The 105196-nt window shown below is 28.5% G+C and overlaps 1 protein-coding gene, 1 long non-coding RNA gene and 1 pseudogene across 10 annotated transcripts; 2 read left to right on the top strand and 1 right to left on the bottom strand.

Moving 5' to 3' along the window:
* Window positions 1-6408: 6408 nt before the first annotated feature.
* Window positions 6409-7771, top strand: LOC114130091 (uncharacterized; annotated as a pseudogene).
* A 3553-nt stretch (window positions 7772-11324) lies between these two features.
* LOC126549367 (uncharacterized) lies at window positions 11325-17260 on the top strand. Of its 2 annotated transcripts, none has more exons than XR_007603506.1 (3): window positions 11325-11406; window positions 11521-11718; window positions 17173-17260. It is a non-coding gene; the product is annotated as an uncharacterized LOC126549367 (long non-coding RNA). The 2 variants fall into 2 exon arrangements; XR_007603504.1 differs by having other exon boundaries at window positions 11375-11469.
* On the bottom strand, window positions 17206-103993 carry LOC114130092 (protein sprint). Of its 8 annotated transcripts, none has more exons than XM_050210195.1 (20): window positions 103752-103993; window positions 103526-103612; window positions 90879-90955; window positions 73100-73204; window positions 43541-43718; window positions 26925-27095; window positions 26607-26794; window positions 26407-26498; window positions 26175-26324; window positions 25725-25853; window positions 24806-25647; window positions 24286-24737; window positions 24018-24189; window positions 23813-23948; window positions 20066-20343; window positions 19609-19800; window positions 18996-19127; window positions 18665-18934; window positions 18388-18586; window positions 17206-18302 (listed from the first exon to the last, which is right to left on the bottom strand). In XM_050210195.1, the coding sequence occupies exons 1-20, from the start codon at window positions 103752-103754 to the stop codon at window positions 18172-18174; spliced, it is 3984 nt and encodes a 1327-aa protein (XP_050066152.1). In that variant the 5' UTR covers window positions 103755-103993; the 3' UTR covers window positions 17206-18171. The 8 variants fall into 8 exon arrangements, with proteins under 8 accessions (XP_050066152.1, XP_050066561.1, XP_050066766.1 ...); XM_050210604.1 differs by having other exon boundaries at window positions 25725-25823; XM_050210809.1 differs by lacking the exon at window positions 73100-73204.
* Between the last annotated feature and the right edge of the window lie 1203 nt (window positions 103994-105196).

Here is a 105196-nt window from a genome sequence, read left to right as displayed (position 1 = left end):
ACCAATATCCCCCTATTTCTGTAAATATGTTTTAGATCTGATCTAAATCATAATGTAATAAATTATTTGCAAGGAATAACAAATCATGATTAATTCGATAAACATACATAATTCCTATTATATATAGTATAAATAGTATAATAATACTACATGTCTACATGCTATAGTTGTAAAATGTAGCCCTCTAATCGAACCTACATTTTACAATAGCTATTAAATTAATTTTTTCAATAGCTATTAAACACATGGACATAGATGATTTCCATATGATTATTTATTATTGAATTCATCAAAATATTAAATTTTTAAATAGACAATGATATAGTTTCAAATAATTTGTATTAGGTATTATTTTGTATTTGTTTGATTATTTAAATACAATAATTATACATAAAACCAGAGTAATTTGTATTTTTTATTTTTTTACCTAAACATTAAAAATGGTTAAGTGCTGTTTTGTACCAGGGTGTAATACTGGTTATGCTTTAGATGTCAAACAACAACAATCAATTATTTATATTATTATTATTTATATATTATATTTTTATATATAATATTTTGAATTTTAAACTTTTTTTACAGGAAACATCTTTTGAACTTTAGTTGTATATTTAAGTATACTTAAATATAAGCAGGTAATAAGTAATGAATGATAATTTATATTTCATTCAAATACAAAAATAACGTACATTTATAGTAAAATACATATAATATGTGGTAAAACATAGCCCTCTAATCGAACGACGCGCTCCTGGTGGCAGAATAACCGTGCGACTTTTGTCGGGCCATAATTTGTATACGGAGTTTGGTCTCCTTATCTCTAATCTTCATGGTTTTAACACAGCGTACAAACACGAGCCACGAGGCATCTTAATGGATTAAACTGTAGTGACGGGAACAATCGAGAGAAAATAATCGAAATACTCGATTGTTTGAATCACTCGATTATATCGATTACTATAAAAATAATCGAGTGATTCTTTCGATCTCGGTATCAACTAAAAACAATCGAATGAAAAATAACTCATCGAGTGATTCTCTCGATCTCTCGAAATAAATCCTCTCTTTCAACTTTAAATTGAAAGAGTATAATAATTATTGATTACACACAATATAGGTGTACTAACATTTTTATTGCATTGCATACCTAAGGTTAGGCCTATATAATATTATTATCTTCAAAATGATCTGAAATGCGATGTTTGTCGGAATAAAATAAATCTAAAAATAAGGTTTCCAAATTTTCCTATAGTTCAACTTATCCGTATGTAAAATTAATGCTTATACCTATCACCTGCGTATGTATGTATGGTGTAATAATAATAATTACTTATATTACTTACAATTAGAGTGGTAAAAACGGTAGAGCGCATAGTGCAGTCGTAATGTCGTTGGCGGAGCACATACAACAAGATAGCCCAGGTTTTTACACTTTCGTAGTAAACATTTTCTTGTTTACCAGTATTTTTTAAAAATGCGACCAGGTAATAGGCAGCGATCTGTAGTGTGGGAACATTTTAAAAAAAATACAGGTACAATCGTTAATTCTTTTAGACCCTGATAACATAGATAATAGAAATTAATATAATAATTAATAATATACCATATTATATTATCAATACGATACTAATAGTGATAATTGATAAATGATTAGATACCACAACGGCCATGACGTGGTTGTCACTTGTCAGTTGATGTATTATATTTTATATTAAAAACTAAAAAGCTATAATAGACTTAAAAGTTACGTAGAGACTATTTTCACGTCCGACGTGAAACTATGTATTTTCACGTCCTATCCAGTGATGCCAACACTTGTCATCAAAAAATGGCCGAAAACATGAAAAAAAAACTGCTAGATTGTATAGTAAATGGCTAAAAAATTGTATTATATTAAATTTAAAAATTAAAAATGTCAATAATCTTTCATTAATAATTCAAGTTTTTTATCATATATACAAAACTAAATACATTAAATTAATAATAATACAAATAAAAAATAAATAATAAATATTATACAAATTGGTTATCATCATAGAAAAGAGATTAAATTTATCATTAGTTATCATATTCTGAGTCAAAAAAATAATTTACATCAATTTCTTCTCCATTTTCACTCGAGGGGTTCATTTCTATATCAGTTGATTTATATGTTGATAATTTGCCAATACTTTTTAACACTGATTCGGGAATAATATAATCAGAACAACATTTATTTTTTCTTCTTAATCCAGATCTAATGGATAAAATTGCGTCCAACGTTTTTGGTGACATTTTGTTGAGCCTCTTAGTTTAATAATATTCATTTGACTAAACAGCCTTTCGACTTCAGCCTTGGACCATGGAAGTACCAGCATTTGAATAGCAAACGAACTCAGGTCAGCAAAAGGGTTATCACCTGAAGCATCCCTATAAAGTGATACTTCGTACCAAAATTTATGTGTATTATTTTATTCCAGCCATTGGATGGATGTTATATATGCCCATTGATTGTTTATTTTGTCAATTATATCTTCTTTAATATCCATAAGTTCTAGTAACGGAATTAAATTGTCTTTTAATATTTTTAAGCAATTATTAACTGAAAAAATAGAAATGTTTTCCAATATTTTTATATTTTTTGGTAGTCGCTGCTGGAGTTGTTTTAAAAGTTCAATTATAAAATGTATACACCTATGTCTTAGTGTTTTTTCATCCTCATCTTTAAAATTTGGAATCATTTTTAAAGCATTTTCAAATTTGTATCCTAAATATGGTTTAGGTTGCAAATATTGTTCGGAAAATTTTGTTTTAATTGGATTATAATTTAAAGATGGATTTACTATTTTTTTAGACACCGATTGAACTAAATTAGATAAAGATGATAATAATTTGAGCGGATCAGCTGTGTTTGATTCAAATGCCTTGTTAACAGATTGTACTTCAAATAAAACTGGACTTAAAAATGATAAATATACAACATTTTGTTGGTCATTATAAAGATTATATAGAATTTCAGCTGTGTAATATTTGTATTTAGTTCGTGCCATTTGAAAAAGTAATTTTAATTCAACCCATTGCTCCAGTATTCGATTTATAGCTGATTCAATTGATAGCCACCTGGTCCCACAAGCCTGAATAATTTACAATGGATCATGTCCATCATTAATTGCTTTATATAAAGTTTTATATTCATTTTGCCTTAAAGTTGAATGAGCAAACCAGTTATAAGTTTCTTTGACTAGAAAATTTATATGCCTTGGCAATGCAACATTAGCAGCGGCAGACACAGCCAATTGTAAGGAATGACAAACACATGGTATCAATATTAAAGAGGGGTTATATTCTTTGAGCTTTTGATGTACACCGTTATTGATACCAACCATTACCGACGCATTGTCTGTACCTATTCCAACAAGTTTCTTTATTGACAAGCCTTTAATTTGTAGTGTATTTATTATCGCATTTGTTATGGACACTGCATCACAAGTAGTCATTTCTACTAATGCTAAATAAGTAGAAACTACTTCACCGGTTTCTTTACTAAAATATAAAATTGAGATTCCCAAAAATTTAATAACACTAATATCTGTAGATTCGTCTATTAGAATACTGTAGTGTCCACTGCTAATACTATTTAAAAGATCATTATTAAAATGGGGAGCCAATACATTTACAATTATATTTGTACATTTAGTACGATGAAGTTTTAATTCATTAGCAGAATCACAGCCACGAAAAATATTTTTGCATAATTCCCCCAAATAATTTACTGATAAAATTGAAGTGTGAGCTGCAATGAACAAGCTCAAACTACCTTCAGCAGAGATAGATTTTGATGATTCTGGTTTAATGAATTTAGAAAGCTGTCTAGAAGTTGAAAAAGCTGATGATGCTGATCTGTGCTTCTTAGTAGTTAAATGTTTTGTTAGATTATAATTTTTTGTTATAATATCACACTTGCAATACTTACATCTGGCCTTTGTTTCATCACCTTCAACTTCTACTAGCCAATCTTTAAATTGTTTATTATTTAACCAATCTTTTCTAAATTTTTGTGTGTATTGTGGTTTACCCATTATAAATTTAAAAAAAAAGAAAAATTATTTCAAATTATTTATAAATTGTCACACTCAGAGAAAAAAACACAGGGAAAAATAAGACGAGACTCGTGAGCGACCAAACGATTGACTAACAAGAGTTGAAGATAGAAGAAGGCTTTAAGATTTTAGGATATTCCTATTTCCGATTATTTTTATATTAGACAATTCACAATTTGTAAATCGCAAATGTTGAAATTGTATTGTGTATTTAAAGGTACCTACTCTAATTTGAATTAGGTATCATTTATCGAAAGAGATAAAAGTAACCGGTAACTATACATAGACTTCTATACCTACTATTAGAAAAACCACTGACTTATCAATCATTTTTATTATTTTTCTACACAACTTTGTACTGACAACTGAGTTACTGACTAATTTTATTTAGTGCTGATTAATTAATTTATTTATTTATTATTAAAATTAATTATTTTAACTTAATCATTTTTATTATTATATTATTTTTTTCTTAATTTTAACAAAATGGACAACAATGTAAATGCTGAAAATCAAGTAAGTGTTTATGAATTTAATTATATTTAATAATCTGTATTAATAATTAATTATACATAGTCTTTGGAACTTGAAAATTGGTAAAGAATTTTCTTCTCTTGTGGAGTTGGAAAATTCAATTTCAAATTAAGAAAATAAGACCATGTCCAACTTCACGAAGTTCAGTTCTAGGACCATTGAAGGTGCTAGAAAAAAGGGCTTAAAAAGGCACATTAATCCAATTTTGGAATATGTCGCTATCGATTATAGGTGTGTACGAAGTGGGGAGTACAAAAGCCCATTAACAGGTCTTCGGCCGCAACAAAGGTATAATTAAAATACTTATTAAACTTAAAATATTTATAATTTATGAATTATGGAGCATCTTAAAAACATATTGGTTGGTATTTATTTTTATTCCAGTTCTTTTCGTTCAAATTGCCCTGTGGTTTTGACTGTTCGACCCAATGATTGTGGAGAGAAATTAGTGATAAAAAGTTTTATTAGTGAACATAATCACATATGCAGCAAGGTAAATAGTTAACAAAATAATAATAGAAATTGTATATAAATATAGTATAAAAAAAAAACTATTTATTTTAGGCAATGTATGATCACTATCCCAGGCAAAGAAGGCTAGATACTGATTCTAGAATTATGGCAACAAAATTGGTAACGATGAAGGTCAATAAAAAGATACTACAAAATGATCTGATGAAAACCCACAACAAAATAGTAATGTTGAAGGATATACGTAATTTGGTTATATCCAAATCACCGGCATCAGACGCCTTAAAAATATTGGCAACTAGTTATGAGGGAACTGACGTCACCCTTAATATTTTGAAAAATGAATAAAATGAGCTCAAAGCAATCTTTTACCAGGACAAAGAAATGTAAAGAATATTATCTTTGTGTCCTGAAGTGTTATTTGTTGATGCCATATATAAAGTCAATGACTTAAGAATGCCCCTCTACGTTTTTTTAGGTATTAATCTTTACTACGTTTAACTAATTATAACCAACTATTGTATTCAATATAATTTGTTTGTTGCCTTCAACTTGGTTATAGTGGTTGACAGTAACAGGCTCAGTGAAGTTGTTGGGTTTTGTCTTCTCACTAGTGAAGACAAAGAAAATGTATCAGACATGGCCTCGACGTTTAAAAAGCATAATCCAGATTGGAAACATATCAAATGTATAAATGTATAATGGCAGACAAAGATTTTACTGAGAGGAATGTGTTTAAGCAGCAATTTCCGGATTCACAAATTTTGATTTGCATTTTCCATTGTTTGAGTTCTATGTCGAGGGAAATTACTTGTGAAAAAATGAAAATAAACTCCGTTAAAAAATACTAAATGCATTAGTTTTGATGAATTTTTTTATTAGGAGAAAGATTGATGTGTTTAGAAATAATACAAAGTATGCTAAAAATGAATCGAATTATGACGAAATCCACCAAAAACTTGAAGATACCAATATAAAGACGGTGATCGATTACTTCAATAAAAACTGGCACGGTATCAGAACAGAATGGGTTGTACACTTCCAATCAAATTTATGACTCTAGGTATAATTTTATTATAATATGTTAATACTGTCAGGTTTCAGTTATATAACTTTATTGTTTTAGGAAATCGTACAAATAATCGTCTTGAAAGCATTAACCAAAAAATAACACAAGTGGTTACCAACTTTTCTAGATTAGATCAATTATTTCAAGGTATACTCACTTAGCAAAACTATACCCGCTGCGCAGTCATCTTCTTATTCCGCGGCGGGATATTTTTATGCATATGTTATAATTGTATATGTATTTATAGGGCTAGAGATGTTAATGGTAACACTTCGAACGGAACAAGACCACATAGCCACCGAGTGTTTTTCGAAAACTCCTAGTTTTGTAGCTGGGTTGGCACCTGAGATAAAACAATTGTTTTGGTATTGTTATGGTATTTAACACCTTATGCATTTAATTTAGTTTAATCAAAAATTAGCCACATAAACAAAGTAAAAGTTGTATCTCACCTTAACATGATGGGCATTGTTAATTCTGTAGAGGGTGTCTTAAACGTCACTACTACAACTTGTGAGTGCACTTTTATAACCAGTATGTGTCTTCCGTGCCACCACATATTCAGATTGAAGAAGATGTATGATCTCTCATTATACTGTACAGAATTATGTGCAGATAGGTGGACCAGAAGGTATTACCAAGATGTATGTAGGGTAATTCCTTCAACAACTATGCCCAATAATATAGAGCAAAACAGTGTTAACGTAGTCACCGTTGGCACAAAAATAAAGCGTATATTTAATCAGCACGAAAAATACCAGCAAGCATATGTTAAAGCCAAAATATTGGCTTCTTTGGCCTCAGAGGTTTCTGGGACAGCGTTTCAAAAACGTATAAAATTACTCAACTTTATCGCCAATGCTTGGGATAAAAATGAAGAAGTTGAACTAGGTAACTAACATTTACATACATAATAAATATTTTAATCTTTAGACGATTTGTTTGATCAAGAAGGTCAAGAAGTGAGTGAAAACATTGAGAGTGAAACTGAAGAGTCTCAAGAGTTGGTGCTGGATGAGCCTCAAGAGTTGATGCTGAATGAGTTACCAATACTACCACCTAGGATTCCAAAAAGGGGCCGTCCAAAAGGTAATTCTAAGTTTTTAATTAAGGTTTATTATTTCACTTACTTAAACCACAATATAATATGTAGGTAATGATAAGACAGCAATTGGCATTTCAAAAAAAAAAAGTGGATTCAGTTGGGTTGGTTTGTTTTCAAAAACTGTCATTGAAAATAAAACAATCTGAAATGCTAAAATGGTTAGTAAACGAAGAGTTAGCAATGCTTGCAATCAATGCAAACAAATTGATCAGTGAAAGTGATGTTGAATGCAGACCAGAAAGAGTACCAAGTGCAATAATTTATGAAACTATTGCTGTAGGAGAAATAAAACAATTTTTTACAACAGATGGATGGACTGCTGTCCAACAAATTATTCATGCTAAAAAACAACGTGCAACTTAGCTTTGTCCTGTTTGTTCAGAAGATGCTTCCACAAAATCCATTTGCTGCAATCGCTGTTTGGAATGGTCTCATTTTATATGCGCAAGAGTAAATGAGAATGTGAAATCAAAACAGTGGTTTTGAAATACTTGTAAATTAGAAGTCAAATAATTTTAATTTTTACAACTTGATTTTTTGTTGAACGTGAATCGTGATTTACTTTAGTGTTAGGTTATAACTTATAATATAGTATTTTACCATATTATAATACCATTATAGTATAAGGAATAAGAAGTATGTTAAACATGACTGTGTTTGAAAACATTAGTTAAAAAGTTATAGCACGAATATAAAATACAGAAATATGACAAAAATATCAATTTATACTATAAATATGATAGGAATGGAAATTATATTTCAAAAGGTACAGGTCTGAGGCTTTTAAAAACACAAGTTTCGAATAAAATTAATGGACACTGCCCATCTCGTATTGATGTTACAATATGTAAATTGAGTAATATATGTACACTGTACAGTTAAGTTTATAGCGAATCATTTAGGCCATGGTAATGATTTAGGGCATTTACCATTAAATAAAGGTGTTCGAAACATAGCGAGTAAGATGCTGAGACATATACCTTTTGAAAATATTTTAGATGAAATCCGTGATAATATTTCAAATAATTCATTAGAAAGAATTCATCTCTTAACAAGAAAAGATTTACATAATATTCAAACATCTTATAGTCTAAATAATAAAGCTATATTACATGCAAATGATGCAATAAGTGTTGAAAGTTGGGTTCAAAATTTAAAAAAAGATGACAAATTTAGCCTTGTCTATTATAAACAACAGGATGAAATAGATCAACAATTTTCGAACTTAAAAATGATGATTTTTTGTTAATTATAATGAATAATTATCAACAGTCGATGTTAGAAAAATATGGACATGATGTAATTTGTATAGATGAAACTCATGGTATGAATTCCTACCATTTTAACTTAACGACACTGTTAGTACTTTGATGATATGAGAGAAGGGTTTCCATGTGTCTTTATGATTAGTAATCGCATTGATGAGGCAATAATGACAATATTTTATTCTAAAATAAAATCATTAACTGGACAATTGCAGCCCAATGTAATCATGTCTGATATGGCCGAAAGTTTTTTCAATGCATGGATTGTTGAAATGAAACATCCAAAACATAGGTTATACTGTACTTGGCATGTTGATCGTGCCTGGAGAAAAAATTTAGTTAAAATAAAACCTAAAGATAAGCAATGTGAAACGTACAAACTATTGAGGACTTTATTACACGAACAAGATACTAAAGCCTTTGAAAGAATTTTTGAAGAAGCTATTAACCAATTGTCGGCTGATGAGACACTATTTATTTTGCTAATTATTTTGTTAATAATTATGGTGCTTGTGTTGAATCTTGGACTTACCGTCATCGTCTTCATGCAGGAATAAATACTAATATGCATATTGAGAGAATGCACCGAACTCTGAAACATATTTATTTAGAAGGTAAAAATAGTTAAACGACTTGATAAGTCATTATATGCATTATTGAAATTTCTTAGAGACAAATCCATAGACAGACTTATTGTACTACATAAAGGAAAACTTACTTCTAAAATTAAAGAATTAAGAAAAAGGCACAATAATAGTCTAGAAATGTCAACTAATAATGTGCTTAAAGATGGAGAAGGTTGTCGGAATGTGATGGCAAGTGGTCATGATGATATGTACACTGTCAATGAATTGAAAGACTCCTGAGATTGCCAAATTGTTTGTGATGAATGCAAAACTTGTATTCATTGTTTTTCGTGTACATGTATAGACAGTGCAATAAAATGGAATTTTTGCAAGCATATCCATTTGGTTTGCCTATCAGAAAAAGTGCAAAATATAAATACGAATACTTATACAAAAAACTTAATGGAAGAAAATAATAAAAAAAATGAGACTGTAAGTATTGTATGTCAACTGAATAATACAGAAGTAATACAAGAAGTAGACAATTTAGTACATGAAAATCAAAAACTTAAAAATATATTTGATACAATGTTAAATACTGTTTCAAGTTTAGATGAACTTGATGTATTGAAAAAATGTTTGTCATCAGCACAACCTACATTATTAGCATTGAGAAATAACATTCATAAAAAGCCTTTAAAAAAAACATCATCAAACATTTCACCAAAAAATAAAAAAATTATATATCAGCGTTGTTTTTTTTCTACTAAAAAGACTAAAAAACACACAAAAGCTTCAACTATTTTAGTACCGAGCAATATTGAAAAAAAATATAATTGCATCCTTATTAAAAAAATAAGCTTTTAAAATGTCTTTTTTTCTTCTTTCAACTCTGGTATTTCTATCAGATTAGGACTGCTTGTTTTATAGATTTGACGAATAAATCTTAACTTTACAGGTTGTGGAAAAAACATGGTACAAATTTCGGTTGTTGTAAACTTATGTTACATTTAAAACATAACGATTGACGATGTTGGCTCTTCAGTGTGACACTTCTCGAGAATACCTTACTACAAGTACCACATGTTAAATTCCATACATTACATTTTTAAAAATTAGGTTTACATTATAAATAACTTATAGTTATAACTTATAACTATATCCCTGATTTGTATGTTTTTGCATACTTTTTTTCATTTCAATATTTATAATTTTGTAATAATCTTCAAGAATCATACTAATTGTAATTCAAATGTATATTTTTATTTTGCATATTTGTCTACAAATGCAAATTTGTTGCATATTTTAATGATTTTTACTGCATATTATATAGCACATTTTGATACTTTTTAGTAGATGAATCCGGGTTCTAGTTTTGACTTATTACAATAAACAACATACTGTCATCGCTAGAAGTGATAAGCTATTTATCTGGTAAAACATCTTTTATGTTGTAAGTTAATTGTACTGAGTCGGGTGATTGCATTTATTTTTCTTCGATTTGTAGTCTCAAAAGAGTATCATTTGATATAATGTTTGTACAAAGTCTGCCACCCATAATTGTTTAAATTTGAATAACCAATGCATTCTTTCAGTGTAGTTTGATTTTCAAAAATTGGTACAGTGCCAGCCTAGAAAAACAAATGCAAGGTAATGTGCATATTTTCGTTTACGTAACATCAAATTTGCATAAGTAGATAAAAAGATATACAGAAAATAAATAAATATTTTATATTTAATTTACTCCATTTAATGCTACAACTCCAACAATGCGATCTACTTTTAACCCACGACCATAACCAACTATATGATCAGTTTCAACTGGTTTTTCATAATTTTATTATGAATTTTATATATTCGGGATTGTGCATGCGGCGTGTTTATTCTGTAATACGTGTGCAACAGATATACGATGTTTCAAAATAGCCAGTACAAATGGATTTATATTTCCTAAAATACTGAACGTCATGAAAGATCTTACTCTTCTTGAACAAAGCCTAGCATATTTTCTTAAAAATTGTTAAAAGAGGAAATGGCTTGGGGTATCAGCATGGCCTTGCAGTAAATGTAATAAATGTACCTGTTGAAGTAAACACTATGGTTACCTAGGTCAATATCATATAAATATGTTATTACAGTAGAACTGAGACACAAAATCTGCTATAAACACAAAGAAGCAAGAAGCGTATTAGGCCCAAAAAAGTATGCGAAGCTGCTCAGTACTTAGTTCAATGTAATCTTTATAAAGACCTAAACGTCCTAAACATTCAAATTGATGAGAACTGGTCATTTGATGATGAGAGCAATGGAGACATGTGTACGTGTCTAGAGTTGAATAAGGAAATTGAGAATAATTATGAAGACGGAGATGTTAATCCTGGTAGTAATGAAACCCTATTAAATCAGGATTTAACTTTGATAATTTCACCAGTTGAAGGAAAACTTCCGCTATCTCTCATTTTCGACAAACACATGGAAGAATTAACTTTTGTAAAAATTTATTGTGGTCAAAAAAGATAATTTAAAGTAAAACTAAGTCATGTGGACATTACAAAATCAGAAATAGATCGAATAGATCGTCATGCTGTATCCGTTTTCACTATGACAGATCATGAAAGGGTATTGTAAGGTATCATATGATTTATGTAATTCATTAATTATATGTTTTGTACTATTATTACGACCATTGAGTTACGATTATGACCATTCGGAATTATATCACGCTTTTCAAATGATTGACCTTCTATTACGATAGGTACCGACTTCATTAACTGAAGGTGAATTAAAACGTACTGGATGATTGTCATAGATTACTCGTCCTTTATGTATATTGTATAACTATATTTAAGTTTTCGATATTTTCATATTCTTGTGAATCCATAGCAGCCTTAAAATTTATTTAAGGTTGTTATGCAAATTAAGTATTTTTTGTAGCTCAATAGTCAATTACAATTATGGAGTCAAGGTTAGGAATATTTTTATGTCTTAATTCAACTTCAGAATTATCACCGCCTATAAAGTATATTTGTAAAAACTTTGGTTTACTTGAACCCACGAAGAACAAACTGCTTGCAGTATGGTATATTTGCCCTTGTAGGTATCTTAAAAGTTGACATAAATTTATTATCTAAAATTTGTTTTTCTTTAAAAGGATAATTTGAAACACACAATTATATTTTTTTATTGCAGTCAGAAAAGATTTAGATTTTGTAATATTTTCACCAAAAATAAGACTACGTAACAGTAGTTCTAGTGGATATTCGATAGATTCTAATTTAATTTTACCGTTCAAACAACACAGCCCTGGAGATTCCAGGGACCATTTTAAAGCATCACAAAAATTACATAATTTATGCATGAGTCCAATTGTAATATGTTTACTATTTTAAAAGCAGACTTTTTGTTACTGTTCCATTCGATATTTGTTTTTATTACCTTGTATGGAAATTCTGATATTTTTATTAATTTAACTTTTACGCTTTTTACGCCATATTGCAGTCTTTGTTTTTATTTTTTCGTTTTTTATAGGTAAAATATCAGTACTCTGGACTTCATGTGTATGGTGTGTAGGGAAAGGTTGTTGTAATAATGTATTAATGTATAGATTAATATGTTATTGGTATGGTTACGTAACGCCCAAGTTTTACATATAATATTGTCGTAATCGATAAAATAACATTCATCAGATGAATTCCCATCCGGCTGTTTTATAACAGATTTAAACACAACAACGTTGGATTTTTAAGTATATAAAACATCCAAAACCTCAAATAAATTATCATTAATCGTATAGTATACGTAGTCTGTACATATATATATCGTACACTTCTACGCACTTGGTTTCATTACGAATCGTAATTTACAATAGCACACACATAGCCAATGCCCAATACCCAATAGCATAATTATTTCCAATAGAAATAATAGAATCATTATTCAAAATTTGAAAATCATACACGTTCTCAACGGCTGAATAGTGAATACATATATTATGTAGTGTTTGATAAAATAATACGTTTTGTAGAATAAACGATGTTTGTAATTTTACGATGTCTAAAAATTCATTAATAACATCGTCGTTTAAATACAAATTATGTATTGTTAAGGCTGTACAGTGGTTTTTACTCATGATGTTACGAAGTAAATGACAATATATACTCTTAAATTGTAGTATTTGTAGTTATATTGTACCTAATTGTAAATAATTTAGTTTTTCAAAACACAAACCCGCACAGCTCAGTGATCACTGGTCACAATCGGATTACACTAATAAACTGATACATCGGCACACGTACGACGTCTGGTGGATCGTAACATTCGTAACCACGGACTAAGGTCTAAGATAATTATTAAATTATCTTAGTTCATGATCGTTAGCAGGTTTATCGCATATCGATAATAAGAAAAGTATTATTATTTTTCGATAACGCAATCCGTATAATTGAGCTAGTCGGTGTTTTTCTGGTTTTTCATATAACTCTCTTAGTATTAAAACTATTAATAAAAATGTTAGGTAATAGCTTGTAATTTCGTCAAGTATTCTTACGTTATAATACGTGTTATTATTATATTAAATTATGCTATTATGAATTATAATACGTACGATCGTCATTCGTCAATAGACAAATTAACTGTCGTATAGTACCGTATCTAAAACGAACATCATCCCAGCCCCACCCATTTCAAATTTTTGAAAATTTTCTTTATCAATATTTAGTATGTAATTTTTATGAATTTGTACGACCATAGTTTGGCGGCAATCGCGAATACTTAAAAAATGACGTTAGGTTATCGGAGTTAATTAAAAAAAATAGTATTTGTTAGATTAAAATTAAAATTAATTACCTACATTATGCATTTGAAAATTTGTTAATACAGGAATAATGTATAGGTACTTCATTGCTAAAACATTTTTGTTCAATTTGTTTAATGGTGTTTCAGTGACATCTCACAGCAATTACAATAGTAGAAATAAATATTTATCTCAAAAAATGTTTTTATTAATAATTATGGTAATAATATGTTATACTGTTTAATACACTGATATAATTTTCAAACTTATTTTGTTGATAATAATGTTAATAATATGTCTTATGTCTGGGGGTCAAAAAATAAATTATTCAACAAAAAAAGTTTTTGATTAATTTAGCAACATGTTAGTTCACATGATGAAAACTAACAGAGTGACATCATATTACTAATATGTTCTCAAATACTCAATCAAATATTTCATGTTAAACATTTATAAACACAAAATTATATTTCGTACTTATCCTATTCTATCCTATCAACTATTTTACTATTCGAATATCAACTTATTTTTACAAAAAATTTTTTTTTAATTCAGTGTTATATAACAACTTACTATCAAATAATTTTAGATTTTATTACAGTTAAAAATTACTAGTAGAAACTTGAAACATACACTAGTTGTTTAAATTGACATTTTCTGTACAAGATTTAATTTTGGGGTATATTTAGGTCATTAAAACGTAAACTACTTTTCTCAACACCCAATTTACATTTTTTATAATCCTGTAAATTTTAAACTAAAGGTAGTGTTAAATCTATTACTTATTTTAAAGCCAATATGACCTGTATAAGGCCAATATAATGTCTGTTAGCTTATATAATATACAAGCATAAGTATATTTAATGATATATTATGTTAATATTTTTATTGAAGTAATTAGTTTTACTGTAACTATTGAGAAAGGTTGATTAAATTTTTTCCCAAAACATTGCATTGATTATATTATTGTTATTCTTTTGAGGTATTACCACTTTACCAGAAACTAGAGTAAATAGATTTATTGTATAAATAGATAATATCTTAAAATTAATCTATATATTTTTATAACTTAATTGTGTATATTATAATAAAATTCACTTCTGTAATATTATACTGTATCCTTAAATTTGAGTATAATACTTATAATTTATGCAGGAGTCTTTAAAGCAGCTTTTAGAAATGAAACAATCGTTGGTATATAAAGGTAATCAATTTTGTTTTTTAATTGATGATAATGCTGTTATTTTATTTACTTGTAAGAATAACTTAAAAGTGCTTAATAATAATGAGCACATTTTGGTGATGGAACTTTTACATAATATGCACCAAAACATTTCATGCAATTATATACAATTTATGTTTATAAAAATTATTATTTACCTTTAGTATACTGTTTTTTGAAAAATAAACAAATATCAACGTATACAGTGGCGTAGCCAAGGGGGGGGGCCTAAAAAGGGCTATATCCTCTCCCATTGGCAATATTTTTTATATTGTTTTGAAATATTTAAATTAAAATATGGAAATTTTCTTACAAATTTGACTAATATATTTTGTGTTATTAGTTTTATAATAGAATATTTGAATTAAAAAAGTATTATTAAAAGTGTTTATTAATTTTTTTTGTTGTTTTTGGTTTTCAATAACTCAAGTTAAAAGTGTTTAGCCCTCCCTATAAAAAAATCCTGGGTACGCCTCTGAACGTATGTGTTCATGTGAAAAACCATAGTGAACTTATCAATGGAGTTATTAAGAAAAAAAATTTAAGTACAAAAATATTTCATGCCGATTTTGAAAAAGCTGCACACACACACACATATATATATATATATATATATAGCTGTTCTTCAAAGTTTTCCACAATGTACAATAGTATGTTGTAAATTTAATTTAGGACAAAGTTGATTAGGCGTTTGCAAAAAAATAAAAGTTTAATAAAACAATACTTGAAAAATGATTCTGAAATAGGAAAATGACTGAAATACTTTTTCGGTTTACCGTATTTAAACCCAAATGATGTTCTGGACGCATTTACTGAAATAATTTCAATATCTCCATGCAACATAATTATGGATTTTCTGATTATGTATTACAAAGTTATATTAATTTTGATGCTAATTTTGGGCCAGAATTATGGGTTAGTAAATCAGACAATAGCCCAAAAGAAACGAACGGAGTTGAAAATTTTCATATGCATTTCAAAAGTCAATTTTATACTTCCCACCCTCACATTCACCAAGTTATTCAAGTACTAATGGAAATTCAAGTCGATACTGATTTAAAAATTAATTCAATAAAAAAAAAATAAAGAAAATACCCATAGAAAAGAAATTTAAAAAAAAAACAAAATTATATGAAAAAAATATATTCTGGTTACAAATCTAAAAAAAATTTAATATTTTTGTTACAAACGTGTACTGATCAATATAAAATAATAAATATGTAGGAACTTAAAATTATTTTTATGACCTAATTATTTATTATATTTATTATATTTTTATACTTTTATTATATTATATTTCTATTATTATTATATTGTAAAAATTATTTTTTTTTAATCGACAAAATTATAAATAATGGCTTGTTTAAGGCAGTTATGCCAAATTAAATAACTTAAACAACATTTTTAAACCCACCAGTCTATGACACCAGAATACAATTAGACAGAAAGTCCTAAGCCTTTATCAAGGGTGAAAGAAAATGTTGTTTGAGTATAATAATTTTTCACCATCAGTTACGACTAATTTGAAACTTTGGAGAGGTACACAGGTTATGTACCTCTGAAATAAAGTTTCTGTTGTTTGAAAATTGTGTGCAAATGAGTTGTAGCCAGAACAATTATGTGAAAAAAAGTTAAATAGCGTCGTCACAAAACGGGTACACAAAAAAGGCCTGTTTTTTAATAATATATATATATAAGGATATATATATATACTGTGAGACAGATTAGGTTAGACAACTTAAGAAAAAAACGAATCCACAACAAAATGGCTTGGCGGCAGTATAGATAACATTTTCAAAAAGACCGCGGTGAAAAGGCATTGATATCTAGTATTTACTAATATTATTCAAATTGATCACTGGATAGTGGATAGTCTCCACATTTACAATAAAGTTAAATACTGTGTATATTATCTAACTTATAAATGTATAGTTACTTTGATAAATGTATAATTATGAATTCATAATGCTAAGTATAATTAATTTAATTTCCAGAAATAAATAATGAATGTAACTATACCATTTAATGACGGTTACATTGTTGATTGTTGCATATTTTTTGTGTTTTAGGATTGTAATTATATCAAGATCCATAATATAAAATGATCATGAATGAAAACATTTTTATTTGTTAGAAATACGAGAAATATTTGTTTTTTATGGTTTTACATCCGTTAAAAAATGCAATCAATATCACCATATGATTACCTGAAAAATTAAATAATAGCATTGTATGTAAAAAATAAAAACCAATATCTTCATTTAAAGAAGTCGTTAATACCAATTATTGTTAACTACATAAGAATATTATATGATTAAATATTTTACAACATAAACGAGAAGACAATGCAACCGTTAACTAATTTTTAACATTAATGTTGTTAATATTTTAACATTATATAATATCAAATGATTTGGGATTAGTTTAAATATTAAAATACAAATTATTTTTAAAATATTTAAAGTAAAAAATATATTTTAGATGCAGTTAGTTGAAGTATAAAAACCAAAAAAATAATAAATTTTCAGATCTCGTGTCATTTTTTGTACATTGTACACATACAATAAAAAAAAATATTATTATTTTTAGCATAAATATAAAGTATCAAGCTTATCAGTCATTGAGCCGAAATATTATTTTTTATAAACTAAGTAAGTTATAAAACATACAAATAATAAAATATCTTTAAAAAAAAAGTTCTATAAATATTAATAATAATTTAAAAAAAACGTATTTAGACACGATAAAAAAAAGAACATAATGTCTAAATAATAATATACTTATGATTATTATAATAATGTGTGTTATTCTGCATTCACTACATTATGTACATGTTTAAGTTTACACAGAAATACACACAAATTTTATGACTAGCATTTAGGATAATAGTCGGCGCAAGATATTGTTCACAAGTTAAAAGTCTAATCACAAAGAAAAAATTGTTATACATGAGTATAAAATAATCTCAAAAAAATATTTAAAGACAACAAACACAAAAATAAATAAACAATAATAATCTTTTTTTTTCATTTTTTCTTTTTTTTTTTTTTTAAATCTTGTTTTATGGCCTAGGGAGAAGGTGAATGAGGCCAAGCTATTTTTGCATCGATTCGTTTATACGCAAACAGACAATGACTGCCACAGGCTGTTGTTGAACTTTTAATATCTTGTGGGCAATCGGTTTCAGATAACAAATATTCTATAAACAAAACATTATTAAATATTAACAATATGATCAACAAAATAACAATAAGTAAATAGTCTTAATTTTCAATTATTGTTACCTTGACCGTCAATTAATTTGAACAAAGAATAATCTTGTGGATTGGTTATGCGCAGTTTATGAGCAATGATTTTGCAAACGTCTCGTGTCGTCATGTGCGGTCTAACAGGTAATGTCTTTGTCAACAGTGATCCATTGGTTTCATCGGGTACAACCACTTTTAAGACAGATTTGAGTTCATTCAGTGGATCATAACTCAACTTAAAAAAAACAAAAACAAAAATGTTTATACTTATTTGTAAAAAACAAATAATTTTGGTGTTATAAATGTTACATACTGTATTGTCGGAGCCTAATGTCTTCACACCATTGATAGTATTAGCTTCCATGGATGACTTGTAACTCTTTAAAACGTGCACAGCTCCACATAATGCAGTCAAATAGTAACCTCCCTCACCGGGTATTAATGACGGATGCAACAGTCCCCACATGTATTCTGCCTCCAATTCGGCTGTGAGAACGTTGCACTGAACAAGCACCCATACAAGCAATGGAAGGAAGTCATCGGCACCTAGACATGCATCTGCATTCCTGTTTTGCATTTTAACCTAAAACATTTAATTTGATTATATTAAAATGATATTTACATATGTTTATAAATTATCTTACAGCATTAAATATTAAAGCAATGGCTGAAAGCAGATGTTCCAGTTTTTCCAATGGTAAAAACGCATCTTGGAGACGTTTGAAACATTCTGATATTTTCTTCAAATCATTCTCATTAGGTGGTATCAAATTTTCCTGTTATGAAATTAAAATTATTAACACATTTTATAATTGAATTAAATTATTTTCATACATTATACAATTAATATACTTAGGTAAAACGAGTACTAATATAAATGTTCAAATTATTTTTATTTTCAATTATTTTTTGTTATCAAGATTATGTAAGTACAATAATAATTTAAGAATACCTATATGTAATGTATTGACGCATATATTTAAAATAGTGATAAAATCCAATAAAATAAATTAAAATTGTTTTTTAAATTAATATCAAAAAAAAAAAAAAAAATGAAAATTCAGAAAAGATAAAATATTACTTCCGAATTGTATCAGGGTGACTGTTTTTCATTGATTTTTAACGATTATTACTTATTAGATAACATAAGTACATGGCTCATAAAAATTAAAAATACACCCTCAATAGTTCGCTTTGTATTTGAATGACCTAACGGCTAACATAAATAATTAACCTCTTATTCGAAGTCAAACTTACTCGAACAGCAAAGTCTTGAATACTCTTAGACTTGGCGTAATGTATGTTTTCGACCATGGACGGGATTGAGCCGTTATTGACGTATTCGTCGACCAGAAGACTGTAAACGTGTTCTCGGAGTTCCCTGAGCACCAACCTGTTCATCACGCCTTCCAGGATCACGTCAAGGTTTAGGAATTCCGTAGGCTTCAACTGCGGGTGGTGGAAAGTAAATAAATGAGAAACATTAATTAAAAAATAATCGACTATAATAACAACAATAATTAGAAAGTTAGTCCGCAGTTAAAGAATGTTTATAGATTAAGTCGTAAGGGATACGAGTGCGATTTCAATGACAACTTTAAATACACTATATGTCCGGTATGTAGTTGCCTTATTCAAGTAAATAAGACGCACAGCCCAAATGAAAGCGATGATAAAAAACCATATAGGTATGTACAGTAATATAATATAGTACCTGGCTTCGCTCTCTTTCCACAACTTTTTGGAATTCCTTTTCACCGTGTTTCAGGAGATAATTTTTCATGCCCGACATGAACTGCCGCACGTTCCTCATCACCACCGACGGATTGGTCTCCTTGGATTCGACCGTACAGCATACGAAATTATCGATGGACCGAGCAAACACGGTGGTCTTGTCCGCGGCCAACTGCAGAGCGTACTCGCGGGTTGAAGAACCGGTGCCGGTTTGAGCCATCAAGCGGCTTCGTGCCAGTGCTTGGATCCGTGGGACTGCTACAGAATAACGTAAACACCACAGTTAATATTATACAGCGTAGTCTGTTCGTCTCTCCAAGACGATAGTATGGTCAGATAATTTTATAACAGCGCAAAAATCAAACGGAATGTAAAATTCGTAACTCGAAGTAGGTGTGTAAAGTTAATCTAACATTCTAACGTAAGTAGCGCAACCAATTTGCACCCAATTTAAAACAATAAGAAAAATCGTGAAACGTTGCAATGGATTAAGTACCTAATACTATATAAAATCTAAAATATTATTTTAATGTTTCTCGTGGTTATCGAAATTACTGTGAAATTCAAATCAATAAAATATATAATACTATAATAGTATGATACTCATCGAATAGATTATGAATTGTATACGTATACCTATAACTCGTGTGTTATTTACATTAGCGCATGATGTGTAAGACACTATTAAGAAATAATGGCATTTAAAACAACTACTCGTATTTTAAGTAAAATCCAACCTTGATTAATTTTTTGTTATTTTAAATATTACATGAGAAAAAATCTGGCACTTAGAAATATAGATATTAGTTGGCGTTTAATTAAAAAAAAAAACAACTGGAATGTATATTAAATGTCAAAACCTGCAATAGTTTAAAGACGAAGTTAACCAAAGACAAAGACCTAACCGCGAGTTAGAAATTAAAATTTAATTTATATTTTTTATTATTATATAATTAAATGTACCTAATATATATTATTTTATAATAGAATTTATATATATTATTTATCGAATCTTATAAATAGGCCTTTCTATTATTTAATATTTATTTGTAAAAATATAATGTAGTACAAATTTATAAATGCATTTAAATAATTTTTCAAATGTAAAATCAACCGAACCTTTAGAAATTATAAACTTTTTTTGATTTTTCTTAAACAATAAATAACGGCAGCGTTGCTTACTGTAGGAATATAAATCGGGATACTATAATACTAATTAAAAACAAAATATGTGTTTTAGGTATTCAAGTATTTTTACAATAATAAACCGTATACATGAAAATGGATTTTTATTGAATTCAAATTGTACCGTCTATTAGAAATGCATTTAATTTTTAAAACCGATAGCATAATAGAGACGAGGGATGGAGCAAGCACATAAATCTTTCATCTTTTTTTTATAAAGTGACAAGATGAAAAAACACGTGGGTTACCTCTGTTGCAGGTTTAATCAACAACGAGACCTTGTAAAAGTAAAAAAAAAAAATTAATACATAATACACTACTGCAGGTATTATTAAATTCTGCTACAAATATTACATTATTATAAACCACCTACGTACAACCTTGTTTCTTAAAAAGTTTTATATAATCGGTATAAATAGATATACGTTGAAAAAATAGATTTCACTTTTACGAGCCGTTATTTTGGAGCCATATAGCTCACTCTAAATCGTTTGAATATTTATAATTAATTATTAATTGTATACTGCAGACAAATACGGTCAACTGTCGGCAGTATAAACTAGTTTTATCGGGATTTTAATGATTCTCGGGTGTAATTATTATCTCACGAGATCACGAACAATTTATATACGCCACATCCACTTGATGTAACTAAAACTCGTCTACAGTGCTTCTTAAATCTATATTTATTTATTTTATTTTTCCGAATAAGTAATTAAAACAACATACTAAGTGAATTTGAAGATTTGAGTCGACTATAAAAATAACTCATACAAAAAATGTATTAAATTTTATCCATTTGTTGCCGAATAATTCGCAAAATAAACGAATTTTCTACATACAGATGGGGTTTAAAATACCTACATTGGAATACCTACACTTTATTTATATTTTATACATAATAAATTATAATTGATGAGATTATTTAACTAATAAATGCGAATGCAAAATTGATGCAATGACATATTCTAAAAACAAAAACAATAAATTAATATTTTAGATTTTTTTTTTATTAAAAAAATAATATTCAATACATGTATAATGTATATAATATATTTTATGTTTGTGTGTATAATAAATTAATACAAATGCGTATAAATTAAGAATCATTGACTACAACTCTTTCGTGGAAAGTAATATAACCTACTGTCTATTATCTATACTAGTAATATATAAAACACAACTACGAATATATATATATATACAATATATTCTAGTATATATACATATATAATCGTATAATACCCGTAAATACAATTCATAATGATTTCAAAAAAAAATAAACTTTTGAAATCGTAAATTCGAAAGAGACGAGTTACAATCTGTACATTTATTTTAATATTTTAATCCACTTTCATTACGAGTAGTTTATAAAATAAACTGATAAGCTACTTAGGCATTATGTAACAGTCTTTTATTAAAATTGTATTATTATTATTATTATTATTATTTTTTTGAAAAAAAAAAATGAATTTTAAATGCGAATAAATTCGATTTTTAAATCCAACGTGAATGTAAATGCGAATACGAATGTATTTGTTTTTTAAATAAATGTTCAAAACAGTGCCTACAGGCTATATAACACGTTTGGATACACCTAATATATTATACTATACCTACACATTACTATCATATTACTATCATATCTACGAATATAACAGCTAGTCGAAATTAATGGAAATTATGACGAAGTAAAAATTACATGGCTCGTATGCTAGTGATAGATACACACGTGTGTGTGAAAATGTTTGATCAAATTCATCGTGGGAAAAATAAGCCAACAAGGCGTATTATTATTTTGAATATTTTTGGTAAAAATATCTAAACATTTTTTAGTGTGTTTGAAAAGCGTTGGGCGATTTTACCAAGCAATGAAGTGTAGTCGCCTGAAAACATAATAAATATATGTAGGTAACATAGTATATATTCACATATTTACCATTCGACCAGCGATCTCGTTTATTATACAAAATTAATATAATAAATATATATATATAATAATATACTTGATATGTACCATGATATAAGTATTTATACTAGATGATTCATTCGGTTTTAGCTATGCTGACGAAAAATTATTATGGTTATCTCTCGAGTCTCGGGTGTAACACGGAGCCGTTTTAGTTATATACCGAAACACAACGAATCACGAACAGCGATGAATGATGAGAGAAGCTGTCATCCGTATAATGTTCGAAAGCCGGTAATTTATGTTGTACTAAGAGCGCAATATACGTAGTGAATAAAAGGTGCAGAGAACCGTGTAAATTAGGTATATTTAGTATGAAGTATAAATTGGGAGAATTTGGATAATTTTGATGGGAAAAATTGCTTTGCAATATTACAAAATTTAGTCCTAAGTATGAAGTTACCACACTTAAATGATAACTTTTATTACTTAAGAGTAATTTATTTGCAAAATGTACCTAATTTTAATCTTAAGACCCGATTAAAAAAAAAATTGGATCTGAATAAAATATATTATTCAAAGAAACGTAATTTCAAGCTATTATTACACCAATAAAATATTTAACCATCTTACCTAAAAGTGGATCTAAGCGTTCAGAGAAACTTTTATTACGATTAACTGGTTTTAAATGTGCTTGATTTTGTTCTTTATTGGCAACGGGTAACAAGTGTTCCCACCTTGAACTATCCCATGGCTCAGAAAATTCTGTCTGTAATGTAAAAAAAATATCATAATTAAATAACAAACATAAATATTTAGAAATTAGCATTAAATTTACTTTAGAATCGTCATCGCTGTTCTGAGATAAAAGAGACAAATTACTGAAACCACTTAAGTTCAATGTATTATTGTTCACACTATCATTAGATTGGTGATCGGACTGTTCAGTATTACCATTGTTTCGAGATGCTGAACTGGGTTCTTTGATGTACAAACTTAAATGTGGCAACCTAAGAATGTTTATTACAACAATAATTTAATATCAAAAATATAATATTTTTGGAAAATGTCAAAAAAGGTCTGATAGTGGATTTTATTTAATTTACCTATTCAAAATAATCTCTTGTATTGTAGGTCCTTTACGTCCAGGAGATTCTCTTAAACAATCATTGGGTTGTCCAGTAGTTGTTTGATCTGAGTTATCTAATGTGTTTGCATTTTCATTTTCATTACCAATAAACTCCCAACTAGAATCTACTGCCCATGAACCATCTTGACCACGTTTAGGTGGCCCAATACGTGGAGTTTCTACAGGTTTACCAGTTTTTAGCGGTTCTCTTCTTGAGTTCTTCAACAACGGTATATTATCTACTGACGACGAGAACGCTTGGTTGGTAGAGTAATTGCCATTAGGAGATAGTAGTTCCTCTTTAGAATCAATACGAGTTAATTGGCTACAGCCGACTAATGCTGGCCATTGATGAAGAAAACTCGGTTCTGAATGGCGGTTTCGGAAATTATTTGCTGAAGGTTTGGACTTGCGACGTAGGAAAGCTGCCTAAACATTTAAATTGAGTTAGTAATAAATTAATTTTATTTTTTATATGAATTATTAATATAATTTACTTGTCTTATGGCATCAGCAGGTTCGGCATAGAAAGGGCTGTTTTGTTTAGCTTCAGACATATCATCTTCAGGAACAGGCGATTTTGTCTCTGGTGACCCAGGTGACAATAAACTGGTTGTACTGTCCGTGATAGATGGGAGATCGTTAATTTGATTTTGTGGTAAAACAAGACCTAGTGTATTTTTAGGAATGGTTGGAATACTGGGGGTTTGTTCCAAAATATCAGGTGGAATTTCTGGAGGAACTTCTGGAGCATTTTTCTTATAAGTACCACTATTGCTTTGAGAAGGAGTTTTGAATGTAGATAAAGACGAATCAGGACCCCAAACATCTTCATAGTCACTGACTTTATCTGCAAAAGTACTCCTATGATAGATATTTGGTGTTTCTAATATATCACTTTCTCTGTAATGTCTAGATTGTTTTATTCTATTTCTTTTAGTACGACGACCAGAACGTAATCCACCTCCTGTGTCTGAGATCGGGGATGTTATTTCAGAACCTAGTGGACTTTTGATAGCTGGCATGATTTCACTGTCATCTGTTGATTTTGATAACGGTCCACAAGATACTTGAATGAGCGGCGAGGGAGTTGTTTCTTTGTGAAGACTAAATGTCACAGTAGTAGTTACAGTGAAATTTTGTTGCCCCGCAACAGGCTTGGCCCAACGAGGAGGAGGTGGTGGTGGTGTTTTAGCTATATGAGTTGAGCTTACGACATCTGAAGTTACTATTGGACTATTAGAAGATTTAAGGTTTAACGTATTGGGAGGAGTGGGTCTTGTTCGACCACTCACAAGGCTTGTTGGTGGAGATAAGTTATCAGAAGAAGATTGTGTACCTAAATATATATTACCCAGTATTAATAAACAATCATTGTTAGAATTATAAGTAATGTATATAGTGACTAGTGATTACCTTCTTTTGAAGAACTTTTGAACGTTGTTAAAATACCATTAGCTTGTTGTACACTTTCCACTGGACTAGTTGATAATTCTTCTATAGACAGGTGATTGTCTGTAAAAGCAGATTCTTGATTATTATTGCCTATAAATAAACAAATAATATATTTATATATATACTTGTGTATACTATATACTATACATTTAATATGACAAATATATAAATATATGATAAATAGTTATACAGGTTGATGTATATATCATTAATCGATCACTTAATTGGTATAAGTATTTGTTTATGTTATTCAATTTTTTTTTTTTTTTTTAATAATAATAAAGTAATTATAGCCTTTTTTAAACTGTAGTCGTTAAAAAATTTTAACGGTAATTTTTTTTTCAAAAATATATTTAAAACAAATACATAAGTCAATAAATCATTATAATTATATAAATTAATAAATCTCACCACTACTAAAACTACTAAGGCTACTCGATTGGCTGTGAGCAGCACTACTGGGAATAGATGTGTTTAATGTTCTCTTTGTAGGTTCATCATTCGGTGATATATCCAATGTTGGAGAACTTCTTGAACTAGCCATAGGATACCTCCAGAATTCTGTAAAAAAAAAAAACCATTTGATACATTTTAATAATGAATTAAAACTAGTAAATTAATGGGAAACGAAAAGATCACCAACCTTGACCAAGTAATGCTAATGAAGAGAGTTGCTGTCGATTTTTGGCTTCTTGTATAGCTTTTGGTAACATAAGCTGTACGGGCAGTTCATCGCTAAAATATTTAAATAAAATATTAAATACACTTTTAATATTGTTTTGTACCTGTTTTTTTTTTTTTTTTTTTTTTTTTTAACGACAATTTTATAAATAAAAATCTTACCAGCATTGTGCATAATGAGCAATTAACATAGGGATACTGTCAAACTTATTGTCTGAACTCTCCAAAGCTAGTCGGTTGTCGGTAGTGGCTTGTATAAGATAATGTTCGATGTACGGACCTTTGCCGCTGGGCAAACGAACGGATATGGCCATAGTGCCCGTTTGACTGGACTGTCTCACGACGAAATTCTGAAACAGTAAAAATATGATTGTTTTTTCTCTAAACTGTTGTAAAAACCAACATGACAACAATCAAAAACAGTTAATGACGAAAACAAACACTAGACAATAATAGTATGCGGACATTTGATGTACTCACCCCGTCGTCTTTGCCTTGCAACAAGTGAAAAGCACCGGCCCGTTGAATTCCGGGCAGAAACCATATTGGATGACTACGTATTAGACGTTCGAGTAATCCAATATCACAACTAGCCGCATCCCCCGAACCAGATCTTACAGATCCACTACTGGTTTCATAATCGTCTTCGTCCTGTAAACATGGGTACATTTCGGTATTATTAACAATAAAAATAAAGTCGTTGAAAAATAAAACTGGTTATAATTAATATGGACCGCAGTGCTCATAAAACGTGTAAGGATTTCATTAAAAGAAAAAAATAATAATAATGAGGTAAGTAAAGGAAAAATATTTTTATGAAACTATACACGTACCCGAGTAATGCAAATAAAGGGGAATTCCCGTGGCTACAATAAAGGCCGTCTCATTCATTAATTTCTATTGTTTTGTTTTTTTTTTTTAATTATCTTCTTTACTTTTTCTTAAGGTTTATTAATAAGGACTACTGAGTGCCACCGACTTCAGAAATTAGTTACAACTTAATTAAATGCAAAATAAGATTTTTACTGTACAAATAATGTATAGATACATTATATTATATCGACGTAATCTTGATGAATACTGACGACCACATTTGTACTATTGAGATTATATGTTCAGAAGAAAATTTAACATTTCACTTAAAAAACGAAACTTAATACACTTACACAGAGTAAAATTGGCGCCAAGTTCATTTAGGCTCTACTCCGTTTAGTTAAGGTCGCCAGTGGTCTAATAATAGAAAATCGAGTCAATATATAGCTGAGGACTAAAGCGTGTGACATCATCATCCAATTACTTTTGATTTTATTTTTAATTTTACGCGTACGCGGTATATCCGGTTAGTTCGTAAGGCCCAACGGTTTTCGGAGAACAAAATTTTGCAAAAGACAATATCTTGTTGAATAAATATTTATAACGTAGTAAAAAATGGATACGCTCAAAAAATACAAACGGAAATTTCTAGTAAGATAAAATCTGTTCATTAAATATTCTTTGAATGTTTTCATTGTTCAATATCGTTATTCGTTTATGTATTTTAACCATCAATAACAATTTGAAATTCGAGATGAATAAATGTTGAACGCACTGATCCTCGCATTGATTATTTACAGTACATTCCTATCTAAATTATATGATTAAAAAAAAATATTATGTATTGATAATAAAAGTTAAAATGCATTAACTTGAAGAATGGTTAATATAGTGACAAAATAACTTATATGTTAAAACTTCGTAAAAAAAAATGGAAGCTATTTAGGTTCAGCGACTTTTTTGTTGTTTTTATTATAGTATCTGTTAATAATTATTTTACAATATGTATGAGAGCGATATATAGTCAATATTTAACAATATTTATAAATGAATATAGAAAAAAAAAGACGAAAATGTAAGTATATATTATATTAAGATAGTAAGCTTATGTGAAGAAATCACAGTATTGACTTCAGTTACTAAAACTTAAAAATATTATTAAAACTATTCGAATAACATCATAATTATATATAGATTTTAATTATATTTTTGTGTGTGAAGTGTCATAGAATTTACAAATTTTTATCATTCGAACTTTTTCTAGATATCTGACAAAATGCTTTTATTTATACTAAATTTAGATGATGTTCGGTAGACAAACAGTTGTTGGTATATCCTCACTACTCCACCGATCTATAAATTCATATCAGTAATATAATATATTCTTATACCTATTGTTAAATATTCGATACGCATGATATGTTTACTTAGACATAAAAAAAGGATCATAAAATATTGTGTCATAGCTTATGAAAATAACATGAGTACTAGTTTCCATTAAATAAAAAACCAAACAATTTTTAAATGATTATGAAACAATACCAATAATTTTCTTTTTAAAAAATAAATCAACAATAAAATTATAACAATACGATTTACAATAAATTATTTAAACGATTATACGTAAGTCTAAATGATTAGAAAAAAAGCTCGAGTATTACTATTAAGTATTTGCACAAGAAATTATGCTCTATACGACAATAACATTGGCTCGTTTCGTACGTTGAAAATATGAATACATTCGAAATCAATAGTTTTTTTCACGCAACACGCTTACACTCGATACACCACTCTCTACATACAGTATTGTAGCTGTTGTAAAATACAGGTAACAATTTTTCTAATAGATCAGTTGTACCTATAATTCAGCTATACACTTTAATGCGTATTACAATACGTCTAAAACATAATATTGTAACCGCGCAGATTCAATTAAAAACTATAAAATTGGTTTGGTGATCCAATTCTGCTCGAGCGATACGGGGATCAGCTTAATTGCAATTGGCAAACAAACGCAAGCGTATATACCATATACGACAACTGAGTTTTCCATCTATTGGATTTGGCATCGGGTCTGGAAGCACTTGATTAAAGATGTCTCTCGCTACCCGCCCAACCCCACAAGACCGTCGCGTGTTCGCATTACAGGTGCACATACGCCGCGAAGACTCTTGAGACTCGTCGGCTCGTAAGAGGTTATGTGTGTGTTGTGTGTGTGTGTGAGTGTAAAGTCGATAAAATGAGCTGGGCGACAGGGAGTGACATATAGGGTAGGACGAGCGGGTAATTTCGGTCATAACGCGAATGGTAACTTTCTCCGGTCCGTCCGTCGTACACGGGTTTTCAATTAACGCGTATAAAACTTTTGCCAACTCTTTATGGTTTTTTTTTTGTATTTTGTCTTATTTTAAAGCTGTTGACGTTATAATACAATTCGCAAGTTACAAAAATAACAGATTTTGGACGTCTTGCGAGTAGTCCGTAATATTAAAGGGCATCAGAGTAAAAAATTCCATCATAAATAACGAAATGATTATGCGAATAACCTTCCAGGCATAATAAAACGCTTTTCGATCGGTAATAATATCGTATAATGCGAATGAAATGTTTGTCAACGATGCCCGTTTTTCAGACGAAGATGACAATCACAATATTTCATCTCATTACGTTATTACAACACAAAACTTCGATTGCATACTCTACACGTGTAGTCGTGTGCTGCGTGTACAACAGTGTTTAGTCTATATTATGACTAAAACGCATCAGAAATACACGAAGACAGACATTATAAGTGGCCGATCAATTACTCTTTTATTTATCGTTAAAGGCATTCGGTTTCCAATGTATTATTATCAAAAGTACCATGGCGTGTGGGCTGTAATACCATATGCATATATATATATATAACTCACAAAGCTGAATCTAGGTCAATAGTCACTCGACCATTTATACCACCCAATGGTTTTTAGGAATAGCGGAAAATTACCACCTGTATGTGGACAATTACCAACCATAATTATTATTATGATGAACGTATATGTTTTTATGTTAACTTTATTTTTTAATTCCGTTAATAGCGACTTAAAAGGAATTTTTTCAATTTTTCAAGCCTTAGTTATAATAATTAAACGGTTAAAGAATTTTTTAACTGAAAACGAATTTAAATATTTAAATATATTTACTTTAGATCTTATGAAAAACTTTTTCTATTTATTTATCTGAAAAAGCATAATTAGATTTTGAATTTTTATATTTTATAAAAATTCTTATTGTGATAAGTACGTGTTCTAATTTGGTTTATGAAAAACTTTTTCTATTTATTTATCTGAAAAAGCATAATTACATTTTGAATTTTTATACTTTATAAAAATTCTTATTGTGATAAGTACGTGTTCTAATTTGGTCAAAAGTAGTTAGTATGATCTAAAATTAAAAAAAAAAGAAAATAAGGAGTCGAAATATTTCTAATCTATATCGCATAATTAGATCGATCACTGAATAGTTCCTATACATGGTGAAAAATAGTCCAATTCAAATCCCTTCACAAGTACTATTTTAATTCAGAACGTCCTTCCACATGGTTGCAAATGCTCTACTCTTCGAATTGTAATTGAACGAATACGCTATTACTCTCCTAACATTATAATGCATTGTCGAAAATATCACACACGTAACTTGTTTGTGAGTAATGTATAACATATTAGTATTACCTACTTATATAGTTGATTAAACACAAAATAATTTTTAAAACCATTTACTACAATACATATTTTATGTATTTTATACCAGTGGGTAATGTATATACGCACAAACTAACCTCGAAATGAGAGTTGCATAGGTGATTGACTATAATTCAATGATTATAAATGACTGCTGCAACAGCTACAAGTAATCATATATCTACATATTATTCTTTAAAATAATAAAAAAATAATGTTTTTTTATTTTATTAGTCCAGCTAATGCACGTGACAGCTGTCATTATAATATAATAAATATAACATAAATTCTAATATTTTTTATTATGAATTATATTACATAGCAAACTGGACCGGATTCATCGTCAAGTATATTACAATAATAAAAATAATATATTATTATGACTGCAAAATATCTAATCATAATCATATGTAAATACAAACACGCGAGCTCAATTTGTAGTAACGAACCATAATATTAATACGTAATGTATGTAAACATCGACTTCTTAAAACCGGTCACCGACTTTAATAGTTATTATATTGATGTTAATTGTTTACGCTTCACGATGTGAAAAATAACAGTCTGACTGCTATTTTATTGGTTTATGAGTTTGCTCTACACAAACATTTTATTTAATCAAAAGTTGTTGAAAAGAGATAAAAAAAAAAAGAAAAAAAAAAATAGCAAACGAAAAAATAAAATCTTAATAAAAGTCATAATAATGTTACAGGCTACAGAGCACTGCAATAATTAACATAACATAAATTTATTGTTTTATAAATATTCTATAAACTATCATTGAAAATATAAAACTTTTAATTTTTTTCGTGAACTCGACTGTTATTTCGTACTTTTTCATTCCTGTTTAATTTTTATAATTATTATAATTATTACTGAGTGAGAGCCGACTATAATATCGTACAGCCACAGTAGTTTCTTTATACACATTCAATGCGGAAGCCGGAAAGGGTCAGTTTGCCTTCTGATCATGTGTGCTGAGGCCCAATCAAGTAACATATACTTAAAATACACTACGTTTTATACCAACAGTACATATAAGATGATACTATTAATTATCTTAAAAGTACTAACGTTGTTTGCAAATATATTTTACTCCATACTTAATTTGAAATTATTACAAAACAACGTTTTTACGATTTTTAATAGGTTTTATACTTTTTTTTAATGGCAACATAAATTTTAATTTCATATTCTAAAGCAGAGTATTTTTCTGAGAATTCAAATACTAACATAAAAATCGAATGTCGAACAAGTAGTTAATCAGTGATAAGTAAGTACTTAAATTTTAGATAATCGGAGTCCAGTTGTACACGAGTACTCCGTAAAATATTTGTCCACAACACCGCTCATCTGAAATTCTGACATTAAAATATATTTTATGACTGTTTAACTAACGCGTTCGAAATTTAATTTTTATGTACTAAAATTCTCAGAAAATTGCTCCTGAATATGAAAATTAAATTATCTTTTAAATGTTTTTAATGATATCAAAAAATCTAAAAATTATTCCAAAACCGTAAATACTTTTTAAGAAAATTAATGTTTACTTTTATAAGTATCGCTGTATAAAACATAGGTATAATGCGGTTGTTCATAAAATGTCTTATAATAATTATTATAAACTTAAACCGTTTATATTTGACTTAACCTATATAAAATGATTTGATGTGCATAACAATACTACAGTATTAGTGAAATACGTCCAAGATATAAAAAGTACTGTAAAGTGATTATCATGTGATCCGTTTAAAAATAACGAAAATTCTATTTCAAACATGAAGTAATTAACGACTTTTATGAGGCGAGGGTCCGAATTTGTTTACAGACCTTATAGCCTGCAGGAATAAAACGTAAGTGGGTGGAACACGCAAAGTATACACGTATGGTATTCAATATGAATACAGTGATGGACTATAATAACAATATTACATAGAACACACGCAAAATGGTACACTGCACGCGTATTAGGTGACACTGCTGACGGCCCATATCGATTTCCATAATATAGCGACTTTATAGGTTTATAGTGCTGCACGCACAGAGCAATTATTATTAACCCCCCACTCCATGCCCGACAACGTCGTTCGAGTCGAGTTCAAGTACATTAATTCTAATTGCACTTTGTTGATAATTTTATGTATATAGCGAAATCGTCTCGTATAACGAAATGCGAGGCGCGGTGGCAGTTATGACAGTAGCCGCGTATTACGCACGATACAAACGGAACGATGTACCTCGATAATGAAACGCGATACAGTAAAAATATTTGGTCCGCAGTGGCGGCACAACATTATACAGAAGTATATCTTCCTGCGATTTACAGACTTACGACTGTGTAGGTTGATGATATTTGTTTTTTCGAGAACGTTAGAAGCCAAATACATATAGGTATTAGGTATTTCATTTGTTTTTAGTGAAAATAACTGAAGAAATGTAAAACCGTAATTGTGTGTTTGGTGCTTTACCAATGTAGTTAAAACTAAATACATCTTTAGATGTGTCAAAATTATTTTCTCTCGTTATAATATACCAAAGTAAATAAGGAATATTATATCATTTGTGATCGCCTTGAATAAATACTACTCGTGATCTAGGGATTGTATTCCAATCAAACCTTTTATTTTCCACTCATATTGAACAAACTTGTAAAAAAGTCCTAAGAAGCTTTGATTTTTTAGTAATGAATATCAAGGAATTCTATATAATTATTTGAATCTAAAAACGTTGTATGTCTCTTACTAATTGGACACGTTTTAGAGTTTTTTTTCAGTTTTATGGAATCATCCACAAATAGGTCTTATTGAATCATTTGAACGTGTCTAGAGACGATTTGTATGCTTCATTGGTCATAAAAGACCGAAATATTGAGCCTAACGACCTTTCCTTTCTCTAACAACCATCCAGACTATATCATTCTTAATTTAGATTTACTTTCAGATGCAGATTTATTTATGTACCTATGTTTTAAGTCCAAACTTATAAGTTCCCAAGTCACCGCAATCATTAAATTTCATATTCCTCAATACATAAAGGTCGTGGTCTTGTACTACATTCTCAATTTCAATCCACCATAATTCTTACGGTTATACATTAAAATAGTCCCATTAATATTGTATCTTCCAAAATTTTGTAATTCGCTATTTATTTGATACATACATTTTGTATACCTCGAATGAATATTTTTTCAAACATATAATTTACATACCTATAGTATATTGTTTATCAGTTAGTTTTATTTTATTTGAATTTGTAATTAATTATAAAAGGTAATCAACATTTATAAAATTATAAATATAGTTTTATAGTTATTTACTATATCATCATCATATATTATATTTTATGTTTGTATATTATACAATTTGTAAAAATAGTTATGTAATTTATAAGTGAATCTTCATGAACATAAATTAATAAATTATTACAGGTAATGCGCGCATATACAAATGGATAGAATATAAATACATTTTTAAAATTGGGAATTTTCGGCTAATGATAATCGAATAAAAAAGCGAACGGCAGTTTTTTAGACAACACGTTCCAATTATTGTCTTAGCATGCACACAGCCTGCTGAAAAATTGATTTTGCGACACACGTATAAACAACTGCTGCAACATTGGCACTGCGCCGTATTCGTCCGTATTTGTGTTGTTGGCAAAAGATACGAAAATTAAATATTTTTTTTCCCACAATTCGATCATATATCAAGAATAAGATTCAATAAATGACAATTTGAGATTGACGAAACAGAGACGAAATTGAAATATTGGTCTAAACTCTAAATTCACACATCATAAATCATAGTTTACACGCTGTTTTATGAGTTTATAATAAACTCCCAAGTCCTCTCGAGATAATGCTTTCTTCGATCAAACCGTAAACGATTAAAAGTGATAACATTGATAATAACCCATGTAATATAATACACGCGATGATAGAGAAAATCTCGGAGAAAATAATATGTATACTACTATACACTAAGTTTAATAAATATCGGAATCATTCATGCGACATATTTATTAAAATTAATAAAACAATATGAAATATACCATACAAATAAATACAAATATAGTTAGTAGTATGAGTTTTGATAATTTGAATTTAAAGTCCAAGTTTCTTTTTAAAATAGTGATTAAATTCAAAGAAAAAGATTTGCACAATGGAAAAAAAATAATAATGGCACAAATTTAATATAACATTCAGGGAAATAATTATTACATTTTTACGACTTTAAGTGTTGTTAGTGAGTACTTGAGAGAGAAAGTACAATAACATTAATAACGTCGAATATAAAAGTTTAAGCGAAAGAAAAAACGTATTTATTATGTATATATATATAAATACGTACTAAATACTACCTATATACTTCCATCGACGTAATTCGTTTTTGTTACAGGCTTACAGCAATTATTATTATGTACTTATATATACAAGTATACTGATGAATGGAAAAAACGGATTTTATCCAACAGTCGACCAAATGAAATAATGAAATAATTATAATACTCGTGTAACGTGTGTGATATTATGATGTGTTGCGACTTCGAATTTCGATACACACGAAAAAACATTTGATACGGTTTCTAACCATAAATCGTTAGAATATAATACTACCATTTAAGTACCATCATGGCCAATCTAAAAATATTCGAATTTGCGTTTTATGTATATCAACGAGGGATTCGTGCATTTTCAAGACGCGTGAGTCCGTGCTATTATAGCTCTAAGGTTGGAACGACATGTTCACTGTGAAAAATCAAAATGCCATCGCGTGCCCTATATAAAGTGTAAGTATTAGATACACTATCAAAGCCAATCACGTGCATTTTTACTAAAAATAACTTTTCAAAAACACACAGTATACGTTTTTAGAATTAATAATTGTTCAAAGAGATACCATAACTCTCAAAATTCTTAACAAAGAAATAGTTTTTTTTCTCTTGAAAAGTCGGAAAAACTGAGGGAGCCATGATATTTCTTAAGCGACGATATTATACAACAATATATCATAATATAACTTGCGTGGATAAATCTACGGAGTTTTTGGAACGGTTTGGTGAGGCGACTACGTACATAAGAATTACATCATGCAATGATTATACACAATATTTTATATCAAATTGCCAGTGTCGTCGTTCAATTAGTCGCGCGGACGTTTCATACATCTTTAAATCAATTCGTATTCGTCAAAATCTACCGAACGAGAGAATATTCGCGAATAGTACCAATATATATATATAAATTATTACAAACATATATTGTGTACAGAGTAACCCGACCGATGATGTGTCGTACACGCTCTACAGCGTCTCTATATACATCGCGGGGTATAATACGAGGTTTTCCGGGCTCTCTTACACATCGCTGCTAGGGGAGAGATCGCGGTAGCTTTTATTTGAAATCGGCCCAGCATCCGTCGACAATAGGTACACACCGTGCGGGGAAGGTTAAGTACAATATATACTGCGTTATATGGGGGCCGCCCTCCCCAAAGACGGACGTCGTTCGCGGACAAACTTTCCTCGAGCAATATTTTATACGCACACGGATATTATTATTTTAATACACGCACTCAGTTTGGCTTTTGTACGTATTGTGCGGTTCTACACCAAACGCGAATTATCATTCACGCAGTAGGCTATACAGTATTGTACGCCGCAGCATATATTATTTATATATTATGTGTAACCCCACCGCGTCCATTCACCTGGAGTGCCCGACCGTGGGCCGAGGTTATTTTTTTAATTGAAATCTTTGCCAAAGTAAGAAAAGCGAATAAAAAATAAACGAGTAAATCCCAGCATACGCCGCGGCCGCGGCTACCGACTTGCGCATTGGCTCGTTAGACATATTGTTGCCGGAATGCATATACGTATAATTGCACCGAAGAAGAACATAATATATTATATTATATATATATATAATATATATTATACGTATATATGCACTGCATATAATGTAACTGCTGCGGGTACATCTAAGTCAAACGAACGATGGTACATAATATAATTATTGTTAATGGATAAGAGAGAAAAAAGCCAACCAGATTTTCCGTGGATTCTGAAACACGATATAATATATAATATATACGTTGCGTGGCTGTAGTCGATTTATACCGATGTTTGAGATTCCGAACGAGGCAAGCAAGCTATTGCTTTTTATAACGACTTTCTATTTATTTTTTTATATACATTTATATTTCTGTTTCTAAAACACATTTTATAAGCGTCGCTACCGTAAAGTTTATCGATCTAAAAATACGAAATTGAAAAACTTCAGTCATACCTCATACATTTCTAAATTATAGAACGAAACCGAACAAAATTATGATAGTAATTTAAACGGGCTTCGTCTAATTAAATTACAAAACAAAATATAATTTGAAAATTTTTTTGTATACGATTTAACAGTAACTTTTATTGAGTGTAATTAAAAATAATAATATTCATTTTAATATAATATATAACTATGTTTTTTTAGTCTATAAATTATCACATTAATAGCTTTTAGTAGACTAACGTATTTTGGAAAACATGATGCAATAATACTCGTACACTATACTATGTAGTTTACCAAAGTTTCGTTATTAATATATTTTACTCAAAAAACCAAAACCAAAGTAATTATTATTCCACTACACACTATCGGGCATTGACTCAATAGCATTATAATTTATACCTAATAGTAACGACAATAACCTAATGTCTTAATATATTATCAAAATAATATTTATAATCTTCTAAAATAATATATTATAATAGTAATAAACAATATAGTCGGAAAGTGATAAGGATGTAACATGGTATTGTAGTTAAAATATTAAATATACATCAATATTAATAATTATTAATTAATGAGTTTTAGCTTTTAAGTCAAGACTGCGCGTGTGTGTTTATGTTGGTAAAGTAGCACATTAAATCATATATTAAAGAATAGACATAACAAGAGGGTCAGTGGACGCACACTCACTTCATACCGTTTACGGATTAAGAGTTCTTCTACTGATCGATTTATACGGTTGTGCTGGCTACCTATACAGTTGATTACTTGTCCGGATTAAATAATCTCAACAATAATTTTGTCAAATAATCTAAAATTTACCAAATCCGTAAAATTAGAACGACGCATTAAATATTAATTATTATCGTACGCTTCCAGTGGAATACGCATGCTAGCGGATAATGAATAATGTAAGAATTTAATTTTGAATGTCCCCTCGATTTTAAAGGGGAAAAAAATTAATTCAATTCTGATGAAACATTTCAGTTGAAATATTAAGAACGACGTGGAATAAGAAAGTGTTTTATACGAATAAGGTATTATAATAGTTACAGAACAAAAAAGATTATCCGGGCAACGTTCCTATTATATGTTATACTATGTATGTGTATATATGTATGTATTTATTAAGCTTCTTCAATTCATCGGGTGGAAAAATACTAAAGATTGCGATGCGTGTATAATAATAGTTTTAACAATGTAAAATAATGCGCAATTTGATCATACATATATATACAATGACAATACATATTATTTGGTTAATGAGTAAGAAGTATGGTATTTTTTATCATACTAATTTCCAAACACAATAAATGATTAGTAGTTACCTACCCATTTTGTGTAATGTGTATTATGTATGTACGTATAAATGAATAATATTGATATTATTTTCGAATAATGATAATGTCATCGAAGTAGGTAAATACTAATTACTAATAAATGATAATGTTGTGTTATCACTTGGTCAAGATAAAATATTTTTATTTCACAGAAAATATACGTGCATAATATTATAATATCACTATAAAGAGATAACAATATTGTAATGTTTTCAAGGTATTCTATTACTATATATTATTAATCTCAACGTACAATATTATTTATAGTTGACCTAGTCCAATTAATAATTATAACCTTATTTACCTGGATTCGAGTGCGAGTGTTTTAAATAATAATTTGTTATTAACATTTTAGCCAACCTTTCCACGTAAATCGTAATCATTTTGGCTTTTCATCAAAATATATACACGATTGAGCTAAGTGTTATATAGTTTGCATACAAATTTTCGAAAATATCTAAATAATAGGGCACTTATGTTAGTACTTTGGAGCAAATTTTCTTAAAGTAAAAACACATTCGTAACGGAAAAATATAGACATAATAATTATATTTAATAATTGTTTTCAGAACAAATCATAAAATAAAATTTTTAAAACTAATTACCTACGTTTAAAAACTATACTTTTTTCACTAACAACAACGAATGCCACTATAATATAATATGTCGTAGTGGTTTTCCGTAAAAATGACACGCTACGGCATACTTATTGTGAGAAGTGCGACAAGTACTTACCCACAAACTATCTAGAAAATATAGTCGAGGTAGTTTTAGAGAAAAAAAAACGAGTGTTTGATTAATACGGTAGCGTCAGAAAAATCGACGAACTTCACAATGTACGACTATAATTTTGACAAATGGAGCTCGGTCTTTCGCCAAACATTATAGTGTACATATTTCTATATCTATATATATATTGCGATCGATCATCGTCTGACTCTAGGGCCGCTATACCGAGGGGGGGGGGATGCTGTAGTCCAAAACCTCGGGGTGTCGTGCAATCTCGTCAGTACACATATAAATCATAGTATATAAATACATACTATATACTGATCATATTCCGTGAAACGATCATCTTCTTCTTAAATAATAAACAAAACAATATGTATATATATATATATATTATTGGTCATTGCATATTTAACGGCACATATCGTATTTGTATATATGTTGACAAGAAGACCGATATGTAGAGTAAAAATGAAAATTCATCAACCACAGAATTTCGATCTAAAGCGATTTTTTCCATTATACAAAATTTATTGTAACCGAATAAAGATTAAGAAGAAGGGAAAAAACTGCGCGGCAATAAGTCGACGACGCCTTGGTTGTTTCGACGGTATATGAACAATATATTATATACATAGTTACAGTTAAGTGAGAGAGTGGAATTGCTAACGACGGCGAAATCATGAAAAAACATTTTTTTTTCTTTTAAATAATAATAAATACATAGCAAAGTAAATACTAGGTATTTTTTACGACGTGATGAGTTTTTAATATATTTTTTTCGCAATTATAACCGACGCCGTGACACGAAGTCTGCTGCGTTAAAGATAAGGACGAATTGTACGTTTTCATCCCAATAAAGAGTTTCGTGTTGACGTAGTTTGATAATTTCCCCCTTGAAATAAACAACCGAGCGAAACACGAAACAATGATGACTACGACATTACGTCCAATCAATCAAAATACAAAATCAATTATCAGTTTGGTTGACGTGTTTCTTTTACGATCGACACAACAACAAAAAGCGAATTATCAAATCTTCATTAGATCTGTGATGACTACATTATCTATCGCCATATGTAGCCCATATATTATATAAACCGCCAGTTTATAGTCTAATTCAAATAGAATAAACCATAACAATAGGAAATAATAAATCGAAAGTTATAAAATCGTATTGTTATCGAATAAACAAATGAATGTAGTTGAATATTAAAAATATTTAACAATTAAAATCGTTTTAGTAGGTATTATCTCTTTGTTTAGACAAAGAATATTAAAAAAAAAATGCTGATTTATTACATTTTGGATAGAAGCGATAGTGCGCAAGACAAGTCAATAATTTCCTTCTATTTAATATATGTATACACAACTAAAGCGCTGAATTCGGTAAACATTGTTATCCAGTATGCCAGACTAATATAATAGCTACTACTTTCGATTCGCTGATGGTACAATTTAATTACACACCTTATTCCTATAAGACATTTCGCGTAAAATTCCGCAACGTTGATCTTTGAAATTTTTAATCAAATTAAATCAAATCAAATTAAAATGCAATCCCGAATACGAGGTTTAATTAATCTATTAGAATTAGAGAAATTTTCAAACTTTTACCTCATTTAGAATAAAATAATAATTCTTATTAAAACTAAAAGGCAGTCAAGTAGTTTACTTGTTTTTAAATTAAGGTTAACAATACAATATTATCGTATAAATAACTTGTTAAATATAAAATTAATATTTTATACATTATAACATAATCGATAATTAATGTCCAGACTGCATAAACTTGTATTTATATGATGAAATGGCTAAAACAATGGGTGCTTTTATTAATAAACTTTGATTAAATAAGGATATTTATTGTCGTTTTTTACTTTTACCTAATAATATTCAGAATAATTTTAAAAATACAAAGTAATTCGTCTTTATCATTTTAGCATACATATTTATAATATTAGTATTAACGCATTTGAATAGTTTAACATGAAGTCTAAACAACTTTATATAACTACATCATGAACGTCACATTAGATGTTTACAGCCATTGGAAACAATATAATGATAAGTGATGAACCATTGAGGCGAAAAATCAAAATAATGGTAGTGTTCGATACTACCGACATTCCGTCAACGACGTATGATGCGCTTTAATATATGCCATCGGACCACCCGCTGGGCATAAAACACCGAAGTGGCCATAATATTAATATTATGTTCCCGACTATATTACACGGTTGTAGTGAATGCGTATGCGGCGGCTGTTTACCACTATAATCGATACGGGTTTTAGAAATCGTTTTATATTTATTTCAATTTATAAGATATACATAATAATAATAATATAATAGCTATAATGACACCGCGCGCGACGGCTGTGAATACGAATAATAATCGGAATTCCGAATTATATCTCGCATGACGTGGGGAGAAGAACCAAAAGGAGTGGTGTTCAAAAAATAATAATAAGATGAGAAGGTAAAAAAGAATATGTGCGTAATGTATACATATATATATACCGAAAACGAATCAAATATTCACCAAAATCGATAAATTACCGAGTAACGCGAACACGATGTCTCATTGGTATTCAGCAGGTGTTGTTCAGTTACTATATGGACGGGGCGTTTGTCGAGTACGATGGAGCGACGTTCATTTATATACATATATGTACACACATAATACTATATAATGACGTGTGTAGAACAATAGGACCACAAACTGCAATGGAGGGGGGACAAGACAATAATAATGCATTAATTCGTTTGTGGGTTTTGGTTAGTTTTTTTTTTTGAATATTTTTCAAAAGTTTTCTGGGCCGAAGAAATTCTCTTTTATCGAAATCCACCCGAAACAAAAAAAAAAAAAAAAATCAAACCTCGAGGGTTCGTTCTAAACACGCGCATTGCTTTTGAAAATGAAATGTTCGTGGGCGAGCGCGGTCCCTCCAATTCGTATATTATTATATACAACGGCGAGAGATAATGAAATTATTAAATCCATTTCTGGGCTGTTTTGTCAGCGCGGTTATATACGGCGGGTCGAGAGAACTTCGTAGAAAGTTTAATTGCACCATGCCGATTTTGGGTAAACAGCAAAATACAGTACCTGCCTAATTTTTTAGAACAATACCCTTGTAGAACTCTGGTGTCTACGCAGTACTATTATATTATAGTAAAGTTATTTCGTATCTAAAATATTCGTAAGTGTAATCATATGGTTCCATAAAAAGCATCGTTAATGACTCGCGAAATAATAAATGTGCTTTTTCAGAAACACAATAAAGTATACTTAACATGATTTAAGTATATAAAAGTACTTGTTATAATAATATCTAAAACTGTCAGTACGATTACCACATTACTTAAATTTATTGAAAAATACTATGCTATATAGACAGTAGTAATTTATGTACAGGTTTCGACGTAACGTTAACTCCCTGTTTCAATTATTTTGCATAATGCCATAATGTATAACAATAAAAAATAATAAATCTTTCTTTACGTTGGCAGACTAAAGATACAAAATACAGTCTAAATTTTCAAGTAATTTTATGATTGAAAAGCCATGTGTACCTATGATATTTTAATGCATTGATTAGAAAAATAATTTTTTTTTTAAGAAGTAAATTTATTCATCTTTTATACAGTATAATATAATATATCATGTTATATAATATTATATTGTTTGTGTAATATTTTGTTTTAATAGCTATTAAAGTGATTTTAGTGATTAGGTAATAAAATCGTTACAATGAGTGCGAGATTATTTAAAGCAAACATAATGTGTGAGTTGACGACAGTGAACAACCCTTATAGTATTTATATTATATTGCCATCATTTTATTACTTTACGGTTAATGACGCGTTCAATTGGCTTTTAGTATTTATCCTGTTCAACGTTTGTGACCGTCGGGCAATACATTTGGTTATAGAGCTTAATAACAAACGACTGACGATTTATGACTCGAGGTTTTTCATTAATAGCTTTCACGGATAAGCAAAAAACGGACATCAAATTACTTTACGGTCTTCGAATTGTTTTGGAGCGGGTACATGACACGATTTATAACTGCACATAAAATAACCCTCTTATTCACTGCTTAGCACAAACAGTTTACCACGATAATATTTGTTTTCGAATTTATTATTATTGGTTTAATCTAGTTAAGTAGATAATGTTTATTTCGTATACGTATGAAAAAAAGCTCACTTGTGACAAATTATTAAACTTGAAGTCTCGACCGTCGGGAAACTCTTCATCGCCCTGAAACTGTTTATCTTCAGCACGGATCAGGTTGCCCTCTTGATCTTCGTCCTCGGTCCCGCTGACCACGGGGCCCTGAGATCTTGCCAGTCCGTCGATGTAAGATTCAAGAAACGCATCACCTCTACAAAAAAAAAGTAACAATTTGAAGAATTAAAATATTATTATATTATATTATTTCTATGTATGACGCCTGTTACTAAAATATAAACGTGTACATTTAAATCACTCTTAATAAGTAAGTAAACGTATCAGGTATCTATATTATAATTTATCTATCTCAAAATTATAGTTGAACTTCCTTTCACTAGACATTGGTTATGAAAATAAATATTTTATATACCTATTATATTAATATAGGCGTGATACATTTTAACCTTGAGGAATATAGACTATTTACAGTTTTACATAATAAATTAAATATAAATCTTTCAAGTCGTAATTCCAATAAAGTTTGATATAAATTAATTGTATGTATAATAAATTAATAAATATATAAACTATAAAACAACAATATAGTGACATACTAATCTAATTTTAACAAAGTTCTAGTTATGTTTCACCAACAAAATATAATATAATAAAGTTTTGACAAGTTTTCCCAATTTCAGTATAGGCAATATTATTCCCCCAAAATATAAAAATATCAACCACAGACATTTATAATTTATATATTATTACTATAACCCAATGGAGGGGACTTGGATCTGGATATAATTGCTCATATAACCATTCAGATTTTATCGTTTTACATAGGCCAGGCGTCAACGTTATTAGACGCCTCACTTTTATGGTTGGTTATCCCATATAACTTTAGAATCAAAAGTTAAACATTTTTTTTTTAAAAATCCCCGTTTTTATAAATATTTGTATGTGCTTTGATCATTAAACTAAGACAATTTAATGAATTATTATATTTCATAAAATAAATAAGAACCGCTCATAAAGGAGCAAAACGCAATTAATAATGTTGCAGTGTGCTGTTTTGATAAGCAGGGATTAAACAACCTCGGCCGCCCCTTTTGGCGGGGGTTTATTACCAGACAACCCTTTCAACTGAAGGCACAATTAGCGTGTGCGTGTGTGCGTAACTGTGTGTATGACAACAGACGAAATGGTAACCCGAATAGAAACAACGCTCTTTGTTTATCAACGTTCACAAGTCACTTCGGGTCTCCTGTGTTTTGTAATAGTGGCACTTGAGCGACAACTAGAGTAGGAAGAGTGGGACACCACATCAAACCAAACAACTTTCAATTATCTATATACATACAGAATGAAAAACTTTGCGGACAGAAAAAAAACAGTGTTTAAGTATTTATTATTATACGAGTTAAGTGATGTGTGTGAAAAGAAGTTACTTTTATAGGATATGGTTATAAAATTTATTTATCCTGAATAAAGTAGGAAATATTTTTTGAATATTCCGAGCCTACCCGAAGGCTGATGGGGTTTATAAACTAAAGATAAACGACTGGATTCGCATTATGCGAAATGGATTAGAGCCTTTTAAAAAGCTTCTTATCGACGACATGGAGGTTCGGCGGCTTTCAGAGAGGGTAGAGGATCATATTTAACCAACAATGGTGATTTAGACTTCAGATGCTAGCAAAGGCAAAATAATCGGATTACACGTTGCACTGCAGATGGTCTTTTGACGTAATATCATACCGATGTATAAATTGTTAAGCAAGTAATTATTTATTAATTCACAAAAAATAACAACAAACAAAATACTTTCTATTTTTATAATTTATATTTTTTAAATATATACAAAATTAATTGTAGAATGCTATGTATATTATTATATATACCATAATTACTAATTTAAATAAAAATATATTTTAAAAGTACCTGCTAAAGTTTTATCGATAAAACATTACCTAACTCAGTGATAAATTTCGACTTATTATAATTATTATTATTATTAATATAACACTGATGTATGGCAGAAATATATAATATGGTGTTATTATTATTTTTAATTGATCTTTATTTCGTTTCGACGACTTATAGCCATTAACACTACTTAAATGTTATTGTTATTCAATAACAACGCAGGTCCGATAATAAAAATAATATTAATAATAAACGACAAATAAGAATTTTCAATTGTATATTATCTTCTATAATAAATAAAAATCTATTGTAAATGAAAAATCACAAAATCGATAGTTAATATTTCCTATACTACTATTGAAATATTTTTTATTCTAATTTAGATTTGATCACTTCAACCTATATGTTAACAATATAAATTATGGTTGTATAATATAGGACAATTTGCACTATAAACAATGGTTTGTAATTTAGATGTAATATTCTAAAGGATATTTAATAATTGATGTTACATTTTCAGAGTGGTATTTTAGATATGTATTCAATGCTCTACAGTCTACACTTCTACAGTACCTACACGTACTATTAATAATAGTAATCAATAAATCACGTTATGTTTCACATATTACATTCATATTATCCTAAAATCAACTATTTTGGATTTCATATAATGTAATAGTATTTTAAACACACAGAAATGAATATACATAATACTAAAATGATTGGATAAAGGGCAATGACTAAAATAATTATATATATCAGTACACCTTTGGCGTGAAAAGCATCACCACGTATAATTGACGGGAATGCTATTTTCGTGGAGGGCGTCAGTATATTAACATTATCATCATTCCAACAGCACCCGATGCATTAAACCTGGTTTAGAGAGATATCAATTAATTTCATCCCGGAAAGCAAATAATTAGTTTTGTAACCCTTTACTGAACTGTTCGTTTTAAAGGAAAATTCGCTGATAGAAATGTATAGCTATAGGGTTATAAATAAAAAATAATATTCACTATTATATAGAATTGAGCATTGATTAAATCATACATATTTTTAGAGATAATATTGTTTCAATTGTAGTTTTTGTAATAGTTACTACCAACAAATTTTAAAGTAAACGTTGCCGTCGTATCTATATAATATACGTAAACATCATTACTTTGGTTATTGCATATATAAGTATGAATACTTATATAATAAAATATGTATATATATTTGTACAATTTTGTTTCTTTATAAGGGCACCTTTCTTGTTTTCTATTGTAATTTTGCAATAAAACACGAGTAATTTAAATATTGTGGTAAATAAATACATTTATTTTTATTAAGGCAGCTGACAGGGTTAATATTTATTTTTTAGCAAAAGAAACAAATATGTCTGAAAACAAATAAAAGTGTTAATTGCCTATCTACTCCTCCTGAAAGGATTTCCGTTGTTTTAAAAAAAATGAACGCGTTTTAAGTTTTAAACTGTTATTACTTTTTGAATTCAACAGAGGTAAAGATGAAATCCCTGCGGGGCATGTTTCCATGTCAAATCCAATAATCCGGGCCACTGAATTTGCCAAGGAATCTTTAAAAAAAAACATGTATATAACCGAGAAAAGGGTATACATTATATTTGTACAGTGTGTTCTACCGAACGGAAGCCAATTTATTGGTTGTTGCTCGCCCAGTATTATGAAGTCATAAGGTAATAAGGGATTATTATATCTGATAAAAGGACAGCCGGGTGGCCCATTGTCGATTCCCTTGCAGTTATAATACTAGAATGTCACAGACAGACGCATGGTCGCCATGGAAACTGTCTGCGAATCCCTACTACCCTAGTATGTGTTTTAGTTTATACACACTGTATGTACGTGAACAAAAAAAAATTACACTTCTTGCAATCACCCTTTGTACCGAATGAGTCATTTGGTTACACCACGAAGAGTTCGTAACACCCTTTTACAATCTCTCCAATTTGAATACGATGATTTTTATATTCATTCAAAAAAGTCTTATGATTGCATAACGTAGAATTTCAACGATAAGTATATACGGTATAAATTAATTTTATTCATTTCATTCGTTCATTCTTTTGAGGTAAAACATCGGGTTAAACCATCAAAGGAGACATGCCTTATCTAATTATAATAACCAAAATAAGACCGCGCTTGAATCAAAAAAGATTTTGTGTAATAATAATATATATAATTTTCGATATAAAAGCTTTTGATAAGAAAATCTGATAATAATAGCTCGGATATTATAGGTTTAAAAAAATTATTATTGTTATTATTATTTTTAAGAAATACGCTATTTTAATTTTTAAGTATTATTTACTTTGCTTTATTCTTTAATTTAGTATATTATATAGTATTAATAGTTACCTAACAAATAACTATTATAGATCACGGTTAGTTAAAAAAAAATTTTTAGAAAATTTTAAAAACAGCTAAATAATTAAAATACAATTTTTTGTATCTACTTATCTATCTATCTTACGATGACCTACGGAATATAAATCAAATATACAGTTGATAAAATACATTAAACCAATAAAAAAAAAATCAAATACCTATAAAAACACTACTAAACTGATAATAATTAATGTAGAGACAAACTATATTGTAAGATCTCACATCAGCTAAACTTATCACGGAATAAGCATTGAGTATAATTAAAGTTGCTCAATAATATTATAATTATTGATGGCTATATTCAGCTGATAAATATACTCGTACAATGGTAAATTAATACTTTTAATTTGAACAAAAAAATACAGTTGTGCATTTAAGAAATGACTCTGAACAGACCTCATGGTCAAGATTTGATTTAAAATATATTATCAATACTTTACTTTTTTACCGTTTATAAATTAAATATTTCTAAGTCTAAAATATACTCTTCTGAAAAAAAAATCATAAAATCATAACACTTTAAGTGTGACTTAGAGCTTTAATCTAAATTAATTCAAACGGTTATTGGCTAGAGTGTATAAAATTACATTAATTAACAATAATCCGTCAGTATAATGTACGCGCATATCGTTATATTTTCATTTCAAGAAATTATAAATGTGTAGAACAAAAAAATAAAATAGGGTGTTTAAATTATAAAACATAAGTAGTACAACTGATACAAAGGTATAACTTTACATTGATCAAAATTAATACAATGTACGGGTCAACGTCTTGTAATCATTTTCATCCTTCACAAAACCGATTCACGGTCAGCCAAACAAATATGAAACAAGTTTTACACTCCATAGATTAGATATTACGCAAAAACAGGTTATGAATCTATAAATTTGACCAACATCACAATAGTATAATACATAAAATGGTGTAATACAAGTGTTTTAGCTGTTCAACGTGAGAATGTATTATAATATATCGGTTAGTTCCTACACAAATTTCCTTCAGCCCCTGGGATTGGGTGACATTTTATATAACCCTCGTGCACATTTGTACCCTACTACACAATTGACGTCCGAGACCTTTGCGGCTTACTGTGTATTTTACTTTATTTATTATTATTTTTTTTTTATTTTTTTTTTTTGACGATCAACTGGGCCAAACACGAGCAAGTCTGGACATGTATTATGCATGTGAAGGAAGCCGAGCACGCGGTCTAATCAACCGGAGAGGAAATTCATGAAATATTCACAGACCCAAAGGGAGCATCTAGACGCAAATACGAGAAAACGCATCAAGACATTCGCATTGGCCCATTAAAATATACTTGTAATTTGTATAAAAATCCGATCAGAAAAGTATAAATTTAAATCGATTAGATGAATACAATTGTCGGTCATAAAAGAAATGTTGTATACGTAACAAAAGTATAAAACGAAAATAATGATCAACACATTATTCTCTACCTGAAAATATCAACAAAAAAAGTTTAACCTAGGATCTGGCAACAATAAGCATATTATAATATAAAATTATAAAATAATATTGAAAATTATCATAATAGTTCACACAAAACAATTGTTAAAATAATGTGAATGTATTTATTTATTTTATAATTATCTAAAATTAATGCGTTAAACAATTGTTTGTTTTCCCGTTCATTGAAAATAAAATAAGCTTTATGATTCAGATAAATGCAGAATTATATAAAAATAGACGATTTAATTATCAAGTTTTGTTTTAAGTTTCCTTTTTATAATATTAAATACGTATAATTATTAAGTAGTATCAAGACTTTTAAGTTTTTCTATAATTCTTCAAGATTTTTATTACAGTAAAATTTTTTTTAAATTAAATACCTTTAATATAGTATTCATGTTTTGAATACTATTATGAAACGATGAATATAGAATACAGACAGTTTAAAAATTTATACTTAATTAAAATTACATGCAGTGCATTATTATAAGCTATACCTACTCATTATTATTAACTATTTCCTCAATGAAAGTAATATGTAATCATATTATATTAAACTATGATAATAATATTTAATTATAAAATATATTTGTTGTTTGCTAATAACTAAATGTATTTTGCTTATTCGACCAAATCGAATTTATTTATTTATTAATCCAGTTCAATGTATCTATTAATAAAACATAACAACTATTTGATTTTATATTAATAACAATTATGTGTTAATTGTATGATATATAAAAGAAGAAACATGTTGGGTCAATTTCAAAAAGTAATTTAATTCCACGGACATTGTGTAAAATAACTTAAATTCGACAGAAAACCCCCTGTCTCGCAGGCTGTGTACAGAACATACACAAATTTGACTTTATAAGTGCCTTACAAGCGAGTTTTAATGGATAGACGGACATCCTTTCAAAGACAAACGGGAATTGGATTTAATTAAGCATAACGGTATGTGGGACAGTACGTCTCGTGATAAAACGTCTTCTTGAAAAGGGGAGGAAATAATTTCGATCGTTAGTTCACCATTGTTTCAGCATGCTTTTAACGATAACCGATTTGTCACTCCCTTACTTTTTTCGATTCAAATCTCGACTGAAGTGTTTTAGCTTCAAATCTACATTGAAAGGACTAAACATTTGTGAGTTGATCAAAAGAAGGAGAACAAAAAAGAAAATATAATATTTTTTCTTTAGAGAATATGAAAATACCCTTTATGTTGACGTATAAATGAAAGGACAGAGAATCTGGTAATCGGATTAATCGACTGAAATGAACGGAAACTTTAGAGTGAACAATGTAGAGTGCTTAACAACGAAAAATATACATATATATCGTATATTATATGTTGATAAGACAACAGACTGTCGATTCAGACATAAAATCCAATTATGTAAAAGTTTGAAATCTATTAAAAAATTTCAATATTGTGTTATATTATACCATGAATAACTTTTCTAGTGAATTACAAATAAAGTTTAAAATTGTAATTTATAGATATAATTAGTTTTAAAAAAAATCCAATATTTTTTTTGTATCAGTTTAAAGTTGTTTTAATTATTTTTCCATCAATTTAAAAGTATTTCGTGATATTTATAGTCGTATCACTCAATTTCAAGGTTAGTCGTAGGCAATATATAACATAATGTGTAGGTTTATACCTAACTATATATTTGAAACAATTCTAATTTATTTTTGTATATTATAGCAAATTGATGTTCGATTATTTTCCATCCAAAAATAGTTTTATTAAACACAAGATAAATTGAAGGGTAATTAAAGTTTAATAAAAAGTTTTTAAAACATTTTATACTTGAGAAAACTTTTTCTTATAAATAAAGAGCAATTTTCGATAAACTTTTCATAAAATTGTACAAGTTATATCAATAACTATATAAAATATGACAGAATTCCACAAAGATGAAAATTATTTTAAATATCAAGAGTTGGAAAAACTTCATACTGTATAACTAGTAAGTACAATATTGGAGAATCAGGATTAATAGAGAAAAATGTAATTAATAAATTTTACAATCGAAAACCAAAGAAATTTTATCAAGCTTTTCAATTCAATATCATGTAACATTCTTTTTTCTAATGTTTATTTGTGAAATAGATTACTCTATGTGAGTATAACATACATTTTATAGAATAAAATATATGCCATAAATACCTATACACAATTCACAACATAACATAATATCATGTATCATAGCCATCACAAACCATGTATATATTGTTATTTTCATAGATGTATAATTTTAATGGGTGTTTTGACTTGTGGAATATAAGAGTGCATGATATGTTTTTAAAAATTATTAAACATTCTCTAGGTACACAAATAATAAGACATTACATTTTAGATTATACCTGATATCATCTATTAAGGAGTACATTATACATTTATATACTAACAAACAAATAACAATTATTATAACAAACAGTACGTACACCAAATTAATATATGCGTGTGATTGGACAATCCTATGTCCAATAACCAGTTATATTATTTTTTTATTTTAACAAATATTAATAATATACGTTCACGTTTTTCAATACATAAGGTGTTTCAATCAACTAAAAGTACATAACTATTTTTTCTCACCTAAAAAACAATCTTTTCTTGCCGATTTCTGCATATCGACGGCTGCAGTTTAACGGCTTAAGTGAAGTCGGCGACACGGACCGGCGATTGAGTTTCACAAAACTCAAACTGTGATTCAGAGATGTCAATAGACCACGGTCGGACGTCGGCGACAGAAACGTGGACGCGCCGTTGCACAGGTGTTCGATGCTAGGCGACGGCATGCCGGTGGTCTACACAGCGAGCTGGAAAACCACGGCGTTTAAAAACACATTGAAGCAGAGTCCGAAATTATTGTGATGGGGACAAAACACAAGAATAGAATTAAAATAATGACGAAAAAACGACCACGACAACACTGACCGGACACAGAACAAATCGATTGTTCGTTTTTGTTTTTTTTTTACTGTTTTTACTATCGTCGAATCCGTGAACCGTGGATCCTCCGTGGAAAAAGGATACGGGCAAATAATTCCGAAAGACGTGACACACGAGGCGAACGGCAAAAATACCACATTAGGGTCAAGGAATGCTAAATCGAGTAGTCGCCGTCGGCGGGCATTATTGCAGCACACACATAATATAATATTATACGCACGTGAGCGTTTATATAATATTGTGCCCCGTGTGTGGGTTAAGTTAATGACTTGTATAACGATACAGATGACTTTTTTTGGAAGTGATGGAAAACCCGATATTTAATGAATGAATGAAAGTCTATGGTCAATGTGTCGCGACGACTATGGTACTTAAGGAAATTTCGAATACAAATAATACCAACCGTGAATAATGTATTTATTTACCATAAATTCTATAGCCGGAATCCTAGTCACAGTAGAACAATTCACACATACACAAACACGCAGAAAAAAGACGTAGACACTCACACAGAAACATACACGACCGCGAGATGACGCGAGAATCACGAGCGTGCGAAAGGCACGACCGTCGGCAAGAGACGTACGAGCGCGACTGACGCGCGTCGAACGGACCGGCGGCGGCGTCATCGTCATCGTCGTGCGAGAAAAAAAACAGCGAGACCGAGACCGGCAGCAGCGCCGCCTCTCTTCCGCCTACAACCCTTTTTTCCTACACTCCAAAGTGCACCGAATCAATCGTTTCGCTGAACGATGATAACCAGTACATTTCGTTTGACCTTTTTCCTCCTTTAAATCAAACTTTTATCGAACAGACTTAAGTAGTAGCAGATCTATATTATAAGCTACCTCCATAGGTAAGTGCCATAAGTAAGGCATATTATGTTGCATATTATGCATAAATTATGTATGTTATGTATGTACCTCGGTTGAATCTAAAAATATACTTAGATGCATAATGTATTTTGTTTAAACCGTAATGTCGTTAATAGTGACCCCAACAACCTCCTATCCTAAACCAATAAATAATAATATAAATTTGAGTGTAATATATATCCATAGTGTAACTGAATCAGTTAATTAAAAAAATTATCTTTCTATCGTCCGAACAACTACGTTATAACTGTCATAAGTAATGACATTAATATATTATTATTATAATATAAAAATATATAAAAAAAAATCTAGTTGGCGTATTATTATGATTATAGGTGTATTATTCAACATATTACATTATAACATTATAATATTATTATCGTATATACCTACGTGAGAAGACACTAGGTCATTACATTTTACAGTAATGTTTTGAACTTGATATAAATGCCACTTTACAAAATTAATATACACACACGAAGTAATTCATTAATTTATTAAGCTAGATTAAGTCAAATAGAGTAAAATCTCAAGTATGTTTGAACAAAATTAGTTTCCGTGCTTTAACATTTAACACAATTCATTAGGTACTGTTTACTCCGATGATTAATAAATTACTATTGATATTTATGTTATATAATAGCTACATACAAAGATCAGAAATATAACACGCATTAAATCATGCATATCTTATCAATATAAAATATTTATATGAATAAAATTAATTTCAATGATATTTTGTTAGATAAAATATTATAAAGTACGTGTGAATCTCGGTAGCAATGATATAAAAACCACTTTCCAAAAAACTTTGATAATGCGAAGAAAATTATAAGAATCGATCATGATTGTTATTGGGTTTTTTTAAAAAACAAAATAATTATCGGAATATAGATTTTTGGCATTTGAAGACGTCTATAGTTGCAGAATAGTTAAAAGTTATAACTATTTCAAACATGGCGGGGTTAATGTCATATTTTGTGAACAAGTTGAGGCCTTATGGAGTCATTAACGATCCCTCAGTTTGAATTTTATCAAATTGTAGAGGATTTTTCGATAATTTCTAAGGGTTAGTTCTAAATTGACTTTTATTGCCAAAGAGATCGGTAAGAAACGCTAGGGCAGACACGTCCCATGTGGGATTTAACGAAATCGTGCAAATAGAACATATCAGTCGGACAGGAGGAAACGAATCAACAAAGTAACTTCTTGTTCCGGTTCCATATGATTGTTACGATTTTCACTATACGAAATTAGTTTAACGAACCAAACACTTCTCAAACAAATGTACAAAAATATTAAACACGCATTTATTGCTGGATTGAAAAGTAATATAAGAGAATCAAATAATTGCTTATTTACCTACTTATATTAATTATATGATACTTAGATAAACGTTATCAAGATAAATGATTAAATAAGCACATATTATGTTTAATTTATAAATTAAAAAATACAATTAAGAGCTAATTATTGAAGTTATACAATTAATAATAGTGTATAGATATTATACATTATAATTAATAATAATATATTAAATCACTACAGGTTCTAATGTTACGATGTTACTTATTAGGACTATTAATTTAATATGAACATTATTATATTTGTAAATAAATTTAACTCGAAATATGTACCTACCTACCAAATAAAATATTTAACTATTTTTTTTTTTTTAAATAGTTTATGATAATCTTTAATCAGATGAACACTTCAGTTAACATTGAACTTGTGAATTGGAAACAAGTTATTTCATCGACACATTCAATAAACTTGACAATGCTAACTTTGTGACGAAAAATACATAAAAAAGCACTTAAACAATAAAACCGTCGTCATCGGTTTTTGGACGTCTTCTCAGAGGGGACATGATATTAAGTCCCAAAACGGTCGTCCATCTAATTAACCACAATAAATTGGACCCACATATAGGGGACAGTGACATATTCACTCCGGTCGTAAAATATTATTCGATATTCGTCATGTGTCACGAATTATTTTGGTAATATTATAATAGCCGACGTATTATTGGCTTAAGTCCAATTGCAGAAAAACAAAACATTTATTTACTATGCCTGTATGGATATAGGTTTTGTGAAATACAGTCCGGTACACGAACTTCAGCGATGTTTAATTATTGTTGTTGTTGTCTGGAGTGCAACGCGTACATTCCTACACGCGCCACACACGCGAGTCGATTAATTTATACATCGATATAATATCATTGTGCGTTTCAGGAGGCCCTGTACGAAGTGTCAACCGCGGTGCCGACGTATATATAACCCAATCGTTGAATGCCATCACTAATCACACGATTAAATTATATATTATTATGTTTTACACCCCATTGCAGAAGGAATCGGTTAGCGCGAGTAAAACACGATAATAATACCTAACAACGCAATAGTCGGTCGAAAATCGCCCGACTTAACAATAAACGAGGATAATATGAGTGTGCAGTACATATAAAATATAGCAGCAATTGATTTACACCGCGGAAGCCAGGTCCATCAGCGACGCTATTAAACAGCAGTCGGTTTCGGAAGCTTCTCCCCACGTGCACCAGTAGTCCGACGATTTCGGTGAACATACACCCTTTGATGCATCAGTGGTGATGGCAGTGCAGGGGTGTGCCGACGACGGCACGTCTTTATACTCGTATTATTATATCGTCGTCGCACCATCTAAATCGACTGTGGTCACGCAGACAGCTATTGATAAACATTTCCGGACGACGACTTGGGGGAAAGTATATATACCTACAGACATACACGTATATGTAGACACCGTGCTGTATATAAATATATATATATAGATTCCATCAGATAAAAGTAATGCATGTCACCCGCAAAATACGGGGTGAAGCAGCCCCGAAAACCACCGAACCATTAACCAAATGTGTTCATAATTTCGCATAATACATAATATTATGTCTACACATCATATAACAACTATAACCATAACAACGTATTCATCAAACGTACGTTTATAATATAATGTAATGAATTTGCACTTGTATTCGATACTCGTACGTTTTGGTATATGATGATGTTATGCTGTTTATTGTTCGTATAAATTCACGATCTAAGATATAATATAATTATTGCAACATTTAAACCTTTTGATGTCTGCAGTTCTTCATTTTCACAATCACAGTTAATCGATATCGTTCTATTTCCCTGTCGATCGAGTGAATATATAAAAAAATAATAATATACCTTACATGGTAGATGAACGTCGACGATTTTTGTTTTTCGTTTTCCAAATATAAACTAAGACTATACGACAGCGTTGGACGTTGTACTTTTATATTATATAAACGCAATTAAAGTCAAGTGGCATTAGTCAAACGGGAAAACTATTAAAATAACATTCACTCCCCGTGACGTTATTCTATTTCTTACCGGGCCGTTACTGCATCTATCGTCGGACTTCCACGCCAACAAAAACAACAAGACGTGACGCAAAAGCCGGGAAAGAAAAGCTTTTAAGGCTTTCTAGGAAAATATTTATCTGTGGGCACGGTAACGCATAGATGCACAGCAACAGAGTTTCACAGAAATCCGTATAATATGCCTTAATACGTACGTACGCCACCGTTTTGAATGCCGTAATATATCAAAGAGAAACTTTATCAAAGCGAAAATAATTAACAAAACGCCGTTTTATCTCGGAAACTAGCGTATTGCCTTTTACCAGCGCCATCGCAAAACGGGCTGCAACCGAAATGAACATTTCGCGATTATTCACTATCGGACGCGCGTTTTGTCTACAACAATAACTATACGCGTGTATATTATATGTGCGTCGGTTATTATATATACAGACGGTCGAAAGCCCTCTGTTTGTCGGATTACGTTCCATATAATGTATATAAATATACGGCACTATTCTCATCACTCCCTTCTCACTCGGTCCACGGTAAATAATCTCTATGTATACTAACGTATACGATGTGTTGAAACACGCGAGTCATTAATATTTTTTTTTTGCCCGCCCATACCCACCGTGGAAACCTTTCAACGATTCAACGGCATCGCGCGCGCCACAATGATCCCACCGAGCCTGGACCGAAGCTTTTAATCCGGCGAAAAATGTCCGACGGCTTAAAACAGTGTTTTGTTCGAAATCATATCCATTTGACCGTGCAATACACGCACAATAAGCGACCGTGGATTAAGGTCATAATGTATGGTTTGGGATAGACATTTTATGTATACATAGTATAAATATAACATCGATGGCCGTAGTTTAAAAAAAAAAATTGAAATTAATAAAAATAATTGACAGCCTACGTGCTTTTCTCTCAATGTTATACGCCTCGTTTCCGTTTAATCTTTGTGTGCTATTTTTGTTTTCATTGACTATGCAAATTAATAAGCATCAATAGAAATAACTACTCTATTATATTTATTATATATATACACATTATACATAGATTAATCAACTCAAATTCAAATTTGTTTTATTCTCTTCAATAAAGACGAAAATGAGTTTTAACAATTACGAAAAACATGCCAGACTTCATTGTTTAAATAACGATGCTCCGCTATAATAATGCATAATCAAGATCACAGCGATGAGTTTAAATTAATAATATATATACGACGTTCACATAAATTTAAGAAAAAAATATCTTTATTGTTTATATAACGTTTATACGTTTATTAATCACACATTTCGTTCTTTTAATTTACTTCTTAGCGCGATGAAACAGTAACATGTATTATAGTATATTATCTATATTGATTACTGTGCTGTATCAGCTAATATTATTCATAAATGCGAAATTAATGTGATTTGGATTTTTCACAACATGTGGCGTAAAAATTCTGAAACATATATGATATATATCTGTGTATGTGTGTTTAAAATCGATTCGACAATTTAATAAAACGAGCTGATGTGATATTAAAAACGTTCACCGTAATCATAAATCGTGATATACAAAGGTATACGTTATATTATTTTTCGTACGATTTATGATTGAAAATGTGCGCTCAAACAATTTTTATAAGCCACCATGAATCGAGACAAACAAGTTACATAAAAACCATACTAATATGTTAGTAATATGTTATAAGAGTTTACAAAGTTTTACGTTACATCGATATAGACAGTGCGAATAAATAAAACGTATACACGGAAAACTTAACAAAAGCAGACAATATTCTGAACAAAACGAAAGAGCGGTGAAGAACATGATTGGGGTAGAGAATGTATGTACTATATGTGGTGGCCGGGAAACGAACATAAAAATAAAACTCTCGTGAACAACTTTCCACGTGAAAAATTATTGTATCAGATAAAAATTGGCTGTATGTGTAGTATAACCACACTCGATTTTTATAAAAGCAAGTTATACAAAATAATCATCTGGGAATGCCATAATGGCATAATTGCTTGCCGGTCACTAGGGAAATGATTGGACGTTAAAGCAATTTTAGTCCGCGAGCAACGTTCTAGAGTTTTTATTGTTCCTATAAAATCAATTTGCGGTCAAAATACGTCCATACCGAGGAAAAAGGTCGATTTTAATGTTAGTTATACAATAGAATAAATTGTCCATAAAAAATCTATTGAATACTGTTTGATTTATTTTTTCTTTAGTATAGGACAAAAATATGTGTTTAAAAACGATTTGTTGGATTCGTGATTTTCTTATGGAAAAAAAACTATTGTAAAAACTGAAAAATTGAAAGAACAATATCCGTTCTCTAAAGTGGTTTGTCGGAAATAATAATAAGGAAATAGCTAAGTGTGCGAGATACGATACAAGTCACATGCGTAATCTTTGAATTACACAAGACCTGGCCTATAGCCAATAATTCGTATTGGACTGTAAAGAAATTCCTAGGAGATCGCTTTAGTGTAATACAATATTTACAAGAAATCCACATAGAAATGTTTTAGGAAGGGTAATACCAATAACTCACAAAACTTAATGTAACATTTACGTAAGGTCAAACTTTACAGAGTTAACATATTTGCCAAAAAAAAGATTATGTGGGTACCTATTACAAAAATATATATATATTTCCTTTAACATTAAAACATCATTTGCAGATTAACATTTTAGTCATGATCACAAAAAATATAAATAGTTTATACACCTACAATCGAATTAATGGATCACATATTATAATATGAAGTAATCACCGTAGCGTATAGTCGTATAGACATGCTATATATACGTAATATATTTTTATCATTTAAAACACTAAGCACCGAATATGTTTATTGTTTAAAATTGATAACAATAAAAAAAATATTAATAAATATAAAACTTTTGTTAAAAATTATATTTCATTATTTTTACGTGCAACACACAAACAATAAGCCGGGTCAAATTTGTTATTGTCTCTGCTGCTATGGATACGAGGGGGTCGGCGTTTTTGTTTGCAACCGGCACTACGGCAAAAATGAAATATTTTACGCAAAATTAAAATAAAGACCGTTTACACAGCTGATCCCAGGGGAAATGCAGAAAGTATATATAAGAAACAGTCGACAATTAAAAAAAGACGACTTAAGTAGGCTCACGTGTTCCCCACCTCCATAAATCCCAACCGTGAAAATGTATCTTCGTCTTAAGTCTTCTAGTCCTTTGAGAAATCTACTGTTTTATGAAAGCTCTCAAACATTAGAATCTCGTTAATTTCCACGAAATGGTAATATTAAACTTTTGTCACCAGTTTGTTGGTTTATTATTACAACCAAACCCAGCAGATTTAATTATTTTTGACATGAAATGTCACTTAAATACGTTACGAAAAACATCATAACAGTATTTAACTAAATACATAATTTAACAAAAAAATATTTAATAAATATAATATTATTTTTTTTTTTTTGAGAAATTATCAGTCATAATAATTATCAATCTTATTTTAATTTTATACATGAAAAAAACTGCAGTAAACAAAATAATTATATTTCATAAAATTAATTTCAAACAAAGGAAAACATAGCTAATATTATTTATTTAAAATTATTTTTTTATATTATTTAAATCCGTGTAAAAAGTAAAAATTTAATGCTAAAAGTAACTTTTATTTGAATTTTAATGATGTCTTTTTTAAAGTTTTGGGGAGTTCACTTATAAACTTACAAATTATTTTAAAAGATTTCACTATTGGGACCAATAATACTATCTCATTAAATTTATACTTTCAATATTTTTTTTCGAATTATAATGAATTTTTAAATACATTATTTATTAAACATCATTCAATTATAACTAATGGGCATAATATAATTCTAAAATATCAATAGAATATTATGTAATAAAAATGAACATTTTAAACATAATATATATCTATAATAATATTATTAATACATTAAATAAAAATATGAAAATCAAATAATAAATGTAAAACAATTATGTGATACAATGCATTATATGTTAAGTTTTAGAAATATTATACTTAATGCTCGTGACACATAGTACTTGGTAAATCAAAAAACAAAAGAAATAAAATAAAATTGAGTGTTATGCATGATTTTAATCAATTTTTATAATATCTTCAATTATATTAGGTATACTATATTATTTTAATTAAACGGTAGGTACCTACTGGATTTTCATTAAACAGTATATGATAAAATTACATTGACATGTTATATATACGTAGATAAAATACGGTTGAAATAAAAAGATATATTTTGTTGGGAATATCAGAGAGATTTAACGCTTTACTGCAATACGGTACGTATTATTGTCTTATTGAATCATTTTGAAAATAACCACAGGGTAAATAACAGCTTGACGACAATACGGAGAAGACAATTTTCGATTCAAACGCCGACAGCGGATAATATAAACCATAATATATCTTGTCAGAGAAGACAAGTCTGATACGGGGAGACGTTTCAACAATTGTTTTCATCCAATTTTCAACGGGCAACGAGACCATAATATTATTGCTAACACTTAATTCTTCGTATACGATATGGCTTTATTTTTTGTATTATTTAAATTCAGAGATTATTATTATTATTATTATACACTCGTATAGTGACAGTATATAGCATCTGTTATAGCTGAACATGGCCCCTCTCCCCACACCCCGATAAAAATAAATATAAAGTTAACGTTTCGGACAGGCGCGCTGAACGATCATGTACTCATATGTATTCGGCGCGCGTAAAAAGCCGAACGTCGCAACAACAATAAGACACCGACATCCTATCGTCGACGTTACTAAAAAAAAGAGAAAAAAACAAGATCTCGGTGATTTATGGAATCCGATTATTAATTCAACGACATTGAAATCCATTTATACCGAGCGTCTCCGAGCAACCGAAGCGCAATTGTGTGAGGAACGGTCGGCATCGCCGTGTCATCGTAACGAGATTAAGAAACATTATAATATATTATATAAGAGCGTCCCATTGTGATATCCCGCACCCGCAGTCGGGTTTTATGCGAGTCTCTTCTTCTCGACACCAAAAAAATATGATTGAAAACGCGAGATTTATCGCGAATATACATATATATATACTATGTATATAACGCGTCGGAAAACCATACAAACTTGTTTAAATTTGTAGGTTCATATGTGTATGTGTGTTTGTGTGTGTGAGAATGAAAATTGAAATCGGCCGCGGGTGCGATCCTTCCTCTAGCCCACCCCAAGTCGGTGGTTTTGGATTTCCAATCCGAAATCAAATTTCCGGTAACGGGCCCGTTAATGATTTTTGAAATGCGCACAAATCATTCACACCGTGACAAGTACACTCCCGCTAAACGTTAAACGGGTCGAAAGGGTTTCGTTACAACCACATAATTCTGTTATACATTTAAACCGATACAGCAATAATATATCATATAATATAATATGTATAATGTATATCAAAATTAAAACATCACCACCAACATATTTGTTATCAGTAAACATCACACAAATGGTTATTAATCAATTGGAACACAACTGTGCTTTGACGTTTTCAATCCGTTAATGTTTACTACGTAACCTACGATATAGAGATTCAATTCAATTTTATAACAACGTTCAACCATCAAATTTTTCTTTTATTTTATTACATAGGCAAATAAAGCGGCATATTATTATAGCCTGCAGTTAACACCTGTACGTGCTTGTCGAGTACAACCCATATTCTTGTCGTTTACTTAAATAATGAATATCTATTTGTACAGTAAATATTTACTTTTAATTTTGTTTTATATTTACCTTAACGTTATACGTGCAATATTATTTGTTGCTCAACAAGCTAAATCTACGGATACGAACATACATTATGCATATTCGTACTTTCTCACTTATACATTTTTAAAATTACTGCACTAAAATACATTGTTTATAGATCCAAACGTTTTACATATTTTTTCACACAATTATTGTGTAATACAAAAATAATTTTTAAAGTGAAATGCATAGAACAAAACAATTAATACAATTAATTGTACCAGTAAAAATGAATAGGTAAAATTTATGAATCAATAAATCATAAATCCACGAGCAAATAAAATATATTATATTACGGGTGCATAAATTTATTTCGTTCAGTAGTAAAAAATAATTCATTTAAATTATAGGATGCATTTTAAATTTTGTGTTTAATATTTATGTGAGCGCCGAGTTTCAATACAGCGATCGATAAAACACTTTTATATTCTATGTACATGCGAAACTATAACAATATAGTGTTTTTATGGGTAAGGGTGTTTACACATGGAACAAATCATGTAGGTTTGTGAAACATTAAACTTCATAAACGAAAAGGGGATTCGTTTGAGTATAATATTATGGCGAGTAAATACTAGTTTTAATAAGAAGAAAAAGGTTGAAACTGTTTCCGAGTATATGTACAGTGTACACTAATTTCAAAGAAAATGGGAATTGCTTTTCAAATTAACTATAAAAAAAACGGTACTGACAGTACCTAAAACTGGAACCGGTTTGACGATGAAAATTGACGTTACCCAAATAAATGGCCAAACAAATGTTATTATGCGATATTGTCAACTCATATTTGCGCGTTGCGTTCCAACAGTGATATTTAAACATAATACACAGTCATTATAGTGGGTGGGCTTTGACGGAAACCGTACTCCGTGAAATTACTAAATTATATGCACATTTGTCTTGAATAACATTTCCAGTTCCAGAGGCTCCAATCGTTAAAGAATAATTTTACGGCGTTTGCACTTAACGTTAACGTACAGATTTCTTTTGACAAAATCAAAACACGTATAATAATTATATCGTACTAACATTTTAAGAACATAAACTATATATGGTTTATAACTATACGTATCTAATTGAATTTTAAATAGGCAGCTACCGGGTTATCCGTGCAAGACAATCATTATTTCAAAAACTATAAACGTACATAATTTTAAATTATTAATAAATAACATTTTTCTAATAAATTATATTTTTACTAATTTTTATAGTCAGCTTGTTAATCTTTTTTAATGACAAAATAACATTTTTTATTCCTTATTGTAAAGCAAAATATTTTTTTAGTCCACTACTCTACTCGTGAAAATTTTAAAGACATTATTAGTTATAACTTATAACTAACAAACTGCTTCTTCAAAATATGATTTTTGTAGATAGAAATAATAATATTTTACTTTAGAATATAAAATTAAAATAAAATACAAAAACTGTAAAAAAAAACTTTAAAAAAATAATAACGACAAGAAAGTAGTAAAAATATAATTGTATTTAAAACTTTTGTTTGGTAAATGACTATTGTAAGTTGTAACTATATAAAACAAATATTTTTTAAATCATTAAAATTTTCTAAAATAATGAGTGTTTTATTACATTAAATGGATCACTATATATAAGCACATCCAACATACGTATGACGATATATGTATACAGCATATATACGTTACGTATATAATATTATAAATTCACATTTATATTTTAAGAAGTTGAGTGAATTACTATTGTTATTATCTATGATGAAGATTCGATACCGTAAAAAAACAGTTGACATTCCATTCGAAATTACATTGTTTGCTATATATTTTCCCAAGGACAAATTCACCGAAGTTATATATATATATATATACAATATACATACACAGTTTTTCCAAACTGCCTCGAGTACGACGACAGGAAATGATGGTGAAACGGAATAAAGGTACCTGCATTGTTTTCTATTTCCATAGGGCATTAGGATACATGCGTTTTTGTTTCAAACGAAATACATTTTTCATTTTACAGTTCATGCAAGACGTATAATAGTTACGGTGAAACCTAGTAATTAGTAACAGCTAAATTAGAAATATTATGATGCTGCTCTCGGGTAAAACGTTTTAATTTTAAATTTTTCCAAAAACAAAAAAAAATAATCAAGCATACTCGTACATTCAAATTTTTTATTTTATGCAACAATCAGTTCTAGAAAATAGGGAAAACATTCAATCTACAGTCTACTGAAAATCTTCGAATACGTCATATTTTGACATTCATATAACGATAATAGAATTATAAACATATTTTGAATAGGTAGTAATTTTTTTTAGACAATAAATATTTATAATCTGCATGCAGCTATTATAATACTATAGTAATATATTTATATAATACAAGAAATATACAAAAACAGAACCGGCTTAGGAGATGAAGAGGGTGTCCATCGAAACTATTTAAAATATGTTATTAACTATTAGATGAAAAACTAGTTTACCTACTATATATGTATTTAAATTAATTCCACAGAAAATTCTCAAATATTACATTTCGTCCAAGTTTTGAATCATTCAACATATGTTATGAACACATTGACTTTTGTAATAGAATATTATATTATCATATATATTTTCCAAAATTTAAATCCTGAAATTATTCTCAAAATACATGCAAATCGTTATGAAATGTACAATTTATGGTACATATCCTGTGGTGTACAAAAAGAAGAAAAATATTTGAGAAAATATCATATAAAAATATTATAGTCATTTTTATTTAAAATATTATTTTATCCATACATCCATATTTATACATAATTTTCATTTTGAATAACAACAGAGCTTGATACAATAACGTGTGCCAGCTTACAGCATAGAAACCAAATATTTTCACGGATTATTATCGGTGTAAGGTCATTTGGGAATGTTATCGTAGTTGTTACGGAAATTAGTGTACCTATATATAGGTAAAAAAAAAATGTTAAATAAATTTTTTCAGCTCATTACAATGAAATTCCAATGTATAAAAATAACAAAAACAAAAAAAAAACACGGAACCACTATTATAGAGCAGATGAAATTGGTGTTGCGTGGAACGCTTGAAAAATACTTCTAAATTATGGGTACCTATACATATTACACGTAGATATATTAAAATAATATTTCTTTTAATAAATTCAAATCGAAGTTCAATGAAATATTTTTAAGAAAATACGTTATGGTGTTTTTTTATTTAAGTGTAATATAACCACAAATATTTTAGATGTTTAAACCACAAAATATGCTTGAAAGTATAACATGAACATTGAACATTTGTATTTTAATATATCAAATAGATCTCTACAACAGCATATACCTAAATAATATAAAAAAGTATACTATTTATACTTCAAAGCCTAATATTATTTCATTAATCTGTTTACAGATCAATAATTTTATTAAATGACTAACAATTCGAAATCTGTATGTAATCTTTAACAAACTATAATAATAATCAAATCTAATGGGATAATTTTTTTATTTTTTTTTAAATGCACAGTGTGTATGCACACACATACCATTGTATATAAGACTAACGAACTCGTAACACTATACTTCTTCGGTAAAACATAAATTTAATGACATGAACATTTTGCATTCGTAATACGTCTTACGCATAAAGTTTCCAACCGTAATTTATCGTACGTATAATTCTATTTAGGATAATCGTAATAATAATACAAATTTAAACAAAGGATCGTACAAATCGTAGTTTAATATTAATTATAGCCGTCAGCTTCATTTCCCTATTCCGAGCAAGTAGTATTCGAGATGAGACCAAGATACACATGCTCGAAGACATTATATGAATTGGAACTGAAGCCAAGGGGCTAAGATACGCCAAACTAGTGAAACTAGTGGTTGGAATAAACTTTCGCTAACATCAAAACGCACTAAGTCCCTCGACCACAAAAATATACTATACCAAACTCAGCGAACGCGTCGCACACTATATAATATTATATGCGCTCATTGGTGGGTATTTTTTCCGCATGAACGATATAGCTAAAGGTCGACAATGCAGTAAAGTATTAACCGACAACGATTAAGATTGCAAAGTGCAAGTGCCATTAATATATCTATATGTATCACCTTTTAATCCATAATAATTTTAAACCGTGACCAAGGTTATATAAGCGTCTACAACATAATATGTGATCAGTTAATGGCATGCACAAATATCAAAACAATATATATAACAGAGTTATATAAATATATAATACATGTAAGTAATAAATCATTTTTGAATTTTTAATTTGAAACTTAAATAGATAGAAATAGGGAATGGAACAGATTTCAAAATATTCAGTCAAAACAAGGCAAAAAAAAATATTAACACAAAAATTAAAATTCAGTCTTCGATATAAACTATAAAATAATAACATCAATTATAAAATTAAATTGTAAATCGCCTATGAAAAATGACTAACCGTTAACAGTGTATACAGATATATTATGTGTATACGTAGAGGTATCATATATACACGTACTTATAAATTATACTGTAAAGTTATACGATTTACCAAGCAAAAACAGATTTATTCATAAGTAGCTACTTCATCATTCATGACGACTTCGCATTATTTTGAATATAAGACGAACTAATTATATTCTCAATATCGTAACACTCTTAAACAAAATAATGCATTTTAAAGCAAGAACCATTGTATTATAAATTATACATTTGATTTTTCATATCATATACACATTTTTCTTGATTTACAGGTATGTAAATATTTGAATTACAAATTTAATATATTACACGTCACCGGTTTACATAAAACATACTATCAGAAATGAAATATCACGTTTTGCTAAATTTGTATAGGATTACTATCATTAACCATTAATTGACTCTAACGCATATTGATGAATAATAAACATAAGTCCTAATTATAGGCGATTAGCAAACATTAAGAAACCAAGGCAAAAGGTTTTTTTTAAATAAAAAATACATAATCAATAAAAATGTTAACACAATTAATGTCTTAAGATCATTTCAAGTTATATATTAATCACAAAGTGGCGACGTGTTTAAGAATAAATAACTGGAACTACAGTTACATTTTTTTCTTCGTTTACGATTTGAATATTCTTAGACACACTTTTCAATCACACGCGACCTTCGGGTTACTGGCGTCAGACATTTTACCTGACCTTTTAATCTCGTCTTTTGATTGATGAAATATTCAACGTAGTGAGTAAAATAAAAAATAATAATAAATAAATCCAACCGTGAAAGGTGAGGCAAGCACACACATTGACAGAAGCAATCGGCACAGCGACATTTTAAATCATCCGTCGTTTACACGGGGCGCACGAATAACACATCCAATACCATTTATTCCCCCTGGGCACATGTTGATGCGTCTGTTTAGGTATTCAAGTCTGGTTCGGTTGACCTGCCGGTTGCTAGTGATTGCTTTTAAACGGGGAAAAAATCGCCTGAATATTTGAGTACTCCGAGCACGGGCCCATCTCGGTTACAGATGGTCTCTTAGGGGACCAACAAATAAGGAGAGAAAAAATACTCTTGACGACCCGCACACGTCGGTTGGTGGTGGCAGAGTATAAAAATACAACATCCAACTAAAAAACTGAAATGTGTTACAATGTGTTCGGTTAGTTGTAATTTTTTTTTTTAACAAAACAAACGTCGAATGCACAAAATACGAAAATTATTAGCGGAATCGAAATTTAACGTAATATTACAAGTCCAATGAGTCAAACAAAAAAAAAAATAGTGAATACAAAAAATTATTTAAATAACTTCAAGTTTTACTGCGCATTCATTAAAATAACAAATTACGTGACCTACGATCACGTACATACGTATTATTGTCCAATTCACCAAACTCAATAATAATAAGTAACAACTAACACATAAATTATTGACTTGTATTTTAAAAATTATTAATTAAACAAATTTAATGATATTTTTAAACATTACAATAATAATTTAATAATTATTAATTATTGTAAGTCATAAATTTAAATTATCACGGACGATCTATACAAATTGTATAAGGTACAATAAATAGGCGTAAACAAAAATACCGTAATAAATTAAATATTAAAATAACTCGTAGAAGGTTAATCAATTTGTAAAACATTGAGTCCGTGTATAGGAAATACCATTTACCTATAAGCAATCTCAAGTTGCACCAGAAAAATTATATTGAATCTATAAGATGCATCTAGCATGCATTTAAAACGTGTTAAATATCAATAGGTCTAGGATTCATATAGAACATAGACAATAGTTTTGATGATAATATACTTTTATACAACAGTAAGTTTCTAGATCGACGAAGTTTATGTAAGAGTATTGTTTTAACGTTTTAATTTTGTTTTGAATTACTTTCGAATTATGATAAAAAAAAAAAAAAAATACAAAAAATACAAAACCGCATAAACAAGTTTTCTATGTCGAGAGGATGTCTGGAGTAGAGGTACGATAATGATTTACATACTCAACAACTCAACGATGATCGGATATAGTGACTACAATAATATTACTACAATACTACTGTACCTACTATTACTACTGGGAAATGCGTTTTGATTATTATAAAATCAGCTCACGAACCATATGCGTAATGTAACATTACTTATAAGACGAAACGATAGAATTAACATTATGCAAACTCATTACGAAAAAAAAAATAATAAACATAACATAATAAAAAAATTATATATACATCTTATTATATTGAAATAATGACTAAGTCAAAAGCCCAACGAACGTGATTAGAGATTGTCATTGTGTGAACAGATATAGAGAGTGGTAAAGGAAGATGAAGAGGGAGATAGAGAGAGAAAGAGAGAGTGAGAAAATTATAATACGTCCAATCCTATTAAATATGAGATCATCAGTAATATAGATGCATATTATAAGACATCACGATGGCAAAAACCGACTTCGCCTGCTTCCGCCGTTTTCAAGGACTAAGAAACCACAATCGTTTATTATTTTTGATAACGCCATTGTCCTGCAGCTTTGTAATCCATGCATTGTACAGTATGCACATAATATTTAATAAAATCGCAGTATCTTAATTTTAGATGAGTACTGTGTATACACTATAAACATAAACTATAATTAAGGAAAAAATGATATTTGTTACAAGTATAACAAATTATTAAAAAAAAATCGAATAAATTATAACATATTATAGAACAACGATTAATACCAACAATATCATTGATAATAATCCATCAAATGTTAAAAAAATGATCCAGTATAGGCCAGTGAACAAGTGCATATATTATGTAATAACGCAGAATAATTATAGTTTATTAAATATGTATAATTACCAACTATAATTTATGTAATATTAAAACAATTTAAAAAGGCTTATTAGACAAAAATAATCGACAATTATCGCATCTTAATATCCAAATCAATATTTTAATTTAAATTTCATAATAATCCAATAATGCAATAATTACATATAGTTTTACCTCTAACTATATTTTACTTATAGGAGTGATAATCTTAAAAAAAATGCAATTAAGTTAGTTTAATTTTGAATTACCCATGTTTTAAAATTATATATTAGGTATGTGATTATATCTATTTAATAACCAAGTAACTAATTTAATTAGACATTGACTATATAAATCTAGAGTACTGCCTATAATTAATTTTATTTAACTTAACATTCGTTTTATCTAAATATTATAAAAGAATTAATATTTATATAAAATCAACACACAGCATAATATATTATATATCATGTAAGTACAGTTAAGACAATGAATCAGCCAAAATTATTAATGAACGGACTTTTACAAGGGGCAGAACAAAAAAGTAGCAACTGAATATTTAGTTTAATTACTGCAAATTTATATATTATCTATACACATATATTTTCGAAGAAAAATTAGATGAAATAGAACATGATTGTTGTTTTGTTATGTATGTCGGCGTATTATTCTCGTCAACCTGTTTTATTAATGGCTTAACTGTCGTAAACGGTAATTATTTTTTTGAAAAAAACACTAAACTTTTTTATCAAGAAATAATAATTTATAAGTGTGAATGTATCTATGCATATATATCTGCAGTGACGACTTAACTATATACAATAAACTGAGAATATGTATCGTGGGAAATGACAAATTTATGTAACTAGCCGACCTCGATTATAGTGTATGATTCACGTAATAAACCACAAATATGTATACTTGTCATATATCAATTTTTTTTTTTTGGAACAACCAATAGCATTACTTTAAAAATATCACTAGCACCATCGAACCGGACCGGATACCATCAAGAATACAATATAACGTAAATATATTCGTGTAACTTGGAGAAAAAAACAATGGCCAATTCTGGAGATTGTCAGCACGGGAGAACGTCTTTGTCAACGACCTAATTTCCTGAACACATGCATGAGGTGTACGCTACGTCGAAGCTTATACACCACAACAATGAATGTGTATAATCAAGATCGGCAGTAAAGCGAGAACGCTGCAGTTTATTGTGAAGATGATTGCACCATATCGGCATACTGTTTAAACGACAATGACCGAGTCACTTATAAAAAGATATATAACAGTCAAACTATTCTAAGGTTCCTCCCACAACTATTTTCCTACCCTATAGTTCATTATTCTATTCATTGTCAAAATATTTACATAATAATTAGATAGCGAGTATAGGTTTTGACTGTTTGAGGTATTAAATGATTGCTATCATATAATGCATAATAAAATATGTAACATTCACTTTCCAGTTTAACAATAAAAACCCATTTGTAATCTTTGCGCATTTTATTTTCTTTCCTAATCATAAAATAAATTTGTTTTTAGAACATCGACACAAAACCGGAAGCTTGGATCCCTAAACACACAAGACGATTGTATGGTTAACAGACTATATAAAATAAATATATAAAAGGGTAAGAGGAAAATAAACGTCTTCGTCAACACTAACTCGCCTACGGCATATATACTATATACGGCTTGGGTCGACCTTGCTATACAACGTCGCCTTTCAAAACATTGATTACAGAAGCCTAATTATTATTGTTACTATACAGACAAGTTTATATTTGGTTCTAACAATAGCAAGAATGACGCAAGTAGATTAATGTAGTTTATTATATTTAGTGTATTTTAAGTGTTGTAATACATATAGTATCAAGTCAAATTTAAAATTACAAACAACGATTCACTTCAAAAGCTATCAATTTTTTTCCAATGAAATTTGGTGACTAAATAAAGTTTTGGTGCAAAAATAAATATTAAAAAATGGTTGTCCTTAATAAATAAGCAAAATAATGTATAATATAATATTATACATGATTTCTTGCACTAACAGATTATGCAAAATATAATATAAATAATATGATTTTTAAAATGTTTATATTCGCAATAACTGATTTTGTTATAACAACAAAACAACGATATTCATGTTGGATACAAAACCTGCTAGACCTATAACTAGAAGTCTGCCACAATAACATGTGCAACTTCATTACTGCACGTGATCATCGCCGTAACGATTTCGTGAGATTCCATTGCAGGTCTCTACACTCAATGAACGACTATGTCTGGGTTCACATTCGAAATTAAATCCAGCTTGCATAGCCCGAATTCCTACATACGAAATCATCACTGCAGTCCGTGGTTTACGAACACGTTGGCTTAGTTATCATTATTTTTGTTGAATTTCGACACGCCAACACCGTACTATACAGCGGTCAAGTGGATGAGGGGGCGCGGGAATTGGTATGTTTCCGAAAATTCATTTTGGCCGCGCACAAGAGCTGTTCGCCGCAAACGCAATATTAAATAATACCTACCCCCGATATATACATATATGTATGAACTGTTTGTGCACGAGGTGTAGTTGATTAATTAGGTGTTGGGTGTTGTGCAGGGCACGCACGCGAACAATAGGGCGCGCAACTTAATCTCCCGCATTTTACCCAGCCCTGTCGCTGACCGACGACGGCGACAGAACATCTGTTACGGACACGAGACTGTATAAATTATTACTATATATATATAAAATATGATATAATATATATATATATATTATGCACGTGTGTGCCTTTTCACTCGAGCGAGGCGCCGCCGCAAACAGCCACCGGTGCGTGAAAAGTAGCCAATGAAAACACCGCACGAGCTATACTATTCTGATGAAAATTGCATATAATGTGTCAAAATTGAAATTTAATTTTCAATTATCTCCAGAATAAGCACAATTAATTACTATCTTGTTTTCGGATATAATTTTCACCAGTTTAAAACGACGATCTTCTACATAATTGTAATTAATTTGTTCGAAATTATAACATGTAAAGATATTAAATTTTAATATGTTAAACTTTTCAAAATTACTTTCTCATTATTAATTCGCGTAATATCTAAATTTTTGCAAATTATAAGTGCAATAATAAAATATATAAACATACATATATTCAGTATAGAAAATTTCAAATCTATATATTTTAAATATCATAAACATTTTATTACAAAATAATTGTTTATACAGATGGTACAGTTAAACAATTATTGTTCAAACATTGTAATATCAACCGTCGAATTGTTATTAATTCGATTGAAGTGGATGACACTATATTATAATCAGTTTCTTTGCAGCACCGAAACAAGATATTATACGGAACAACTGTTAGGCTTATATATAAGTTATACCTAATAGTTATCAAGCGTCATAACATACGAATAAAAATCGAAAAGTTGACTCACCTATGAGGAGGCACGTACGTGGGAGATACCATAGTATTTCCTGTGCTCTTTATTAACACAGAAGTGTAACGGGTTATCAGCATGGTAGTATCGCCTTCATGGGTACTGCGTAGGATACACAAACACACATTTAATATACACACACATAAGGCATATATAAAATTTAAACATAGATTTTGTACACAAAAAACGATGGATTTTAATGCATTGCGGTCGGTATCGAAACGGTTTAAAGTTTATGGCGGGTTGAAGGGACACTAAAGATAATGGCTTATCAGTATAAACATCATAATATGTTATCGTGAAAACAAAGACTTTAACACGTATCGACGCCAGACCCTCATAAGCAAACGGTTATATTTGATTTAGAACGGTTAAATATTGGTTTATATTAAGCAATTTGGTGAAAAAAAATGATAAAAAACATACAGATGAAAGTGTTTTTACTCGATTTTTGACGATTTATAGAATACCTATTGGTACATATACTTAAAATTTTGTTCATTGATCAATTTACAACGAATTGGTGATATGTGTAAATGTAGGATATCATTTCTTTTTTTAATCGTTAAATTATGTGGCAAGAGCGAGTTTTAGTAAATGTTCTAAACACGTTAAACTGTACACAGTGTAGAGTAATTTTAAAGTAATTTTAAATCAGTTCTCTAACTTTTCTAATTATATAATACGTATAATTGGACGAGGAAAAAACGTTAATTATGTTGATTGACAGTAATAACTAATAACTTTCAGTTATTGCGGTTTTATAATTATTAAAAAGCTTAAATAAGTGAAGAGATTAATAACGTTGAGAAAACCATACGTTGTATTAAAACTGGCAATATTAAATGGAAAATCAATGCTAAAAAAATATATAATATATATCATCTCGGTTGGAAACCCGAAAAAAACAACGTAAAAAAAAAATTAAAAGAAAGTAAACGACCATCAGTGTTTAAAGTCAACGGTTATTTTTTTGATATTTTTTTTTTTTGATTCATTGCGTATTACCCGTTTCGTACTCGACCGTATGTGCTACAATTGATATCGATTACCATTTTAATCAGACATCGACGGCGGACAGCAAACACGTGTTGTAACACAAAACAAACAAAAAATCGCCAAAAATTATTCGACCAAAACTACACTGAACGAACGACGGAAACACAAAACACCGAACTCCGAGCCCGGTCGAATACTGCGCTTGGGCGTCCGTAATACTTGTGCCACGACGGGCACACACGCGACACACGACCGACACTGTATACGGCGTACTTATGTATATATATTTATAATATTATATCGTACATACGAGTGCCCATAATAATAAGATATAAGTATAATACGCCGCGGAACACACGCACGCACCGACTAACCGGTTGACCGGCCGATCGATACGCGGCGAGGCCCTTCTTTAAACGCATACGTAGGCGCGCGCCGCCCGCCCACCCGTTCCCCACCCCCCTCCCCGTCAAATATAATATATACACACATGACAACTCGCACACACGCACCCTCCCCCCCCCTCATTACGAAAGCGTAATATAAATAACCGACCGCGTACTATTCATTATGCGTGCTCAACATCGGATGACGAAGATCTGTGTATAATACTATAATATACGTGTACCTATACGCATAAGTACCTATGTTTTTTAACAGTTGCGACCGAAGAGGTTAAAGCCGCCGTACAGGTATATATATTATATACCTGGAGAGACGAACGCGCCGCCAGTATCACTCTTATTATAGGTGGCACAATAACCGGATAATCACCCGAATAATAATAATAATAATACCGTAAGTATGAATGTGCGCCGAGTATGTGTGTGTGTGTTTACACGTGCGTCGTGCTGCACCGATTGTGCCGTCGCGCGACCCAGGCGTTTAGCGCGTATACGAACACGACGACAACGACCCAGAGAGGAGGTCCTGCTGTCGTGAGTTATGCGGGTTACTTTTTTTTTTTAGTCAGTTTTGTTTATTTATATTTTTTTTTTTTTTTTTTTGTTTCGCCACAGTTGAAATGTCCGCGATGAACTCGACAATAGCGCGTGGTGCCCTATGCAGGTAACGATAAATGACGGTTTTAAGAACAATGCGACACACGTATATTATATGATAATAGTGGGAAACGCGTACGAGAATCCGACGTTTTTTAGACCGCAGTAAAGTGGATAGGGACGGTTGCGGGTATACGGCGGTGAACTTAAAGTTGATGGCTCCAATAGGTATTTGTTTTAGTACAATATGTGTCATATGCATCCCGTCGAAATTATGATAACAATAGAGGTTGTTATTATAGTAAAATTATGTTGGTAAAACAAGGATATAAAATATTGAATAGGAATATAAACTACTTTTGAAACACCTATCCCGGAGTTTCGTAAAACAATAAGTATTATCACTATGTTCGCAATATGATATATTGTATTTTAGGTTCAAAATAAATAATGATTGTAAACAATTGTAAACAATATATCTAATAGTAGTTATATATTAATAATCTCAAAATAATTTATACCAATTATTGAAATGAGAATTTAAATTATCATACTTTTATTATAAAAGTTAGCACTACCTATTTGATACTAAAATTATGTTTTTACATTAATAAAATTAGACTATAGTAGATAATAAACATTAACAAAATATTATAAAAAATAATTTTTATTTTATTTTAATGTATGCAAAGAATGAATTAATAATAAAATATATACGCTCGCTACTTTAACGTATTCGTACAAAATCCAACCTTCTAAATCCATAGCGTTACATGTGTACTTATTGTGTATGCAAAAGGGTCATCGGGATCGACTTATGGGGTGGAGTCACCCTTTTAGAAATTCAGATTTATGTAAGTTTGTTCGTGTGCCCTCCCGTTACTAGCACGCAATGCGTAATAACGTCGATGGGTTTACCATTAAATTTTGTGTTTATATTTTTTTCAACAACAAGAAACGATTTGCGTTCGAAGTAATAACCAACCAAATAAACCGGTTTGTTTGCGATTACGATCCTACTATTCTCCGACACCCTCTTTATATCATTAAAATGTATCCATTATGCAGTGTATAAAGTGGTGTTTTTTATAATAGTCAAATTCCATTTTATGTTCAATTTCACAAATTTAAATACAATTTCAATTAAATCAACCGAATTTATTAGAGCGATAATTTGCGGCAACGGTATACGACGTTTTAACGAGCTTTTGATGTAAATAATTTTGGAATGCATATTTGATGTATCTGCAAACATATGTTTATCAACAATACTTTGTATAATTATATTTACACCATTGTAGATGGGCCTAATACTTGGCATTCATTTTTTCTCCATGGAGAGGTTAGGTTACTAACAGCACTGTACAGCAGTCGTAAAACTGAATTATAATTTACAGTTTAGCGTATTTCTTTTATTTCATATTTTTTTTTAAGGAGTGTCATTTGTGTTTGACGACGCGTGTGGTTGCTGCGGTCTGACACGTGTACTGTTTTACTATTGGGGGGACACTTGAACCTAAATCATAATACTGTTCACATACGCACACATCCACGTTTTGTTTGATTTTAAAATGCGTAATGTGTAGGATGATAAACATGAGAAAATATATCTAAATCAAAATATTTTTTCGATTATAAAACCATGAATTTCAACTGTCATAGTCGATGAGTCCGACGAATAATTCAAAATATAATAAAAATAAAAATATTAAGGATATAAAGTTTTGAATAGTACGTGGGCTTTATAGCAACCAAACTCTTTTAGTAGTTCTATAGAACTACTAATAACAAACAGTGCTGTACAACTTGGTCAATTTAATATTTCAATATTTTGAATAAGTCAGAATAAGACACTGAATTACGTTTTGAAAAAACAGCTGTATCGTGTAGTTGCGGATATAATACTATATAGTGTAGTGGAAAAGAGAAAATTCTTTATTTTCAAAACGTGGCGTGGTGGTTTCAACCCCATGACTGTTGGGTTGAGCATATAAAATGCGAATAAAATGCAATCTCAAAAAGCCTTCCACCGTGTCTGATCAGATATATTCGGACAGTCACCCACGTTGTAGTCATAAATATATAATAATGGACTGAATCCTTAGAGTATTACTCTCTGGGGTTTCATTATGTGCGAGACATCCGACACTTAGCCAACTACTCGGTTTCCGAAAGCAAAAAAGTGTGTTATTTACTTCCGATAACTGCTTTATATACGAACAGGAAAGAAGACTCTTAAATTCCAGTCTCCAGAGAATCTATAAAACGACGGGTTAGCTGTAATTCAAAAAGCTATAACAATTCACAAATAACATTTATGGCACATAATGTGAGAATTAGATTATTAACTAAATAGAACCTTTTAAATTTTAATTTAATTTTTCTATGATACCACTTATATATTTTTACGATAAATTTGATAATAAATATATAATTTATAAACTTTAATAAAACAGTAAAAATAAAATGTAATTTAAAATAATTGAACATAACTCAAATATACCAAGTAAAATAATAAACGTAAATAAAAATAAAAATATAATTATTTTTAAACCATTATTATTTATCGAATTCAATCATTTTTTAAAAAAACACATAATATTCAATAACAATAAAAATGTTATTAAAATGTTAAACGTACAATTTTCTCGATTATTTGTTTATTCATAATAGAAAAAAAATGAAAAATATAATTATTTTTATTAAAACGAAAATGCCATTGTTAAATAAAATAAACCAAGGGCTTTATTCACTTTACGTAGTAAGAGAGACTACACAAGAAATTAAAAACCAAACTGCAGAAGCCTATAAATAAAACGCTGCTCAGCATGGGGTCTAGGGCATTTCAGGGGACTCTTTGCGAAATGAGAAAACTTCAAACGATATTGGGTCTCATCCAGGTGAGGGCAGAGGTGTAGGTGCAACCCTGGCAACTTTTTCAACATTCCCCCGCCGCCGCGATTAATGGTAGATACAACTCAAAAACAGCAGGCGTACAATGTTATAGCCTTATAGGCGTTCACTTCCTATACGTAATGTACCTATAATATTACCAAAAAAAAAAAATTTACGCACATACGGATCCCTTTAACTTTCTACGCCTATAAATATAAAATTACTTTGCAAAAAGTACTTTAGAAGATAAGTGTGGTTTTTAGCATCTCTAAAAAATACGTTTGTAAAATTCGTTTTGTAAATTAATAATTTAAGTACCTAAAGATGTAGAGTTATAATGGTTATATTTTATGCGATAGATATCGTAAAGTTAAATTTAAAACTACACTGAAAAATCAATCAGACTTGCTATAAAATTAATAAAATAGTGTTGTTATTTTTTTATTTAATTTCTAGAACTTTTTTTTTTAATGCTAGTATTTTATATTATTAGGTTCTAGATGGTTAATTTAAAATATTTATAAGTCATCAATTTATTTTAAATTCAAACAGTAATTAAAGTTTGTAGTAAGCTAACAATAAAATTCTAAAATACAAATACGAATATTTATATTAAATTTTTATGCTACACTAAAATTATTATTTTATTTTATTATTAAAATTATTCAATTAAAATAATAGGTCGTAAAATGGGCAGTTAGATTAAAAGAAAGGAACGTTTTAAGTGTCAGGACGTCCAATTTTAACAACTACTCGTTCTTAAATTAAATAAAGTTTTATAATTTTAGATGAACTCGATCGCACTTACCTATTGTCATATGTATTAAAAACATAAATTTAAAATAAATATATAAGTATGAATGTAACCATTCAGCTTACTATAAATTTAAAGAAACTTCGTGACATACACTTAAACTATAAGTTATTATACGAATAAACCTATCATAAAGCATAACCGACATGCTGACATTTAATGTGTGACTATTTTAAAACAGATCTATAACGTTGTTAAACCGTCATCGTAAGTATGTTTAGATATTACAATATGCTAATATATGATACTATTAAATACTAGTATTTAATTAATATCAAGATATCATAACACCATTAAACACAGCAATCACATAGTACTCGTCGTGAACGGATAGCTGAGGCCTGTGTCATAACATAAAACTGTCTCGGGTGTTAAAACACAACTGGAATATCGTATAATGTTAGAAGGATTTCGATACTTAAACGCTTAACACTTATATGTACAGCCAAATGGGGTGGGTGAGTGGGTTGAAAAAGCTTTCGATAGTGCGATTTCCATTAACATGCAGGGTATATACTCTTAAGTAGAAACTTGGTGAGAGTAAGGGAGAGTGAGACTGAGTATACACGGGTTTTGTATAATATGGCCCACCGCGGGTATTGCATTACGCCATACGTGTTTATGTGTGAGTATAATGTTCAGGAAACAGGCATGCAGGGAAGCAACTAACACGAATATCTTCCTTGTTGTGAATATTTCGAAGGAAAGGGCTGAGACCGATAAAACGCGATTTACAACATTGTGTTAGGAACGTATAGGAAATTTTAATTACGAACTAGCCGCATAATGGCACTGGGTGATAATGGGCTTTAGATTTATGTGAAAATGTGTGGTTAATAGAATACAATGTTATAACCAAAGTTTGGCCAAAAGCCTTTTGTGTGCTCTCTCCTAAACTTTATCAAAATAAAAATTAAACGTTTTCCCGTTGTAAATAGAAGCGTAAATCATTTCTTCATTTTTTTTTAACATACCAACCGAGAACTTTTATTTATTTTTATACATATATATACATACGTATATATATATATATATTCAACAATATCTTAAAATATATTGTATTTTTAGTACAGATGGTATGTTAAACATTTTATGTTCAATTCGTGTGTACAAAAATAAATAATAAATAATATAAAATATGAATTCTATGACTTTTCCAACTTGAAACATTTATTATTACGAGTAGTTATTTAGTATTTACATTTATTTATACATATAATATATATATATAGTACATAGCAGAATATAAATATTGTTATTAATTATTATCAATGAAATCGAATAATATAGTTTTGTATAAAAAAAATGAAATTAAGTCAATATTATTCACGGTTCAGGAATACTAAGTGGAATAAAAAAAGCCTTTTAAAATAACTTTAAAAATGGAATTCATAACAAAAATTACTTTTTTACAACAGATAAAATAATTAATATAAGTTGCGTTATGGTAATATAAATAACATACACTGGGAATAAATACTTATTTTTTTGTATACCAGAAATATATGGTGTTAAAAAAATATTTTTTTAATATTAACTTACGCAAATTAATTGATAAACAAAATAATTAAAGATGATTTAATACACATATTAACTAAAATGTATAGAAGAGATGTAGGGATATTATTGTAGGTGTAATTGTTATTTTGCCAGTTTCTAATTATATTATTACGAAAACCACTTAGCAAATTTTACGCTAAAGAAACTAAACCTTCAAATGTAATTAATTTTAATTATATTTTAATTACTTAAACCATAAAGCAACTATGAGCGTATTACAGAAGTACCAAATAACATTTTATTTAACAAAAAAAAAAAAAAAGAATATTAAATACTGTGTTGGTAAATAAAAAATAAAATAAATTATACAATGAATACGGGGTAAACAAGATAGAATAGTATAGTACCTACTTATAGAAAACGACACATCTACACGCGAGAAGAGTTATGGAATTGAAATTTTCAATATAAGTGAACACTCTTGGTAAGCCTATATCCAATGACTAGTAACTACGTGCAAAGAGAAAATCACACAATCTTATTATTATTATTATGATTTCATACATTTTATCTCTATTTTTAAGACATACTCACGCACACGCCAAACTCACGATTGTACATTAATCAAATTCATCGCACTAGTAATACACCACAATATGCGAGAAGTTCACGGCTCACGCTTTTTTCCATCGCCCCAACGGTATACAAGCGTGTTGATAAAAGTTGGATTGAAAACCCAGTTATTTATGTGTTGTCAAAAGTTTAAAGAAACACATCTTACATCGCTAAGTCCTATAAGCCACCAGTTTTAACCCCGAAAAAGTCTTTGTCGTAATAATAAACAATGGTAGTATATTGTATGATTTACGCTGGTTGGGGGTAATTCCTTCGCACTTTAGCATAATGAAATACGAGCAGGTAAGGGTTTTTTAGCATCGTGGATCAGGTGTGTACAGAGTAGGTAAGTATATTTTTATTACAGTTTAAAATGTACTGGTAGTTTGATGTCTATATTTGAATTGCTATACTAAGTGACTGTAAAAAAATATGTCGGAAATATTCAAAAGGTTTTATGACTGTTTTCAGTTAGAAACCTTTTCGGAAACCTCAATTTATTTAAGTGCCGACATAACAGCAGCAAAAGTGTCCAAGATGGTCGAAAGGTATAAGTACTAGAGAGGCACTGCTACAATGATAACGATGTTTACTTATACGTATGATAGCAAAAAGCACTTGACTGAATGTTGTTTACGTGTTACCTTATAGTTTATACAGTAGCTATAATAAACATAGGTCGTGGAAATGTACCCTAAATACATAAATTTGTTTTAGTATAATATCTTTTTTATTATTATTATTATTTATTGCTACATTGATAATATTTTGTTTTAATTTATACACCCATATAAGTACTAAGTACGTCCATCCACTTTTAATGAAAATATAGCACCAAAAATAATGATAAATAATTTATCTACTTATAAATTATTTAAAAAAAAAACTTTAATACAAACATACAAATAATATAACTGAACCATTATCTATAAGCATCCGTTTTCTGTAGTTTAATCGTCTTACAGATATAAATCAAGATTTTTTATTTGGTAAATTTCCAACTAAAGTTTCATCACTAAGTATTACTTAGTTAGTAATAAAGTGTTAATGAAGTTTGTGTCCGTTTCGGTTTTTTTCCTTAAGATTTTATATATTTAAATATTTCAAAGTAAGAACATTTTTTGCAGATTTACTGATAAATTTTGAACTATAATTCCTAAAACTATTTCTTTGAATAGTAATAATTAATATATTAAATATATTGTACTCCCTATCATACAATTCAATAAAATCATAAAACAAACTTACTCATTTAATAAACAATTGTCAGTTAATACAAAGTATAATTATTATACATATAATTTAAATCATTATTATTCACAATTAATTTAAATTAAGTTTTACGCATATATTTATAAATATATATTATCATAAAAATCTCTATATATATTTTATTTAATTCCGAGAAGTATTTGATGTAGATATTATAAACTAAAATATTACATTATATATTAGATTATATACCTACACACATAGACACTATTATAAGACTACTACTAATAGATCGAACATTTCGTAAAAATAAATTATACCATTATAATAGTTAATAATTATGATTGAAGTAAAAGTATGCCATTTTAAGAAAAAATAATTACAAAAAAAGTTTAATATTAAAAGTCTTCCTTATTAAAATAATTTGTAGGATTCATAAAATTGTGATAAAATTATAATTATATTTTCTTTTTACTTATCTTTTGTTAGTATTTATCATAGAGACAGTTATATAATAGGTATTCAAAATGTCAACAAGTACAGTATAATACTTAATGAGTATATGGTAATGAAATTTACAACCAACACATTCAATTCTATTTTTCTGTAGCAGAACAACAGAATCGGATTAAAAATAGACAATATAATGAATGAATTATGTTGCTTAAATAAAAAAACTTATACGTATAATCAACGCAGGTAATTTGGGTAATTTGTATATTGTATGTATATAAACATATTATATACCTACATAATATTAAAAAAATGATTGAAAACGTTAATTTGTGAATTTGAAAACAGAGTTTCGATTTCGAGGGAAACAATTTTCAAGTCTAAACTGTATCACCCGTTTAATTATCAAAGTTCAACTGGGAAAAAGAAAAAACAACATATTTTGTCTATAAAAGCTTTTACGGAATCTATCGTCGTTATCCATAATGGGCTTTGACGTAGTTTACGAAAATCTATTAAGCTGGTATAATAAGCCAATTACGAGTCTAGACACACAACCCCAGCATTGGACCTTCAGCAAGGAATCAGGGTAGAGTGAACTAAGCATGGAATATATAATAATTATTAGTAGATTTATGCGAAATGACCGGTCATAATCGGGGCTGCTGCGGTAGCTAATTGTCCACAGGCACGGTTTTATGATCCAACTGAGCGGCCGTTAAAACAACATTCTAAGGCAATAATCCCATCGATATTTTGTTTCTCCCCTCCAATATTCGAATGAAATATAATAATGGTCATCCCTCTACCACCACTTCATACTCGTCTGTCGGATTATGGTTCAAAAATGTTATATTACATGCATTGTAAAATTTATCGCACACACGATAGGGGAAGGCACGGGATGTTCGTAATGAAGCCATAAATTAACATCTTGACGACAGGAGCGCCTCTACTGCCACCCTTACAGCACCACTATGTATAGGTATGAACCGCAATTATAATAACAATTCATTATTGTTTGCATGTAGATATATAGTGATAAAAATTTAGAAAAAACGTCAGTTGCAACTGGACCCGAGTATAAAATACATCGACTATCGTTCGAGGTACTGGAGCATTTAATATAGGTTATATATTATATAAGGGGAAATTATTATTTGACATATTAATAGGGATTATCAGTTTTATTTATGTTTTTACCAATTTTATAAAAAAAAAATATCATATATACATGAAAAAAATTACCTACATAATATAACAAGATTATATATGACTTAAATAAATTCAAAACTCAAAACTATATAAGGAGTCCATTGCAATAGGTATGTGTTTTTCTAAAAATGTTGAGAATCTACAAACGGAGAACACAAGTTATAAAATCCATTATTGTCATAATAATCTTAGTTTAATCAATTTTAATAATATAATTCAATATTAAAAGAACAGAGTAATCATTTTACCAGAGAACACTCTAAAAAGTATAATTTTATGTAAATTTAAAACTTAAAACATTATGCCTATCCCTGAAAAAAAAATAAAACTTGTTATTTCATAAAATATTATGATATTAAAATGTTTTAATATAAACTTTTAAAACTAGATTTTTAATGTCATAACCTAAGTGAAATATTTTTCAAATATTGTAAGTATAACATTGATTATCAAATAATTAACAAATAGTTTTAAATTATAGTTTAATATGAACTAAATATGGAAACAAAAATACTTTATTCACATTATAAATAATACTCTGTATCCTCCCTAATACGTCCAAATTTATATTATTCATCACATACATAATTATGTATATTAATTAAATACTACACACAACAAAAATAAAATAATAAGAAACTAGAAAAATTGTATTGACGTTTTTAACATTTTGACAATTATAAATATGTATAAAAGTAAGATTTATATGGTGAAGATAGCTAACAATAGCTTTAAATATCAATTTTATTATTCTAAAAAAATTGAATTAAAATTATTATACACTGAATTCGATTTACTTTTATTTTATAACTGTGTAAATTAGCTAATGAATAAATGTACAGTACTACCGAAATTGAAACTTGTGCTACCAATTTAAACTATAACAAAGAACATTTCTCTTTTAACACATATTTAATTCATGAGAACCTTACAAATTTTGAATTTTGAATTAATTTTATCTTTAATAATGTAATACACTTTACAATAATAACGTTAAACAATAAAAATATCTAATCCCAAAATATATTAAATCAATTTTAACACCCCAAGGGCCAGACTAAGTGTATTACAAAATAAATTTGTAAAAGGATTGTAGTCTGTTGATCGAAACTAACTTAAAAAGGTTCTAAATTTAAAAAAAATCATTCTAGACAATAATATACTTATGTATTATTTACACAAGAATACAAGCACACAAACGCTTTTCAAAAATATGTAAGCTAATTTAAAAATTAAAACTATTTTCTGAAACATATAATTTAAAATAAATAACTTTAAATAAAATTACATTCAAACGACATCGATTCTATAACTTTTTTTGTGTTATTATTCTTAGTTTAATGTTTGACTCGGTGTGCTTTCAATAACAATTGTTCAACTTTTCAGTTTTCTGGTACTCTGCAGATAGTGGAAAAGTGTATAGATTTTCTCCCCTGTAAATTCGCCATGGGAATTCCCATAAAAGCGATTTATGATCAAGTCCGGTATGCGTTTTATTGTGGCCGCAAGAATGTCGTATAGACGCATTTAAGCCCCGTAATAGAAACAAATAAGAATGACCAGCTAGGCTGTTATTTACACGGAACTATTCCTGCAGTCCTTAGGGAGCTGGAAAGGTCTAAGGCCTAGGCAAAAATATACGAAAGAACTTGGGACAGTAAATCTTACTAACATAAAAAACTGCAAAGCACTACCCAACACCTAAAGTAGGGAATACAGCACTTCGCTATATAGTGAAAACAATGAAGAGGACCTCGTTCACAATTTAAATAGCCATTTTTATTATTTTATATGAAATTTTAAACAATCTTTGCTGTTTGCAAAAAAAACCTACTTTTAGAATTTAAAGATTTTTTTATTTATAAAAAATAAGAAGTAGCTAGGATAAGTATAAAATCAATGAATTCTATGAATTTCAAGATTTTTATACAAAACTAATATTTTTTTTTATTTTTATACCTATTATCTAACAAAAACTTAAAATTATAAATAAATACTGTAAATATTTATTTTTAATATTTATGAAACAAAATAAACAACTAAAATGATAAATTTATACATACGAGTATAATTAACAAAATATAACTTAATTCATTAAAAATATTAATAAGGTGGGTAGGTATAAAGTATAATATATATTATATATTAAATCACAGATTGATAATGCAACTAAAAATATACACTGAGATATAACTTCTCTATTTGTTTACATGAAAATATGAATATCCAAGTATGTAAAACGGCTATTTCTTTGCATTTTCCATTTCTATTTACTTCCGTTTCCGCCTTTTGATTTCAGTCGCTTGAGGCAAACAGATGAAACGTTAATATGGGAATGTGACAGCTGTGTGTCTGAATGGAAATCTTTGAGAACAACCCTCTTTGGCTTTGGGTAAAAAATAAAAACTCTCCATTTCAAAACCGTAAATATACCTCAAAAAAGATTTTTCTCTTACATCGATCTGTTATTTTTAACAATATATTTTTTTCAAATATCCTAACTTATCAACGTAGTGACGTGAAATCGAAATTAATACTAACTAATGGTTCTGGATAATATGTCACTTGTGATGGAATACTTCTTATATCTTGTGCAATGATAAATGACCTGTACAAATGTAATAAAATATAAAGTTGTCAGAGTTATTGGACAGATCGACTTTTATGAAATCTGAAATTATATTTGACTGCAGAGAAAGTTGCAACTTTTGTCCGGTAATTTATTTTTAACTTACAAGAAATATGGGTCTATTTAACGATTCTAGACATTCAGAAAATGAAATAGACCAAAACACGAATCAGGTTGTAGGTACCGTTTAAAATATAATATATAAAGACGGCGTTTTAGGTAGGCAATAACACTTCATTTATGAACCATGGTAGGAGAATATGATGGTAAAATAGCAAAAAACCAAATTAAAGATTTATATAAATAAAATCAATAAAGTAATTTATATAATGATAGATAGAAAACACTTATGAATAAATTGACAAAAATATTTCATCAGTTAAATACTCGTAAATCTAGATTTCATTACACTTAAGTTATTTATGATATACAAAAAAAAAGATATCGAAATAATATACGAATACTAGTATTTTGTACTTTGTACTCTAATAATAAAAGATCAACAAACATACCAAAGTTTACAATATCGTAAGGCGAACTGATTTTTATTGCAAAAAATATAATACACTCCTTTTGTTTTATGGAATTCATATTGAGTATTGTTAAATTAATTATAATATTATGTACTAAAGAAAAAATAACTGTATAAAATATCATATAAGTGGATACCATATTAAAAAAGTAAAATAAAAAAAATAAAATCTTCAGCAGAAGTACACGCAATAATATTGTTTTATTGTAAATTATTATTATTGTTAAACTTGGTTGGTTCAATTCTAAAAGAGCTTTAGTTGAAAGTTATACCATATACTAACACTATACTAAAATAATAACTATTATATTTGTAAGAGGCTTCGACGAGTAAATGTTAAACAATTTTTACAATGTAATCATTGTTTAACGGCAAATTGGGAGACTAAAAACGAAAATCCAATTGTCGAAATATCCTTATACGTAGTTATGGTATCTCATTTCAAAACAGTACGTGTGACATAAAACGAAGTATAACATGAATTTGCGACTTCAAGAGTATATTATGGTCCAGACACTCAAGGATGTGAGCAAGTTTTTTTCATCCTTTCAGCAGTGAAAAGGGGAAAAATCCCGTTTTTACTCTCTCCCTTTTACATTTCGCAATGATAGTGTTGTGGCCAACCTTAAAGCTTTAGTTGTAACCACCCTCTGCTGGCCACTGTCGTTATTAGTTTCGGATTAACAAAAGGGATGCCCCAGGAATGTGATCATGGAATGCAGACCACGGCGGAATCATAACCAAAAACAACAATTATTTTAACAGCATAAATCACCGAAGAGGACATGCAACAACGGAATGCTTATCTCTTACGGTACATAAAACAAGGGTTTAGGTTTTGAACTAGAGGGGAAATTTAATTTTCAAAAATATGGACCATTAACGTGCATATGGGAAAAATAATTTTAAAAATGTATTTTTTATACGTATTAAATTTTATAGTACACGAGTAAGTACCTACAATAACTTTTGTGCTAACAAATAACAGTTAAACTGTATGTTCGTTAACAATTTTAAAATTAAATACCACATGAATGAACATTAAGATCAAAATAATAAATTGTACACCATGTGTAAAAAGATAGAATTAATAAAGAACTCTTACAAACTAATATTAAAACAACAGAACACAAATACCACTCAAAACTTTACAGGTATAATAATTTTGGACATAGAGTAATTTTGTTGTAGACACACAAGAGACAAATATCACATATTCTAACAAATAGTCAAGTTTTATATATCAAAGACGTATATCAATAGAAGTATAAACTATATTAATATCATAAAATTATTTATAATATAATAATAATAATAATAATAAATATTATATAATTGGCTTTAGTCATTATAATTTTCAAAAAAATCATAAAACTCTAATTTTAATTTAAAAATTGTTTAATCGTTTTAAAACTTTATGCTGAGTTACAACGCAGAATCGCTACTCTATCGATACCGTTAGCATTGAGTTATATTTTATAATAAGATTACACGAATAAAATAATAATTTGTCAAAACGTGGGTCAAGCACCATCTGCTGAACGGTGTTCTCTGAATACAAACGGTCTAAAAATCACATAACACCCCTTTATATATAGTCTCCCTACAAAATTATTACCATTATTTACGCAGTTTTTAAAGGTCCAATTCAGAATTAAATGTAATATGTAACCCAAGTCAAAATAAATAAAAATGAATGATACCTTACTATTAAATAAATACAAATAATATTTCACCAATAAACAATGTAACAGCTACAAAAATACTGTCATACTATCATCGATGAGTATGATTGTATGAAATGAAGTATATTTTAATTATATTTATGTTTATAATGCAGTGTGTATAAACTCTATACACTCATATGCACTTATGTATAATGTATATATAGTGTTTCATGAATTAAAGAACGCAGTTTTTAAAATGCTGGGTAATTTGTTGTTGTTAGGTCGGTGGCATTATTTTTATAATTTCTGTCATTTATGATTGTTGAGGTTTTTATTGATTGTGTTTAGTGATAGTAATTTTGTTTATTTGTCGTCATGCAGCAGTAAACAATTGAATTCTATAATTGGATTTTAATGAATCAACGTCCTGTTGATTTTGTGAAAAAAAAATCATCTTTAGTGATGAGGCGCATTTCTACTTTTCTACTTATGTGGATATGTCAATAAACAAAATTGTCAAATTTGGGGAAATGAGAACCTAAGAGCAAGCGTGGAAAAATAAATGCATCCACATTCCACAGCGAGAAACCATTTGGTGAAGCTTTTGGGCAAGTGGAGACGTGGAGTGATAACAAAGTCACTGCGTGTCGAGCGATTAGAAAGGGTCATATGCACTTAAACCTCAAGTCATAGTGAAATAATATGTACTATTAATAATGTATTTCTTATAAAATAAAATTGATTTATAACAAAATTAAAAACTGCGTTCTTTATGAAATACCCTGTATATAAAATTGTAAAAATATATTAAATATTAAATATATACATTATACATAAATGAGTTTTGTGTTTTCTTGTTTAGTACGACTTAAAGATAGACAATTATCAACCCAATTAATTTTTTGCATATAAAAGACATTAAAAGCTTATACATATAAATACAAAATCCAAGGACAAAATTTATCTCTAATGGATTTTAAAAATAAAATAAGTAACTCCATTAGAAGTCATAACTTGATGAGGATTTATTTTTAAATATTATAATAGAAAATATTTTATATTTTTTTGTAATTGCCTCATATACAATATTATATTATATATTTGTATAAAAAAAAAACAGCCCAAAAATGTTAACAATTTAATGCCAATCCTTTAGAAAAATAATTCAAATATTTAAATCTAAATGTAAATGTGTTTATTTTATTTATTACATAAATCTACTACGGAAAATAAAACGGAAAAAAGCTTTTGTCGAAAGCTCGACAATATTTATGGAGGGTCCGAGAAATATAGATCTTATACACCCTAAATAACAGCATTTGAACCGGACGGACACTATATCCCGTGTACTGAGAATAATTCGTTTCTGGTACTAAGGCGTTACATGCTATAGGGAGGTATATTTGAATCAGAATAAAACGATAAATCGGTTTTCCGGAACAAACAAACTGTATAAATGAGCATGAATAAAGAAAGCATTTGGAATACCCCTTCATCGAAATCGGGAAAAATAATGTTTAAAATCAGTAGGTGAACAACGTACCGGTGCTATTGATATTTAACACTAAATAAAAAGTTAAAATTATATCTCAAATGTCTATTGTTAAAAGATAATTATTGCAACTAAGAAGGTTTATAAATGTATATTATTAGTATTTAGTATATGTAACTGCATCACGCAATATATAGTTTGCAGCAAATAATAAAATCTGGACGAGTGATTCCAATAAAGCAAAAATATATTGATTTTTTAATTTAATAGGAGTTCGTGAAAATGTCGGTTTCTAAAACTTAATTTTCACCAACAAAATAGGCGTAACAAATACCTTTATTTATATTGTTTACACATGTCAAACCACTGCCATACCTTTAAACTCAGTTTAACACTGTCGCCGTACCTATCTATTGATAAATTATTGTTATTTAGGATAAGTATACCACTACTCACGAGAAGCGTACGTGCACGACGAACAGAATAGCAACCGTCGGTAGCGACAAACATGTTTCATCTACCACGACAATGACAACGACAACGAATATAATCTAATATCCATTGAACGTGAGTTAAATATACAGTATACGCATTAACAATATTATTTCAACAACGCGCATCGAACCGAATGCAATTTATTCATAATTTTATTTACTTCACCGAGTATTAAATATTAAAAAATTTACCATACACTTTTATTTATTATTAAGTTACCTTATATTTCATAAATATTATATAACTATGTATCTTACCTGTTTAACGTAGTGGGTGGCGAATCGTAAAGGTCTGTAAGCATGTAGTCCAGATCATTGGCAACAGCACTCAACAACTGTAACACAAATGTAAAGCGTAAAAGTAGAAGAAAAACATCAAGAATTAAGTGCTCTAATGTTTGCAACAAAGAGTAGTCATGGTAACTGGGAAAATTCCGCATACGGTACTGTATAATATAATTCTAATGGTATTGTTTATGAATTACTTTTTATAAAGGTACTCATTTGTTTTTCTATATTTAAAAAAAAAAAATTCTTTCGGCTATAGCTTTCACGAAAAAATATTGTATTAAGAATGTTATTTTGTTCGTGCTATCATTATTATATTTAATAAATGTTCATTCTATTTAAGTATAATAAAAAATTTCTTAATTTTCGATTGTACAACTCCGACGACCATCGATTTTAACCCCAGTGGCCGGTGGTTGTAACAATAAAAACTAAGTACAATATTTTAATTTCATTGAACTTACAAAAAATAAAACATTTTTCGAACTATACAGGAAACTTTAACTACTCATTTTATAAGTTATATTTAAAGATTTCCGTTTAAATACTTTTATCTTAAAATTATATAACTGTAAAAACATATAATTTGTATACCAGAAATTTATTTATGTAGAACTAAATAAACACATCATAATAATATACGACTAGTCATTTTTGAATTTTCAAACTATTAAAAAGAATGATCAAAGTATTATTTAAAATACATTTAAATTATAATTAATATAAGAGAGTATCAATTTATGTTTTATACTTATTGATAAATGGATACATATTATAAATATCGTAGGCATATAGTCAAATCAGGCATTTTACTAAATGCCTATAGGCATGTCGCATGTATAAACAAAGAATTTAATTTTTATGCAATTTCACAATCCGCCTAGAATCTAAGCCCTAGTATTTAATCAAATATCTATTTCAAGCCAGGCAAATAATGAAAATGAAACATTTTGTATTATTTTAAACATTTAACTATATTTTCTATTAATTATTTATTGCTATTTTATATATAAAAAAAAACAATGTATTTTTTATTAATATATAAAACACGTAGTTATATGAAATATGTTTAATTTCGTATTAATTGGTACAATTGTCTTTAGACTTAAATCATAAATATATATAGGTAATTACTAATTAAGTATGATAGATGTATATTGTAGATGATAGTACGAGTATATTATATACCCAATAGTCTTATATAGTACGAACACTGAGTAGTGAGTAGGTGCTATATATTCTTATTAAATAAAAGTTCCATTGGTTTCACCTTGGAAAATTAACATAGGCACTTAGGTACTTGGTTGTATGAGAACCTTATATATATTAAGTTGTGGGTTATTTTTTAAAAAAAGAATATTAAATATTCCAGCAAATGCAAAGGTTAGATAAAAAACAAGTAGTAAATAAAAACTAACAAACATTTGTAATTATTACAATATAACCTTTTTAATCGTTTTTATACTCATACTCTCATATCTATAGATGTACTAATTATAATTAGTAACTACCTATAGATATTTATGATTTAAGTTTTAAAATAATAGTACCGATGTACACGAAATTAAACATATTTCATACACCCATATACCCATGTGTTTTACATATTAATAAATAATACGCAGTTTTAATATAAAACAATAATTAATAGGAAATACAGTTAAATGTTTAAAATAATACAAAATATTTCATTTTTATTATTTGCCTAGATTGAAATAGTCATTTGACTAAATGTTTAGGCAGATTGTGAAATATAAAAATTGAATTCTTTGACTATGCCTACGACAAATACATAAAATTTACAATATACATTTTTTAAATATTCTAACATTCACATAATTTAATCATTTATATAATTTTAAAACTAAAATTTTTTTATAAAATGGCTCTCAAATATATACTACTAATGCTTATATTTTAAATTATCATTAATCAAAAATTATCTGTAATATTGTTTTTTTTTTTTTTTTTACAATTAATATAACACAGAATAATCATTAATCACTATTATAATAATACTGCTACTATAGTATTTTTCACATTTTTATTTATTTAAATAAACTTAAGTTTTAAATTAGGTGCATATTCCACCATGTACTGATTGTATCTTCAATGACGTACATACAACTTATACTTATTTAACTTTAATTGTACGGTGTACACATACGATATTGTCATTCGTACTATCTACAACGAGTATTTTTAATGCCATATAATATGTACCTAATAATTATATATATTTAGTAACGAAAAATTGTTAATATAGAAACTTTACTAAATTGGAAAAGTTATTTATGAAGGGATGATATTAGTTTTTCGATATATAAAACAATTCTTTACGATTTTATCTTTTTATAACTTCTCCTAATAGGATAACGTTATTTTCTTTTACATTCATAACATAATATATGACTATTTCATATAATATAAATAAAAGTTTTAATATAATTTATGAAGCACTATGTTGATTTTAAGGTCAGATTAATTTGCAATAATAATATTATCAAAAAAATTTACAAGAAATATTTAAATTTTACTAAATATTTTATGATAAATTGGATGATTAAATTAAGTTGACTAAACCGATTACCGATTTGAATTTAAACAGTTGATTTTTTTAACGAAATAGGTAAGTATAGATACAAATATGCTTACTTTAATTTATTATTAATACCACGAAAGTTTAATTTAATTTATTAACAATTTATTTTACTAAGATTTTACATTGTTTATTTTAAATGAATATTTTATGAATTATAATGTTTCTTTTTAAGTTTTAGTTCTTTTTATGCAAAAGCTAACCATTTTTGCATATTATAAAATACAAGAAACATTATTAAAGTTTATTCATTTCATATTTTTACTACACACATGTGTATTAAATGACAGTAAAAATGTCAGAAAACCCAATCAATGGAATACAATAATTTAATACATATAGACAAGACAACTCAATCGATTTTTCTCGGAAATGCTAGGTGTCACGCAAAGAGAAATTGTCACCGACTGTTTAAGCTGCTTGTCTAAGAAAAAAATGTTCAAACCGGATCGCATGTCATTTGGCTTTCAAGCCCCCGATGTAACTTTACACGAGTCTTGAATATAAAAATAAAAAACAGAATGTGAAAGCTACACATGACCGACTCTTGGGAGACTGGGAGAAAAAGGCTTTTGCTACAATACGTCACAAAAACGTAATTCACGCGATGTGTAAAAAAACAGCTATCATTGGGGGAAAGAATATACACAATATACGATTCAATTACGTTTCATGTGCATTGTCGAGATTGCAGTTTTCATTAACGTCAGTAGTTCCTACTGCAATTTTGAACGAACAAGACAATTTAATTGAAGACATTGTAAATAATACAATTCATCCCCAGAACGATTTTTCAATAAACTTTGGAATTTATTTTTATTTTATTTTTTAAATTATTGACCTTTGGCTTCGACAACAGGGGCCATTAGCTTTATACATTATATTTTTCTTACATTTTACTATTATTTATAGTTATAGTTTGATTAAAATAATACAAGGGAACTTCAGGACTTATAACTATTTGTTTGTGTTTCTCTTAAATGTATTTTTCCATTTCGATGCTTCTACGAAATGATGTTTTCTGGCTGACAGTCGAATCCGATTATTTTATATCTTAGGAGTTTAGTTTAACAATATATACACACAAGCGTTGTATAATATAATGAAAATGAATTTTATAAACCTATACCTAAGACAAACGTATAATAAAATATTTTATTTAGTAAAAAAGAAAGGATGATATAGTCATATAGATATAAATTAATACTGAACAAGACTATAATCAAAACTTTAAAATTAGAAAATATATCAAAGAAGTATAAATTTGAATGAAAATTCTTTTGAAAAATGTATAATTAACATTTATAGATTATAAACAAAATTATAAAGGAAATAATATTTAGTTTCTCTTTCGACAATTCATCATTCATATATTACCTATTAATATTATACCATAAATTGCTTGCTTGCATGTTTTTTTTTACCCATTTTAAATAAGTATAAAGAATATCAAGTGATTCAAATATTTCTAACCAATAAATTGGGATTGTAACTATTATTAGAAATATCTTCTTTTTTTACTTACTTAAGTAAATGAAAGACTACATTTTAATTTACAAAAACAAATATATGAGTAAGTGCAGTTGTTACTGAGATCTACTTGAAGTTTTTTTTGGGGTATGATAAGTTATCATTTATTTTAAAATATATATTAATAATACACAACGTACCATGCATAATATTAAGCGAAGTAAAAGAAGTGCTATCGATAACCGGGTGTATATTTTTTTCGTGTCCTGTTTTTTTATTTTATAAATGTGATCACTACAGCAACTACTGTTGAATAAAAATATATTTATTGTTAACGATATTATAAAAAAAAAATACACGTCCTTGTTTTGAAAATAATTTTATTTCCATGAATAAAGTTTGTTAGCAAAATCTATTTTCAGAATTTTTGTTTTAACGAGGGATACGGCAACGGAGAGTCGTTTATGTAAATGCGAAACAAAATCAACGAAATCCCTTCTTGACGGTACCGTGCTGTTGTTGATGGAATATTACTATAACCGTGGATGTGCGGAAGAGATTTGTTTTGGTGTGAGAGAAATCATAAAGAAAACCACCACCACTACAGCTACCTACTATTATTTTATATAAATGTATAAGTACATAGGGGGTAGGCAAATATGTAAATATCAGGGAAATGCAAGGGCGGCGGTTATGATACCTCGTTTCAAGTTAAACGCGAAAAATATGCTAAGATCACGGAAGTTATCTTAAGGCGGACCAAAAGAGAATTGAATAAACGAAATACTTTCGCATATTATATACGTGATATTGCACCTGCAAAAAATCTGAAATACGCACACACACACACACACATATTATGTATGACGTATGTATAATACATATGTACACATTTATATATATATATATATATATTATATATACAATAACGACATACCAGCCACAGCACATAAATCATATACTACGACCGAGATTTATTTTTATATTAATATTAAATACGTGAAAATCATATATATTGCATAATATCTAAGCGAAAAAATCTATTTTGTAAAATATAATTTATCTTATTTTAATGATTTGAGATATTCTAAGGTTTTATTACATGTGATAACTTTTCACTAAAGTTCCTTTTTTTAATTTCTTATAAGAAACCTATTGTTATCAATTGTAAGCCATTTTTAAGTATCACAATTAAAACTTAACAACATTTTAATTACAAAATTGTTTGCAAATTGTCGTGATTGTTGAAAATATTGTCAATAATTAAACATCATATGCGTATAAAGATAAAATCGTGACCATGTATTTTTGATATATTTAGATTACTGTAAAAATAACTTCTAAGGACTCATATCACTGAGAATACATCGAATACATTATTTTTTTCTTTGATAAACATAAAAGTATGTCACTTTCTTTAAATAACAATAATCAATAGGTTTTAGTAATCAACAAATTTTAACAAAGCATTTTTTTTTTGTTCTAGAAATCGACCTGACTGAATTGTTTAAACATTTGACAAAAGAATAAACAATGTATTTTAACGAAGATTCTATCTAAAATCTAGTACAATAAATCACAAAAAATAATAATACATCAAGCATTACTTGTCTTGAAAATAATTTCTACCAAATGGATAAAATATATTTCAGTATATATATTTTTTTTAATGTCTTCGAGGGTAGGCTGATGTATTTGGACCTTCAGGCTATGTAAACGGTAGAGTACAATGTTTATACGAATATTTTGAAAACGATAGTCTCTCGTCTCCCTTTTTAAATAAGATACAAATAATGATTTGGTTTTTCCCCTTGTAAGTCGACTCATCATTATAGAAATATTACAACAATAGTTAATCCCTCCCTTATCCCATCATTAAAAGAATAAAACATTAAGCCTGTAATAATAATTATTATTATGCTTTGTAAATAATAAACATAATGTGATTTGAATATTAGACTGTATGAAAAAAATAAACAGCATATATGATACAATATATGACATATAATATGTATATCATTGTATACATATTATATCTATTTATTATTGTTTTAAAATTCTATTCACTCCAAACAGTCTAAAATATGCACAATAGATATACAATATTTAAGCTCCACGTGCAGGTCTTAACAATGTTGGATTATTAATTAAAATCAACATTTTTTATTTTTATTATTAACTACTTAAATGAGTGCATTCTCTAACAATTACATATTATGAGTTCAACTAGATATTTAAAATAGCAAAAAATTAATGTGTATTATAATAAACCATATTTACTAAGAAATAAAATTTTAGAAAAGTAATGAAAAATAAAACAATGTAAATTTAAAAACATTATATAGAAAACAGGCAAAGAAATTTTAATATTATAGAATTATAAAAATATGTTATTCTTCTACCATCAATTTATCATATAACAAAATATTATATCGTATTTGATTTAAAATATATTTTTTCTTAGTTTTTAAATTGATAATACCTTAATTATCATAAAGTTTTAAACGAAAAAATTTCATAAATGCATATGCACTATATTATATAGTACTATACGAATATATACGAGTACCTATATATAAATTTATAGATAGTAAATTATAATGAATATAAACATTTTGTACAATATTATAGTATTTAATGATAAAAAATATTATATATGTTACATATAATATGATACATATGTTAGACTAAATAAATCTACATAATTCGTCAAAATATAATATGTAAAACAAATTTTTAGTATCTTACTATATTTAAATGTTATTGTACATATTTTTCTTGGTAAAATTATTGTATTTAATATAATTTTAAACTAAATGTTTAATTTAATTATGACTCTTCAGTTAACACTCTAAACTAAACCACCACAAGATGCTTTTACGTGCTCTCAAAAAGGTCGTTATTCTTGAGTACCACTCGCTTGGTGACTGTATATTTTCACAGACGCCAAAAGGGGGAAAAACACGTAGCCAAAGACCGATGGCCTTACGGTATGCACTCGGAATGGATTTCGCCTGAATTCAGGGGATAAATTCGCACAACTGGAACTTTATAAATCGCTATTAGCAAACGCAGGTCGTTTTGTATATTATGAACAAACTGACGACGAAGGGAATGATCAGAGTAGAAAGAGGCAATATTAGCGAAACCTGGACAAAACGTATTGCTCCTTTCCAGTTCGAAGATAAGCCTAATTTGTCTTCACACGCTGTTTCCCCTTTTATATGAAGAAATTTAACAATATTTCACATTGAAATTGCACACACTAACATTCTTTCCAACGAAGTAAATCAAATTCAAAAAACCAATGTATTTATCTCCAGACGCTGTAAAATGTTTCTAACACGTAGGTATTACAAATATGTGAGCGCCACTTCATGCCCCTATAATGTCGAGGTAATATACATTTCATACTCACTAGCTACAATTCAAAAATTATAATTGTATTATCTTCAACTGTTTTTTCAGTAAGTTTAAATTAATATAAAAAATATACATAAATTACTTTTCATGTAAAATGTAGAATTTAAATTCTAGATATTCATATCTCGTAATTATTTTTGAATTTTTTAAATAATTAAAAAGTTCTAAGTAAATATAATTAATTATATAGGTCTTAAAAGTCACAAAATTAAAACGTACTATCTTCGGTCAACATAACTTAGACTTAGATGTGTCTATGACCTAATGATAAAGTAATATAAGTAATAATTCCTATCATCTATAGATTTAACTGATGTATGTATATACCTACTTTTACCATAACGTATCAAATAGGCACCTACAATTGAATAATTTAAACGAAATTTCATAGGTACAATATTACCTTATATGCACTAATTAATATTATACAAATATTTAGCAGGTGATTAAATTTTTTTTATTTATACAACGTTGTTAAAGGTACTCTATTTAGTGTTTTAATAAAATATACATAATTCTGTAGTTCTATCAAATAATTATAAAAAGAAAGCTAATACATTTTAATATTGTTTAAGAAAATTATGTTTAAATCATTAAAATTACTTATATCATTATTAACAAATTAATCGTAAGGCATATATAGGTAATTATGAAAGTAAGCTATTGCCCCAGACATTACTTTTATATGTGTGTCCCTGGCTGTTTTTATATGAATATACCAACTGCGTTCAAAATTATTATAATTATAAATATTATTATATAACCTAATTTTTATTAAACCTTTTCCTATCTCATTTTCTAATAATTATATATAAATCCGTACAAGAAACTAATAAAGAATATAGATGAAAAACATGTGTTTCATGCTCCACCCTTTGTCTCATTATCATCAGAAAATGAGAGACGTGTCTCGTTCGACCAGAAATGATGAGACTCTCAAACATAAAACTCAAACATAAAAACATAACAAGACTTATCTTGCTAAAATGTAATCACACTGCACAGTGCACACTCCTATATAAATTCACACTAGCGATCGACGATGCTAAAATTATTTGATCGAGAATTGATACATAATATGACAGATATAAAAAGTTGTACAAGATAATTGTATATGAATAGACGTAAAACCTAAATTTTTTAACTCAATAACTTTGAGGTAATGTATTTAAATATTAATTAAATTAAATAATAATTTACGTTACAAAAATAACACAATTTTTAAGACCATTATTATAATAACATAATGTACAATCAAACTTCGAATTAAAGTTTTTTTTTTTTTTAATGAATTGAACTGGAAAACTAAAACATATGTTACCCAAATTAATTATTTTTTTTTCGAAAATAAAAATATAATATCGATTACTGATTACTATTTTATAAATGATTCTATGAACCATGTTTTAATTTAAATGTATGAAACAATAGATACGATTTTAAAAAACGTTTTCAAACAAATAAAAGAACTCTTCAGTTTCTCAATTTGTTTTACAATTCATCCACTTATCCTTGCCATACTTGATTAAAAATTGTAAACTCTTCTTTTATCGTTTAAAGAACAACGTTTCATAAGATTTAAATTCAAAATCTAACAATACATTTTAATTTTTATCTATAAATATAAATAACGTAAAATCATGAAATCAAACCAAACAATTTTTATTTTTTGGTAAATAAAAACAACTTTAAGACAAATATTTATGATTACCAAATTATTTTTAATCAGCATCCAGTTTATGTACGTCATGCAATTTATATACAAAGTCTCGTAATTATAATTTCTGTACCATGACTATGTGATACATACATAGTGACGTAGATAAATATAGACAATAGACATGTATACATAGACGAATGTGTACTATCTGCAACGTTATAAAAAACCCTATCCTAGAATCATTATTGGTATTAAACGACGGGAACAATTAAAAACGAATCAAACTTAAACAACCTCTTACAATAACAACAATTATATCGGAGGATAATATATAATCGGAATTACAGAAGCGTCAAAGGCTAAATTATTTTTAATACAATATTTTTGGTCAAAATATTTTTAAAATAAATTAGTCATCCATAATTACTACACATCAGTAGCATATTAATTTTTTAGTATCCGAGTTTAGGCTAAATACCTAAATTAATAATTATAAATAAATATGCGAAACAGCCAGGATCAGATGTCGGGTTATACACAGATGTTAATTTACATAGAAATGGCGTTTAAAAATCGATTACGACAAGCTGTCCAGTCAACCTTAAATGAATTTCAAGTAAATGAGAAAAAACCCTACCCTTTTTTGGAATATTAATAACCATTGTGGTTAACATTTACTATACAATCAAACAAATTAGTAATTACTCGCGTGCGTCGTGGAGTAATCAAATAGCTGATAATATATAAATTTATAAGTACACATTTTTGTGACTATTAAACATTTGCTTTTTAGTTTTTACCAAAATTATTTCATTACATAAAGACCAAATCGTTCATAGAAAATATAATGTATTGTTAAGTCATAAAATACGACAGTGAATTATATATAATGTATAATCTTTCAAGGTTTGTGAAGGACAAATAAAAAATTTAAGTTGTGCATAATATTTAATGTTACATTTTTCTCAAATTACCTATTTCAAAATATTTTTCTTTTATTTGAATGTTAGTTTAATTTACACATACTCAAAACAAAAACACCACGATTCATGTTTTTTAAAAACAATTATACTTTAAAAAATATTTTTTACGAAAATATTTATATTTTACACAACTTGAGTAGGTATATAAATATCAAGGAAGCTTACAGTATGTCATGTTTAAATAAATTCTTGAATTTCGTCCAAATTTACGCTGAATAACTTATCATTAAAATGATTCAAAAAACTAAATTTCAAATTAATTAAATAAGGGAGGGACAAATACTATAAACGTAACTGGATTTATATAGTTTTAGAAATCTACTTCTAGAAATACTGGCATATTATCAAAGATTAAAGTATCAACACGTACTGACTAAAATGAAAACGTCATCATAAGTTACAAATGGGATTCGTCATCTTTTTAATTTTAACAAAATTGAATCATAGTTCTTGAAATTAATCCTGAATTAATCTTAGAAATGTGATCATGAATAATAATTAATATTTTTAAGTTAAAAATTAAAATTAATATTAATATTAACGTTAGTCAAAATAATATTATAATGTTATACAAAAAAAAATTCATCAGCCACATTGTTTTCAAAGTTTATTGACAAAATTTTAATACTATACTATTATACTATTAGATGATTTCATTAAGTATACCTAATAAATTGAAGTTTTATATGATATTATTTAACATCTCACAATGTTTTTATTAACCTAGGTTGTAATTACCTACTTAATTGATTAATATTTTGATCATATTGTTTTAGATGCATAGACCAATTTTACAACAAATGATTAATTTGAAAAATATAAACAATATTTTCATTGTTCAGTAATAAAATTAAAAACATTAAAAATAAACATAACAGAATAGTTTTTAAGCACTTATCTTGGCTTGAGTACTGAGTTTGAAATATAAAAAATGATTAAGATTTTTTTGAACAAATGTGTTTAAATAACAAAATTAAAATAGTAATTTTAAAAACTCAAATTAAATAGCTATTAAAAAAAATCACCTACAAAATAAAATGTATGTCTATCTACATAAAATTATACATAGATAAGTTGTATTTTATATATTACTCATTACTGGGGACTTAGGAACTTTTATTCGATAAATATCAATGTCAAATAAAAACTTTTTAAAAATATAAATAAATAGGTAAACAAAGTCAATAAAATAACCCCAAATTTTATTTATAATAAAAGTATGCTAAATTTTATTTAGTATATTTTTTAATATTTTAAGTTTTTTTTTCTTATTAGAGTATACTTTCAATTTATTTAGCTTTAAAGAACCTTGCCTCAAACCATTCAGCAAATAAAAAAAAGTTAAATGAAAATGTAATTTAAATGATTATATTATACCAACATTGTGTGCTTTTTAGTCTTTTCCCTATGATAAGCTTTGCATTTCTCGCATTAATATTAATATTTACATAGATATGATTATAATTTTGTTTCACTATAAAACCAGATCACATTGATATAAAAATAATATAATTAGAAAAACTAAGAAATATTAATAACACAAATAAAAATGTCAATAGACATTTTAGCCAATAGTATCAAGATTTTTAAGAAGAAAAATATTAAGATTCAATTCCATTATGTTACACGGATTGATACGCTTCACTAATAAATTGTTCTTTTAACTTCTTTAACATTAGATTTCTAACTAATAAAATAGTATCATTTCAATATGAAATACTCAAATGGTTTTATAAAAAATCATGTATAGGTACATTCAAAAAAAAAAAAATGAATTAAAATTTAAAATACCTAAATAGATATTTTACTCATCATATAACATATATATTTTTAATAATATTATATTTAAATTCATAATATGACAATATTTTTATTATTTCAATGGAATGAAAAATTATAAAATCCAACAGTACCTAGGTTCCTCAAACAATACTATAATAATTCTAGAAGCATTAGTATTCGGTTACCAAGTATCTTTAAATACTTCATAGGAAAATGTATTTAAAAAAAATGTATTCAATATAAGTACCTAAATAATTACTTTGACTGTTAAAAAATAATATAGTTATACAAAATATATTATGACATATTTAATTAACCTTATATTATAAATGTCATTATACATTGATAAACAAACCAATAGTTTTTCTTTATCAATAATTAAGATTTTGTAATAAGTCTTTAGAAGTCTATTAAGAAATTAACTATAATTAAATTTAAGAGTATTAAAATAATTAACTATTTATCAATAAAGTCATACCTATCAAATAGTATATTATAGAGGTAGTCATTAAATATCGTTGTGACATACTGGCAAATGTATAATACAATATGAAAGTTAGAAACTAATTTCTTATTATAAATACAAAAAACTGACAAATAAAAATTATCTAAAACATATACTCAACAAGTAACAACACATAACTAAATGAATATAGTTATATTGCTGCAAACATCATGAAAAATAATTAGATGTACTCACCAGCATATAAGAAGAGCCCGCAGCGGCAACCGGTCTCTGTTCTTCGTTATCCGCAGCACAATCATCGGCCATATTTTCGTCCGCAAGCTAAATACCAGAGAAACGATCAATATAATAATATAATATAGTGGTATAGATAGTTTAATACTATACAAATATGATGATAACACGATCACGTAAAGATGTAAGTATTACAATTTGAATCCTATGACAAATATGCACTCACCATATTTTGATTATAGGGTTCACATGAGTATGCCTAATGGCCAACGCGAAAACACGTCACAGTTGTATTTTGTTCTCGCTGGTGAACAGTTTGAACGGAACACGGAACAGCACGAAAAACGAATATCACGATGTAAGATTTTTAAAACGAACAAAACTTTATTTACTTAACTACGATTTCTTTTTTTTTTTGTTTTTAAATATAACCGACAACCGCCGGAATTTGTATTCGAGACGGTCGCCGACAATAACATTACAATTTACAATAGCAATAATAATAACAACGATAAAACGACCCGAAGTTTTGCGTATGGTACCCCGATCAACAGGTCATGATAAGGTGATAATGAAAAAATAATAATAAATAACAATACATATGTGTATAATAGTGTATTATGTTACGGCAGTGAAAGAAAAAAATTCCCCGACGACAACGTAGCCGGGCACAGTGTGACCGGCGCGCGCACCGATTCGGATGTGTGGGCCGAGCCGGTTTGTACTTTGTTCACGACAGTGGCTGAATATCCAGACACGATATTTTATATGGGTAATATCTACAGATTCAATATTCGTTATAATATCGGATATTCAGATATTCTGGTAGCCGGTAAGTTGGGTATAATGTTATTTTATTTCCATTTTTTGTGTCTCATCTCTCCATTATTATACTTTATTACTTTATTGCTCTACACTTAATTCACACATTAGATATTTAGATGTACCTATGTATAATAAGCGTATTATAATAATAATATCTGCTCTTACCACTTTCCTATTTAAAATAATTGTTTTCTCAAATCTCCAGATAAAAGTTTTATTATGGTTTAATTACTTAAACTATTGTTTTAATTTTATTGACTTTGTAATTGGCAGTAAATTGTAGTCGCGATAAGTAATGACTAGAATAATTTAAAAAAAAATGTATTTACTAAATTAAAACAGGTTAATGGCGTTAATGTATTTCCTAATTTGATATTTAATTATTGTTAATTATGAACTTACGCATATCATTTGATTACCTTATGCCAGATGGGAATATAATTATTAATTACATCTAAATCATCTATTATAGTAATTTATATATATTACTGTTGAATCTTTATAGACCCATCTTGAGAAAATGTCAAATAGGTTATTCAATAAATGTCTTATTATAAATTTATTATATTTTATTTCATTTTTAAATATATTAATTATTATTAAATTACTACTATTCAGCTATTGCCCATTACGACCATTAATACATATATTCATATAGATTATAGATGCAGCTAGCTATTAATGGAATAAACAAATCAAAATAATTTAAACTATCTTGATAAAAAAATTTAGACGTAGATAAAACAATGTAATAATAATACATGATTTTCAAATTTAAGTTTAAAATTATAACATTTAATTAAACTTAGACAAGTATATATCCACGACATAGTCCACATATAATGT

Source organism: Aphis gossypii, chromosome 1, assembly GCF_020184175.1.
Source record: "Aphis gossypii isolate Hap1 chromosome 1, ASM2018417v2, whole genome shotgun sequence".
Lineage (NCBI taxonomy): Eukaryota > Metazoa > Arthropoda > Insecta > Hemiptera > Aphididae > Aphis > Aphis gossypii.
This window is presented reverse-complemented; position numbering and strand designations above follow the sequence as displayed.

Excerpts from the sequence above, each read along its gene's own strand:
- LOC114130092 (XM_050210195.1), bottom strand. Across the intron at positions 26,795-26,924 it reads TGCAAGGCAAAGACGACGGG|AATTTCGTCGTGAGACAGTC; the intron begins GTGAGTACATCA and ends TTACTGTTTCAG. Across the intron at positions 25,854-26,174 it reads CCTTAGTAGTTTTAGTAGTG|GCAATAATAATCAAGAATCT; the intron begins GTGAGATTTATT and ends GTTTATTTATAG.